Source organism: Pseudonaja textilis, chromosome 3 (genome assembly GCF_049901715.1).
Source record: "Pseudonaja textilis isolate UNSWEBS1 chromosome 3, rPseTex1.2, whole genome shotgun sequence".
In the NCBI taxonomy this organism is placed as follows: domain Eukaryota; kingdom Metazoa; phylum Chordata; class Lepidosauria; order Squamata; family Elapidae; genus Pseudonaja; species Pseudonaja textilis.
In genome coordinates this window covers 30,991,778-31,135,956 of record NC_141992.1, presented here as the reverse complement: position 1 = coordinate 31,135,956, position 144,179 = coordinate 30,991,778, and the positions used below count along the sequence as shown (strand labels likewise).

At 37.3% G+C, this 144,179-nt stretch overlaps 4 protein-coding genes across 13 annotated transcripts in view; 3 read left to right on the top strand and 1 right to left on the bottom strand.

Moving 5' to 3' along the window:
* Positions 1 to 61,189, top strand: part of ITCH (itchy E3 ubiquitin protein ligase) — a 63,118-nt gene extending 1,929 nt beyond the window's left edge. For 3 of the 7 annotated variants that reach the window (XM_026697633.2, XM_087929142.1, XM_087929143.1), the window contains exons 2-24: positions 16,233 to 16,323; positions 22,617 to 22,758; positions 24,402 to 24,526; positions 25,643 to 25,780; positions 34,338 to 34,380; positions 35,168 to 35,331; positions 36,312 to 36,537; positions 37,561 to 37,656; positions 38,310 to 38,484; positions 39,095 to 39,155; positions 39,872 to 39,956; positions 40,751 to 40,879; positions 42,390 to 42,462; positions 43,682 to 43,753; positions 43,927 to 44,015; positions 45,157 to 45,316; positions 46,269 to 46,402; positions 47,177 to 47,317; positions 48,020 to 48,140; positions 49,082 to 49,186; positions 51,394 to 51,490; positions 57,936 to 58,008; positions 58,548 to 61,189. In XM_026697633.2, coding sequence (XP_026553418.1) covers positions 16,254 to 16,323; positions 22,617 to 22,758; positions 24,402 to 24,526; positions 25,643 to 25,780; positions 34,338 to 34,380; positions 35,168 to 35,331; positions 36,312 to 36,537; positions 37,561 to 37,656; positions 38,310 to 38,484; positions 39,095 to 39,155; positions 39,872 to 39,956; positions 40,751 to 40,879; positions 42,390 to 42,462; positions 43,682 to 43,753; positions 43,927 to 44,015; positions 45,157 to 45,316; positions 46,269 to 46,402; positions 47,177 to 47,317; positions 48,020 to 48,140; positions 49,082 to 49,186; positions 51,394 to 51,490; positions 57,936 to 58,008; positions 58,548 to 58,647 — 2,619 coding nt within the window. In that variant the 5' untranslated portion in view covers positions 16,233 to 16,253 and the 3' untranslated portion in view covers positions 58,648 to 61,189. Of the gene's footprint in view, positions 1 to 4,116; positions 4,258 to 16,232; positions 16,324 to 22,616; positions 22,759 to 24,401; positions 24,527 to 25,642; positions 25,781 to 34,337; positions 34,381 to 35,167; positions 35,332 to 36,311; positions 36,538 to 37,560; positions 37,657 to 38,309; positions 38,485 to 39,094; positions 39,156 to 39,871; positions 39,957 to 40,750; positions 40,880 to 42,389; positions 42,463 to 43,681; positions 43,754 to 43,926; positions 44,016 to 45,156; positions 45,317 to 46,268; positions 46,403 to 47,176; positions 47,318 to 48,019; positions 48,141 to 49,081; positions 49,187 to 51,393; positions 51,491 to 57,935; positions 58,009 to 58,547 lie in introns of all 7 variants that reach the window. The other 4 variants (XM_087929144.1, XM_087929140.1, XM_087929141.1 and 1 more) reach the window with 3 other exon arrangements.
* A 6,929-nt stretch (positions 61,190 to 68,118) lies between these two features.
* DYNLRB1 (dynein light chain roadblock-type 1) lies at positions 68,119 to 75,579 on the top strand. The gene is made up of 4 exons (XM_087929139.1): positions 68,119 to 68,450; positions 70,787 to 70,862; positions 72,915 to 73,082; positions 75,225 to 75,579. Exons 1-4 carry the CDS (start codon positions 68,337 to 68,339, stop codon positions 75,266 to 75,268), a joined length of 402 nt encoding a protein of 133 aa, XP_087785265.1. The 5' UTR covers positions 68,119 to 68,336; the 3' UTR covers positions 75,269 to 75,579.
* A 2,915-nt stretch (positions 75,580 to 78,494) lies between these two features.
* Positions 78,495 to 101,980, top strand: MAP1LC3A (microtubule associated protein 1 light chain 3 alpha). Of its 3 annotated transcripts, none has more exons than XM_026697631.2 (4): positions 78,495 to 78,929; positions 92,731 to 92,786; positions 99,340 to 99,446; positions 100,841 to 101,980. In XM_026697631.2, exons 1-4 carry the CDS (start codon positions 78,890 to 78,892, stop codon positions 101,001 to 101,003), a joined length of 366 nt encoding a protein of 121 aa, XP_026553416.1. In that variant the 5' UTR covers positions 78,495 to 78,889; the 3' UTR covers positions 101,004 to 101,980. The 3 variants fall into 3 exon arrangements, with proteins under 3 accessions (XP_026553416.1, XP_026553415.2, XP_087785264.1); XM_026697630.2 differs by lacking the exon at positions 78,495 to 78,929 and adding an exon at positions 79,100 to 79,444; XM_087929138.1 differs by lacking the exon at positions 78,495 to 78,929 and adding an exon at positions 79,222 to 80,061.
* Positions 101,981 to 108,186: 6,206 nt separating this feature from the next.
* Positions 108,187 to 129,504, bottom strand: PIGU (phosphatidylinositol glycan anchor biosynthesis class U). Of its 2 annotated transcripts, none has more exons than XM_026697629.2 (12): positions 129,238 to 129,504; positions 128,176 to 128,240; positions 126,234 to 126,293; positions 124,910 to 124,972; positions 123,166 to 123,275; positions 121,581 to 121,681; positions 120,180 to 120,277; positions 119,013 to 119,167; positions 116,843 to 116,986; positions 114,930 to 115,054; positions 113,850 to 113,992; positions 108,187 to 109,213 (listed from the first exon to the last, which is right to left on the bottom strand). In XM_026697629.2, the coding sequence occupies exons 1-12, from the start codon at positions 129,365 to 129,367 to the stop codon at positions 109,100 to 109,102; spliced, it is 1,308 nt and encodes a 435-aa protein (XP_026553414.1). In that variant the 5' UTR covers positions 129,368 to 129,504; the 3' UTR covers positions 108,187 to 109,099. The 2 variants fall into 2 exon arrangements, with proteins under 2 accessions (XP_026553414.1, XP_087785263.1); XM_087929137.1 differs by lacking the exon at positions 129,238 to 129,504 and adding an exon at positions 128,974 to 129,216.
* Between the last annotated feature and the right edge of the window lie 14,675 nt (positions 129,505 to 144,179).

Genomic DNA, 144,179 nt, shown 5'->3' with positions numbered 1-144,179 from the left:
AAAATATTATATAGGATGGATTTGGAAAACTTTATATCATCAATATTGTCACTGGAGCAAACTTTTTTGTACGTGAAGTATTTTTTCACATATTGTAATGTGAGAAATACCAGAAAAAAATATAAAGGTATTTTAAATCTGTTGATTAACGGATTTTGTTGAGATTTTTATTCACGCAGCTGAATATTTTATTTTGTCAAAAGCACCAATCTTATAATTAAGCCATTTTGTCAAGTAATGGGCTTTGACAGTTGACATATCCTTACTTGGAATAATCAGATCTGAATATAGTTCCATAGGAAGGGGATAATGAAAGCCTTTTAATTCAATAAAATTAGTTTAATTTGTTTTATTCTTTACCTCAGTAAAGTTTTAACAATGATTTGTAACAATTTAACAATGAGTTTCTTGCTATATGGAAATCATGAGCTGAATGTTGGCCTTGAAGAGTAGGATCATTTGTCTTGTAACACTTGAGAAAATGTGCGATAAATAACAGTATTTGGACTCACTAATTTAAACATATTTTTAAAATATAAGAATTGTTGAATCTCAAGCAATAGTGCAAGATTAAGAATATTAATATTAGTATTAGTAATATGATTTTTTTTTAAATGATATCATGTGACCGCAAATCTGCAGCTCTGACTATCCCTTATAATTGTTCTTCTATCCTGAATAGATAGGAGTTGAAAAACATTCCAAGGAGTATAACATTAGTCACATTAAAACAATTTATGAGAATTATCCATTGCAGTTTTGTTTGTATCTATGCTGAGAGTCTCTTTGTCAGGTAGGCAGAAATAAGTTGTTCTGTCCTATTTTGTAGCACAATAAACTTGTGGGAACAGATAGTATCAGAAGAACTCCAACTTGGCCAGCTTAGAAATATAATTAATGATAAATATTTTCATTTCTTAAGGGATGTTTATATTCAAAAGAGATCTTAAGTTTGTATTTATATATTTGAAAAAGTGAATCAGTTGGAACAGAAATGATAATGGAAATTGACTGGCAAATCGGTACTGGCAGATAAGAGATTTTAAACTTAAATGGGGAGTGTTATAGAGTTTGGGGTTTTTTTATTTTATTGTTACAAATTCCCCCTTACCTTGATCAGGATTAACATTTACTATTTCTCAATTCTAAAAGAGTTTAGGAGGAATGGGAACATTTAGATCCTGTGGATTCAAGCATTAAATGTCACAAAATGCCTCCTTTTTTCCTCTCATCTCACAAAGGTAAGGTGTATGGCAAGTTTGCAGATACAGAAGATCACAAAATTGAATTTCCATTTCCAGAGATGAATCTCTTTCCTAGAAAGGAGTGGAGGTTATTAAGCAATGTTTTATCTGTTGGACTTTATATGTATAGGTCAACATGATAAACCTCTTAAAAGGTAGAGCAGATCAGGGGGGGATTCCACCAGTGTTACTGTCGGTTCGGTGACTACGTTTTGCTCACACATGTAAACCTGAAGCTGTGCTGCCCGGACAGCTGAAAAGCGCTGTGCGCAGGTGCACAGCGTTTGAAAAGCCTCTTTTTTCCTGCTTTTTCAACCTCAGCTGTGCCGCGCAAAGCAGCTGAGGTTGAAAAAGCAGGGAATAAAGGACAGGTAAGAGCCCGGGTGGGCAGGTGGGCCAAAGAGCAGCAAACACAGAACTGGTTTGGTGTCTGCTGCTCTTCAGACCTACTGGTTCTTTAGAACTGGGCAGAACCTGTAGCATCCTACCCCAGAGCAGATTATTGCTTAATTAAAGCTTGTACTTTGCTATTTTTTTAGATATATAAACATCTTTCAAGTTGATTTTCTTTTATGTATATAGGTTGGCTTCTCGCAGTATGCACTTTGTGTTGAATGCCTTCAGATACATTTTTAAATCTGTTTCTTTTTGAAGTTTCACTAATGCAAGCAAACCTAAAGTGATGTTGCTAACTGTTAATAATTTAAATACACTTACTACATTTGACAAAACCACTGTGATTTTTTAAAATGTTCCTCCTTAGAATGAATTGCAATTATTACTTTAATAGTGTACAAGTCATAAAATTTTACAGATTTTTATTCCAATTCTTCTGCTTTTTCTTAGCACAGCAATAATAGTTTCATAACAAATCATATCAAATCAGCAGGATAACATTTTAATTGACCAAATAATCATGATTTTGTGATAGGCCAAAAACTTTATGTTTCATTGTCCAGATATGTTTGGCAGTGAACAGGTAGATATTTTAATGGATCAATGCTAACACTTTGGTGGTACTGTAGCCCAAACAAAGACGTTTTATAATGAAGTAATGCATTCTATGTGGGATTGCCCTTGAAGTCACCTGAAAACCTCAACTAGTTCAGAATGCAGCAGCACGCAGAGTAATAGGGAATCCTAGGTTTGCCCATGTAACACCATTGTTGCATGACTTCTAGTTTCTGCAATCAAGGCACTAGTCATACAGTTAAAGCTCTATATGACACTGGGCCATGTCACTGTGGGACTAAGTACCAGTTCAGATATGATGATTATGCTCCTAGTGGTCCTTTCCACTAAATATATTGTCATAGGAAGCTAGGAATCATGTCTGTTTCGTGGCAGCCCGTGCCCTATGGAAGAGTCACCCCCTGAAGTTCAGTAGGTCTCCACTTTTAGCTTGCTTTAAGGCTTTGAAGATTTGGCTTTTCCCAGGCATTGGGATAAGATTAGATAGCACATCAAAACTGATTTAGCACCAAGGTTGGTTTTTTTAAATTGGCTGAGTTTTATAGCTTTAATATGGTTTTATGTAACTTCTGATTTTTGATTGTGAGATTCCCAGATTCCCGTGAGATTTGTTGCCACATATTCAATATCAAGTTCTAGTCAAGAAATCTCAAAAAAAAATTATCTGAAACCTGGTTTACATGTGTATATAACTGGGGTAAGTTGGCAAAGTAATACAAGAGTTGAAAAAGTGACAGTTCAGGAGAAGTGAGAAGGGTGGGAACATAAGAAAGAGACTCAAAACAACAATTCTGTTTGTTGTGCATGGGAATTGAGGGAAATGCTGGTAAACTTTGAAGATTCTGTGATATCCTACAACAATGAAGTAGTATTCCTTGTGCTTGTTTCCTGACATGGCCTGTTTTGAAGGGGTGACATTAGAATACTCCCTTATATCTCTTTTAAGAATGAGGACTCAGATTGTTGGGGGCAGTATGCTGACATTGTAAACCTCACATAAAGTCCCCAATCTTTCAGGGTCTGTGGACCAGGGCAGCAGGCGGGGGAGATGGGATGGTTTCACATGTGTGTCCACTGCTTGTGCAAATGGAGCTTTGTGTGCTCAACCACTGCTTGTATAGCGAGTTCCCAGTGGGCCATAGAACAGGTCCAGGCTGCGAACTAGGGATTGGGGACCCTTGCTGTAAAGCACTAAGGAATAGTATGTAAGTTTAAGTGCTATTGCTAATTAAAATATAAGTACAGATAGTCCTTGACTTACAACCATTCATTTAGTCACAGTGTCACTAAAATCTACAACTGTTGCAACATCTCCACGGTCACATGATAAAGATTTGGGCACTTGCCCACTAGCATGTATTTACGATGACTGCAGCATCCTGGGGTCATATCATCGCTATTGGCAATCTTCCCAACTGGTTTCTGACAAGCAAAGCCGATGGGGAAGCCAGATTTTCTTAAGGACCACACTTTTTTCTTAACAACTGGAGTGATTTGCTTAGTAACAATGGCAAAAAAGATTGTAATATCAGGTGCGATTCACTTAACAACCACCTTGCTTGGTACTGGAAATTCCGGTCCTAGTTGTGGTTGTAAATCAATGATAACCTGTACAGTACAACCTCAGTTTAACCAATCATTTAGAATGAAAGGATGAAGTTATATCTGAATTTCATTACATAATTACTTGACTTTATATCATCTGCATAGTTATATTGTCACACAAATGATGTAAATTACTGTAACCAGCATAAAATATTAATGTAATTCTGCAAACAATACACTTGGCATAAATTTATGTGAATTGTTTGAAGTAATTTGGATTCATTGTATTTAATCTGTTTAGAAATAATGAAGAAACTATTGTTCCTTGTATACAAAATCTGAAATTTTGTTTTAGATTCTACAAAGAAACATCAACAAAATTCTTCAATGCTTTTTGGATGAATTTTGGGATTCAGATTGGTTTGGAGATTACTGCCTAGCTATTTCCCTAACCTTTATGATCTCCATGGATATGAACCATGTAGGCTGAAGCTAGGTAAACTCATAATATAATTACCAAATTTGCATGACTTAATTTTTTGTAAACTATAGTCTATTTTTATATAATAATTCCTTTTATTTGTGAGAGCTCATTAAAATATTGAGTATCTGTCCATTATGATTAAATGTGCAGTGCCGGTGTTCACTCTGCTAAGCATTCAGAAAATGTGTGAAATGATTTATAGAATTATGATTAAAATATTTTGAGCATTTTCCCAATTTGGTATGTTCAAAAGTTTGAGCTCATATTCTAGAAATACTAATCTACATTGTCACGTAATTTTATACATAAAATATTATCAATTAGTAAAAGTTATTAGGTATCTGTTTCATATAGAGCCATGTTGGTGAACCTATGGCACATGTGCCGGAAGCGGCACACTGAGCCACTTCTGCCAGCATGCGAGAGCTCGCCTGGAAGAGCTCTACTGTGCATGCGTGTGTGCCGCTGCCACCCGACAGCTTATTGTTGGGTATCAGGCGTGCATGCATGGGGAGCTGGGGTGTGTGGGAGACGTGTCTGCTTGCACAGAGTTGCATGGGGATCATGTGCAGGTGCATGGCGCACGGGGGATTGCATGCACATGTGCAGAGATGCGCAGTCCGCATGGGGAGTCGTATGCGCAGGGATGTGAGGGTGGTCACGCATTGCCTTCTGGGTGCTGGCACGTGAGCAAGCAATCACACATGCAATTATCGGCACGGCAGCCAAAAAAGTTTAGCCACCACTGATACAGAGGAAGCTCTTTCCGCAGTTCTCCCGACTTCAGTCTCAGATACTTGATTAAGCCAGGAATGGACAGCTTCACTGTAAAGAATGTTCAGAAGGCTGTTTGCAAAATTCCACAAAGCTTTGTCTTGATGAATCCAGGGCCTCCTTTTTTTCCTTCCAGAGAAAATTGGTTTATTACCAGAGAGACCTGGAGTATTCTGAGCTCAGCCTCTTGCCCCTGAGGATATTAGTCATTATTTGACTTGGGCCAAGTGTAGCAAAGGACAGATTTTTATCTGAGTCCAGGTTTTATATTCTTAAGTGTGTTGGTCTGAAACATGAACTTGGTATATCTTAGCTGTTGATTAACTAGTTGTTTAATGGTGTGAGTCCAGAGTTTCATAAAAATGTAGTTCCAGACAAGTGTTTGGAATTTAACATTTATATCTGTTTATTGGAGTTCAAATTCTTAGTCTTCAGTCTTTAAAAAAAAAATTAATATACTAAAAAATGAATTCCCTGCAGTATAATTGCAAATGTGTATTATGTAGTCTTAGAAAGACTACAAATAGAAGTGCTAAGTAATAGTGAGTAATTAGCTATGTTATAATTTGACGCAGAGTCGTAGGTTCTGGCACCACTATACTAATTTGGAGGCATATTCTGGATATTCTCTCTAAATGTGTCTCTGATAATCATTTTATGAATAGGCACAATTGTCTATTCATACACTGCCTACCAGTGTAGGCATGGTCAATCACAAAATGTTGAATTAACACAAGAAAAATTAAATCAGTGTGATTAAATCAATGTGAAGGGATGGGATTTGTTACAAATACTGAAATTTTCAATCCGCTCAGATTTCCCAGAATATTCCCTTTTACATCCAACTTCCCATCCAGAAGTTGGCATGCATCCAGCCATGACGTTAGTTAGAGCCGTACAACGTTTTTATGTTTTAAGAATGATTACAGTACTCAGAGGCATTCTTGTGAATAAAAATACAGGCAGTTTGTCTTGCAAATATAATAAAAGCCAAGTAAGGGAAGGTAGATTGAGACCACAGATACCATATAGTGTATTCCTGTCTGGAAGTACTCTTGGTAAGGAGACTAGTAAAATTGTAAGTATATGTGCATAAAATAGAAGTTTTACCTATTTGAAAAGATTTCAGCCTACATTTTGTAATCTTTTATTTCTTTGCTGTGTTGTGTTTATTTATTAAATTTGGAGACCACTTGATTTCTGAAAGACTCTGGAGCAGTTTGTCATTGACAAAATTACAAACATTTGTAGATAATTGTGTAATAATTTTCACAGAGGAAAAATTAATAAAAAGACATATGTTTCTAACAACATCCAGAAGAGCTGTAGCGTGGGAGACATATGAATCTCTATGGCATCATAACAGAGAAAATGTATTACCTAGATTCTGATCGATGATGTTACTTGGTTGAGAGGATCTTGATCATGCCCTTTCTGGCACTAATGATGTTACTTAATTTGGGTAATGAAACATCTGCAAGAAAATAACCAAGCTCAAGGAGCACCAAGGTCCGTCCCTTCATGTCCTTTTTGCTTAATCTTCCTGAATGGGCAGAAACAGTTTTCTTCAGAATCCTTCATATAATCAGGCTGTATACCATGTACAGCTTTATAGTGATAATCAGAACCTTAAATTGCACTACGAAGTGAACTGGTAATGAATACAACTCAAGAAGCAGGGATGACATGAATATAATGTGACCATATGGCTTCTTAAATCCTCCCTGTTTTCCCCAAAAGGATGAGAGAGGCCCCTCCTTTCCCTTCACTCTGTCCCACAGTTATGATTAAGCATTTACAATTTTGTTATAATTAAGTACTGTATATATATTTATATATAAATAGATAAATATATATTTATATATATATATATATATATATATATATATATATATATATATATATATATATGGATGGATCTTTGGTTGTTCGGGTTTTCTCCCGCGTAAGGTTCGAAGTATCTAGGCAACGTTTCGATGAAGTCTCATTCATCATCTTCAGGCTTCTATCTTCGGCTCTGTGCTTCTCAGAGTGATGTGAGATTGCAGCTGCTTCTTTTAACTGCTAGTGGGGGTGGGACTTGATTGGGTGGGGGCTTGGCTGTGTTCTGATTGGGTGGGGGTTGGCCGTGTTCTGATTGGCTGGAGGCGTGTTCTGTTCAGGTGGGGGCTTGGTTGTGCTCAGGTTAGTCTTAGTTGCTGGGGGATTTGAGTTGGTGAGCTGTGATCTTGCTGTTTGGCTTGAGTTCGTGGTCGTGCTGCATCTTCATAGTGGGTGTCGGTTTGCTTCATGTATGGCTCGGAGGGGTTTGAAGTGGGTAGTGATGCAGCTGCAGTGCGGCTTCTGGTCCGTGGTCGTGTCTCATCTTCTGAGTGGGTGTGAGTCTGTTTTCTACATGGAAGTGTGGTGGTGGCATCTTGTGTGGCTCTCATGGGTGTGGGTCTGGTGTCATTCTTCATGTTAGGTACTCGTCTGTTCATGAGGGCGGGTTTCCAAATGGCTGGAAGGCGGGAGGTGTCATCTCGTTTGTTCATGCTGTGTGGGCGTTTTTCTATCTCTATGGCTTCTCTGATTATTCTTCTGTTGAAGTGTTCGGTTTTGGCGATAGTTCTGGTATTTTTAAAGTCAATCTCATGTCCTGTGGCTTTGAGGTGTTGGACCAGGGAAGAGGTCATTTCTTCTTTTTTGATTGAGTTCTTATGTTCTTCAATGCGTGCACTTATTCTTCTGTTAGTTTGTCCAATGTATGTGGTGGGGCAGGCAGGGCAGGGGATTTCGTATACTCCTTGGTTTTCTAATTCGATTTTGTCTTTGGGGTTTCTTAGGATGGTGGATATTTTTCTGTTTGTGCAGAATGCTGTTTTAATGTTGTGTTTTTGGAGGATCTTGCTGATTTTGTCTGTAGTGCCTTTTATATATGGGAGGAGGGCTTTGCCGTTTTCTTGTTCTCTGTCTTGGATTTTGGTTGGGGTTTCTTTTTGGATTAGGTGGGTAATCTTTCTTTGGAATCCATTGGCTGTTAGTACGTTGGTGAGAGTGTGTAGTTCGGTTTTTGGTGTTGTTCATCGGCTAAGCATTTTGTTCTGGAGATGAGTGTCTCGGCCACGGAATTGATCTGTGCTGGGTGGTGGTGTGAGAGTGCATGTAGATAGCGGTTAGTATGTGTTTTCTTCTGGTAGATGGTGTGTCCTAGGGAGCCATTGGATCTTTTGTATACCAAGACATCTAGGAAGGGAAGTTGATTGTTGGCTTCTGTTTCCATGGTGAATTGTATTTTGGGGTGTAGGCTGTTGAGGTGTGTGAGGAAGTTGTTCAGTTTTTCTTTCCCATGTGGCCAGATTATGAAGGTGTCATCTACGTATCTGAGCCAGAGTTTGGGTTTGTGGTCGTATTTTTCTAGAGCTTGTGTTTCAAAGTGTTCCATGTAGAGGTTTGCGATAACAGGTGAGAGGGGTGATCCCATGGGTGCTCCTTCTATTTGTTTGTATTTTTGTCCATTGTAGGTGAAGTATGTATTGGATAGGCAGTGGTTGGTCAGATCTAGGATGTGCTTGGGGGGGTTGTATTTGTTTTGGATGGCTGTCAAGGCTTCTTTTATTGGCACTTGGGTGAAGAGGGATATGACATCAAAGCTTACTAGTAGGTCGCTGGGTTGTAAGTTTTGTTTCTTTATGATCTCGATGAACTGGAATGAGTTTCTTATGTGTGAGTTGATGGATTCTGCATTTTAATTCATCAACCATTATCTCTGAAAAAAACAATTTCTTTTCAACGTTTTACTATTTCTGTATTTCTTTATTTCATGCACCGGTTTCTTATTGCTTCTCCTCTCCCTCTTTTCCCCATATCTTTTCTCATTACAGTTTATATCCCTCTCTTTCTTAATATCTTCCTTTCCCCTTTTCTGCTGGGTCTTTCTGCCTTTCCCGACTTCACAGGTGTACCCTTTGATTGCCTTCTTAAATCACAACTTTTTAACCTTCCTTCTTTCCCCACTTCTTTGTAGTGTTCTTTGTGTTGTCTATTTAAAATGTCTTCTCCTTGAATGGACTCCTCCTCCTCTGAAGCTCTTTCTTCTTGTTCTTCAATCGCCATTTCCATTTTTTCCTAACACAGAGCAAAGTGATTCCCCTCTTTCCTGTAGTAATTCTCTCATATTTTTAAGTTCCATTTTTAATTCCTGAAGAGATATCATCATTACACACTCTTATATTTTATGATTGTTAAAGTCCACAAAAAAACACTTTTACTTTCCTTCTTTCTTCTTTCAATTTTCTAAAGTTTTCAGTTATTCCAGCCCAGGGTCAATACCAAAAACATCAATCAATCCCACAGTCAGTCTTTCCTTGCTTTTTCCTTTATTCTGGTTCTGCTTTCACTTTCTAAGATTCTTACTTTGTTTCAATATTTCTTTAATGTTATATCCACACAAGTTCATTCAGAAACAGGATGCTTTTCGTTTTGTTTGAGCTCAAGTTTTTGTCAAAAGGTGGCACTCTCCATTATACAAAGTCTTCACCTTTTTCCCCTATTTTTTTATTTAGGGTTTTTTGAACCTCAATATTCCAACACAGTCCAGTCTCAAATTTGTAAACTTTATTATTATTATTTTTTGACAATCTTAAGTCCAGCTTTATTTTATGCCTGTTTATTCCCAAAATATTTTAGTCCAATTTAGTTAAATCTTTAGTTCCAGCTTCTTCCTTTCCCGGTTCGAAGCCCCATTTAGCTGTCAAAAATATTTTCTTATTTTTTTTCCTGTGCCTTTATAATTTCGCCGGTCACTTTTCTTTTCTTAAAAATTCTATGTTACCTTAATCCCAGGGTACTTTTGTTTAGTTGTATTGCCCAGTTGTCCCGGTTCAGATGTTATCCATCTCTTTCTTCCCTCCTGCACAAATCTTAATCCAGATGAGTCCTCCTCTTCGGGGTGGCCATTTTAAACCACCGCTGCAGTCGTCTTCGGGGGGGGGAGACCAAGCCCAGGGGGGAGATGCGGCTCCCCACAACCTGGCTTGCGGCTTCCCCTTACTCCACTGCCCCTCCAAGGCAGCTTCATCTCCTAATCGTAATAATCAGGGCTCTCCAACAAAAGAGCACAGACCATAGCTGCAGAGAGCCGCACTCTACAGTCTATCAGGGAGGAGGCTCCGCCTTCTTCCCCCCCCCCCCAGTCCTTTCAACTTGGGGTTATGTTACTAGGTCTGGCAGGTGTATAAAAAGATAAACCGTAAGTGGTTTATCTTCTTTTGCATTCTATGAATTTGGTTTCCTTCTTTACAGATATTAGATTACTTTGTCAAGTAAAATATTTGGTTTAGTTTTTGAAAATTTTAGGAGTTATACATTTTGCTCTGGCCAAGTACCTAGTGAGAATCAAATTGTTTCCAAGATGATGTTAGTCATTGTGATGAACATACAGGATGCAAACCGATGTCATGTCAAAAGTCCAAAATATACTGTTTGTATACATTAAACAGAAACATTTATTGTAAAGTTTATATAAAGGTTTATATATGTTTATAAAAAAATTCTTAGAATGCATAAAATTTTCTGCCTACAGAGAACCCAACTCTTTAACCAGCTATTCTCTAGTAGCACTTGTTTTTCTGAGATAATCATAATTCATGTTGTAGATTAAGATGGATCAGTATGTGCTAATTTTGTATTTCTATGCATTTATGTTTCATATTATTTAACTTTAGATTTTTGTTGTTTTCTTTTACTAATTATTATAGTTAGTTTTAAGTCTAGATAAAATACTAGATTATTAATAAATGTAAATATTGATATTTTTAAAGATGGAAGCTTTATTATAGAAGGACAGTGTGGAAAGTTGTAACATACAAATTCCTCTGAAATTGCATTCCATTTCTGCATTAGAAAGTAATCTGTCATATTTTATTTATATAAATCTTTGAATTATAGTCATTAAACTATTTCTATTTATGCAGTTAATACTAGTATGTGGGAACTGTAATTAATGCTGCAAACAATATGATTTTCATTATTTGTTGTAAGAATGAAGTCTTCAGTGAACAAAAGAATTATTTATTGTTATGATATGTATAATAATGGTATATATAAGCTATTAAAGGGAAGGGAAATTATCTTGTTTATTGTGCCATGATTAGTTTTAATTGCTTCTTAGCCTGCAGAAGGATCCCTTGTAGTAAAACAATCTGTTTCTGTGGAGCTATGTTCAAATCTCAGATATCTTTACAGTTTGAGACCAATTAGGAATTTGCTCCATATTTTTTACATATAAGTGTTTGAGTATATATGCACACCAATATAAGTTACTGTTTTTTATTTTAATTTCAAGTTTTAATGAATGGGACTTCATTAACAATCTCCCAGTATTGTTAAGTAGTAAAAACTCAGATTTTTTGTGCCTCAGATAAGAAGTAAAGTTCTAAAATAAGATTACATAATTCTAGTTGTGAGATTTGAGAAATATGCAGTTGTACCTGTAAATGTGGATTTTCTGGTAATGTCCAATTTACGTAAAAACATGCTTATGTTATGAAGATCTCAGCTTTCTTAAAAAAGCAGATTCTGTTATCCATGAAAAATACTGTTTTGTTTTTAAATCACAGAAAAAGCAGTGATAGCTGCTTTTTTCTCTGAATAATATTTTGGGCAAATGGTCATCAAAATCGTAATCAAGAGACTGTGAGTTCTCATGTGGCTTTAGGCATGAAAGCCGCCGGTGGCTTAGGGCCAGTCACTCTCTTTTAGCCCAATCCACAGGATTGTTGTGGGAAAAATAGGAAGGAAGAAAATTTGTTATGTTCACCCCTTTGAGTTATTTATAAAATAATAATGGCAGGATATATACAAATACATTTCTCAAAAATTCTTACAATAATATTAGGAGGTGGCAATATACACTGCTCAAAAAAAACAAAGGGAACACAAAAATAAGACATCCTAGATCTGAATGAATGAAATATTCTTATTAAATACTTTGTTCATTACATAGCTGAATGTGCTGACAACAAAATCACACAAAAATTATCAATGGAAATAAATTTAGCAACCCATGGAGGTCTGGATTTGGAGTTCCACTCAAAATTAAAGTGGGAAAAAACACTAGGCTGATCCAACTTTGATGTAATGTCCTTAAAACAAGTCAAAATGAGGCTCAGTAGTGTGTGTGGCCTCCATGTGCCTGTATGACCTTCCTACAACGCCTGGGCATGCTCCTGATGAGGTGGCGGATGGTTTCCTGAGGGATCTCCTCCCACACCTGAACTAAAGCATCCCCCAACTCCTGGACAGTCTGTGGTGCAACGTGGTGTTGGTGGATGGAGCGAGACTTGATGTCCCAGATGTGCTCAATTGGATTCAGGTCTGGGGAACGGGCGGGCCAGTCCATAGCATCAATGCCTTCATCTTGCAGGAACTGCTGACACACTCCAGCCACATGAGGTCTAGCATTGTCGTGCATTAGGAGGACCCAACTGCACCAGCATATGGTCTCACAAGGGATCTGAGGATCTCATCTCGGTACCTAATGGCAGTCAGGCTACCTCTGGCGAGCACATAGAGGGCTGTGCGGCCCCATAAAAAAATGCCACCCCACACCATTACTGACCACTGCCAAACCGGTCATGCTGGAGGATGTTGCAGGCAGCAGAACGTTCTCCACAGCGACTCCAAACCATGTCACGTCTGTCACATGTGCTCAGTGTGAACCTGCTTTCATCTGTGAAGAGCACAGGGCGCCAGTGGTGAATTTGCCAATCTTGATGTTCTCTGGCAAATGCCAAACATCCTGCACAGTGTTGGGCTGTAAGCACAACCCCCACCTGTGGACGTCGGGCCCTCATATCACCCTCATGGAGTCTGTTTCTGACCATTTGAGCAGCCACATGCACATTTGTGGCCCGCTGGAGGTCATTTTGTAGGGCTCTGGCAGTGCTCCTCCTGTCTCTCCTTGCACAAAGGCAGAGGTAGTAGTCCTGATGCTGGGTTGTTGCCCTCCTATGGCCTCCTCCATGTTTTCTGCTGTACTAGCCTGTCTCCTGGTAGCACCTCCATGCTCTGGACACTACGCTGACAGACACAGCAAACCTTGCCACAGCTTGCATTGATGTGCCATCCTGGATGAGCTGCACTACCTGAGCCACTAGTTGTGTTGTAGACTCCATCTCATGCTACCACTAGAGTGAAAGCACCGCCAGCATTCAAAAGTGACCAAACCATTAGCCAGAAAGCATAGGAACTGAGAAGTGGTCTGTGGTCACCACCTGCAGAACCACTCCTTTATTGGGGGATGTCTTGCAAACTGCCTATGCTTTCCACCTGTTGTCTATTCCATTTGCAGAACAGCATGTGAAATTGATTGTCAATCAGTGTTGCTACCTAAGTGGACAGGTTGATTTCACAGAAGTGTGATTGACTTGGAGTTACATTGTGTTGTTTAAGTGTTCCCTTTATTTTTTTGAGCAGTGTACTATAGAAGAGCACCACCCTTAGGCTCTCTGTAGTGTCCTTCCAACAACAAAGGTAAAAAAAAAAACCCTGATTAAATAATCTCACTTAACTGATTAGAAGATGAGATGGCTGTTCATTTTGGTTTCTTATAAGTTTACTTATTCCTGTCCTTGTAATGCTGATTGAACATGTATTGTGACTTTACAAAAAGGCACTGCTTATGTGATTAAAATTAGTGGGAAAGGAAATCATAATATTCAATTATTTTTAACAAGGTAACATTTTCAGAAGGAAAGCAGATTACAGAGACTTGTATTCCTGGGTATGCATACAGATTTGTAGTGATAATTCCAATGTTTTGTTACTGGATCAAAGTTAGTTGAGATAAGAAGAAGCAGAATTCCTGAGCAGAATATTAGTTACTATAATTTGGAATTGGGTGGCAAATAAATTTAGTACATCATCATTATTATTATGTGTGAGTAATTTACAGTTAGATTCATAGTCTAAGACTGGTGGAAACTTAACAATTCAAGTCCTAATTAAGGATTTATTATGGTTCATCACATAGCCATATTTTTAGATTGGATTTGGCTTTTTTGCCCATCTCCTGAGTCCTTCCCAAGTCCTTCAACTTGGGATAGGCTGATGTTGTTAAACATATCATCACAGGATTGCAAGTAAAGCTGCCTTTTGCAATTGGTGGTTTTTGTCAATGCCAATATTATTATTATGTTCACAAAAATATAAAATTAGAGCTGCGGCTCTTTAGCTAGTGTTGGCCTTCATACCCATTGAGTTTTTCCCAAGGGATATTGTAAGATATTGTAATGTATCAGTGTAATATATGTATGGAACCAAGTAGTGTAACTTTTTGTAATTGACAGTTGCAACTTTTGTCAATATGCATATTTTTTAAGAACTTTCAAACAAATTGGTACGGCACCCAGTGTGTCAATAACCTCTGGAACCACCAAGACTGGCTTATGCAGAAACCTTTTAATTTTTATACTTTTAAATATTCAAACAATCTTAAACATATTGTCTTTAATTGTTACATCACGGATTTCCATCTTGCAGCTGGAGACTGAGGGCAGAATAACCAGCCAACTTTTATCTAATATTGGAAAGAATACAATGAAGACTCACCTTTAAGGATAGTTATTCACAGGCTTATGCCTGCATTTTTTTTTCTCTGTAAAACAAAAAACCATTTAAAAGCCCAATGGCAGTCAGTTCAGTTTTCTTGGGAAAGAGTATATATTTATTCCATTTGTCATACCATAGATCTGACAACAACAAGCAAAACCTGACTTGTTCTTTGCAAAATTAGTGAATTTTATGTATTCTTTCACCATCAGAAATATTTGCTTTGGGGAAGTAGGAATTGAGAATTGATTGCAGGGAGAACGAAGGATACAGAGGATTTGGCTTCTTTCTATCCTCTGTAGTTTTTATGCTCATTTGTATGCATCATTCATGGGCTCTTTTTGTGTAAAAAAAGACAAATGTTAATGGGTCACTTTGCCAGAGTACTCCTTCTCTCTAATACAAAGTCATATTAGTTAGTAAGAAGAATATCTTAATTGTTTTCTTTGTGCATTTCCAAAAAAATGAAGGGGTGGGTGGGTGACATAAAGATTGGAAAATTAACTAAAGAAAACCCACACATTCATGAACTTAAGGATTTGGAAGTAGAACTTTAGATTCTTTTCTCAGCTACTTTGAGATCTGCTAATATGTTTTGAGCTAGCTGTGCAAGTTTTAAAAAAGCATAGGATTTTCACAAGAAAAATGAAGACAATCTTGAGCTTCTCCACATAATATAGGAGTTATGAAGATTCATATTTTACCTTGCAGATAACCATGCAAAGCAAAAGCAACCAGTCTAAGCAAATACTTGGAGTGGGGAAAATAGTTGCTCAAGTACATGTTATTAATATATCACATAAAATGTTTAATTAATTATTTGGCTGTTGTGAAGGATTGCTCGTTATTGATTTCTGTGGGATATCTTTCAAAACCTATGTGTAACCACTGTAAGATCTATTTGAAAATGGAAGAAATGCCACCTACTTTTAACTCCTAAAACAACAACCAAAAATATATATAAATTTATACTGAGCTTCATAGTAGTCTTTCATTTATGTAAATTTGGGCCACACTATCCTGACATTATTTTTAAGAGATGTAGTGGCTATCTAAATTTTAGGTCAAGTAGAAGACTTGTAAAATACAATATGTTGAATAAGGTGGCAACATCCTAATTAGGTTGAATTAGGAAGTTGTAAAATTAATCTAGTGATTGTTTTTCTTGGACTTACCTGCCTGGCATTATAGTAATTATTATTCTACTTTATAATTTGCATATCCTTACTTTGTTCCATGTTAAGGCTATTTTACTTTCTCCTTTATTTTATTTTTATTTATTTATATTTCATGTTTCTAGACCACCCATCTCATTCCTTCCTTGCTACTGATTGTTTTGCTAACAAGGATCTGTCTGGGATAGGACAAAAGGAGACCATTTTTATTATTTACCTTATCAAATACTAAGAGCTGTTGATAATTGTGTTAATAGTCTTAATTACCTTCAATTAATATTGCTGCTTCATTTCTGTGTTTCATGAACACATATTCTTTATTGACTATGTGCTTCTGGTGCTTCTTTGATTTAACCAGTTTATATATACACTTGACTGTCCTACCATGTTGTTAAGGAGTGCAGCGTTTGTTCTTAAAATAGTATTTTTATTGAATTCTTTACCTAGGTTCATGTTCCTTCCTATGGTATGGCTGGGAATGGGTCAAACTCAGAGTGTATCAGTGGACCAACTATGAAATCACAGCTTCAGGTAACTGGTAAGTCTGTCTATCAGTCCTGTGGTTTGATTCAGATACTTTCTCTTTGACAGCATCACCAAATACGTTCTGTTTCTTTTTTATTATGTTTGAAAAATGTTACATGTTTTATTATATAAGAAACATTAGGTAATTAACAAACAGATTAATTGATTATGTGCTATCAAATCAGTATCACCTCTTAGCTACATAGTTATTTTCCACGAATTAAACAAATATACAATAATAAAAATACAAGATTAAAACTCTAATACATCACCAATGCCATGGTATTATCCTCGCAAGGAAAAATTTTTTTAGCTCACTTTACATAATGACACAATGCCTGAGGGAAGAGCTATGTCTTAACAGCATTCAGGAAGCAAGAAATATACAGTTTTCCCTATCTCAGCTTTATATCTACCCTATTCCATACAATAGGTGAAGCTATGGAGAAAACTTGCTTGCTAGATCCCACCAGATGACAACTGCTGCATTCTGGACCAGTTGAATTTTGGGGGATGATCTTCAAGGGCAGCCCCATATAAAGAAAGTGTCTCTGGTTTGGGGTCACCTGGTTCTAGAGAGTTGCTGTCTTTAACTGTCAATAGACTACTCCTCAATAGAGCTGTTGCACAAATTGTGTGTCCTTCTGGACTTGACACATCAAGACAAAGTATACAAATTCATCTTGTGCACTCATTCCTGGAGGGAGAAGCTCTGCTAATGTTCACTTGATCTCTAGCCAGTTCTCATTTGGACTTTGCAATAATTCAAAGTAAGAAGTACAGCAGGGGTGGGATTCTACCAGTTCGCACCTATTCGATAGAACTGGTTGTTAACTTTCTAAGCAGTTTGGAGAACTGGTTGTTAGAAGAAATTACTGGTCTAATTCTGTAAGGAAGGCAGGAAGGAAACATTCGGGTGTTGCTTACAGAAATTGCCTCTCCATTAACCCTTCTTGGCAGGACCAGACTTCCTGTCTCAGGAAAATCTCTGGAGTTTTTTCCCCCTTCTTTGCTGGTACTTTGCTTGTGTGGAATGACCATTCAAAGTTACAATGGCACTGAAAAAATTGACTTATGACCATTTTTCACACTTACGACTGTTGCAGCATCCCCACAGTCATGAGAGGCCGGGCGAGGAGATACGTGTCTCGATGTGAGCGATATTAAATTGGCCACACCTAGCCAATAAAATGACAAGCCATGTCCACCCAGTCACATGACCACCAAGCCACGCCCACCACCTTAAGCCACGTCCACAGAACTGGTTTTTACAATTTTTGAATCCCAGCCCTGAAGTACAGTAGTCCATTGTACTAGAGAAGTACATGAGTATCATTCTGAATATATGCTGAATCTTCTTTTTAAAGTTTGTTCTGTTTTAGAAATATTTTAGAAGCACTGCCTTTTTAAGTACTCATGACTTTTGCATATATTAGGGACTTCTAAATGAAAGTCTTCCTTTAATCAGTTAGGATACCAAAGGCAAAAGTTTATACTGTCTATTGGAGAGATTTTATTTTCTGAACTAGGAGATTTTTTTTACCTCTTCCATGGGAATTACCATCACTTTTATGTTGATGCTAATATAGCTGTTAGCGTTTGTATGACTTGATCAGATAAGGACAGATTTTGATCAGAAGAAACTGCGAAAAAATATTTGACGTACCGTGTGCTATCAGAGCTACTGCTATGGATTCCTCAGGTGATTAAAAATATGTACTGAAACTGAAATTCCAAACTAAAAAACATTGAAAGTATTTAGGAGAAACATAGCGGATATGGAAATCATCTTGCATAAAATCCTGCTTAGGAATATGACTTTGTTGGCCTGATCTACATGGTGACCTAGAGCTGCATTAACTAATGGACACTCAACACGATCAGCTAACGTTTCCATTAGCTAACATCGAACTGTGCTGGCCTGTGAGTGAATCAGCCCTCTGGAAAACCTTGAGTGAATGCAAGGGAATGGAGCGATGGAGGCAGGCAACGAAATCTTCCTTTCGTGCCCTTGTCCATCCATATCCTATATTCTGCACTAGGGACACTTCATCTGCATACATTGCAACCCTCATAAAGAGGCCTTGTTGATAAAAAATATGAATATAATTGGTAAAATGATGTTGGTATATATAATAGGGGCAGAAAATGAGAGGTCATTTTTCCATGCCCTTCCTAGGCTTTCCAAAGATTCTGAAGACATGGCTTTGCCATCATGCTTGGGAATCTGACTATGGTATAGAACCTGTTAGACGGTTGTATAAATAGTTCTTGTTTAGTGACTGCCTTCTATATTGAATATTCACAATGATGATACTGATGAAAAAGTAACTTTGCAACCAATCCTTGCTTTTACCACCTTCACAAAACTGTAAAGCAAAGGAAAACTGAAGTGAGAACTGAAATCATACTTCAGTTACCACCGTTTCATTTAACAACCAAGTTGCCAGTCCCAAATGTCTTTGCTAAATGAGGACTATCTGTATGGGTTGTGATGCATTGATTGTACTGTCACCAAATACATTTTCTACCTTTTAATGTTTTTTATAAGCAGTATATATACTGACTCCTTTTTGCTTAATTTTGTTTACTGTTCCTTCTTGTTTCAATCAGTTGAGCCACAAATCTGAGATTGTTCAGCTATATAAATTTAAACAAATGATTTAACATTTCTGAAAAGAAAGTTATGTTACATTGAATATTAATCTTGTGGCATAAGCTCATTTTCTTGCTTGGCCTAAAAATCACTACTTAGCAGGAGTGTTCTAAATTTGGCAGGGATGACAAAAACTAATGTTCCCTTGCATTTTTGTAATTGAAGTGAGAGACTTGACACTTTTTTAATCAAATTGAGATCATATAGTGATGTTAATATCAAAATAAAATGGTTAGGGGGAATGTTAGCTGTTAGCCTAATTCTGTCACTATTATATATATATGTGTGTGTGTGTGTGTGTGTATACATACATACATATACATATATACATATACATACATATATATATATATATATATATATATATATATATATATACACACATACATACATACATGTATATATATATGGTATTCAGCTTTGTTCAGGTATTTTCCCACGTCGTTATAGTTGTGCTTTTAAAGTTGTAGCAATGTTTCAGCAGAATCTCATCAGCCAAACCTCAGGCTTCTGCATTGTGTTCCTCTGTGAGTCAGACTTTTACAGTTGTTTCAGTTTTAAATTTGGGGCTAGCCTACTGCTGTGCCAGAATGGTTTTTTCTTCATCCTGATTGGTTGGGAGTCTTGGTCTGTGTTTATTGGTCTTGGAGTTTGCTGTGTTCTGCTTGATTGGTGTTTCTAATATCTTCTGTCTGTTTTGTGGCTTTTTTGTGTCTTGATTGGCTGGCAACATTGTGTTCCTGTATTGGAGGCTTTTAGTGCAGCTTGGCTCCGGGTAAATGGACAGCTATCATTTGTTAGGAAGCTAGGTTTCATCTGGGTGCCTGGTTGGGGTGTGTTTGAGCTGGAGGTATCAGGGGGATCTGTTTGTGCCCAGGTGTTTGCCTGGCTAGGGTTAGGGTTAGGGTTAGGGTTTTCTCTGATAATTCTGTGGCTGGGGTTTTCTGTAGTGGCTAGGGTTTTGGTGCCATTGAAGTTGATGCTATGACCTGTGTCTTTCATGTGTTGGACTAGTGAGGACTTGTGTTCATCCAGGCGAGTATTTATTCTTCTGTTGGTCTGTCCAATGTATGTGGCCGGGCATGATGCACAGGGGACTTCATATATGCCTTGGTTTTCCACGTCAATTTTATCTTTGGGGTTTCTAAGGATGGCTGCTATTTTTCTGTCTGTTTTGAAGGCAGTCTTGATGTGATGCCTGTGTAGTATCTTACTGATTTTGTCTGTAGTACCTATTATGTAGGGCAGGACAGCTGTTCCATGGGTCTGTTCATCTCTAGGTCCCCATTATGTCTCAGTGTGTTTTTGTGGATCAAGCCGGTGATTTTGCTTTTGTGGAAGCTGTTGGCTGTCAGTACTTTAGTCAGGGTGCATAGTTCAGTCTTTATGTGTGTCTTGTCTGCCAGGCGTTTGGTTCTAGCAATTAGAATTATCAGAGAAGCCATAGAGATTGAAAAAGGAGCTGAAAGCATGAATAGAAGAGATGATTCCACCAGACTGTCAATTATTTGGAAGCCTGCACTCACAAACAAAAAAATCTCCACACCACTAGCCAGGCAAACACCTGGGCACAAACAGATCCCCCCTGATACCTCCAGCTCAAACACACCCCAACAAGGCACCCAGATGAAACCTAGCTTCCTAACAAATGATATTCATGTGAAATTAGATCTAATAGTTAGATCTATGTACATAATACTTAGTATATATAATACTTATAATAATAGATAACACTTAGATCTAATACTGGCATTGCCCCATTTGGCAGAAACAACATCAAATAGGTGTTTCTTTTAACTGTCAACTGAACTCTGACATCGACTGCAAAGATTTTTTTCCCATTTCTCAATATAATTTTTTTTCAACAATGTTTGAAGGCTTTCTTGTAACCTGTGTCAGATCACCCCCATAGCCTCTAAGTGGGATTGAGATCCATATTTTGACTTGCCCATTCCAGAAATTTTTCTTTCTTTCTTTCTTTCTTTCTTTCTTTCTTTCTTTCTTTCTTTCTTTCTTTCTTTCTTTCTTTCTTTCTTTCTTTCTTCCTTCCTTCCTTCCTTCCTTCCTTCCTTCCTTCCTTCCTTCCTTCCTTCCTTCCTTCCGTCTTTCCCTCCCCCCCCCTTCCTTCCTTCCTTCCTTGTATTGTCACCTTGTGGTGAGAGCAAACAAATTTAATAGAGAAAAATAAATAAACAAATAAATAAATAAAATTTTGTGATGGTGGGCTTCTCGGGCCCTGATGCAGCAAAACAACCTTTAACTATAACATTTCCACCAACCTGCTTTATAGTTGATATCAGGTTCTTCTAATGAAATTCTGTCTTTGATTTTCATCAGGCATTTGTTCTGATACTGTGACCAAATAACTATCTTTGGTTCATTTCTTCAAAGTACATTTTTCTAGAAATCCTGGTTTTTGCCTAGTGTTCAGGAACAACGTTTAGTTTTGCTCTGGTTTGCGGTTTGGTTTTTTTTGGATAGCAAATGTTTCCTCCTGGCATATCTTCTGTGTAAATCTAATTGGTACAGTTTCCTTCTAATGGTAGATTCATGCATTGTGACATCAGCAGTGGTAAGAGCTACCTGTAGGTCATGTGATGCAAGTCTGGGAATCTTAAAGATTTCTTTCAATATCTTACATTCTGCTGTTCTGCTGAACTTGCCTGGACAGACTGGCCTTGGTAGTGGTTTGAAATCTCCATGTCATGTCCACCTGAGCTGAGCTAGCGATAAATATAACAACGTGCTTACTTTTTCCTCCATGCAGAATTTTCATCTATTTAATAAAATACAATGAATACCATGCACCATTTACATTTTATAATCCATTGTGTAATTACACAATGGATTATAAAATGTAAATGGTGCATGGTATTCATTGTATTTTATCTCCTTTATCAATATAGTTGAAATGAAGATCAAATATATGTATGTTAAAATGTATTGGAAAAACTCCAAGATTTTAATGGGCTGTATATTTTTCACTTGACTTGTTTATTGATATCACTATATACTTTGGGCCTCACATTCTCTCTACCCCAACTAACCGCACAGAGTTGTTGTGGGGACAATAAGAGGAGGAAGGTATGTTGAATATGTTCACTGCCTTGAGTTATTTGTAAAATTAATACAAATCATGCATACATATATACATACATATTTTAAATGTGTTTACATTTACATTTAAGTTTCTAAGCACCTAAAATAAGCCTAGAACAATTTTTAAATGAAAATAATATCCTTCAGAAACCTCATAAGATCTACATACAAAATAAAAAATTGTTCTATACACAATATAATTTTGACTAATAAGCAACCTATAAATGTCAGAAACTATACATATGCACATGGGTGGAGTGAATATAAACATTTATTAATATTCATTCTCATATTTAGCTTATTCAAATAAAATGCATGCTTCAGGAGCTATAACATACTTTCCAGCATTCTAAATAAAGTGTTTATAATCTGTGTTATGATGCTGCTATCTATTTTAAATATTGAACATCTTTCCAATCTTTCAGTTTAGGTTTGATCTAGTTCTGCTGTAATAAATGCTTCATTCCTTGACTTAAACAGAGTAATATGAAACAATGTGATATCTATCTGTGGATCATTTTTGACCATGTTGTTCTCTCTTATTTTTCAAGTTATTTCTGCAAAGTTGAAAGAAAACAAAAACAAGTGGTTCGGACCCAGCCCATATGTGGAAGTTTGGGTTGATGGTCAGTCAAAGAAGACAGAAAAATGCAACAATACCAACAGTCCAAAATGGAAACAGCATCTTACAGTGTAAGTTTAGACATATTGTTTCATTCTAAGAAAAATAGAAATACAATCAGATAATATTATGGGATGAATATTGATAATGGAAAAATGCAGTGCTTATAAGGAAGGAGTATAAATGTTTATGGGCATACAGAATTTTGTTTATTTAAATTTGTTGGATACATTTAAACACATTTACCCAGTTTACATAACCTATCAAACATCTTAGAAGTTCTTACTTTCATTAGTAATTTCATTAGTAATTACTATTTTCTGCCTATTAGTCCACAAATAAATGGAGAAAATTTCCATTTGGGCAGCCTTCTAAACCCAATAAATGCCTAGAGTTCTCAGGCTACCTAATGCCATGACTGTCTAAAATAATAAATGAATTTGTTCAAATCCCCTGACCCTAAAGAATAAAACAAATGACTTAATTGGGATTAAACAGGGAAAGAAGTACACATCAGTGTGTACTAAATGTTAATGTTAATGTCTTTATCAAAGCAATTTACAACCATTAAAACTTTATAAAAGAATGCCGTTTAATTGGAAATGAAATTAGTTATTTTAAATGGGAAGCTTGCTAACTTTTCTATAACTCCTGCAATTCAGGTTTCATTTTAAGATAGCTACTTTCAATTGTCATTTCACATTTACTTTTGATTGATCTTTATTTTTTCTAACCACAACTGCAGAAAAACATTGACTAACTGTTGTAAATGGAATCAGTATGTTCATAGCTTTCTCTTTAAATTCTTGGCACTTATTGTGCATACTAATCCAAAATTCAGGGAGAGATACTGCCAGGGAGGTTTTTTTACAAGTAAGTGTCAGAAGAAACATCAATGTATTGTTTCTCAGTAACAGCGTGTATATCAGTTATCAGTTTAGCATCCATTAGAATAATGGATAAAAATTTTGAAAATCAATAAAACAAATACTTCTAGAGATACTTCTAAGATTCTGGATATTCTACTATATATTGTACCAACAAAAATGCTAAAACATTTCAAGAAAAACCAAATCCAGGAATGATCAATACTGTAATAGTTGGTTGCATCATCTGTAGATATCGGACATTATTGTTTTCAGAAATTTACCCCCCTTTTAGTTCAATTAAAGGCCAAAATTGACAAAGTACATTACAGTTTAAGCAAAGCAAATGTCAAAACCTTAAACAGCTTTTTTGACATATTATTAGTTGCTTAGAAAAGGCCTACCTGCCTTTGAACAAATCTTTTGGTTTCACGGCCGACTTGAGATCAAACACCGAAGGCCAGGCTTTCCCGCAGTGTGTTTTGATCACTGGCAGATTTTCTCCGCAGATCCCTTTGACAGCCTCAGCCGTCCTTCTCAAGTGGTCAGCGAGACACGGAAACACAAAGAGCTGAAAGAGGGCATCCCTGCGCTGTATAACTTCCTGGATAAATTGTAAACCGATTGAATGAAATAATACTGCATCAGATCTTACAAACAAAACAAATAATTTTTTGAAAAATGGCAAAGAAAAAGAAAAATAAGCAGTTTACTGGAATGACTTCTAGAGTAGGGTAAACAGTTGTAGGAGGAAAGAACTCAAAATTACTCATATTGTTTTGAGATAATTAAAAAAGATTTGTATGTTGCATAATATGTATATTTGATATTTGTTTCTGCTTTTTTAGAATTGTCTCCCCTGTTAGCAAGCTTCATTTTCGTGTATGGAGTCACCAGACATTGAAGTCAGATATCTTACTTGGAAGTGCCACTCTAGATATTCAGGAGACACTAAAAGCAAATAACATGAAACGTAAGTATGTAGCAACAAATTACTGAAAATTGTATACTTTTACATATATGTGGAGCCCTCTTTAAAAAAAGAATTAACAGGATAGCTGTGTCTGATACAGGCATGCCAATAATTCCAAAATTAAAACAATTGAATTTGAAATAATCTGTTTGGAGGGAAAAGCAGTTCTTCTCCAGTGTGGTGATTGAAGAATCCAGGCTTGGGGTTGACACATGCCTTTCTGCCCAGAGACTGAGTGGAAACAAGCCAGAGCAATTGTCTCAAGAACTTGTTAACAATCTCAAGTCCTCTCCTTGCTTGGAGATTAATTATGATGAGCCAGTCTATTTGTTGGCTCTTCATTCCATTGTGGTTATCAGCTTTACTTTTAGCAAAGCTATCTTCATTTTGCCATTTCTTCCCTGGAAGGATGTTCCCAATTTTATAATGTCTGTATATATTTAAAACTGATGGTGATGATGATGTTTCTAAAAGATGTTGATACTTAAAATTATACAGAAATACATGAGTTGAAATAGAACTCTGACTTTTTTATCATATTAGTCAAGTGATTTGAGTGGAAGTCCTATTTTAAAATGCAGTAACAAAAACTTTTGCAGGAACCTTTGCTGCTGATTTGCCCATTCAGGTAAAAATCTGCTGTAGCACATCTGAAAAATATTTGTGGTCCTTTTGGTCAAGGGTCTTCAAATTGGCAAGTTTAAGACTTGTGGACTTCAACTCCCAGAATTCCTGAGCTAACATGACTGGAGGAGGAATTCTGGGAGTTGAAATCCACAAGTCTTAAAGCTGTAAAGTTTGACGACCCCTGCTCTTGGTGAATGTCAAAATATCTAAGCCTTTTTCAGCTGCTGCAATAATGGAACAATTGTAAGAGCTCATTTCATCAATGAGATTTACTTCCATAGACTATTTAAGTATGCGTGGCACGATAAGAGCTGATATAAAGATAAATGTGGAAAAATAGGAAAGGAGCATTGAATTACAGTTAATATTATCAGCAACCCTTCAAAATGCATATGTGGGGATTTAAATATGTTGTTAACAATTCTAACCCATTTGCTTAGCTTTAAGCAGTTAAAACATTTTAATAGTTTATTTCTGTTTTTTGTATAGTTGAGGAAGTGATTATGAACATGGATCTTACTGGTGACAAAGAACCAACTGATGGAATTGGAGAGTTGTCTGTCTGTCTAGATGGTATGCAGGTGGATCCTGAGCTTCTGACTAATGGTGATGCTTCAAGCATAAGAAGTAAGTAATATTTTTCTATAAAGTATCTATGCCACATAAACAAAGCCCTCAATCTTTGTTCAGGTGACTCTGAGGTATTTCCTATGAGAAAAGTCTGTTGAAACCATAGATGCTTCACCTTAATTGCCAGAACAATTCTATTTTTAAATAGCATAATTTTAAATAAACTATATTTTACTGCAGTGAACATGATGAAAGTCTTAGCTACCAGACAATCTTAACCCTGCTTGGGATACTAAAGTGTTTTGGTTAGGGACCCAGTCTTTTGGAATAGCCCGGTCCCAAAAAATAATCTCAGACTCATCTCTTCCTTTAATAACATTCCCAATAGTAGTAAAGACCAAACTATTCCAGAGGCATTTGGAAGTTATTTGCCATCAATTATTTATTACTGCTGTGTTGTGATTTCATGTTCCAGATTGGATCATAATGTCAAGATTTTAAAAGTTAGATTTTATCATTTTAAACTATTTAAATTTATCATTGTATAATTTCATTGTATAATTGCTGACAATACTGTTGGTGTTTTAATTGTTGACTTTTGTTAAGTCCCTGGAAGATTTGGAGGCATATACATGTAATAAATAATATTCAGAATTAGCAATGTCTAGTATCAGCGTAGGAGTAACCAGAAAACCAGCCAGTTTCTGGACAAACAACCATTATGGCTTGATTGGGTTCGGTTTCAGATTCTTATAAACCTCCACTCTGCCAGGCTTTCAGAATTCTGCTTTTATCCTTTATAAACAATAGAGTTCCATATTCTCCCATGAGCTGTTCAGAGCGTTCAGTAGTGGGAGGTGCTTCAGTCTCTGCATGTCTAGGCTGGGCTTAATTTGTGGAACGCTCCTCCTCCTCCATGGGACTCCTCCCCAGCGTTCCCAGTTTTGGCTCAACCTCGTTGTGGATAGGCAGTGCTTTTTGTTCTTCCTTGGCCGAAACAGGAGTATTACTCAGCAGATTTGGATATAGTCCAGTTCGTTTTTTCAGGGTTTTAGCCTCCAAGTCACATTACGATCTCCTGACGTTAGTTCTCTCCATCTGGTCGTCAGAGGTCATTTGCATTTTCAGGCAGTGCTGTTTCATGCCCGAAGTGGCGGGCGGCTTTGGCATTGCTCCGAGCCCCCCCCCCCATCTGCTTGTTCTATTCCCTGCCATTGTGATTCCGCATTGCCATTCTCTATATCGGCAATAGCGGCGTGGGAGTTTTCACTCTCATCCGAGTCGTATCATTTGATTTTTCCCCTCAGAACGCCATCTTGGTGTGGAAAGCAGTAAGAATTCTTTCCACTCTTTTCCCCATCATTCCTTTTAGCCACAAGGAGAAGCCGTTGGAGGCATTTCCCCATGCGGCGGGAGTTTGTTGCTGGGAAGCGCATGCGTGCCAGAAGTAATGGCCATTGTTTTTGCTTTTGTTTTTAAAAACTGCATGGCCGTGCCATTTGTAACTTGAGCTGTGTGAGGTAGTTTTCCTTCCCAATCAGAGGTTTTTCCTTCTGATAACCTAAGGAATTATTATACCTCGTTTTCTTATTTGATTCAAGGTCATCTATGTATTATTGTTGGCTTAACCCTCACAGTCTTACTCACCCAGTGGCACAACAGTGAGCACCCAGGTCCGTGTCCACGTGTGCAGGGAAGCTGTTGAAGGCCTCTCTTTATTATCTTGGCCTTTCAGGAGTTCTTAATTTGGCTGTTTGGATATTCACTATATCAAGCTGTTTCTCTATTAATTTAGATATATATATATATATTTGTATCTATATATATATATTGGTGACTTTCATTCACTCCAATAATAATAATAACAACAGCAACAACAATATTAATGATATTCAGTATTAATATCTTAATAAGGAAAGATATTACTATGATACAACTCATATATACATATATCTTAATTGAAAAACAAAACAAAAAACAAGGGGATAAGATATTATCAGGGCAACCGGTCCCTTCTTGGATCAGGCCCCTGGGCATGCCATCCGCCTCAACAGTATCACTTTGAATAACAAACATACTGCATCTCTTTCAATTCAAAATGGCAGGCGGTAGTAGCTCTCAGACCTCAACATCAAGGGTCAAATCTAAATCTCAGCACAAATCCAAGCAGACAAAAGGTCATTCTAAAGCTTCAGAAAAGGATGCCAACATGCGCCACAAAGCATTAGAAAAGCAAATAGATAGGTGTGTAAGGGAGGCACACAGAGCCTCACAGGACCTTCTGCCCCCGAGTCCAGTACCGTCTACTTCTTCCCATCCTCCTCCTCCCCTAGATCTCTCCCTCTCATCCAGACACAGCTTGGTTTCCCAGAGTCAACAGGCCCAGTTACCTGGAACACAGACCACGCGAAGGGCTCCTGAAGCTACATTCACTCTGACGGCTGCCGGTCTTCAACAGACGACATTCTTCCAGAGGAATTTCCAGAGGGAATGATGGCGTGGATGGAGCTGGCAATCTGCCAGGGAATCGCAGCAGGTCTTCAACACGCAGTTCTGACCAGGGAACACCCAATAACCACAGACTATGATTCTCAATCTCTAAGGTCGTTGACCAGATCGGAGCAACACTATACCCAGGTACAGTTTCAGGGGGACATGCCCCTCCAGGGGCCGCAGGAGGAGGAGAAGGAGGCAGAAGAAGTGGATCGCATTGATCAAATGGAACAGATTGGGTCAGGATCAATACATGACAGTGACCCGGCCTATCAGAAGCAGACCCCCTAGAAAGTGGGATGTCTGAGGATCAGGGCCTTATTCCTGATCAACTGGTATTCTCAGACTTATTCCGCCCACAACTATTCAGATCACTTTTGTTTAAGGCAAAAAACATTGCATGCCTGAACAAGTCGGCCCCTTCTACCACTCCAACTCCTTCAGAAATGGGACCAGAAGATCTAATTTTCAACCAACCGGTAGTCGAGGCAGATGTGATTCCAGTTCCTCACATGTTGGTACAGAACCTGTTATATCCCATGTGGGCAGGATACACCGCTGCAAAGTTGGTACAGAAACAGTGGGCGTCTGCAGCGGTGTACCCTACCCCCATGGGATATAACAGGAAATATTTTAATTTGGCCCCTTATTTCTCAAAATTGTTGAATACTCCCGAGGTAGACGAACCTATAGTGGGATTAGTGTCCTCGTCCTCCATTCCCAGTGAAGTGTTGGAGGCATTAAAGCCGGAGGAAAAATGGACCGAACTTGCCCTATGCAGGGCCCATCAGTCTGATGCGTGGGCCATCAGAGCGGCCACGGCTGCTTCCTTCTTTACCCATGCTTCTCAGGTGGCTCTGTCTCTTATGGGAGCATGTCCCTAATTCCAACATTAGAGCGCACCAAGATATTGCAAAACTTATAGCAGCTGCTGAATTCTCAGCTGATGCAATTTATCATGCGGTCAAGTTTTCAGCCAGGGCCATTACCTCACATGTCACAGCGTGACACTTACTATGGTTAAAACATTGGCAAGTGGACATTAAGCACAAATGCAAGCTGGCTTCATCTATTGCGGGAAACAGACTCTTTGGCCCTGCCCTCGACCCGCTGCTAATCGAAACCCGTAACAAAAAGAAAATTTTCAGAAGTCAGATTCTAGAAACCCTCAGTCCTTTTGGAGGGGATCCTTTCAGCCCTTTTATCAGGGATTCTTCTCACCCAGATACCAGAGACCCCCATCATTCAGACCAGGGCAGCAGCCAGAGAGATCCGACTTCGGGGATAGGAACAGAAGGGGTGGCCAATCCAAGAGATCCTTTCGAGGAGCAGAAAATAGGTTTTTCCGACGTCCAAGATAACTTTCTGAACCCGGCTCCCATTGGTGGACACCTTAAATTATTCGCAGACCAATGGGACTCCTCAACGTCTGATTCCTGGGTCAGAGACACAATCAGATTTGGTCTTGTGCTGGAGTTTCAATCCACTCCCCCAGACTTTTTCATGTCATGCCCTGTTTCCAGAGATCCGGTTAACGTAATCTTATGGAAACAGATATCCATCTGGACATGCGAGCCATCCAACCAGTAGCTACCAATCAACGAGGGCGAGGTTTCTATTCACATCTTTTTGTTGTCCCCAAAAGTTCAGGGGGGTGGAGAGCAATATTGGATCTGAAACATCTCAACAGTTTCTTAGTATATCACAAGTTTAAAATGCACACCCTGCAATCTATCTTACTTTGCATCAGAAAGGGTGACATCTTTACGTCCATAGATCTGACGGAGGCGTACCTACATATTGCTATTCGGCCTTCCCACTATAAATTTCTGAAATTCCGTTATAATAACCACCATTTCGAATATGTGGCCCTTCCTTTTAGACTAGCTTCTGCCCCCAGGACCTTCAGGAAGGTTCTCCGAGCGCTAGCTGCTCATCTCCATGATATCCCCGTACGACTCCAGCGTTATCTTGATGACATCTTGATTTTGTCATCTTCCGATCATCAAGCAGAGATACTCAGAACATATTACAATCCCTACAACAACACGGGTTCTCAATAAATTGGAAAAAGAGTCATTTAACACCATCAACTCGGTTAACCCATCTGGGGGCAGTCATAGATATGGTGGAAGGCAAAGTTTACCTGTCAGCAGATAGACTAAATAGCATTCAGCAATTAGTTAGGGAGATCAGGGGCCTTAAGAGGGTGTCCCTAGCGGAACTATCAAAATTGTTAGGCAAGATGATCTCATGTATATCTATCATCCCTTGGACCCGGCTCCACACTAGATCCCTCCAGTGGTTTCTGCTCCCATACCAGCGCACTGGCCGAAGCAACCTCAAATACAAGGTCAAGGTACCATCAAAGGTCCTCATATCTCTCCTCTGGTGGACCAGACCAGTCATCAACAGAGGCTGCCTCTTCAAAGAACCACACAGACTTACCATCACCACCGATGCCAGCCTGTTTGGATGGGGAGCTCACTTTCAATCATTCACAACCCAAGGCCACTGGTCCGCCATAGAATAGTCGTGCAGCATAAACTGGCTGAAGCTTTGAGCAGTACACCTGGCTCTCCGCAGCTTCCTTCCACAGGTACGCAATCAGCACATACTAATATTGACCGACAATGTAACGGCCAAAGCTCACATAAACGGGGGCACCCAGTCGAAACATGCGGGAAGCGGAGCACTTGTGTCGTTGGGCGGAGAGCAACATACTTTCCATCAGAGCAGAGCACATTTCAGGCCTGTTGAATACACAGGCAAACTGGCTAAGCAGGGCCATGATCGATCAATCGGAGTGGTGCCTCCATCTGACTGTTTCAAGAGGTGGTCAGGACATTTGGACAGCTGGTGGTGGACCTATTCGCTTCCCCCTCAACGCTCAGCTCCTGAGATTTTTTTCCAGGTACCCCTCACATGGAGCGGAGAACTTCAATTCACTCCGCTGTCGTTGGCCCCTGGGACTTCTTGTATGCATTCCCGCCACTTCCACTGTTTTCCAAGGTCATTCAGAAACTGCTAGACGAGAGGGCGGAGCTGCTTCTAGTAGCTCCTTACCCGCCCAGATGGCCGTGGTTTGCAGACCTCCGCAGTCTATCCGTATCAACACCATGGAGAATTCCGCCAGACAGGGTCTTGCTAACCCCGGGACCCCTTCAACATCTGGACCCTCAATGGTTGCACCTGACCGTCTGGAGGTTGAGCGGAGTCTGAAGAGCGAAAAGTTTTCCAACAGAGTTATCGCCATCATCCAAGCCGCCAGACATCCCTCAACAACTCGCATTTACAATGCCACATGGTCTAGTTTCTGCAAATATTTCTGTACCAAGTCTCAATCCCATCTCTCCATCTGTGGTTCAAATCCTAGAGTTCTTGCAAGAGGGACTTGACAAGGGATTATCACTTAATACGTTGAAAAGACAGGTGGCGACCTTGGCATCAGTTTTCACTTGTGACTCTTTCCCATCATCCACACATACGAAGTTTCCTTCGAGGAGCCACAAATTTACACCCTCCAGCAGTACACCGTTATCCCACTTGGGACCTTAACAAGGTCCTTGTCGCACTCACTAAGGGCCCTTTCAAACCCTTGAAATCGTCAAGTCTCCAATTTCTGATGTATAAAGTAGTTTTCTTTGTAGCGATCACTTCTGCTTGTCATATTTTGGAACTTGCAGCTTTGTCTATCAGACAAGATCTTTGTGTTTTCCATTCTGACCGGGTGGTCCTTCATCCTGATCCTACGTTTATACCAAAATTAACTTGGTTTTTCATAGGGCACAAGAGCTGATACTTCCTCATTTTTGTCCCAGACCATCCCAGGGGTTGGAACTACAATGGCATAGGCTTGATGTGAGGCGAGCATTGCGAATATATATTAACCGTACAGCGACTTTCAGAAAAACGGAAGCCTTATTTGTGTCGTTTCAGCCCAATACTCAGGGATGCAAGGTCTCATCTTCTACAATAGGCTATTGGCTACAGGCCGCGATAGCGAAAACGTATCAGACTCAATTACTGCAGGTGCCCAGGGGCATAACAGCTCATTCAACAAGGAGCGCCGCAACATTGGTAGCATGGGCCACACAGGCACCAATAACTGAAATTTGTCGAGCTGCAACCTGGGCCTATCCATCGCCATTCATTAGGCATTATAAAATAGATGTGTTTGCATCCGCTGAGGTCTCCTTTGGCAGAAGAGTTCTGCAATAGGTCCACGGGGACCAGGAGGGGATTCCAGGCCAGACGGAGTCCCTCCCATAGGACAGGCCAAGCTTTGGTATGTCCCACTACTGGATGCTCTGAACAGCTCATGGGAGAAATGGTGTTGGTACTTACCTGACACACCTGTTCTCTTTGAGCTGTGAAGAGCATCCAGCCCCACCCTTTTTCCGTCTGGTGGAGTCCTGTTTCGGCCAACGAATTGTTAAGGCATTGAGGGCGAGGGCATTTATTTCTCTCGTCTTTGCAAAACTGGGAACGCTGGGGAGGAGTCCTGTGGAGGAGGAGGAGCGTTCCACAAATTAAGCCCAGCCTAGACATGCAGAGACTGAAGCACCTCCCACTACTGGATGCTCTTCACAGCTCAAAGAGAACAGGCGTGTCAGGTAAGTACCAACGCCCTATTTCATTCAGTTTCTGTTTCCTGATGTGGGTGACCTCAGATGATTGACACTGGGACTCTAGTCTTAAGTATAAATTCTTGTATTCAGCCATCTGTAGGGCAGGGAGCCATGGTGTTGCAAAAGATTAGCAACAATCTCCCCTTCTAACTTTTGATTTGTGACCACTGAAGCATGAAAAAAAATGGCACAGATACTTTGTATGTATGTGTACTGTATGTATGTGTACTGTATGTTAAGCTCTTTTTTAATAACAGGAGAGTAGTGACAGTAATTCAGTTTGTTAGTTAATACTTCTAAATATTTTTCTCAAGCTACTGTATATTGCATCCATCCATCATATGTTGCTGATACTGTAAAACCCTACCTGATCTGTGGTCAGGAATCAGTTTTCATTGTTGTCAGCTCTTTAGTGGATTTTATCTTACCAAAATTTTCTTGTCAGAATCAATTTATTTTTCTTTGAAATTTTATTTTTCTACTTTAAGCCTTTGATAATGTTTCTAATAAAAAACCTACTTTTTCAGATTCCATATCTATTTTTACTTTTAGTGCTTGTTTTTCTTCCTGTGGCTCTTTTAAAGTGTTGAGCTATATCACTTATAATTTTCAATTTGCATTGACTGTAGGCACATAAACTAGGAATTAAAAGAACTTAGTCTAAGTTATCAAAAAGTAACAGGATAAAGAAAAATGTATTAGACCATTTTGTATATATTAGACCAGTTTGCCATCCACCAAATTCTTTCTCAAAAATAATGTTTTGATACTGTCTTAGAAACATCACATTATCATTTCTCTTTATCAATCAATTTATATTTATCTCTCAAGTTTTTATTTTTATGTATGAAGTCCGAAATAGCTAATTAAAAAATCCAGGCAAATAAAAGTTATCCTTTGATCCAAAGAGATAATATGGATAGGTTACTGCCCTGGGGAGTTGATTTCAAAAATGTTACTTCATCAAAAAAGATACTAACATTAATCACCATTATTCCATTTTTTCCATTTGAGAAATAACTGTCCATACTGTGTTATCCATAGCCTTTAGTCTTCCTGCAATTTTGTTTATTTTCAGTCTTCATCAATGTATAGTTTAATTAAAGACAAGCAATGGCATCTACAAACTCCGTCTTTTCTGATTTTAATTTATATAAAATCACAGAATTTTCTTTCCCTCTTCTCAGCTCCCTAAAAAGCTTACCTGATTGTGGGGGATTCTCTAGAACAGCAACACTGAAGGGATAATGAGGGACTGAAGTGAAAGGAGGTATTGCTGAAAATTGCCAGCCTCCTCTGTTGCTCAGCTAAGAACTCTTTTGTGGATCCTGGTTCTGGATTCTTCTGTTTTGGTGGGACAACTATGGTCCCACTTTATCATATATTTAGTATTGATATTTAGGTGCATAAAGTTGCCTGGTATAATTATGTAATATTTACATCTTTTTAGTGTGATAAATGGTGTAAATTTGTATTGCCTTATGTTTAAGGTCCTGACCAAAATGATGGCTCCAAAGCAAAAAATGAAACAAGGTAAGGTGGTTCTAGTTGTATCTTACCATTGCTGGCCTAGCTATAGTATAAATGCATTTAAATTTTATATTTAAATATGCATTTAAAGTAAATAGACTAATTCAGAAAGACTAAGAGAGAGCAGATAAATATAAACTGATTCAATGACATGGTTTAATATTTGGTGAATTGGATCTATGTTCTAATGTCATAAAATCCTTTCTCGTCTTTCAGCACTATGCTGTCAGAATTATTCATGTCACTCTGGCTATATGAAGGCCAACCATAACAATCTACAGTGACTTCCTGCCTATTCGAGGAACCTGTGCAGACAGCTCATGCAAATGTCTCCATGATGTTGCCCCACCCAAGTGTTTTTGATCCCAGCCCATTATTTCTTATAACATCCATTCTAGTATCTCAGGCAAAATGAGATACATTTTCCCGACACTATTTTGTTTCTTTTCCTTTGATATCTCTTATGTCAAGAATTGCTTTTGAGAATAACACAGGAAATAACCTGCCCTTATTGAAATTTCACCTTTTTCATGAAGTTTATTTTTACCTGTTTTGCTCTCCTTCCCCTTTTTCAACGTAAAATGATAAGAGTGCTTACCATCTTCATTGTGGGGACAATGGGCATTGTCAGAAGGGAACACTGGAGATCAGCATATAACACTGTAATAGCTTGAGTGATCCTTTGCCCTATTATGGAGCACAGTAGTATTTGATTTGGAAATTTAACTCTTTTTATCTAGATGCCAAATTCAATTTTCAAGGATAAATTGTGTTTTCCTTTCTATTTAAGGTGTGGCAGTATTGACAGTTGTGAGACTGCTGTTTCCAGTGAAAACAAGGGGGCTAATACCAGTGACTCTCCATTAATTGCAAATGGTGGCTTCAAGCCTTCTAGACCTCCCAGGCCCTCTCGACCACCACCACCCACCCCGCGTAGGCCTTCAGCTCCAGTTGGTATGTGAATATCAGTATGAGATAAGTTTTCAAATTCTCTTGAGTTCAGAGTTTATTTTACTTACAAATGTTGCCAGGAATTTGTTCCTGACCAGCTCAAGGTTGACTCAGCCTTCCATCCTTCCAAGTTTGGTAAAATGAGGACCTAGATTATTGGGGGCAATATGCTGACTCTGTAAACAGCTTAGAGAGGGTTGTAAAGCGCTGTAAACTAGTGTATAAGTGCTATTGCTATTGATTGCCCACTGCATTATTTAACTTTCTGACTTTCAGGAAAACATTCTCAAACTATATAAAGAGAAGTTTACAATGCTAAGACATGGATGATTAATGTTTGGAAGATTTTACCATATTTCTATAATAAATTTTTCATACTGAAATTAATTTTCTTTCTTTCTTTCTTTCTTTCTTTTTCTTTCTTTCTTTCTTTCTTTCTTTCTTTCTTTCTTTCTTTCTTTCTTTCTTTCTTTCTTTCTTTCTCTCTCTCTCTCTCTCTCTCTCTCTCTCTCTCTCTCTCTCTCTTTCTTTCTTTCTTTCTTTCTTTCTTTCTTTCTTTCCATGACCCACCCACCCCCACAAAAAATCCCTGGCTTTGCAAATGTATATATTTATATATTGCCTCCTGCAAATGTGAATATTCTCATTAAGAATTTCTTTTTTCTGATCAAGAGAACGAGAACTTGTATCCCAAATTGTTCATCTTAATTTTCTGAAACTACAGTTTCTCAAATGGAATTGGTTAAAATTTAACTGGGAGCTACTTTTTTAAAACAATCAATCACTAATTTTTAATGTAATGTTATAAATGAATTTTGATATTGAAGTATTTTCTAAAAGGCTTTTTTACTTACCATTCTTTATTTTTAAAAAAATCTAATAATGCTACTATTATCATGTACCTTATAGAAACCTACAGGTTTTCTCTGATGTATCAGAGTAAAAGTAATCATTGCCTTCTTTCCAATCTGTATTCTCCGCAGCATGTGTCAATGGCCCTTCTTCCACAGAACCAGAAGGGGCTAATAAAGAAACTGGGCCAACCGCAAGCACGTCAGCATCAGAACCAAGTTCTGATGGAGGAACTGCAGGGACAGCTCTTCCTACAGCGGCTCCTTTAGCTACACCACCCATATGCAGACAAGTTCAGCCAGCAACTCCAATTTCACAGCCCCATCCTACAGTTAGCCAAGGTCCTCTTCCACCTGGGCAAGTGTTCAATATCATTAAATTCTGTATTACAAATATTGTAGCTTAGCATATTTTCCTCTAAAGATAACATTCATCTTGTTCATGTCTGAAATCCACCCAAAATATGGTTTGTATTCTCAGAAATACAATTCTGCCACCTATAAATCAGTTTTTAAAGTTCTTTATGAAATCTCATATAATGTTACAAATATCAAAATTTCTATAGCAACGAATGTTGAATACAAGATAGCTGATACAAGTCCAGCTAAGCAGGACTTAGCTTAGCCTTCTGCAATACTCGTGGAAAAATATGATTTATAATTAAAATGATAGTTTCCAACATGATTAGAAATTATTGGGTAATATAAACTAGAGTGGCTGTTTTCCAAGTGATGCAGCACCACTATGTCGTCATAAATTCTTGTTCTCAAGTTAATGTTATATAGTAAAGATAAAATTGTCCATATCTAAATGGTCTGCTTCTTATTAGAAGAATTGTAGTCCAACACTTTAATATATACTGCAAAAATACGAATAGAATAGAATTAATTGGAATGACAAGCAGGTTTTGTTCTGCTTTTCCCAAAACTTAAAATGTGATGGGAAATGGGTATTGTCAGAGCACTAGATCACAGAGACAGTGATTCAGATCCTAACTTCCAAATTAAGATGAGTAGTTGATCCAAAATTCTTAGCCTACAATAGTTTGCAGAATTACTATGAGGTTAAAATGAGAAATTCCATGTTTGCCATTTGAGCTTAAAAACAGTGCAAATGTGACAAATATTTTTAGCCTAGAAAATTTGTAAAATTGCAAATTGTTGAAGAATTTTGTTTATCAAGGATTGGACTATAGTAATAGCAGACTTACAAATGTGAAATGAAAGTAAGGCTTTTGTTTTTATAATGTCTATATATGCAGAAAATGGGTGCACTTATTATATATTGCAATTGTAGAGATGGTTAAGAAGCCACTGACAAATAAGCAACAAGGTGATGGTATTTGAAAAAATTCACACATAACAGTTTGTTTTTTTCCAGGTGGGAACAAAGAGTGGATCAGCATGGCCGAGTGTATTACGTAGATCATGTAGAAAAAAGAACAACATGGGATAGGCCAGAGCCTCTTCCTCCAGGGTGAGCAATTCTCAATGTATGAAACTCATGGATTGTTTTTTACTAGGTTGTTATTGTTTTGGGAGTTATATGTTTTATTATTTTTGAATGTTGTTGTAGATCTAGAAATTTGGGATATTCCCAAGCAGTTGTAAAAGAACCTATAAATATAAATTCAGCATTGTTAAGTTTGCTGTACTGCTTCTACCTTTTTTCTGGTCCAGTAGAAAATAAAGCAATCATATCCCATTTTTCATATACTAATATATTTATTAAAATATATATGATACACTTGAATAATTTAAAAAGAAAAGCCTTATTTTTGCTATTACAGACAAAGTAGACATGAAAAAATAAAGTGTAGATGCTTTAATTAAAATGCAAGAATTGAGAAATAGAATGGCATAGGGATAGAATTAAAGATAAAGTACTCTTTCCTCACTGTTCCAGTAAAATTGAGGAAATATTTTGCTTGACCCGTTTTATTTTTTTGTGTGTAGATTTATATTCTGGCTTTTATTCAGGATCTTCCAAGTAGCAAACATAAGGCTCCCTATTTGTGTGTGTCCTTTATACTGCATGCATTCTCCATTTTCTTTCTTTTTTTTATCTGATTGCTGTGTACTTTGTGATCTGTGCTGCTTTCATTTAAATATAACACCCTTGTTCTTTAGTTGGGAGCGCCGAGTAGACAACATGGGACGGATTTATTACGTTGACCATTTCACCAGAACAACTACTTGGCAACGACCAACTCTGGAATCTGTCCGTAATTATGAGCAATGGCAACTTCAGCGTAGCCAGCTTCAAGGAGCTATGCAGCAATTTAACCAGAGGTTCATATATGGGGTAAGAACACTGAAGAATGGGTTGCATATCAAATCTAATAAGTACATTAGCACAACACCATCTAATGAAAAATAAGAATTGCAAGAACACTATATTAATTAATTTCTATTGAGAATTCATTAAGTTTCCCAAAACAAAGCCGTACAATAAAATTTAAATGTAATTTGCTTGATATACATACAAATTACTGTTTTCCTTCTTTTATAGTTTTGGGAAATTACTTCCGCTTATAATATTATTTTGAAAAAATCTTTACTTTTTAGGAATATGGCTTAGATATTTCAGACTATGTTTCACGTCTTTCTTGAAACAATATAAGTAATATTTAGCTCAATATAGAGATTATGATCATAATTTATTCAAGAAAGACATTCACATTGGCAATATTTCATTGGATTTGCAGAATTTCACCTGAACTCAGTCTTATTTTGTAAAGTTACCCCTTAAGTCTTGAACCCTAGCACTTCTTGTATTAATTTTGTTTATAAAGATATATCTATCTGTCTGTCTGTCTATCTATCTATCTATCTATCTATCTATCTATCTATCTAGATCAGCACTAGGACAGTTTATTCAGTGGTTATTAAGATGTGTCTTCTTGTGATTATAGAATCAAGATTTCACACAGAATAAAGAATTTGATCCTCTTGGTCCCTTGCCACATGGATGGGGTAAGATATTTTTAAGTTCTAGTTTCTAGTATCATTTCTTTGGAATTTATTCTTACTCATTTCATTTAGTAATCACTGGGATATTTTTTTCTTATCTGACATTCATGACCCCATAATTTACATGCAGTGGCACTGAGATGCATAAGCCATATAAAATGTTTGGGGTTTTTTTTTCATTTATGGAGTTAATGCAGAACGTCAATTTATTTTTACTACTTTACATGAAGAACTGCATAATTGTTTAAAATCTGGAATCAGGATTTGACCTTTGTTTCTTAAGAGAGAAACAGTGAGCAGGATGTATCAATTTAAATACTTCGTCTACCTATCTATTACAGAAGACCATATTTCCAGGTAAAGCCAATTCAAAGATTAAAGATTAAAACCAACACAGAGTTATTTCAAAGCTGCCAAAATGTAGTTGGATAGTGTCAGAATAAATGCTTTCTCAGTGAGAATTTCCATACTTGCAATTCCTTACATCCTCTGAAAGGTTCCATTTGAGCAAGTTCATCTGTTCATTATTTCCCAATGTTCATGTCCTATTACACATCCTAAGCTTTTCCTTAGAGGCCCTTAACACTGGTTTTGAGAGGAGGGGCATCCAAATTGTTGTAGTGCATAAGCGGGGTGAAATATTTTCCATTAACAAACATGCCCACATAAATATTATTTAGACATGTTTTACATCAAACTAACAATGTATTTTCTCTCAGAAAAAAGAACAGACAGCAATGGCAGAGTATATTTTGTCAATCATAATACTCGCATCACACAGTGGGAAGATCCCAGGAGTCAAGGGTAAGATCCAGCATTGTTCAACCATGTCCCAAAGGGTATGCTTTTTTTCCTTACAAGCAGTGAAAGAAACATTGAGTATTAAAAGATCTGTAATTCATAAAGGTATGGAGAATCTTCTAACTTTGATTGTTTCCTGCTAAAACAAGCACCTTTACTGTAGTAATAATGCAGAAATGCACATGTACATTGAGTAAAGCTTTATAATATCACATTTATCTCTTTGGACCTCTCAGTGAAAATCTTACAAAGTTTAAATACTAACATTTGGTTAAGATACAGTATAATTTCATGTGATATACAGAATACTTGCAGCATGTGTTTGAAATAAGAGCTCAAAGAATGGTGATTATTTCTCCTGTCCATTTTGTTGAATATTTAAATGATAAAAATGAAAAAGAACATGAAAGTTAAGTTGTAACAAATGTCTACTACTTTATATTCAGATGCCATGACATATTTTGAATTTAAAAGACCTTTACAAGAAGGAAGAAAATGGCAAATACATACCAGCTGTAACGAAAACTGTTATTTGTTCTCTTTGATAATTTGGTTGATAAGGAAACATTGACCTGATCACTGAGCAGAAATAGCAGCATTTTAAATATTCTCATACTAAATGTCTCTGATATTTTTTCTTTTAATAACACAATCCCTTTGAGTACCAGGTAAATGGTAGTGGACAATTAAAGTTCTGCCTAAATAATTGCTAGTTTAGATTTAAGATGCAGATATGATTTGCATAGTCTATCAATTTTGTAACATGCAGTTCATATCTTTTGTATCTGTTTTTATAGTCAATTAAATGAAAAACCTTTACCAGAGGGCTGGGAAATGAGATTCACTGTGGATGGAATTCCATATTTTGTGGATCACAACAGAAGGACAACAACATATATCGATCCTCGTACTGGAAAGTCTGCTTTGTATGTTTTTTTCCCTCCTAAAATATCAATAGTGTTTAGGTAGCCTGTAAAAAGGGACACGGTCAACACAACACTGGTTTGGTCATCTTTCATATCGACTAAATCATTGCTACTTTCTGATAAAATATTATTTGATAACATAATATACCAGTCTGAATATTGAACTTTTTCTCTTCTATATACCCTTTATTCTCAAGGCAGGTCAGGTTTATTTCTGCTTTTGGGCAATTTCTAAAACAAAACAAGATAATGCTTAAAGGCAATTATTTTTCAATGTATAATGTGAACAGTGTTTAATGTAATGTAAATGCTATACTCTAAATCAATTTAAAACTAAAAATGGGGTGACACTGAACATTAGAGATATTGCCAAATAGATTTTTTCTGTCCTTTAACTTTATAATTTGGAATTGTCTTCCTTGTTTTCAGTAAAATTAGAATGAAGACTTCCAACTTATCTTTCTTCATTCCTTCCACTTTTTCCGATCTTTCCATTTAATTTGCACTAGCTGGGTTGTATGCTATGAATGAGAGAAAAGAAATGGATGTAGACCAGGGTTTCTCAAACTTGGCAACTTGTAGATGTGTGGGCTTCAACTCCCAAAATTCTGAGTGATGAAATCCATACACTGAAATAGACTATCCTCTTTGTTCTGGTTCTGATGCCAGGGTGAAAGCCCATCTTTTCTGGGATAAACTGCAATTCCCAAGGATCAGCAATAGCATTTTTTAAGGTATTGTCAGGAAGGAAACTAGATGCCCCTTGACTTCTTTTACAGTTGGGGCAGTGCCAACTGTATAATTATTTACATACATACATACACGTCACTCCAAAAAATCCTTCTATTTCTAAAAAGAAAGATTATATTTAACACAAGATAGAAAATTGCTGTTTTAAATGATTTAATGATTTTTACAGAGAAATTCTTTACTATGAAGAGGGATTTTATTTTATTTATCAAATCAGTTACTCAGTCAGATTTATCTGGTGCCCATTTTTGCAGTTCAGACTATGAGCAGCTTACATTCAGATAAAACAAATATTCAAAGATTATAAATATAAAAATAGATTAAAATTACAAAAATTAAAACAAGTTAAAAAACAAGGGTTTAAGGGGCAGTGGTGAGGTGCCTTCCCTATTAGTGTACCAACCACCTCTAGCCAGCTTTTCTTTCAGGACAACATGCCTGAAAAGGGTTTTAAGGTTTTTTTGAAGTCTAAAAGAGAAGCAGCAAATTTTACCTCCCTACGCAAGATGTTCCAAAGGACAGGGGCCATAGCAGAAAAGGCTCTTCTCCTGGATCCCACCAGCCAAAATTTATCGGCTGATGGGATCTGCAGTAGGCCGTTTCTGCCAGCACAAGTGGGGTGGGCCAATTCCATTGGGGAAAGATGGCATTCATTCTGATAGCATATTTTTCTGTTCAATTTTATTCAGTTATTTAGACAAAATCCTTAACCAAATATACATTTGTGCTTAATCAGTGTTACCTTGCTTTTTGTTTCCAGAGACAATGGACCTCAAATAGCCTATGTTCGTGATTTCAAAGCAAAGGTCCAATATTTCCGATTTTGGTGTCAGGTGAGAGATACTTCCCTTTAGAAATGTAATCATGAAGCTCTTGCTGTCATCTACAAAACATTTAACCTTGCCTGAAATCATGCAATTTGTTACACCATATTGTGATTTATGTAGGTTAGCATTGGCATTATTGTTGTTTATAAGACATGGTTTATGAGTTAGGGTTCCTTTTAATTTCATTATTTATTTGAAAATCATGATTAAGCAAATCAGAGCTTATAATTTCCTCTATATGTTCATAGTAAGAAATATTTATATAATGCTTTCTGATACTATACATTAGGTCCTGCAACTAGGTTTCTGTGTCTTGGATTTTCTGAGGCTGCTTTGTATTAAAACAGCTCCAGAAACATAAGGGGTAAAGAGGAAAAAAGTACAATTGGATTCCTCTCACTCTGCAGCAGTTTTTCTTTTTTAAAAATTGTCTTGATCTGTAATGCCATGCAGACCCAAAACAAATGAACCACTCCTTCTTGTGCCACATTTATTGGTGACTCATTAAAGCAGCCTGGTGGTCACTATTAAAGCAGCCTTGTCTTTTTGTGGGTCTGTACAGTTGCTATGAAGAGGCATCCATATTTTGGTATCATATGTGAAGTATTCACAGTGCTAATTATTACTGAAGTTATGAATACTGTAAACACCAATGTGATTAACATATTTCATTATAAAAACATGTTAATAGGGAAATTACAGAATTGGCACATCACCTTTTTCCGAAAGATGGTATTCAGATCAATTGACCATGAAGATAGCATTGTTTCTTTATAGTGAGTTCACCATTTGTCTTTTGCATTATGGATTTGCCTTGTTGGAGGGTAACCCTTATGCATGAAGATATATTTCTTCAGTGACTCTGTAGACCAACTTATCACATCTTTCCCTAAATGTAGGAATTATAAGTTTGTTTACAATTAAGATTTTCTTGATCACCAACTTTTTAAATTTTCATATAATAAATATATCAGACATTGCCTATATCTGTATTTTATCAGATGCACTACATGAGCATAAAATAAATGCAAGAAGCTTTCTTATTTTGTAATCAGAAAATTACTGGGTATGAACATAAAGTGCCTCCTATTCAGGATAATAATTAATTTGTTCACAGTTCCTGCTAAGAATGTTTGAGAGAGTGAGTTCCTGCTGAGAGTGCAATATGTTTGTAATTATGATTATCTAATATGTTTGTTTTTCAAATGAATTTCTTACATTTCAGCAACTGTCTATGCCCCAGCATATAAAAATAACAGTGAGCAGGAAAACACTGTTTGAAGATTCATTTCAGCAGGTAAATGAGCAAAAAAAATTTTAAACTAAGTAATATATTTTTTCTAAAATTATTTGATCAGCATTTTTTCTAATTTATTCTTGTGTCTGTACCTTACATGTGCTTTAATCTGAATAGCTATGTGAATAACTGTTAACATTCTAAGTAACATTCTTTTTTTTTCACCTGTAAAGATAATGAGCCTCAGTGCCGTGGACCTACGAAGACGCTTGTGGGTCATTTTCCCAGGAGAAGAAGGCTTAGATTATGGAGGTGTTGCACGGTGGGTATGATTTAATTCATAAAACCCATAAAACTCTAAAATTTTGCTGTAGAAAGTTGCTTAAGAAAGCTAAGGTTTTACTTTTTTCATTATTGCCCCCATTGTGTTAAAAGGCATTTTTTAATTCCTTCTGTAAAATATAGGTAAAGTGTATACTGTGAGGTTCAAATTTAGTTATATTTTCTATAAACTCATTACAAACAAAGATTTAGAATTATAGTAACTAAACCATGTGCTAAAATATGATGATCTTTGGATCCAATTCAGTATTTGATTTTTTAGAAATTTGAGGACAGTTGGAATTGTTGCTAATTTAAGAAGCTACTAAGCATGCAAAAATTTATTTCAGTGCAATATTAATCCATAGTTCCAGGTGTACTCAAGCATCCTTGCCTACTCTTTAGATCATAAAAGATATCTTGTAAAGCCAAATACATAAGCTTATTACCTATCTGTATGAACTTCAATCTTGGAACTAAACACCTTGAAAAATCAACATCAGGAATGTGATTTTGTAAACTAAAATATGTTAGATATTTTACAACAACTTGGATATCATTAATTTTGCTCAGTACTCTTCAGCAGTACAGTGCTTAATAGAAATACATGGAGATATCAAGAATAGTGATTGAAATAAAGAGTAGCGATGAAAATAAAAATTTGTGTTGTCATAGAAATAAATATAATAAAAAGGATTTGTTAGGCACAAAAGACCTGGACCACATGTGAAGTTCCAATTAAATTGATTTATTACTCATGCCTATGTACAGGAATCTACTCAACTAACAGCACTAGATGTTGAATAATGACTCCTCCCCTAGGTTCTGCCGTTCCTCCTACAAATTTCATCCAAAAGCTGAACATTGTAAATTACTTGTTATTGATGCCTGAATTGTGGGTAGACATCACTGAATCACTCTAAAGTTTCTTTGTTATGAACTTGTGCGATGTCATCTAGCATATGTGAGATTTGTTGAAACTAATGGCATAGATGCAAAAACAGGCATATTCAAGCTTGTTAGTTTTTTAGGTATTAACACCAAAGAAATGTATACACAATTGTCTAAATTTTATGTTTGTTGTGTGTGTGCATGTGGTTTTTTTTTGTGGTGTTGACTGTGAGTTCTTTATGTGGTTTCAGGGAATGGTTCTTTCTATTGTCGCATGAAGTGCTGAATCCAATGTATTGCCTGTTTGAATATGCAGGGAAGGATAACTACTGCCTACAGATAAACCCAGCTTCTTACATCAATCCAGATCATCTGAAATACTTTCGCTTTATTGGTAGATTTATTGCTATGGTGAGTTCAGTGCATGAAATAATACTCATAACACATTTAAGATATTATAAAAACCACATAACAAAGCTGAAAATGGTTAATTCTAGAAGATGCAAATCTCTGTCCATTTTCTTTTAAAATAGGAAGCAAACCTTATGTAAATATGTAATTGGATACAGGAAAACCAAACAGGTATCCTTGATAGTAGTGATCTTTCTTGTGTTCCATCCAGTGTTTTATATTTGAATGCTCGATATATTTAAAAGCCTGCCAAGCTTTTAATTTTGCTATTCCTCTTAATACCTGATAAGAAGAAAAACATTGCCTTGATAAAAATCTATCATATTTCTCGAATAAGAGTGCTATTAGAATAATCCTTTAAAAAGAAATTTACTCTGAAATGTTCAAAAAAACCCTTGAAATTATTAGAGGCTGCCTTATGCTTTCTTAAAATAGGCTATAGATATTTCTGTTGTGTCTACATGAAATTGTAGAGTTGTTTTTAGTACTTTAAACATATCAAATTATATTAACTTGCGTGTTCTAATAACTGACATAAGTTAAATTATTCAGCATTGTTCACTGGGTTGATTACAGTACAGATCACAAACTACCTATATAAAGTTCCAAATCAAGTTACATCAGAAGAAAAAAGTCAGCCAGTTTCCACAATATGATCTTGTGCTTTTAGCCTTCATTTTCAAGGAAAACACACAGAATCTCTTTGACACCTTTAAAATCATTGATTGGAAAACAGAGAATTATTCAATGAGATAGTTGTTAAGGTGAACATGAAAAAAATTGCTAACGAGGGGAGAGGAAACAAAGACAATTGAGACTATAATTGTAGCTTATATTCCATTGTGAGGATTCTTTTCATTTTCTTTCAAAGTGAGAAGAGTAGCGTAAGCTTCAAATCAGATATGCAAAGTACAACTAATGTAAGATAAGTAATACTTTCTATCCTTTTCAGGCATTGTTCCATGGAAAATTTATAGACACAGGTTTCTCCTTACCTTTCTACAAACGTATCCTCAACAAACCAGTTGGGTTAAAAGACTTGGAATCTGTAGATCCTGAGTTCTATAATTCCCTCATCTGGGTTAAGTGAGTTTCTTATTTCCACTTTTTGAATATTAACTTTATGCAAATAAATGCCTATATTTTTGACCAAATTAGTAAATATTTAACTCTTACTGAAAACATGTTCTGTTATTCATATTTGAATGTACATTTTAATAGAAATATTTAATTTGTTTGTTTATACAATTTATGTAGCCACTCATCTCATGTGTGCTTTGGGTGGCTTACCATGGGATTCCCAGGCCTGATAATAGAACCATATCTTTGGGATCCCCCAAAAGACAGAATATTTCATGAAGTTCAAGTATTTAGACAGATTGATACTTCTAATTTTGATAGCCTGTAGATTTTTAAATCAGGTAATAAGTTGTAAAACACTATATGTGCCAAATAAAGCCTCGACATTCTTTTTTTTTGGGGGGGGGGCGCTCTATGCCAATATCAAAACATGATAATGTATCATTGATTTTCATTGGCATGTTGTTTCATATTTTGAAAGATTTAGGGGTTAGATGCATTGACCCTCCATTGGACTCAACACAACTAATTTGTATTTTTTTAACCTCATCAAAATGTTGACTTTATTGACTTTTATAATGGCATTGTGTCAGTCTCATTCCACTGGTAATCTTCAGAGAATAATATAAAAAGGAAGCATGGCTCACAGCTTCAGAAAAAGAGTGCTGATTTTAAAAGCTATGTACTACAGTCCCAAGCATGATATTGTTTATTGTTAAGACTATCCATAGTAAAAAATATTTTAGTAATTAATCACAGAAAATGATATTGATTTTGTAGGGAAAACAATATTGAAGAATGTGGCCTAGAAATGTATTTCTCAGTTGATAAAGAAATTCTAGGTGAAATAAAGAGCCATGACTTGAAACCCAATGGTAGTAACGTCCTTGTTACTGAAGAAAACAAAGAAGAATATATTAAGTAAGTTTAAAATTATTTTTAAGTATTTTTAACCATAATTTTTATTGGATTCAAATTGCTATTCTCTGATTAGGTCTCTTTTCATTCATGCATACAACTTGGATGGTTGTATTTTTCTCTTGCATGCTATTTTGCAGAGTTGTTATGGGGAACTTCAGTGTTTAAACTATAGCTTCCATCAGCCATTACCACTGGCTATACTATCTGGGATTGTAGAACTGTAGTTGGCAATTTCTAGAGCACCACAAGTTTCCCGCTTTTGTTTCAGAGCCCTGACCAGCTAATATGTGAGAGAAAATGAGCCAATCTCCTTGCATTTTTGGATTACATTTCAGTGTGTTTGAGTGTCCAAGGGCCACGTATGCAATGCAGTTTGCCCATGTGTGCCTTAATCTTCTCCATAATCCAAGAAAAAGTACCTTGTTAAAATTGCAGTTCACTAGAACTGTATAATTGAACATAACAGACTATGTGTCCTGGTTGAAGTGCACAAGGTTGGAAGTTAATCATGTCTTTTTGTCATGTTGGTAACACTTCAGCTACATTTTCTGCAAGATTCTATCTTTGTGCTTGTGTGCTATCTTTTCAAACAGTGAATGACTTCAAATTCCTATAATTGTTCATTTAATTAATATTAATTAATATTCATCTGAATCAAGGTGCATTGGCTGTTGTCATATGAGTGTATATTTTCTTTTCAAGGCTGGTAGCAGAATGGAGGCTTTCCCGGGGTGTAGAAGAACAGACACAAGCTTTCTTTGAAGGATTCAATGAGATTCTATCACAGCAGTACTTACAGTACTTTGATGCCAAAGAGCTGGAGGTAGACCTTTAAATTTGCAATTTAGGCAAAAACTTTGGTTCACAGGGACTGATAACTTGAAAGACAGTTTATTTATTTATTAAATTTATATGCCGCCCATCTCATTGTACAAAGTGATTCTGGACAGCTACTATTGCTACTGCTACAGGCTATTGTACTTTAATCTCTGGTCTGCCAAATTTTAGCAAAAGTTTTAGTTTCTCATGTTACTGCTGGAATGGGGAGAGTATAGGGCCACTATTTCAATTAGTAACCAGGCAAGCTCCAAATTAATTTTAGGATACTTCCACACTGCCATTCCTTTTACTCTCCCATCTGTCAAAAGCAGTTTGAAGCTAATCTAGCATCCTTGAGGGTATTTCCCCTGTTTACCAGCTATATAGTGTAAAAATAGCCTTCAAAAGTTTCTTCTGATTTCTTCTTCACATGGTTTTATTTCGTATTGTATGGCTGCCTGTCTGGTACTTTCCTAAATAAATGGCTGAAAGGCCATTAAAGTAGAAGTTCTTTTTTTTTTTTGCATGTTTGCATTTTAAATACTGTAATAGCAAATTGGATAGACCTTTAGTAGCTGAAAGTTAGAGGGAGAAGGAAAAGACTGATGTTAACCTGAGACAGGGCAATGCAGAAATCATCATTGAGAAATTTGCCTTGCCTCTAAGCTATCTGCAGTTCCCCCATTTTAAGTGAACACTAGTATTAAAAGTCACTTAGAATGAGCTGCAGCAGAGCTTGAAATAAATTGTATGAGATTTGATCCATAAACAGCCCAAAGCCCTTTGTTTTGCAGCCTTTTTTTATTTGCGAAAAGAGTTGTATTCAGTACTTCCCCATGGCTTAAGTGATGTTTTTTTCCCTTGCATTGCAAATCATGGCAAATAAATACTATACATTAATTAGGCCTTCATTTGTGTTGTGCTTTCCACCCTGCCCCCCACCAGGTGCTTTTATGTGGAATGCAAGAGATTGACCTGACTGATTGGCAAAGACATACAATCTACCGGCATTATACCAGGACGAGCAAACAAATAGTATGGTTTTGGCAGGTTTGTAATGCTTGAGTAACATTATCTGTCTGTCTGTCTGTCTGTCTGTCTGTCTACCTACCTACCTACCGTGTTTCTCACAAAATAAGGCCGGGCCTTATTTTTTTTGGACCCCCGAAAAAATGGCTAGGCTGTCTTTTCGGGGGTGACTTAATTCCCCCCCCTTGCATCCTCGGGTGGGCGGGCGGCGACAGCTTGGATGTTCGGGAGACTTTCCGCCACCCTTGGTTTCCCTTCTCCCTTGCTGCCGCGGCGTTAGAGCAATGCCGCGGCCTTTGGCACAGCCATGTGCGGCCAGCCAGGGCTCCTCCCTGCAACCGGAGCCCTGTGGAGACACTTGGCTTCAGGCGCTCCTGTCGCCGCCTTCCCTTTGCCTTTGAAGGTAAAGCTAATTATTTTAAAAATGACACCCTACTACAACAAAGCCTGGGAAAGCAAGCCACTCTGCCCAGCCCGCACGGCTCCGGCGCATCCCTGGCGGGATGAGCAGAGGGTCCGGTGGGAAGGCGCTCACTGCCTTGGTGAGAGCTCTGCTGCCGGGAAGGAGGGCCCGCCTGTCAGCTGTGCTTGGGCGCCCCAGGCGAAGCTCTTCACGCTCTGCCCAGTCCCAGGCAGGAATGGCGGCTGGGCGCTTCTCCCGAGGTGGGCCGATCCTGCGTTGCGGCCCCGGGAGATTCGCCTCCCCACATGGGGTTGGGCTGCCCTCTCGGGCAGGGGAGGCTTTGTTGTACTAGGGTGTCGTTTTTAAAATAATTCGCTTTACCTTCAAAGGCAAAGGGAAGGCGGCTACAGGAGCACCTGAAGCCAAGTGTCTCCGCAGGGCTCCGGTTGCAGGGAGGAGCCCTGGCTGGACGCACATGGCTGCGCCAAACGCCGGAGCGTTGCTCTAACGCCACAGCAGCAAGGGAGAAGGGAAAGCAACAGTGGCGGAAGGTATCCTGATATGAAATGCCCCACCAACGCAGGCAGCACCATATCCAGGCATGCAACAAAAGTACTTCCTAACGGCTAACCCCCCCCTGCCATTCCCCCCCCCATTTCGCATGTTTAATATGGGCCTTAATTTGGGGGGAGGGGCTTAATTTGATTTTATGCCAGTAAAACATGGTGGGTCTTCCTATTGGTGGAGGCCGTATTGTTGGAGAAACACAGTATCTATCTATCTATCTATCTATCTATCTATCTATCTATCTATCTATCTATCTATCTATCTATCTATCTATCATCTCCATTCCGCTTTATCATTTTTATAAATAACTCATAGTGGCAAACATTCCTAATATTTCCTCCTCCTGCTATTTTCCCCAAAACCCTGTAATGTGTGCATTCCTAAGGCAGGACTAGAACTCAGTTTGTCAGTTTCTCATGTGGTAATTTTACTGATGATTATACTGAGAAAGTAAAATCCATTTCAAACAAATGTTTAAATAATATTCCTCTTAAGTTAAATTATATTGTCTTCACTATTTCCAGATGGGAAGCCAAGTTTGTCTTTTGAAACAATAATACTTTTTAATATTCTTTTATTATGCCATAAATTTAAGATTATGTTTATTGTCTGAACATCAGGTAATGTATTTATTCAGGCAAATATTTCAATAAATTTTCTTAGGATCTAATAATTTTGCTGTTTCTTTTCCTAGTGTTCCATTACAAACAAGCTAAAATACCAAGGTGAAAATTTATTGTGTACATTTTATCTCTCTTTGAATGTGCATCAATTATTGATAGTTGACAGATGCCTCATTTTCATCTAATTAAAAATATAGTATTTTCTTTCTTTTTTAATGGATTTTTATACATTTTTGCATCAGTCTTGATTCCTGACAGTTACATACATAAGTCCTTGCAGTATTTTTGAGAAGTGGTTTACCATTGCTGCCTTCTTAACACTAAGTGAAAATGACTGGCCCAAAGTCACCCAACTGGCTTCATTTCGAGGGCAGAACTAGAACTCATGGCCTCCTAGTTTTCAGCCCAGTGCCTTTAAGTGCTATTCCTAACTGGGTCTCAAATTTTAGACCATAATGAGATTATAGAAATATTTAATATTTCAGTGTAAACATTTCAGCTTGTAAAAGGCTACAAATGTATTAAAAAATAATTCTTGATTTGAGTAATTTTGATATATTCAACTATGGCTGGGAACACTTCATGAATTGGCAACAGATATTGCAAATTGTTTTAAATGATCTATTTTATTTCAGTTTGTAAAGGAAATAGATAATGAGAAGAGAATGAGATTACTGCAGTTCGTTACTGGAACATGCCGATTGCCAGTTGGAGGATTTTCTGACCTCATGGGTAAGCAAAATTATGCAAGGTGGATTAGCATGGTTTGATATTGTTTGGGCATAAGCTCAAGTCATTGGGCATTTATATATAAATTTGGAAATTTTAACATCTGTTTCCCAGCTTTTTCCTTTTCACAGATAATAGCTTAACTAATTATCTTTGACAAGAAATGAGCCTCCAAATATAATCATTTTTAAAGTAGGATACATTGTGCATGGTTAATGGATAATAGAGATACAATAATAATAACAGATAATAACAGATAATCAGAGTTGGAAGGGACCTTGTAGGTCATCTAGTCCAAACCCCCGCCCAAGCGGGAGACCCTACACCATTTCTGACAAATGGCAGTCCAATCTCTTCTTGAAAGTCTCAAGTGATGGCGCTCCCACAACTTCTAAGGGCAAGCTGTTCCATTGGTTGATTGTTCTCAACTGTGAGAAAGTTTCTCCTTGTTTCTAGGTTAAATCTCTCCTTGTTCAGTTTCCATGCATTATTCCTTGTCTGGCCTGCAGGCACTTTAGAAAATAGCTTGACACCTTCCTCCCTGTGGCAGCCCCTCAAATATTGGAAGACTGCTATCATGGTCCTTCTCTTTACTAGACTAGCCAAGCCCAGTTCCTGTAATTGTTCTTTGTATGCCTTAGTCTCCAGTTCCCTAATCATCCTGGTTGCTCTTCTCTAATTTTTCTAGAGGTGAAACTCAAAAAATTAGAATATCGTGCAAAAGTTCATTTACACTGCTCAAAAAAATAAAGGGAACACAAAAATAAGACATCCTAGATCTGAATGAATGAAATATTCTTATTAAATACTTTGTTCATTACATAGCTGAATGTGCTGACAACAAAATCACACAAAAATTATCAATGGAAATCAAATTTAGCAACCCATGGAGGTCTGGATTTGGAGTTCTACTCAAAATTAAAGTGGAAAAAAACACTAGGCTGATCCAACTTTGATGTAATGTCCTTAAAACAAGTCAAAATGAGGCTCAGTAGTGTGTGTGTGGCCTCCACGTGCTTGTACGACCTTCCTACAACTCCTGGGCATGCTCCTGATGAGGTGGCGGATGGTTTCCTGAGGGATTTCCTCCCACACCTGAACTAAAGCATCCCCCAACTCCTGGACAGTCTGTGGTGCAACGTGGTGTTGGTGGATGGAGCAAGACATGATGTCCCAGATGTGCTCAATTGGATTCAGGTCTGGGGAACGGGCGGGCCAGTCCATAGCATCAATGCCTTCATCTTGCAGGAACTGCTGACACACTCCAGCCACATGAGTTCTAGCATTGTCGTGCATTAGGAGGAACCCAGGGCCAACTGCACCAGCATATGGTCTCACAAGGGATCTGAGGATCTCATCTTGGTACCTAATGGCAGTCAGGCTACCTCTGGCGAGCACACGGAGGGCTGTGCGGCCCCATAAAAAAATGCCACCCCACACCATTACTGACCACTGCCAAACTGGTCATGCTGGAGGATGTTGCAGGCAGCAGAACGTTCTCCACGGCGACTCCAAACCATGTCATGTCTGTCACATGTGCTCAGTGTGAACCTGCTTTCATCTGTGAAGAGCACAGGGCGCCAGTGGTGAATTTGCCAATCTTGGTGTTTTCTGGCAAATGCCAAACATCCTGCACAGTGTTGGGCTGTAAGCACAACCCCCACCTGTGGACGTTGGGCCCTCATACCACCCTCATGGAGTCTGTTTCTGACCATTTGAGCAGCCACATGCACATTTGTGGCCCACTGGAGGTCATTTTGCAGGGCTCTGGCAGTGCTCCTCCTGTCTCTCCTTGCACAAAGGCAGAGGTAGTGGTCCTGATGCTGGGTTGTTGCGGCCTCCTCCATGACTCCTGATGTACTGGCCTGTCTCCTGGTAGTGCCTCCATGCTCTGGACACTATGCTGACAGACACAGCAAACCTTGCCACAGCTTGCATTGATGTGCCATCCTGGATGAGCTGCACTACCTGAGCCACTTGTGTGGGTTGTAGACTCCGTCTTATGCTACCACTAGAGTGAAAGCACCACCAGCATTCAAAAGTGACCAAACCATCAGCCAGAAAGCATAGGAACTGAGAAGTGGTCTGTGGTCACCACCTGCAGAACCACTCCTTTATTGGGGTTGTCTTGCTAACTGCCTATGCTTTCCACCTGTTGTCTATTCCATTTGCAGAACAGCATATGAAATTGATTGTCAGTCAGTGTTGCTACCTAAGTGGACAGTTTGATTTCACAGATGTGTGATTGACTTGGAGTTACATTGTGGTGTTTAAGTGTTCCCTTTATTTTTTTGAGCAGTGTATTTCAGTAATGCAACTTAAAAGATGAAACTAATATATGAGATAGACTCATTACATGCAAAGCAAGATAGTTCAAGCTGTGATTTGTCATAATTGAGATGATTATGGCTTACAGCTCATGAAAACCCCAAATATAATCTCAGAAAATTAGAATATTGTGAAAAGGTTCAATATTCTAGGCTTAAAGTGTCCCACTCTAATCAGCTAAGTAAGCCATAACACCTGCAAAGGGTTCCTGAGCCTTTAAATGGTCTCTCAGTCAGATTCAGTAGGAATCACAATCATGGGAAAGACTGCTGACCTGACAATTGTGCAGAAAACCATCATTGACACCCTCCATAAGGAGGGAAAGCCTCAATTGCAAAAGAAGTTGGATGTTCCCAAAGTGCTGTATCAAAGCACATTAATAGAAAGTTATGTGGAAGGGAAAAGTGTGGAAGAAAAAGGTGCACAAGCAGCAGGGATGACAGCAGCCTGGAGAGGATTGTCAGGAAAAGGCCAGTCAAAAGGGTTGGGGACTTTCACAAGGATTGGACTGAGGCTGGAGTCAGTCCATCAAGAGCCACTACACACAGATGGATCCTGGACATGGGCTTCAAATATCATATTCCTCTTGTCAAACCGCTCCTGAACAACAAACAATGTCAGAAGCGTCTTACCTGAGCTAAAGAAAAACAGAACTGGTCTGTTGGTCAGTGGTCCAAAGTCCTCTTTTCTGATGAGAGCAACTTGTGCATCTCATTTGGAAACCAAGGACCCAGAGTCTGGAGAAAGAATGGAGAGCCACACACTGCAAGATGCTTGAAGTTCAGTGTGAAGTTTCCACAGTCTGTGTTTTTGGGGAGCCATGTCATCTGCTGGTGTTGGTCCACTGTGCTTCATTAAGTCCAGGGTCAACGCAACTGTCTACCAAGAGATTTTGGAGCACTTCACGCTTCCTTCCGCAGACGAGCTTTATGGGGATGTTGACTTCATTTTCCAGCAGGACTTGGCACCTGCCCACACTGCCAAAAGCACCAAAACCTGGTTCAATGACTGTGGGATTACTGTGCTTGATTAGCCAGGAAACTCACCTGACCTGAACCCCATAGAGAATCTATGGGGCATTGCCAAGGGAAAGATGAGAGACATGAGACCGAACAATGCAGAAGAGCTGAAGGCCGCTATTGAAGCATCCTGGTCTTCTGTAACACCTCAGCAGTGCCACAGGCTGATAGCTTCCATGCCATGCCGCATTGAGGCAGTAATTGCTGCAAAAGGGGCCCAAACCAAGTACTGAGTACATATGCATGCTTATACTTTTCAGAGGTCCAATATTGTTCTATGTACAATCCTTGTTTTATTGATTGCATGTAATATTCTAATTTTCTGAGATTGTGGATTTGGGGTTTTCATGAGCTATAAGCCATAATCATCTCAATTATGACAAATCACTGCTTGAACTATCTTGCTTTGTATGTAATGAGTATCTCATATGTTAGGTTCGCCTTTTAAGTTGCATTACTGAAATAAATGAACTTTTGCACGATATTCTAATTTTTCGAGTTTCACCTGTAGAGTCTCAACATCTTTTTAATTAATGTGTGAACAAAACTGGATGCAGTACCCTAGGTGTGGTCTTACTAAGGCTTTATAGAGAGGTATTAGTACCTCTCTTGATCTTGATTGTATCCCTCTGTTAATGCAATTTAGGATTGCATTAGCTTTCTTGGCTGCTGCTGCACACTGCTGGCTCATATTTAGCTGGTTGTCCACTAAGATTCCTCTCACAGTTACTGCTATTGAGCCTGGTTTCACCCAGTCTATATGTGTACTTTTGGTTTTACTTGCCTAAGTGTAGGACTTTACTTTTCTCTACATTGAATTTCATTTTGTTAGATGTTAAGTTTTGCTTCAATTCAAATATTGCATACTGGAAATTTGGTTTCATATTGGCCACAGCAAGGACAAAGCAAAATCCAGAATGATTTACCTGTTCTGAGTTCAAATAAACCAAACCCTGAAACAGTTGTGGATATTCTGACTATATAAAACAGTGGGATTCAGCCTTGGAATAATCTTCTTTGTAACTATTCTTTGCAGCTATCAATAAATTTCCTGTAGTAATTGGCCACTTTAGACAGTAGCTAACATGCTTATCTTGTCCCTGGGAACTTCCCTCCACAGTCGTTCTGGGCTGTAGATGAGGCTGGACAGCTGTCTGCCACAGCAACAGCTGCTTGTATTATCAACTCGGCTATTTTTATACACAAATTTAGCTCTGTTTCGGAAGAGTGCTAGATCTGTATTGAGAAATAGCCTGATTGATTACAAGGCTGGTGTATTTCAGTATCTGCAGTCTGTCTGTTGGGCAAATTATCAATCCCACATTAAGGAAGCTAGACACATTAATTCATACATATGAAATTCAGCTTCCCCACACAAATATTTACAAAACCACCAATCTGGCCCAGACAGAAATTGGATACTCCATTCGTAAAAAGCAACGTTGAGCTAAAATAGAACACAAAGTATTTTTTAATATGTAGATAAGCAACATTCAGCATTCTATCCAGGGCAAAACATCTAAAATGTATGTCATTCTATGTAAGGAATGTGTTATGGAAAGAATATTGTGCACAACTTCAAAGGGTAAATTTCACAATATTGTTGAACAATGGTGTATCTTACTTCAATGGGGAAAGTATTTTTATCTTACTTGAGCTTTTTAAGGATTGATTCTAAGGATGGTTATTTTTACGCCCTGATAATTCTGGCAGCTTATCATACATAATTTCTGCCTCTTCCTCTTCTGTTATTGCAAAAGAAAGGTTGGGATTTCCCTAGAACACAGTGCTGAATATTGGAGGAGAAAGGAATGGGGAAAAGTAGATACACTGCTTTATTCTATATCTTCTGTCATTTCATTCTCTGTTGGGAGTAGAATAACTCTGAATAAAATCCTATTTCTTCAGCATTTTGAAGAAACATACTTCAAGTACATACCTCTGTACTATTGGAGGTATGGTCATTTATGGTGCAGAATGAATCACTTTAGAAATATTACAAGACTATACTGATCCATTGTGGCTGTGCAGTGCTTCTAAAAATCCAGAAATATGAATGTTCATTAAAGCATCCAGAACTGTTTCTGGATCCCAATATTAAAAACATTTTTATGGCACATATTATTTTATAATTAAACTGATTTTTATCATAACTAACGGTAAACTCTGTTTCATTATGCAACTCAAAATAATGATTAGCCAGCCTAATGATGTACTTTTTCACCTCAGTCAGACTTCAGAAGTAGGTATGTTCTGCCTTTGTTCTTTGCAAACAAACTTCTACAAAGTCTTTATATGAGAGGTCTGGTACTCTTATGCAGGCACAGTATGCAAAGTTACAGTTTAGCAAACTCCATATGTGAAGGAGGTGACCTTGGTATGAAAAAACCAAAAGGGACTTTAAGAAGCTATTACATAGTCCAAAGACTGAGGGAAAACATGAAAACAACTCACTTTGACTAGGAGGGAGAGAAACTTTAAAAAGCTCACATTCATCTTTGGAGGGACTGATGTTTCCCAAAAATTGGCACTATCACCAAGAAGGCCTGCCTGTGATCCCCAATGGTTTTACTTCCCGAGGAAGCAAGGCTTTGAACAGGCATTCACTTGATGATCTGATAAAAATGGACAAAACGTTTTGGAGAATTAGTCCCTAATTCAAGTTTGGAGATGCACTTTGGTGGTAGATTTGACAACCAATAATCTGGCTGTTGCATTCTTGCCAGTTGCAGCTTCTGAGTTGTCTTTAGAAGTAGCCCTATATAATATGTGTTATAGTAGATGAACTGCATGCTGGTGGATATGGGTCACCATCACCAAGACTCCCTGGTTTTGTGGAAGTGGAAATGAATTTCAAGTGCTATGTAAGTCAACACAAATGGAAGAACTTTACATGGGATTGTTTTAATACATTGTCCCTGATGGAACTGATATTTACCATAAATTAATATTATGACTACTACTTAATAGTGATACAAACACAAAAGATCTTGCAACTTAATTTCTTAACAAAAATATCTGATCCTCAGCAGTTTTGATTTTCACTATATTTACTTAATACAACTTAATTTCTCTCATATCTTAATTTAAACATTTTTTAGGGAGTAATGGACCCCAAAAATTCTGCATTGAAAAAGTTGGTAAAGAAAACTGGTTACCTAGAAGCCATACATGGTAAGTAATTAGATGATTCAGGTTACTATGTCCATTTGTAACAATTAGGGCTACTTTTATATTTTTTTGTAAATAAACAGCTAAAATGTTTTAAATCATACAGAAAGTTGCATACCATTGTGGTGTTGATCCACAAGGTAAATTTTTCATTTAGAAATAGGGATGTAAAAGTTGTTAGATAATTATATAATTATATAACTAAAACTGTTCCCATTTTCCCCCTTGTCTACTCAGAAACTGATCTGTTTTATACAGCATATCATGATATCATTAAAATCACAAATATGCAGTAAAAAATTAATCATATAAAATATAATTCATATGGTACATAGTTAAGCTCAAGAAATAGACTGAAATGGATTAATGGACAATGTGGACATCTGAAAGTGCATGTTATTATTCAGGGTATGTTGATATAATTCAATATCCAGGCAATAAAAGGGCAGAGAAAATCATTTGTTGAGCTGGATGCTCTTATTTTTCTTCTGCATCATTTTGTTCAAATGTTCAGTGTTATTAAGCTTGCTGCTTATTTTCAGTTTCAATCGCTTGGATTTGCCACCATACAAGAGTTATGAACAGCTAAAGGAAAAGTTATTGTTTGCAATTGAAGAAACAGAAGGATTTGGACAAGAGTAACTTTTGATGGAATTTGGATCAGAAGAACATAAATTCATTTAGGGTGTGAGTTCTTCATTGCCTCTGCTAGTTGCACTTCTTACTGTAAACAGGACTTGATCTTCATTTATTTAAACAAATGTTAGTATGTAAGTAAATGGATGTTGCTCTGTCATTTTATTCTTTCTATTTTTAGATTTCTTCCAAGTCCTTTACAGAAATCCAAAATGATAAACTAGAAATGAAATCTTCCTTGACCAGAGGTTATTATACTTCTGGAGTTATGTCTTGCATCATGTTCATTAACTGGAGTGCTTTGTCTTTTATTCCTTTTCTTTTCTTTTCTTTTCTTCTTTTTTTTCTTTTCTTTTCTTTTCCTTTCTTCTCTTTTCTTCTTCTAAAGCGACTCCTTTCTCTTCCTGTTTTAGTAGCAAAGTATTCCCGCTGAAGAACTGGGAAGTCCACTGGTAGCTGTAACATTGCAGCAGGTTTTTTCTAACAGCACTTCCTTGCAGTCAGACTGGGGGTTCTAAAAGCATTTCCATTGCTTGCATTATGTGTTCTTTACCCATTGAGGCTTGACTGTTTCCACTCTCCCAAAACATATCCCAAAGCCATCTCTGTTCAAACAGAGTAGAGAGATATGTGGACCTTAATGCATGCATCCATAGCATAGCACTTTTATTTATTTTTACCACTATGATCGCATTCCTCAGGTTATTCCTCCATCTGAAGGTGCCTCTTCAAATTTGCAGGAATTTTAACCCATTTTCAACTAAGTGTGTACTTAGTTTTGATGATGGTACTTTAATAGTAAATTTGAAAGACAATTCTTTCAGGTGGAAACAACTGGAAATTATTTCCGGTTCTCTTTTTAGGTTGAGTTTAAAACTATACAAATGGCCATTAACTGTCAGTTCTAGTTCTCCTCTAGATGCGGGAGCATTGCTTCCTATTTCCCAGTAGTGGTCTATCCATTGCAACAAAACTGCCTCATGAATATATCTGGACATGCAATCCTATGCATGTGTATTTGTAACTAAATCTTATTGAACAGAGTGAAATTTACTTCTGAATAAACAGGCATAGAATTCTGTTTGTAAGAAACTGAGGCGCAAAAATTACATTCCTGCATACTTCCAAATAGTGTTTTAAATAATTCATTAACTTTTTTTAGAGGGTGGAAATTATGTGTTATGATTTAGACTGTTGATCAGCTCTTATTAACAACTTAGAAAGCACTTGGTTTTAAATCTAATTTAAATTTAAATTATAATTTTATAATGTCCATTAAAGCTGACAATAGTAGTTAAGCTATACTCCCCAAGTTTTTAACAAAAGTACTTAGTTCTTTTGCCCAGTTTTGCAACCTTGCATCTTTTCCTCCAAGTTGTTAAAATTCTGTGATCTGCATGCTGCTCTGGAACTCAGTAGAAGAGGTGGTAACATTTTCAGAAATCAGTAATGCATGTTGATAGTTACATACTTGTATTGTCCTACTGTGTGAGAAGAGCAGAATCCTTTAAGAACTAGCATAGTCAAAGCATTGACTACTAGCATAGTCAAAGATCAAACCAATTGGCCAGTAAGACAAGTGTTACATATCTACCCATCCAGACTCTAAGAATGAATTAATTCAGGGCTATTGATGCTTATGGGCTTAACCACTTTTATTAACTGATTTTTTTTTAGAATTCTCATTTGAAACAATATAAATAGCCAATTGTTCTTCCATTTCTGTGAATTATGAAAACAATTTAATTAGCCTCCCTTCCGTGTACATTCAAAGGAATATACACATAGTTTTTTCTTATACAAATGATCTATTTCTTGGATGGAGAGGGTCATGTGTTGATTCTGGAGAGATCTGTCTGTAATACTTACCAGAATATCTGAAGTATATATTAAAAATCTAGATTCTGGAGGAGAAAAAGCCTTAGAATTCTTTGCTTATTTGTTTTAATAACATTTAATTAGTGAACATTTACAATTCAAAAAAAATTGAGGTAACAAATAAGTATGGAATATAGCTAATGCTCTACACAATGTTACATTATTCATCTAGTGACCTAGAAATATTGTTAATGTATAAATATACAAAAGGCTTTCTGCCCTATATTTTTAAAATAAAGGATAGCTTTAATTAAAATAGCTGAGGCCCTAGTTCTATAGGGCATGGCTGTTTAATATTTTTATGGCTCAGATGATTAGTTCAGGAAAAAGCAAATGCTTGTATATATTTTTGCAGTCTGGAAAAGTGTAGCTTATTCAAACTTTTAATTTAAATAGCTCTTTGTTTGTCTTTACTGCTGCATTACAGGGGGAAGTGGGGGCTGGACATCCCGAGTACAAAAAAAGTATTTTAAACAGTCAAACTGAGAATATTTAACAAACGGAGTCTTGACCATGAAGTATTTGTTAAAACATTTATTGTAAGCATTGTGCTAGCAATATTTCTAAAATCAGAATGAAAAGTCACTTTTAAGGTCCCCTTGCATTGTAATTTCTAAATTTTGTTCTTATGCCTTGTTATGTTGCAATAATAAAAGTCATTTGAGCAGTTTGTATCTCTTTTCATTGTGGGAACCTGAAGGCTTGTGGAAGTATGGTACTGTTGCTGGGTGGAATGGCTTGAACTGTGGCAAGATTTTTTTCTGCAAAGAGTAGGATTTGTTCATCATAAATTCAAAAGTATATGTGAACAGCAGTTCTTCCACATGAATATCAGAACATAGCAATATCTCCAGAAACATTAGTTGTAAATATTAATTTCTATTATATATATTTCAGTCTGAATATTCTTTAGGCCTTTAGGAAAGGTAATGACAGGATACATGAAATATAAATTTCCAATTTTTACTGGGTGAAATTTCATCAATTATGTTCATTGTAATGTTTACCAGATCAGGAGTCGCCAACCTTTTGGACCTCAGGGATCACCAAACTCATAATTTTAAATCCCGAGGAGCCTGGCCGAAGTTTCTTCTTAGTTTTCCCATTATGTTAAAATGTTACCAAAGTAATCAACTCATTAAGTCATATGCACACCATATTCCAAGCACAAAAACATCTGCAGATGTTAAATCCCTGTGCCAAATGTTTCAGCACATTAAAAGATGTGTTGATTACCAGGCACAAACTTATAACATTATAGTATTTCAATTTATAGATCTGATTCACATTCTCTTTTGCTGAAGTCTTAATCTAAAGCGTTGCTATGGAAACGGGTGGTGATGGCCACCAAGGGACAGGAAGTTTGCCAGAGTGGTGCCTGAGGCGCTCTGAGCATGAGTGGCTCCTGCCGCCACCGCCGTTTGAGGGGCGCCTCAGCTGCCCTAGAAGGCTGATCAGTCAGTCTTCTGAGCCAGGCCTCTTTGCTAGTCAAAGCCTCCTTTGATGGTCAAAGCCTCCTTGGCTTCCCCTCCTCGCTACCGCCTGGTGTTGGAAATTGTTTCTCTTGGGGAGTGCTCGCAGAAACTTCGGCCGGGTTCTTGAGAGACGAGAGTGACTCCGGCTGCTTCTCTCCACAAGTGCTTCTCGAGACAGAAAAGGCAGACGATTTTTCAGGTAGCTTGGCCAAAACCCCTGTCCCTGAGAGATGTTCTGAGCAAGGTGGGGAGCGGTAGTGGCAGCATTCAAGGCAGGGGATTTGGCTGGTGCGAGGCACTTTGGGAAAGAGCTGTTGTGGTTTGCCAGCAGCCAGTGCAGATGGCAAAGGTATTGGACAGTGAGGACGAAAGGGAACCAGTCAGGGAGTCTGGTGAAGACTTGGATGAGGGTCCTGCATCCAATGCAGGGATGGGGCCAGGACCATCTGAGAGTGGGGTGCTGCCTTCGGAGTCTGGCAGCAGCAGAGGACCCCAGGGAGCCTATTCCTAGTGCGCATGTGCATAGAGCTGCTAGAAGGTGAGAGCAGATGAAGCAGCAGGAGGTAAGTAAGGCTGGCTTACTTAGGAGTAAGGCTGAGGTGATTGCCCCTCCCATCAAGGATAAAAGTCAGCCCTTAGTGATATACTCTTTGCAGGAAGCAAAGAAGTTCATTGAAGCCCTAAAAACTCTGGTTTGTCTTTGCTGGAATTACTTTTTTTTTGTAAATTTTATTTGAGTTTTCACAAAGAGAAAAAAAAATACAAATAAAACATCTTTTTTGAAAGCAGCATAATCCCAGGTTACATTTCTTCGTACAGACACAAATTCAGGTTCATGCTCATTTTTATATTCTATTCCATATCTTATTACTATTTTACATTTTCTGCATAGCTTCTCCCCTCTTTTAATTTTCTCAATTTTATTTTAATTATCTCATCTCAATTCAAATCATTGTATTTATATTTTTTGTCTGTCCTGTTTCAATTATCTATTATCTGTTCTCATTAAACAAATTTTTCCTCTAGTTACTGATTGGAGTATGACGCCTTTATATCTTTTCCCTAAAGTTGTAACATTCAATATAATACATAAGTTCCATTCAGATTCTGCTTGGTACATTCTTAAAATACATACTGTATTTGTCCCAGTCTTCTTGTTTTGCAGTCTTTTCTTGTTGTTTCTCATAATTCCAAATCTCCATTTCTAAGAATTGAAAAACGAAGCCAAAAGAATCCTTCCCTTCTTGTGCATCTTCTTTGTACTTTTAAAGTTCCATTTTCAATTCATCTAGAAGTGGTGCCATTGTATAAATTTTAGTCATTCAAATATAATAACCAAAAATCCAAAGATCACCAAATAATCCAAATACACGCAAGCTATTTCTTTTTTACTCTTTTTTTCATTTTCTCTTCCTGGGGTTACTATTTAGTTGTAAAGTTTCAATTAAAATGTATCTTTTAGAAGTCTTGTTGAAGTTTTACTTTAGATTCTTTTTAATTCCAGGCAGTCTCCTCCCTCTTCCAGATCCTGCCCTTATTCTTTTTCTCTCCCTTCCTGCTTATGAAAAAGAAAGTTTTTAATGTCCAGAAATCTTTATTATCCCTTTAGCATTTTGTTTTATTTTCAGCTTAATTGCCTATTGATGTCAAAGCGGATTTTTCCGATTTCTTATTTAAGTCTCTTAGTTGTCAGTATAGGAAAGGAGAGAGAAGAAAAAAAAAAGCCAAACCTTTCCCTTTTCACTTTCCTTCGCTGCTTCCGACTCTTCTTTGGGAGCGATGTTACTTTTTGTAAGTTTAAATTCCAGGGTACCTTAGTCGTTGCTTTTACAATTTAACCCGGTCAACCAAAACTTTCTCTTCTTATCTTCCTCCTGCACATTCTTTTCTGGTCGAGTTCTTCTTTGTGGTGGCCATTTCTGACCACCGCTGCAACCGCGTTCGGGAAAGGGAGTAATGGCCAGCTGAGGAGGAGAGATGTGGCTCTCCTCGACCCTGCTGGCAGTCTCCCCTCTCTTCACCACCTCTATGGGGTGGCTTAGCCCCGAAACCAGCCGGCTCAGGGCACTCCAGCGGCGAGCCCGGACAGAAACCGCGCACAATCGCGGATTTCTGTCTGTCGCCGAAGCCCTTCAAACCGGAAGCGTCTTTGCTGGAATTTGTCGGTTTATATTCTAAGAAATTGGACTTCTGTTTCTTAGCAGCCTTCTACAACCCTGAAAGGCATGAGCTTATCTCAGAATTGTGTCTAAATGAGTTTTGGCTGGGAATGCAAGAAACTCCCAGCGTTGCATTAAAATAGGTTTGATTTTACACTCAGTTTGTGTTTAATTTGGACGAAGCCTGGGTCAGAACAAGAGCCAGGGAGGGTTCTGATGCTGCAATCTCCCACGCACTCCCCTCTGCACGCGTCAGTCCACCCACCGGCATCACCACTTTGCCAGTCAGCTGCAGCTGCTTCCCTGCTCACTAGTGCCCTTTGGCTCAGGACAATGGGCGCGGAGCATGTCTCCCTCCCTCACGTGGAGCATGTTTCCCTCACGCACCCAACTGCAGCAGTGGGTGCACAAGGGGGATGCTTCGCTAGCAGGACCTGCAAGAAGTGGGGTAGGGCGCAGCATTTCACCGTCCGCTGCCAGACCCAACATGTGGCACCCAGCTGGGCTTACCCGAAGGGGGCGGGGTAGGAAGTGGCACCCCTTCCAAGGCTGGAGGAAGAGGGCCTTTGAACCCCAGGGACCAATTTGGGCAGTGCCCTGCCGATTCACCTGCTCATGCAGAGGGAAGCCCCTTTATCCCTGAGCCATGTCTTCCCAGAACACTGACCGAGTGGGGAATTGGCTGCAACCGTCAGCTTGGAACAGAGATGTGGTTTAACTATGCCCCCCTCTTGCCGCAACAGCACCATTACCTCGTCCTGGCCGGTGAGGAGATTTCCAACCCCATCACGGACTGGTCCCATATTCCAGAGCTGCTCCTGGATGACCAAAGGACCAGTCTTGTGACTACTGCAGCTCTGGAATATGGGACCGACTTTTCCACCGTCAGCAAGCCACCCCAGGGCAGATTTACCTCCCCCACTGTTGGTCTTGCCTTCCAGTTCTAGCTCGCATGGCTCTACTCAAGGGAAGGTTTGCACTTGGCCGAAGGGTGGGGGCTAACGGGTGGGCGGGCCATGTGGGCAGTTCCCATGCAGCCTGGATTAATTGCTTTGGGGGGGACATTTCTGTGTGGCCCACCAAAATTTTCTCGTGGTCCACCAGTGGACCATGGCCCATCAGTTGGTGACCACTGTACCAGATCACAATAACACATTCTCCAACAGAATTCAAACAAGTTGAAGCTTACATTGAATTCATTTAGTATCTTCAGCTCTTATTGTGAGGAGAAACTGTTGCACATTTCTTTCCCAGAATCATGAGAGATCAGAAGCACTGGGTTGTAAAAAGCCCATTGTTAAATTATTGTCAAAGTATGCATTCAGATACTCAGGTAATTGTAATAATAAAAATTGCTCAAGCCAAACTTCTATGAAGGTTTAAAAATATTATAGTCTCATTTCTTGCATGTTGTGACTTTTTCATCCCGAAAGTTTCTCTACTGTTCAAAAAGTGACAAATGAGTACATCCAGGGGAGGACTGTAACCAAACACTAAAAGGAGTGATAAAAGGTTCTGTGCATATTCAGTCTACGTAAAAGATGAGTGACAGGAGACTTGAAGTGGTGAGTTCTTCACCAGAGATCTTCCAAAAGGTATAGAATAGGTGGTATCTGGCAACAGTAGCAATTTGTGAGAGGGATCAAAGTGACCTTGTAGACCGCCACTTAAGTAGGAGCCAGCAGTTTGCTGGCGCTGTCAAAAAAGCTAATGAAGTCTGAGGTTGCATTAACAGAGGGTTGGTTTCAAGATCATGAGAAGTGATAGTACTACTTTTATACTGTACTGGTAAGGCCATACTTGGAACGCTACATCCAATTCTGGTCACCATGATACAAAAAAAAAAAAAAAGATGTTGAGATCATGGAAAGAGTGTAGAGAAGAGCAACAAAGTTAAGGGGTCTGGAGGTAAACCAAATGGTTTATGAAAAATGATTAAGGGAACTAGGCAGGGATGGGATTCAACCAGTGTTACTTCCGGTTCAGTGGTTACATTTTGATTATGCATGCGTATAATACACCTAAAGCTGTGCCACCCGGACAGCTTATAAGCACTGCACGCAGGTGCGCAGCGTTTGAAAAAGCACTTTTTTCCTGTTTTTTCAACCTCAGCTGTGCCACGCAAAGCAGCTGAGGTTGAAAAAGCAGGAAATAAAGGTCAGGTAAGACCCCGGGCAGGCAGGTGGGCCAAACAGCAGCAGACACAGAACCGATTCGGTGTCTGCTGCTCTTCAGAGCTACTGGTTCTATAGAGCCGGACAGAACCAGTAGCATCCTACCCCTCAAACTAGGTATGCCTAGTCTAACAAAGAGAAGGGCTAGGAGTGATCTTCCAATATATAAGGGGCTGTCACAGAAAAGGAGTTGACCTACTCTCCAAACCTCTTTGAGTGCAGGACAAGAAGTTATGAGTAGAAGATTATTAAAGAGAGATCCAAACTAGAACTATGGAGAAGTTTCCTGACAGAACAGTTAATCAACGGAAACACTTATCTCTGGAAGTTGAAGGTGCTGTAACACTGAAGGGTTTCAAGAAGAGACTGGATAGCCATTTGTCGAATGGTATAGGTTCTCCTGCTTGAGCAGAGGGTTGGACTAGAAGACCTTCCTGGTCCTTTCCAACCCTATTTTATGTTCTGTGTGTCACAGACGACCCAGCTTTGCTGGCTGAGGAACTCTGGGAGTTGAAGTCCACAAGTCTTAAAGTGGCCAAGGTTGGAGACCCCTGCTCTAGTGGATTCTGCATTGAGATAGATCCTACAGATTCTATAGATGGGACCTTCTGAATAGAGAAGTACTTCACAAAGTCTATAGCTGAACTAAGGAGCTACTGGACATGAAAATAAAGGAAAATAAAAAGCTCATTGGGACTCCCATCATTTATAATGCATCCATCATGAAAACTGTCTCTGAATCCATAGAGGGCAAAAGGCCACTTCCACAGAACAACCTCCAGTAATGCATATCTTCTATTTCCCCCCCCAGTGGTTTTCAAATTGGCAATGTCCTACCTATCAATAAATACTTCAGCTTCAACCACAACAATACAAGAGCACATAATAGATACAAACTCAAAGTAAACCGCACCAAACTTGACTGCAAGAAATACAACTTCAGCAACAGAGAGGTCAATGTCTGGAATACTCTACCTGACTCTGTAGTTTCTTCCCCAAACCCCCAAAACTTTAACCTTAGACTGTCTACTATTGACCCCACCCCTTTCCTAAGAGGTCTGTAGGGGGCATGCATAAGCACACCAACGTGCCTACCGTCCCTGTCCTATTGTTTTTCTTTTTTAAAAAATTCGTATCCATTTCATGTATTCATAACCACGTTTATACTTATACCTGTTATCTAACACTTGCTTGACAAATAAAATAAAAATAACGTGAACTTCAACTCTGCCGACTGTGGAATTCTGGGAGTTGAAGTCCATACATCTTAAAAGTTGTCACATTCCCTTAGGTTGGGCTCCAGGTCGGGTCCGAAAGCTTAGAGGAATAAACCCCTGGTCTCGGTGACAGACTCCGATTGGATCTCCCAATATATCTTTCCCTCGACTGACGGAGAGGCGTCCTCATTGTAGTTTCTCAACGCAACAAGCCATTCTGCCTCAAAGCCATTCAGCTTCGCTCCCGAGACTTTGAACCTGGCTCTGATTCAAAAACTCCATTGATGCATCTCTTTATTTCTGCATTTATCGTTTTGCTGTCTCCTTCTTCTATACCAGGCTTTGCCCTGTTTCACAGCCAGCACGCCTAAACCAACCTTCAATGCTACTTTTGCGGCGTGCGTTTCAAACGACGGCCTTCCCCTTGTGAACCTTTCGATACAAAGGGTGGGGGCTAGGAAATATTTCCTGATCCCTACCCTTCAGAACCCGCCTCCCACCTGCGACGATTGGCCGAATTAGGTCTCAGCCCTAAAACAGCCCGAGAATGGCGCGCGCAGGCGCACAAACCTTTCAGGGGCTCGGCTGCGAAAGCAGCTGACGATCCTTGGCTTAAGGAGAAAGCCCCCAATTGCTTCCTCTCCTGCAAACATGGTAAGAAAGGGCGGGGGCGGTCGGTGCATCGGTGTAGTTCACCGCCTTTGCTTCGCCCTTTAAAATTCTGAGTGGGGCTGGAGTGACGGATTGGTTGCGGGTCGAGACCCGGGCGGAGCCTTTCCGGAATACGATGGGATGACCAAAGGAAGGCTGAGGATCCCATCCCCTCACCTCCCCCGTGGGACGCAGCTGTCACCCTTTGCTTCTCGATTCCTCAGCCCAGAGTCTCGTGGGGTGAGGCGAGGCAAGGTGTGTCTTGCCGTTGCTTTGCACAGGATACGCTTTCATGTCTTCTGAAATATGCCTTTTAGCGGGCCTTTTCATTTCTGGCTTTCTTAACCCAATAAGTTTAAGTTAACTATGATTTTCATAACCCAGTTTTCCGGTTTATGCTGTAAATTGAGGCTAGGGCTGGTTTTGCACAGTACCCGAAGAAACAGAGATGCTACTGGCCTGTTCGTGGTGCATTGTGTCCCGAAAGAGCAGCTGTGATGGATCTCTCTCTCTCACCCTCCCTCCCTCCCTCCCTCAATCTCCCTCCAACTCTCCCTCCATGCATCTATCCATATATTTATAATCTCCAGCTGTCATGTAGGAACTGGTACTCTGTGTAATATGCACTGATCATCTTTTGACAGCTGAATTCTGAAAATATTTACAGACCCCTCACATCCTGTACATAAACTGTTTCAACTCCTATCCTCAAAATGACACTATAGAGCACTGCAAACCAGAACAGCTAGACACAACAGTCCCCCCCCCAAAGCCATCACTCTGCTAAACAAATAATTCCCTCAACACCGTTCAACTATTTACAAAGTCTGCACTATTACTATTAATTTTCTCATCACTCCTTATCACCCATCCCCTCCCACTTGTGACTGTATGACTGTAACTTTGTTGCTTGTATCCTTATTTATATTGACTGTTGCCTAATATGATTTGATTGCCTATTTGTACCCTAACTATATTAAGTGTTGTACCTTATGTTCCTTGACAAATGTATTTTTTTATGTACACTGAGAGCATATGCACCAAGACAAATTCCTTGTGTGTCTAATCACACTTGGCCAATAAAGAATTCATTCATTCATCTTGTGATTATGCCAATATAAAATGTGGTTGGAGGTGCTTGGTGGTTTTGAATGTTGGATAAGTCCAGCTGTTATTGTGTTGTGTGAATCTGGCCATTATGCTGAATCATAATATGGGCTGTACATTTGGACCTTACATATGTTCTTTTAATTCAACTGTAGCTTGTGACACAAACTTGTGTGTCTTGCTCAACAAACCACCCCTTTGATCAGTTTTGTGATTTTTTTCTACAATAGCAACTTCCACACTACAGGCCCCTGTTGCTAAAAAGCAACCAGATCTATGTACAGTTCTCCAAGAATGGTTGCTTTATTAGTTTGTCTTAAAATCAGTACAGTATGCTGACTCTTGTTATCATATCAATATTGCTAATAAAAAAATAAGAAATTCATTGACATAATTGAGGATATAATTTATGTTTGCAGAAGTAGCTCTCTTCAAATATTTCTGTGAGAAACACTAAAACTCAAAAGATTTCAGTGAGAATGAATTGTGCTCAACATCTATAGAATAGTGTTTCCAACTAAACAAATCGTCACACTATTACTAATCAGAAAGATTATACTATACTGGTTTCCATTATTTAATTGTTTGGGTTTTTTGGGGGGGAGGGGAAATAGTCACATAAGTTGCTTCTTCCTTTTTACTTCATTGGAATTGTGGGCAATTATGTTGCTACTTTCTTTTTTGAAAAGTAATTCTTCTAACCTTTTATGGGATTTATCATTTGCTCTGAATCTAAATTTGCTTTCTTGAAGTTCAAAGTATATGTTTGATTATTTTAGCTTTAATTTTTGTAAATATAAAGAATTAAAGGCACTACCTTTTACTTCACCCAATGTTCTTGCTACTTCCATTTTGTCTCCAAGCTGGGTTCTTGAAGTTGGTGGTTTTTCTGCAGATGTTTCATTACCAGGCTAGCATCCTCCATGCTTGGGGAACTCAAACAGTGATGATGATACCTAGTCTCAGAGAACATCAAGAACCCAACCTTCAACCCTGAGCTATGTGTGTGTGTATGTGTGTGAGAGAGAGAGAGACTTTGCAATTATGTGTTCAAATCAGTATTTAAATATTTGCATTGCATTTTCAAAGATGAATCCTGCAAATCCTTTCTCAGATATAAATTATCCTCATATAGAAGATTGTGTGTGAAAAGACCCTTATACTATGAGAGGGAAACTGAACAAGCAAGATTTTACCACTATACATATCCTATGTGGTGTGAAGCTTTGAGTGCAATAAAAAAAACTACTAGAAAATTACAGGAAACAAATGTCTGGCATCCAAGGCTTATTTCAAAATGATAGGAGGAAAATTATGGGTTTAAGAAAAGTAGGCATTGATACAGCTGTTCCCAAAATAGCTGTGCTTTTAGAAGTGTCTCTTTGAATCCTTTTATGCTCCTCCTGTATCTAGATACCTTAGCACAGAGTGTGATCCAGAAACAAAATTGCATATTTCAAGCTGTTAATTTTTCCCCCTTCCAGGCTGAGGTAGAGGAAACATTGAAGCGAATTCAGAGTCAAAAGGGAGTCCAAGGGATCATTATTGTGAATTCAGAAGGTACTGTGGCAGCTAAATTGATGGGAATGGAATCTGCCCTTTGGTAGCACATAAGCAGTGTTGTTTGGGATTAAGAATCACATGGGGACTCAGGCATGCATTATGAAACCAAGGCTGAAATTACACGGCTGTTAGGAAGGAGGTGAATCTCACTGTATCAAAAGCTTTGACAATAATTTGAGATTGTGCTACCTCTGATTATTAGTGTGAATTAATTTAGTATCTTTTAGAAATTCTGATAAACTTTCTGATTTAAAATTGTTTTAAAACATTTATTGAAGTCTTTTGAAACAGAGTCGCCTCAATATAGTTATAAAGTAGCATTTTAAAATCAGTGGAGTATATAAATTCATATTATGAAAGAAGCACAATATAAAATACCTATAACTGTAAAATAAGATGGGCTTCCATTAAATCAAGAGCATATAACCCAAATAAATTATTTGATTAAGATACACTTAATAAGTATGTATTAATCCAGAAATATATAGGAATCTGGAACATCTAACTCTTCAGGATCTTTTCAAAATAGCCAAGAAGCTATTCAAGTGTATGCTGTTTGTAGAACTTTGCAAGGTCGATTCTTTATTTTAGAACTCTTCCTCTAAAGGCCTTCTATTTTATAAAATTTACTAAGATTTTGCAGCCTTGGATTTATAGTGTGAGAAATATAATGACTGAGAGCAAAACCGCAGATTCATTAAATAACTCCCTAAATTACTGTAACTTCAATTCCAAGCAAATAATAATAAAAAATAAAGATAAGAGTTCCTACCCCAAGGTGCACAACAGTGAATTTCCTTCACTGTATAATGTCTTGCTCCAGCCGTACCTCACCCCAGCTATAAATGCATGTCTGGCTATATGCTATCCTTATGGAGCTTGTAGGAGCAGTTCCAATTTAGGAAAAGAGTTAACCATCCTTTCTCCCTCTGTGATAAGTCTGGATTGAAATGTATGGGTTGACTTTCATTAGTATAACAAGGCAATTTATCAATCCATCTTTACTAAAGAGATGGATACTGAATCTGAAATGAAAGATCTACATGCCTGCTAGCTAAATGTCACTTCCTTTACAACAATAACAAGCAAAGTACTGATAGATTGGAACTTTAAACATCTTAACTTAAAAGCTTATTTTAGAAATTCAAGATATTTCTGATTTCTTCAAACAGAACTTGTATAATGTAGTGTAATTTTGTTCTGCCTTTCACTTTTTTAAAGGTCAGATTTAGTTGAGGCTGAAAGAGAAAACATCTCCATCTCCATAAAAATTCAGTCTACATTGAGCCATGTTAGCCAATGTGTGCAAAGGACGGTTGACTGCTAATTTTAGAACGCTGTCATATTTGTAAAACACGGAGCTGAATAGAAGTTAAGAAAACAAATCAGCAACCAAAGTAAAAACCATCCCATTAGTTTTGTAAGAGTGATCTAAATCTTAGTAACATATAAAGAGATTCTGGTTAAATAGTACTAAAAATAGTGCTGTCAAGCCCAAAATTGACATATGACAAGTGCAATGTATCATGTCTTACATCCTTGGATGCTAAGCTGCAAAGAGTCATCTGGGCGTTGGGCGGCCTGCAAATCTAATGAACCAAATTTAAAAACTCATCTTCATGACACAGGATGATTGAAGTGAATCATGCATCAGTTAAAAAAAGATCTTTCTAAACTTCAGATAGAAGGTTGTTGCTATTCATTAGGATGGAAGAGACTATAAAACGGTTGCCACAGTCAAGCTGATAGTATAGAAATAGAAGAGATGCAACACCAGTTGTTCCTTTTCCCAGCAATGTTCATTCAATGAAAATCACCCCACCGTCAGGCTTATGATACTTTGAGAAGTCATAAAGGATCTCAGAGGATTGTGTAAGAAAAATACAGAACAGGAATTCTGTGCGGATTCCTAATTGTTGAGATAAAACTGTCGTATGAAGTAATAGGATTTTATATCAAAACTGTTCAGTAAAAAATGGAGATCTCCAGATTTTCTGATCAAGTAATGTCTTAAATAATTTATCCAGAGAGTCCTCTTGCATTCCACAGGTATCCCCATCAAAAGCACCTTGGACAACTCCTCCACAGTACAGTATGCAGGCTTGATGCACAACTTAATAATGAAGGCAAGGGGCACTGTCAGAGACATTGATCCCCAGAACGATCTTACATTCCTGCGGATTCGCTCCAAGAAAAATGAGATTATGGTTGCACCAGGTAAAATTAAAAGGGGAACAAAGCTCTTTTAGAGCCTCTGATAGAGTTGTCGCCAAATGTAACAGCAATAGGCAATCTATCTCTGTACCACAGTTTTTCTTTAAAAGATTCAGAATGGGTTCTAAATCAGGGGTCCTCAACCCCAGGTCTGTCATCCATTCAGAACTGGTCCATGGAAGGAAATGAGACAACTTGCCACAGCCAAGTTGCTGTGGCCAACTCACCAGGGCCAACTCATCACAGCCAACTCATCACAGCCAACTTGCTGAGGGACAATGTAACAATTCTATTTAATTATTTAAAATAAGTTTAAAATATTTTAATTTTTGCCATTCACATTTTATTCTGTTCCTCCTTTTGCATCGTTTTTAAATGATTCTATTCCACCATTTTTTAAATATTAGTGTAACTCTTATCTCCCAGCAAGTTGTCCTGTGGTGAGATTGCTGTGGTGAGTTGGCTGTGGCAAGTTGGTCATGGTGAGTTTGCCTTGGTGAATTGTCACAGACCTTCCACAGTAGTGATGGGCAAGTGTGCGCATGCACACAGCTCCACTTGCATGTGCAGCAGGCGAGTGCACACACATGCACCTCCATTTACACGAGCAACTGGCCTGTGTGCCCTCTGCTTGTACAAAAGGAGCTGCATGTGTGCTTGTACAGAACCATGCTCTTCTCCCCTACAACTGGTCCTCAGAGCCGGAAAGGTTGGGGGCTGCTCTTCTAAATGATCTTTCCAGAAATCAGTGAAGCCTAACTATGTTTTATTTTAAGAAACAATGATCCAGTAGATGGCTTTTGGCCTGATCTGGTTTAACAACTCTAATGTTTATAATATTTGAATTGATTTTATATGCAGTTTATTGACTTCACATGTTTCTTTATGTTCAGCTTTTTCTTGTGCCTTTATTTCTTTGGGTTACTACATCGTATTCCCTTTCTGTATTTTGTATAACTGTGCTTCCAAGAAGGAAATCACGTGAGGAATGTGTATGTATTTATAATCTTCTTTGTCCAGTATTTTTTTTCCAACTAGTACAGGTAGTCCCCAACTTACAACCAGTTGCTTAGTGACTATTAAAATTTATGATGGATCTACTTTGGATTCAAAGTTCCAATTGTTGACTCTCCCGCTATGGTCCCATGACTGACCTTTGGGCATTGGGCAATCTGGTGGCATTCGTGTCTATTTGCAGGATCCTGCAATCACACAACCATGTTTAATGAAAGTTTTGCTGAACATCAACATTTCCAGTTTTTATCAAATCTGTACCTATTGTGAATCATTGGTTCACTTAACAACCATGGCATTCACTTTATCACTGCTATATTTGCTCAATGACCCACAGAAAACTGGTCATAAAATCAACCACTTAATACCGGGATAGGCAGGCTCCATTATAGTGATAATTCAAGGACTATATGTACTATATTTGCAAAACTTCATGAAGAAGTTATTTTCAGCATGTGCCACTAACCAAATTTCTTTGTAACTGATAAGACATAAGACATAAGAATTTATTTGTCATTACACTCGCAAGCGGGTGCAACGGAATGAGGTGCTCTTCCACAAGTAAAACTGGACAACACCATTGAAAGAAAAATAAAATTAAACACAACAGACCATACAATAATCTCTATACAATTTAAAAATGTAAATACCCCATTACTCTCAGCCATTAAATTCCACAAAAATCTTATGACCCTGCATTCAAACTCAAAACTGCACTTGGATAAAAACTGTTCTTAAATCTAGTCGTCCTTGTTCTTAATACCCTGAATCTCCTTCTTGATGGTAATAGTTCAAAGAGCTGATGTCCCGGATGAGAGGAGTCATTCAATATATTAAATATCTTCCTCTTGCATTTATTCCTATACCGTTCTTCCAAAGAGGGGAGTGAGCAGCCAATGATGTTTTGGGCCATCTTAATCACCCTCTGAATTGCCTTTTTCTCTGCCACTGTGCAGCTCGAGAACCATACACAGAGACAGTAGGATAATATACTCTCAATAATGCCAGGAAGGCTCATAATCTCTCTCTACAAAGCAGTTGAAATAGTGTAACATGACACAAAAGAGTTATTATGAGTGAACAGTAACTCATAACCAAATACTGAAACATAATTGCTTTATATTTTTGCAGATAAGGACTATTTCCTGATTGTCATTCAGAATCCAACAGAATGAAAATTTGTCCAACTGGCCTGCATTCCTTTTACTTAATTGTATATTTTTATTTAACCCTGACAATTATTGTCCATGATAATGTCTGAGATTCAATTCTTAAAATATTAAAGATTTAAGGAGTCTGTTCAAATTACTCCATGGAGAAGACAAAACATGAAACCCCCAAAAAAAGATTAAAGATGGACGGTTTCTTTAGCAAATATATAACTAAATAATTTTGTTCAAAATACTTGTAATAACTGTAAATCTTTTTTGTCTTCCTTTTATTTTGCACTTGTTTCTTTTAAAGCAAATTAAAATAATCAAGCAAACCTTTGTGTGTTGATTTCAGTAAAGTTTTCTCAAGCTTTTCGAAGTATTTTCCTCCTTGAAATTCATACTATTGAAATATTTCTCTGAAAATCAGTCTATTTATAATATTTGGTGTATCCTTTCAATCAAATCCTTCCATTACTGGTGTCAGGAATATGAAAGACAATTTATTCATCATTTAGTCAACCTATTGTGAAATAAATCATTTTTTGTACAAGATATATATACACACACAAATATAAGTGCCATAAAACTTATATTAGGGTATTCCAGTAGGAAAAGTAATTTCAATCTATTTGTCCATAGATTAGGAGCAGGCCAAAATCCCTCTAAATTATATATTTAGGAAATTTGGTTTACTACAGTAGACATTTTAAACCTCCAAAGATGAATAGACTAGCTGAAAATAAATATGTTCACATTCAACATAATGTGAACAAACTTCCCCTCACTTTATTTTCTATGTTCCCAGACTGGGCAGGGCAGCCTGAAGGCTCCAGATCATATATGTGGCATGACCTTTGGAGGAAGGTAATAGGGGAATATGTCCCCTTCTAAAAGTTGCACATTTTTTGAATGAGCACATGATTATAGCAAGCTAATTGATACAAAGTTCAAAGACAGCTTTTTCCACAGTAGATGCATGATGCATCCATTTTTAATATAAAATAGCTTCAACTGTATTTTACTCTTAATTAGGCATGAATATTATGACTACAATCCCAATCAAACCAATATTCAAGGGCAGTTTAAGAATAGAATTAAGAGGGTCTCATTTCACTCACATTGGATTAACCCATAAGCTGATATTTTAATGCAAACTAAAATTCTAGAGCTACCTACGTTCTCCAAAAGTTGTAATTTTAATGTGACAGAAGACAATATTATGAAATTCATAATTCAAGACCAGCCATGTTAATAATATTTGAACTAAATGGAAATGGAAGTGAAATTATTTAATTAAAGTGCAGCCTTAGCAATCTAGCTAAAAGCGGTATCTCGCTCTTCGCCCTAAAAGCAGGTGCCTCTATTTCCAGATTTATCCTGCAACCCGTGATGTTGCTGTACAATCACTAGGTGGCTTCCTCCCCATACAAGAGGCCTGCCAATTTTCTAATTTCAGACAAACTAACAAAGCAAACCCCGTCCTATAATATTGACAACAGTTACTAGCAGTACAGAAGAAACAGTCAAATCTTCATGTCAAACTTAACCCGTCTTGACTTCATGGACATAGTTTTCTTGACAAAAGTTCTTAAATGATTTGTCACTGACATTGTTTAAAATGTTTTTGAAATTTCCAGTGTAGTCTACAGTCTGGGTGTTTCCTAAGAAATTGCCATTCAAATATTCGCCAGTTCCAGCTTGCTTACCTTCTGACTTGCTGAAACTTCTCGGAAAAACAGCCTCTGATAACTTTTGCAGCTGAAAACTTTGCTAAGTCAACAACTGCCTTTTTCAACAAAGCTAATTCTTTTCCTGGAAGATTCAGGAAATTCAAAATTCAGCTGTTGAAAAACTGAAGCCAAAATGGTACTGAATTTATTGAATTGCTTTAAAATGTCCATCAAATCTGTTAAACAAAATCATAATTGCCACATCTCAAGTTACTACAATAGTCCTTGGTTAGTGACCACAATTGGAAGTGGCAAGTTGGTCACTAAGGGAAAATCACATGACTACAACTTGCAATTTTATTAAAGGGTTGGAAATTCAACTGATAGCAGCACCAATGAGTTGTTGTTTTGACCACTGAAAAAGCAGAAAAGATTACAGCTTTTATAAACAAGCAGAAAACTAATTATATAAGGTAGTTGAAACACCTACACACTCCAAGCTCATGCAGCAGTAGATGTTGTTTATAGGAACTCAGCAAAGATTAATGTTTAATTTCTAAGCTATTAAGTGTTCTTGGCACAGTTACTTAGCCTAATTTACCTCAGGTTGTTCTCAGAATAAAGTGGGGAGTAGCATTCTCAGTAGCTAGAAGCTATAAATACATCAAGCACATGTGAGAAGCTTCTCTTCAAATCCTTCTCATCCAGAAGCCTGAACCAGAGTTCCACTAAGTCTTCTAATAACAAATAGAAATAACTCTTCCTAAACAAATCATTCTGTGTTGAGCCCCCAAAGCTGCTTTCCCAAAAGGCAACTGTACTTTATTGGGTTGTTTTTTTCCCTTGATGTTTCACTTTTCATCCAAGAAGTTCAGACTGAGAATCCCCATAGACATCCTGTGATGAGAACATTCTCTCCATGTTCAATGTTACTTCCCAGGCAGGGGGACTACATGGCTAAGCATGAAGATGTTTATTAATGCAGAATCAAAATGTGAAAGCATTTGGATTCCTCCAAGCCTGACTTGGAAGATCATCTTTAATTAAAAGATTTAATTCAGCAAATCAGCATTTTCAGTGAATCATAACAAAAACAGCCTTATATATCAAAGGCATGTGATCCGCCAAATTTTATACAGTAGTGTAATAAATATGTTAATTTTTAAGATGACACTTCTGCTGCCATTGACCAGTTTTTCCAGTTGTGCTGCAATTGAATAACATACAACTAAAAGCTGTTCAGGAGCAGCTAAAAGAGAAGTATTAATTATAATAAGTTACTATTAAATAAACGAATAAACCAGTCCTTTCTGGGATTATTTTATTTATTTGATTTATTTGATTTGTCAATCGCTTACAAAATAATAGGTATAAGTATAAACATAGTTTTGAATACATGAAATGGGTACATATAAGAAAAACAAAAGAAACAACAGGAGTTCGTTTCTAGATGAACTCCTGGCAATGTTTTTAAATAAGTGTGTGTGTGGTGCTCATTATCTGCGAACATCTGCCCTTCATGCATATTCTACAACATCCTCCTGGACGCGGCTTAATTCTTTCTCCGGGAGGAGGGTGGGGAAGCGAGCGTGCCGGCTGAGAGTGCCAGCAAGATCGCCGAGGGCAGCCCGGCGCTGAGGCCGGTGCGCCCCTGGCAACGAGGCCGCACTGCAGAAGGGGCGGGATCGCGCGCCTCCCCTTTAAGGAGGTTGTGGGATGAAGTCACCGCTGCGCTGCCACCTTCGGGGATCGGTGTGGCTCAGCTATCTGATCCGGAGCAGACGGCGTCGGCCGACCGAGGAAGAGGAGGCAGGCGCGCGTCGCGGCAGTTGCTTTCGGTGGCTCCGGAGTCCTTCCCTGCCCTCCCCAAGGCGGCGGCGGCGGCAGCGGCAGCGATTTTTAAGTCTTAACGACGACCTTCTCGTCCGTGCCGAGGCGCGCTGGTCTCGGTATTGTCCGGTTCCCGGCCGCGATGCCTTCGGACCGACCTTTCAAGCAGCGGCGGAGCTTTTGTAAGTCCTGACTGGATTTGGGGGAGGAGGGAGGGTGTCTGAGCGTCCGGGAGAAAGCACGGCGGCTGGGAAAGAGGCCAAACTGGGCGACTGGCTGGCGTCCAGGATCATCTCCCACCCATTCCAGCCCCCCCCCCCGAAAGAGCACCGGAGGGCCGAGTCCTGGGAGGCTGGGGATAGTTTGGGGGCAGGTGCCACCGTTGCAAAATTTGGGCACAGAGGATTCTTGTTGGCTTCTCTATTTTCCCCGGAGATGCTCCATTTCCTCCCCCACCCCCCACCGCACCTTCCCACACTCCCGCCCTGGAGGATTTGGCGAGCCGGGTTGGAGAGGGACGCGGCGGGGCTTGAAACGAGGGGGATGCGTGTGCGTTCGCCTTCAAGGTGCCCTCTCCCCAAATGGACCTTCAGCCCGTCACCTCGAGGGGAAACCTTCCACCAGCGGGACGTGTCCGGTGGGGATGAGGGGCCTTGGAGTTCGACACAATCTGAGAGCACCTCCTTGGAGAAGACAAGTGAGGCGGCGAGGGGTGGGGGTGGGTGGCAAATCTGCCGCCATTTGTTTGTACCTTCAGACTTCGCTGCTGGACAAGAAACGCTTTCTTGTTTTGACAGATCGAAATAGATTCGGCCCTGTTTTTTTTTTAATAATTATCTCCTCGCTTCGGCGCTTTGTCTTGGTGACAAGAATGCGCAATGCCACTTAGCTCTTGGGCGCACCCAAGAAAGGCACTTGCTCTATCGAGGGTCAGAAACTGAGCACCCTCCGAGGCCTGCCCAGCAATGTGCGTGCCAGACCCTGATACAGGAGCCCCTTGAACTTCTCTTGTGTTTTCACGATTTATTCGTGGTTAATTTAACCCCGATTTCCTCGATTCAAGCCTCTGGAGCAACGGGCTAAAAGGTGCCAGGATTACTCCGGACTGGGTCGTGCAAACCGAGCCTTGCTGCAGGTTCAGGCCCTTGGAAATGGCGAGGGGAGGGTACCCGGAACACTGCTTTAGTTGCTGGTTGCCCAGAAAATCGATTAACTCGGGAGACTCTCAAGCGGCCAAGCCACCCGCTGAGTCTTTGTTTAGCTCCGCTCCAAGTTTCCTACTGGGCAGCCAGGGAAGCAGGAAAGAAGGCAGAGGTAATTGGCAGCCGACGACGAGCCGTCCTATCCTGCTGGTGATGTAATGCCTGCCGATGGGATTCGAGGAAGGCTCTTGCGTCTCAGCAGAAGGCTTTGGAGAGAAGAGCTGGGAAATGGGCCCAGTTTGGAAGAAGCCAAACTGGGGGGGGGGGGGAGTGGGATAGGGGGTAGGCCTTTAGGAAGAAACCTAGGCTGAAGAGAGATTTTGCTCCCCTTCTGGTGGATAACTTTCTTGGGTCCAGGGCTGGCAGGCGTGGCCTTTCCTGCTTTATTGACAGTCTAGTTATGTTTATGCTCTTAGTACAGTATTTCCACATCCTGTGAGTCAAGTATAAACTGATGGAGGGCCTTATATAATGAGAACTTAGAGGCAGTCTTCACTGGTGTTTGTTCCCTTTTCACTGTAAAATAATATTTTTTTAAATAAAAAAATGCAGAAACCAAAGAGAAGGATAAGTTCTTGACTTCCTCTCATTAGATTAAGTAGTTAAAGGAAATTGTGGTATGGAATGTGGGTGCAGTTTATATGGGAGAGTTTTGCCTCTGTTCAAAGCTAGAATCCCCAGTGCTATCAAGGACTCTTCAATCCAACTGCCTTTAAACTTTTTTTCAGGCATTTGAAAACATTTTATGGCATTTATTTACAATACCTCTGAGTATTGGCCATTTTATACTACAGGTAGTCCTCGATTTATGACCACAATTGAGCCCAAAATTTCTGTGGTTAACTGAGACATTTGTTAAGAAAGTTTTGCCCCATTTTACAACCTTTCTTGCCACAGTTGTTAAGTGAATCACTGCAGTTGTTAAGTGAATCTGGCTTCCCCATTGAGTTTGCTTGATTCATCATCACGGGATATTGCAACCATCATAAATATGAATCAATCATCTGAATTTTGATCATGTGACCATGGGGATGTAACAGTTGTGTGAGAAGCGGTCACTTTTTCAGAGCTGTTGTAACTTCAGTCACTCAACAAACTGTAGAAATTTATCTTAGATATCTATTATTTAGTGTGCTGCTTTTTCACCTTTGGAGTAAAAGTACTTTACATGTGATGCTGACAATCTCTTCTTGGTCTATCTATCTCTCTCTGGACAAGTCCCAGCACTTTTCCTGGCAAGATTTCTGACATGGTTTGTCATTGCCCACATCCTAGAGCATGATTGTCCAGCCTTTTGGCTTGCATGGGCTGCACTGAGTGAAGAGGAATTGTCTTGGAGTACAAATTAAATACATGATATAGTTATTAATTATATAAATAACAAACTTCCTTTATTTTTTAGCATTTTAAAAATATCTTATGGGACCTCATTACTAGCTGTCCAGGGCCACATTTGGCCAGTGAGCATCGGGTTGGACATGTTGGTCCTTGAGTTTAGAAAAAGTAGAAAATCACCCAGCTGGCTTTTTGCTTAAGGCAAGACCGGAATTTGCTAGTGCCTTAATCATCAAATTGGCTTTCATTCTCTTGGTCATAGCTGTCTATAATTTCTGATTGGTAAAGAAAGACTCTTAGCAGTTTTTAAGAACATTATAACATAGACCTGGATACAGGGAATCAGTTTGAGTAATTAAGGTGAGGGATTCAAGATCAGCCCTTGTAATTTTCTGGATGTATATGCTACACACATTAAATCTTTCCTGCAGTTGAATCCTCCTCTCTCCGGGTTAAATGATTTTGACACTTATTTCCAAATATCTGACACCCCCCGCCCCAAATGTTCTAATTTGGCCATCAGGTGGTATGAAAGCTGACCAAAAGGAAACAAATTATATGCAATAAGAATGGACACTTGATCGTTTTTCCCCACCCCCAAGCATAGGATTTATGTAATAGGCAGGTTTTTTTTTTTTAAAGTTACCCCTTAAGGGCTTTACTGAGATGAAGTGGAATACTGCAAGAGATTACTGATCGTATGTTTTCATCTTTGGGAGATGAATAGATTTGTGAGAGTTTGCAAGAACAGTTATTGATCAGTTCTGCATTTAATAAAAATTGCCAGTGAGTAATAATTTTTTTCTTGTATTTTGAATTCCAGGTTGTCACTATGTTTGTATCTGTGTCTTCTATTACTATACAGCAGTGATGGTGAACCTGTTTGTTGTGGTGTGCGCATGCCAGCACCCACAATTCAATGCAATCCAACCCACTTGTGCATGTGCACATAACACCCTCCCCCTTACCTGTGCTGCACATGTGCATGCCTCCCAGCTGATTTTTGGCCTGTTTGAGGTGTTTTTTGGCCTCCTGGGGGCTCGAGGGAAGCCTCTGCAGCCCATGGAGGCTGAAAAATGGGCCTGTTTCAGCACTTCTGGTATTTTCAGAAGGCCCATTTTTCGGCCTCCTAAGGCTGCAGAGGCTTCCCTCGAGCCTCCAGGAGGCCGAAAATCAGCTGGGAGGTATGAGCATGCTGAGTGCAGGTAAGTCTGTCTGGGGCTCGCGTGCCCGTCCAAATGGCTCTGCGTGCCACCTGTGGCACTCATGCCATAGGTTCGCCAACATGGCTATACAGTATTGATGTTTCTGGTTCTTGTTCTGCCTCTCCTTTGTGACACTTCCAATCCAGCTCAATAAGAGTTTTCACAGCTGGTTGCTAGGAACAGGTCTATTGTCTTTTTTCCCCCCCTCTCAAGCCCTCTTTTTGAAATCTATTTGGTTAAAAATCAGCTTATTATTCATTTAAATAAGCTTTAGCATTGCAGTGGTAAGCCTCCTGAAACTTGGAAAAAAATTAAATTATAATATAACTTTTAAAACAAAAGTGTATGTTTATTTGAAATACCAAATGTAGATGTATTGTATGATAGCAGAGGTACACTTTTGAACAAGGAGGTTTTACATTCTATTGCAGAAGAGAATGTTGTGTTTTCTAAATGTTTTGAACTGTGGCTCCTTGCATTCTTCATGGAATTATATTTAAAATAATAAAAAGTTGCATCATTAAAGTCTTAAATTTATAATCCTATTAGTTTTTCTGGTTCATTGTTTATCAAATATATGAATTATCATGAGGAAAGAATATTCCATACATTTATTGTTGGAAAAGATGAAGGAATAATAAAACAAAAGGTCAAATGAAAATGAAATGTGTAAAAATTATCTTTATATATTGTCTATTCACAATCCAGTTATTGGACATTGTATGAGCACTTTATTAGGATAAATACTTCGGTCAGTTTAATTCAATGAAAAATAGTTTAAAGTTTTATAATGAATTTTAGTTCAGTTATACTGTGTTGAGATTAGCTATTATAATTCATTTCTTCATGTTCTGAGGGCAGAAGTTGCAGTACAGTGTCTAGAAGGTACCAAAGAGCTCTAATGGGTGAATTATAATTGTGTGCCACTGAATTTACATGATTGTAATTGCATTGTTTTAGCATTAAAGGTCTTTTTAATTATTCATTGTATGAATACATTTTTGGGTCCTGAGTCTCTAAGTACTCAAAGGGTCCTTGAGAGGATTATAATCCATGGAAAAGGATCTTCATTTATGTCATTCCTATCTTGTTTTCTATTGTGGAAACTACCCAAGACAGCCACTAGCTTTTTTTTCTTGATATTCAGAAGCTTATCTTCCAAGCTGCCCCAGGTAAAATTTATCATTGCAAATAGACAGATAAGACTTTAAGCATTTTCAACCTCAAATATATGGAAGATACTGTTGTAAATGGAAAATTTGGGACAAGGAGGGATGAATGGAAATGAACTGCTTACCTGATGACATCATGAAATGCAACTGGAAACTGTTCAGGGAAAAGATGCTATTTGTCTTTTTTTGTTATTTGAGGTCAGGAGCAAAAGAGATACTGCCAGTTTGTGATCTCCAATCATGACTGATTGGAGGAAGAGGTGATACTGAAATGAACTTTGATGTAAGGCTTCCATTTTGTACAGAGTTGTCACTTTTGGAAGTTAAGCTCTGCATTGCTTAAGGGCAAGCCACAGCTGAAAATTCATAGTGGGCAGCATTCAGTAGGACACTACCAAGTATAGTTACTTTGTATTTACTTTGGCCTGTTGAAGATTTGATCGATTCTCCCATGTTGCTTTCCTCCTCATAATAAGCAATTACTGAATGTAATCTCATTCTTGATAAAGTTTTATCAAAAATGTATACTGTGTACCCTGTATACTAATTGTTTTGGTCTTTAGCCTACTAACACTGTTAATGTTGTAGTCTGCTAAATGCCATTTCCTTCCTTTCTTTCTTTCTTTCTTTCTTTCTTTCTTTCTTTCTTTCTTTCTTTCTTTCTTTCTTTCTTTCTTTCTTTCTTTCTTTCTTTCTTTCTTTCTTTCTTTCTTTTTATCCTGTCTTTCATTCAGAACCTGAAAGCGGCTTTTATAGAAAACACTTATCTTTATTTTGATTCAGCCAAAGCATCTTGTGGCTTTTTAAAGGACAACATATCTATTATTGTGTAAGGTTACACAGCATTGAATGTGTTGGTTTTTCAGAAGTTTTAAAACTGCCTCTGCAAGCATCTGCAATTTTGACTTCCTCTAGAATCTAGTTGTGCAGACTTCAACCTGCAGAATTCCCAGCAGTATCAGCACAGCCCAGGAAATATTAATTGTTGACATTCTCACATCTGGAGTGTCTAGGTTGGGAAGGAGAGATTTGCTATATATAGAGAGGAAATCTGTTTTGCTCTCATGTTGTGGGCTGTCCTTTTTATAACCCTGATCCTTCCACATGTCCAGAACCGCGAGTGCATCTCAAGCAGTTTGTTGTTGTTACACTCTGACTCACCCCAACATTGACAAATACTCTGTATGGAGAGGGAATAACAAACCCAGAGAAAACACATGTGCCATGCCCTGTTCTTGATCTTCTCCCCATTCCAGCTTCTACTGCCCTCTATGGAGCAGTGGATCTCCTTCAAAAACATAACAGGATTAGGCTGGCTTTCTCCCTGCCCACTTTTGCTAGCAGCAACTTCTTGGATTCTACTGGGTGGAGGAGGCAGATGGTGCTTGGTTTGCCTCTGGTTACTCTCCGTGACTGTCCCAGCTCAAAAGCAAACAGGATGAAAATAGCTCAAAAGCAGCAGGGGAGGTGGGGGATGTGAGCTCAGGCAGCTGCAACTGTTGAGTGTCTTTCAGCTTATTTTCTATATATCCTTTTTGGCTTCCTCAGCTGACTGGCGCTCTCTGTTTTCTGGGAAGAAAGGCAGAGGGAAAGAGGGTCAGCCGGATAGCTGTATAGAGCCGCAATTATGGGCAGGGAGGGAGGGGAGGGTCTTTAAGAAGCTTAGCTGAGTAATATTCATTAAAGAAAATGCCTCTGAATCTGGTGTTCTCTGGGCTTCAGCATATTTTTAGGCTGCAAAATTTGTAGCGTTAGACTAACCTGAACAGTGTAAACCTGGCAGGGACATAACTGAATGTTTACAAAAAACAACAACCTTGAAAAACACTCTTACTTGCCCTTCGGTGCACTGGACTTAAAACTTGTTCACAATGGATTTCTAGAAAGAATTGCCATTTTTTTCAAAAGTTCCTTTTAGTATTTTGTATCATTGCTTTCATCATTAAATTACTTTTTAAACTCTTAAATTAAACTAGGAAATAATCTGATGCATTTTTCATCTTTTTGTGATATTTTTTGTAAGCCACTCTGAGTGACATGGGCGATCTCCAAATTTGATATAAACAAATAAATACATAAAATTAATGCAAAGATTTTAAATGTAGTCTGGCTTGGTTCGAGGGTGGGGAATTGGTTAGATACACATTGTTCTTGTACTTCAACAATATTGCTGACATTTGATGTCTAAAGAAAGTCCCAAGAGTGACATCTTTCCTTTTAGTATTGTCACATGGTAACCACTGTTGTTGCATTGTGCAAGTCTGTGAAATGCTTTAGAAAACTTCAAATGAAAGCACTCCCTTGATGGAAACTCAACAGCACACACTTAGCCGAAAAATAAAAATAAAAATGAAGCAAAAGACAGCCAAAAAGCACATACATTTTCATAATAAAATGGAGGGGATTATCCGATCGGGTTTTTTTTAAACTAATGGTTTCTTTTTCAATTATTAAACATTTCTCAGTCCCTCTAAGTGTTTGTTCTTTCCCTCATATCTGCATCCTCAATCTCAAGAAAATTTTAGCCTGCAATTTAATGCATCCAGCGAATTAATTGCTTCAGATAATTTGCTGAGCCATTATGTTTGCTTGGTTAGGTTTAGTATGAGATGTGTATCTTAGCTATGTGTGAACTAAACCACAGTGACTTAGTAGCTTTATGTCCCACCTTTCATTTGAGAGCTTAAGGCAGCATGTTCAACAACTCCCTGTAGTGGGTTGGACAGAGAGTGACTAGCTTCAAGTCCCCCGATGTATTTTTAAAACTGTGCATTGACTAGAATGTGGGTTTCCCCACTCTTAATCTAGTACTTTAACCACCACACTTTTTCTGTTCTATTACATTCTTATATTCCCGAAGTGTCTCAACCTTCCTCTTAGAAGCATAAGTTAAAACAACAGTGCATAAAGTAGTTTGGGCCAAAAGAAAATAAGTGTTCTAAAGTCACATAATGGGGCTCCTCCAAATTCCTAAGAAGTTTTACTATTACTATAGTCATTTTAAAAAATTAAAAACCAAGGCTTGGCTTCCTGGAACCGCCTGAACTCTGGTGGTCAACTATTCCTTGAGGTAATACCTAGATAAATGCTTTGTCTTTCATCAGTTTGGAAGAGTGAAAGAAAGCTCTTGTGCTCTATGTTTTGGCACATGTACAAGAATATCTGCAGTGTGGCACATTACCTTAAGATGGCATTCAGCAACTGTTGGTGTGTTGTTCTGAAGAATTGCATTGAATAGAGCCTTCGTTGACACTTCACACAGGCCTGAAAGTTGGTTATATAATTTGATTTTATACCACCTTTATTATTTTTATAAATAATTCAATGTGGTGAACATACCCAATATTCCTTCCTCCTATTTTTCCCAAGAGTTGTTGGGCTGAGAGAGAGAGTGACTAGCCCAAAGTCACACACCTATGATAAAACTAGAACTCACAGTCTTCCAGTTTCTAGCCTGGTGCCTTAACCATTAGACCATACTGGCTCTTCAAGTTATCACTGTATAACAGGTCTCATATGAGACCAAAAGTAAACAAATGTCTATTGGAAGGCAGTTTTATGTCCCAAGAGGATGGTTAGGAGAATACATGATTCGGAAAAACAATCTTGCATTCTGTCTGATATAACTGACATCCATTTAACTCTGATTTTTTCTTGTGCCTCTTTGTGAGTTCTTGAGACAGGGTGTTGAAAGCTGCTTTGATATGTGAGTGAATATAGTCAACGCTAAAGAAATAAGGTATATAATATAGAAATAATAGTCATTGAAGGTATATGCTAATGATTAAAATTATAATTTCAGGCCAAAAGTGGCTTGAAAAAATGTTCATGTTTTTCTTGCTGATTCTTATTCTGCCAAATTTCATTCTTTATGGGGACATGCATGTATACCTGATGACACTTCATATCAAAATTGTGTAATGTGATCATCGAATATAAATGGAGCTTAAGACACAGCTTTGGCCAATAACATAACGTTCCTCATCATTTCTCTAATCAACCACTGAAGCTAAATCAAGGACACTTGAGGTGAGGAAGAAGAAGCACTATTGTGAGCTCCCTGGAGGAATGTGGTTGGGTACAGGTCTGCACAAAATGCTGGGGTAGATGGTTCTTTACTCTTACTGAGCAGTTTTTCTTACCCTCTTCTTCATAGAAGAAGAAAGGACTAGTATAGTGCCTTGCCTGGGCCAACTTACCAAGTTCAAATTATATACATGAAATTTAAACTATGAACCAAAAAATCCTCATTTGCGTACATGCGGTACAGCCACCATTATTCCTAGCTCTTCAGCTAAGTTTAAAGTATTTCTGAGATTTGAGGGAGGATGAGAATAGATCATTTCAAAAGACCATCATTAAATAGTGCTTCCAATGCCTTTTCAGTAGTCCCATTTTTTTTTCTTTCTTTCTTTCTTTCTTTCTTTCTTTCTTTCTTTCTTTCTTTCTTTCTTTCTTTCTTTCTTTCTTTCTTTCTTTCTTTCTTTCTTTCCTCCTTTCCTCCCTCCCTCCCTTCCTTCCTTCCTTCCTTTCACCAGGTTGTGGTCAGTCATAATGATTTACAGAAGTACAGATGCAACAGGACCTATAAAGTGCATTGCTGTATCCAGGATTACAAATCAAGAAAATATTATAAGAAAAATGTAGGAAGTCTGAAGTATTTTCGAAGCTCAAGGCCTAGCGATCTTTATGGTTAGATCCAACATGTTGTGGGGACCTGTAGATGTTTCTTTAGTTTGTTATATAATCACAATAATCTTGTTTGTGAATTTAGGTTTCGCTTGTGTTGTAAATAAAGTCACTGAGTAATATGCTTTGGGGCATGATAGTACTATCCACTTGGGTAGACATCAGACATTCTGATTTTTGTCAAATTAGTGCTTCACAAACGAAGTCAACCTTAATGTATGTTAACATCCTAATACAATTCAGCCTGATACCTCCATATGCTTTTCTTCCCTTTCACTTGCTTTTCAAAGGTTTAGCATTTGTAAGTATTGTCTACTTAATATACCTGATTTTCAAGAATGTGCCAATTTTCCTCTTAAAATCAGGTATAGCAATGCCTATCAAGTTATGTGTTACATTCCGTAAGTCAGCTCATGATAGGGATTCTTCGGATTTTATTGTATTTTATTTATTAGGGTATGCTAGGAAGTAAAGGCCATTCAGCTTCTCTTGTAGCAGCTGGCAGAATCCAACATGGCTGCTTTCAACTGACTGTCAGACCCTTATTTATAGCTTGTTGGGACACATGGGTAAGCATTTGCCCTAACAAATCTATGACTCATTTATGTCAAGTGCTTACTTGATATGTGCATATGCACTATCTAGAAATAAGGGACAGAAAAATGGTTGTACTCCACTCTCCTTTCCAGATTTTCAATTGTGGGCATAGCTGGATATTTCCACAGCATTTCCTTATCCATTAAGCTTATATCTACACACCAATTCTCTCTCTTTTTCAGAACTTTTGATTTTATACAATCGGTTTGCAGAGATTTTGAGAGAGAACACAAGTTTCCCAGATGTCCTAGCCACAACCAACCCGGTGTTATCTTGGCTTACTTACAGGTCACTGTGTTCCTTTAGAAACTGCGAGCATCTGATAAAATTATCTACCCTCCACTATTTTTCTGATGGCTAGCTGTGGGCTGAAAACCTAAGACAGCTCTGTTCTTGCTAGTAGTGGTTGTTGACATTTCCATTTCTCTTCTCCCTTTGAACATGTGAGCAAATTAGAGGCTGAAATTGCTTGTCTCATGATAAGTGATCATGAAACCAGAGCTTTCCAAATACCTTTGACGAGAGAACTTCTTGGAAAGTACAAATGTTATGACAAAAAGAACTTCATCAGCAAGATCTCATTGTTTTCAATTATATCTTTGGTAATGACTACATGGTAATGACCTAAAGCTACTTAAAAGCAGCCTGAGTAAGCCTGGGAATAAAATAAGCTTTTCTTAGATTTTTCTTATTGGAAACTTTAACAGACATATGCTGTCCCTGCTAGCCAGCAATAAACTCCAGTCTTAAGGCTACATAATCAGAATTAATAAATCACAACTTCAATCTCAAATGTGAAAATGTTGGCTTCATTGCAGGATGACCTGTGTCAGCAAAGGGGAAGAGATATATTGCTTATATCTTTATACATCAATAAATAGACTAATAAATAATCTCTTCTGGTTTTTGTTGGTCAAAGAATCTGTGAATCTTGATAGGATGAAAATAGTTTTTATCATTTGATCTTTCCAAAATGAAGGATTTATAAACATGTTATTACTATTATTGCTTTGGGAAGCCCTTATTGATATCTAATCCTACTTGGTAATATCGAGTCAAATTGCAGGTTTGACAGCTCCCTAACATATTACTTCACAATATAAGCTTGTAGAAAGGCCTCCACAATCATTTCTTTTTTCTTTATTTCCATTTTTTAAAAAAAGAAAAGTTTGCCTAAGGAAAAGTTTATGAAACTTAAACCTGAAATTATTGTTTACAACTTCAGTTAATTAATACAGTAAAAATATTGCCTCTATCTATCTATCTATCTATCTATCTATCTATCTATCTATCTATCTATCTATCTATCTATCTATCTATCTATCTATCTATCTATCTATCTATCATAACAGAGCTGCTATTCTTATATTTTATAATAAACATTAGGGAATTCACATGATGGCTACAGGTAAATATTTCTAGCAGAGATTGTTAAAAATTGAGTGATTTGACTCTGGAATATGACCGGTTACATCCCGTTCTGGGTAATATGGTTGAGTAAAGAATGAAGCCAATTCTTAGAATGTGTAGAATGGGCTGTTCTAGGTGAAAACACTCCCAGAATCAGATTAGACACATCTCTAATTTTTAGGCACTTCCAAACAATGACTCATAAATTCCAAAGGCTCTTTGGAAGCATCTAAAGCAATAAATTTTATATTTAAGGCAGTAAATAGCTAATTTAATATTAATATTTACAGACAGGACATCAACTTTTAAGACATACTATGTAAGATACTAGAAATGTGTGGTTCTAGGAATTCTTAGTTGTTTTCTAATTGTTGATTTAGGAACCATCGAGAGTTTGATATAAGATGGGCAACTATATAAATGTTTTAAATAAACAAACTGTAGAGTCCTTGGTGCACTCTGAGCTTGGTTGTTTTCTTGCAAATGTTTCATTACCAAACAAGGTAACATCAGACTTGTTTGTCACCAAACAAACTGTATTTCCTTTCCTGGTCCCTGTCCCTGAGAAACCTACATGGTTGCTTTGCTTAGAATATTTGTTTCAATGATTAATGTTTGCAATCTAGATGTTGCTGTACTATTCATATTGTATTTATGCTAATTATCTCTTCCCTATGTTAATATCTTTTTTTAAGCCAGCATCCAAAATATAAGGTTCACAAGAAACTCTGAAGCCAGTTCTGACTTTGTTCTTTAGTAATCTGGATAATTCATATTGTGGAAAAAATGAAGATTTCCTAGCATGTAATACTTGCATTAACCAAATAACTTGGCTCGCCTTCAGTTAAGTGCTTGAATGTATTTAAGATTTCAAATTTATTTTAATCTCAGTACTTTGGCTCTAAATATTGTGCTGGCTAATACTAATTACATCTCACCAAGCCCCCTCCCCACTTTTAAGATAGTTTCTTGCAAAACTGTTCTATTTACGTGATCCTTTGGAAGTAAACAAACCGCCTATCAGTCCTTAACATTGGCTTGTTGATCATGAGTTAGGGTGATTGTGTTGTGTTTTGCTTCCAGGAAATGACACAGTTCTTGCATTTGAACAAGTGGAACAGTATCTGACACTGAGCAGAGTTAATAAGTTATCTTCCCTGCTGTTAATAATGAAATTTCTTGTAAACATAGCTTTGAGCTCTCTGCTTTCTATCAGCTCTCCCAGAATCCCTTTATTGTAGGTGATTGTTTTTGTTTTGTTTGCATTGGCTCTTCTGTACCTCCCAGGCCTCTGTCTAGTCTACAGTATTGTACTGTATTTCTAGACCTTGCCAGCCAGGTGCTATCCTCTTAGTAGAATCTAATTTGTTACCTCTAAAAACTAGCTTAACCAGAAATACAGTTTGCAGTGAAATAGAAATTAGAAGTCCTTTTTACTATGTCGTTCATGTAGTTCATTGACAGTGACCTTCCTCATCCTGGTACAAGGGGCTGAGCCAAATGAGCACATATGAAATATGCAGAAATGTATATGCGATTTAGGAATTTTAACAAAACAAGAGCTGAAAATGAACAATTTTGGTCAAAATAAGTTAGTGATCCTATTTGGCAGAAGATGATTCTGAAATAAGCAAGTTAACATAAAATCAATCACACAGAAGATTTTTTTTCAGTAGAAATGTTCAAGAATTAGAAATCCTTGGAGATCTGCTGGAAAGAATTCAATAGATCTGAGATAGTAGATCATATCTTACTTTCTGCTTACCTCTGAGGTAGAAGATTGAAAGATAGGAAAATTAAGGACAAGACTGCCTTGGGCATTGTGGCCCAAAACCTTCCAGAAAGGACAAGATTGAAAATGGTGGATTTTTTTCATTTTTCAAGACTTACAGAATAGTATAGCACCCATAGCATCCTTTTAAAGAAGGCAAAACAAAAAACAAAAAAGCGCAAAACGTAATCACTGAACTGGTAGTAACACCGGTTGAATCCCACCCCTGAATTACAAGGTCATAATAAGGGAGTTATTTTTTTAATGTGAGTTGCAAATGGGGAGGGAATAGTAAATTCACATCCTTGGTGAACAGCTCAAGAGAGCTTGTATTCAGATGGCTTAAACAACTGAACAAGGTTGTAATGGGAATACTTCTTTATAAGCATTACTTTATAAGTATTAAATATTCTTCTTTATAAGTATTACTGTTGACACCATGCCACTATATTTGGATTGGTATGATTCATGTGATTTTTTTTTAGTTAAGAAAAACTACTTGGATTCACCACTCCCTCTTCCATTATTTTTGTCTGTTGAATATACAGTAAGCTAGAAAATTATTTCAAATTCCTAAAATCAGTTATGCTTTACTTTCACAGCGGATCGTTGTAAAGAGGTACAGCAGATCCGAGAACAGCATCCAAACAAAATTCCAGTAAGTAAAGATTATCTGTACTTTTAAATCAATTTATATAAATCCCTGAAACATAATAGGTATCTTGTAGGACATATGCCAGGATCATGAAGCATTTCCCCTGGTTTCTTTCCACACTGGCCATTTGATTGTACATATTGCTAAGTTTAGGGAGTAGCTTTATAAATGTTACTTTCTTTTTAACGGAGACTTTCTGCAAACCGGTTCATCAGAGTCACAGTACAATTGAACCCAGGTTTTTCTATCTTGCAGAAGAGTGGTGATTGGGATGGTGTCAAGCTATGACGTATGTTTCCTCTTACCAAGGCATATCTCATGCCAAGTTAAGAATGAAAAGGAAGATGTTGCTTTTGGCTAGTCTCCTAATGGTGGTAAGAGGTTTAGGCCAGTTTTACTAATTCCTGTAATAAATCACTTCTTGTGATGATAGGGAGTAAAAAGGAAAGCTGTTTATTACATGAGATGAACAAAAAATGTTTGACTCCCATAAGGCTCATCATCATGCTTTCTTGTGTCCTATTTAATTTTTCTTTTTGAGTGTTTCCCTCCAAAAAAATTCTTTTGAGACTGAAATTTTTATTGCATTATTATTCATATGTGAATATTCCATTGCTATAGTAATAGCTGATTATGTGCCTGGAAGTATAGTGTTTTGTTTGTTATGTTATGTTAATATATAACCATACTAGAAAACACTAGATCTGGATAGGAGAGGCTTGCCACCAATTATCCTCTTATTTTTTTCTTATTTTCCTTTACGAAGAGTCATGCTGGTGCAGTGGTTAGAATGCAGTATTGCAGGCTAACTCACTGCTCACTCCAGGAGTTCAAATCTTACCAGGCTCAAGATTGACTCAGCCTTCCATTCTTCTGAGGTTGGAAAAATGAGGACCCAGATTGTTGGGGGCAATATGCTAACTCTGTTAATCGCTTAGAGGGGGCTGTGAAGCGGTATATAAGTCTTATTGCTATTGCTATTATTGTTCTTAGTTAATAAAATAATTTAAACTCTTCTTTCTTTTTTTCACTAATCATACCCCAAAAGTTTTGCCTAAGGCAGAAAATTTCACAGGCAGGTTCTGCAAACTTTTATTAAACAACAATTCAGGTTACGTGGGTATTAATAAAAAACTCAGTCATATCAATATTGCACAAAGAGATCATGTAGAATGTGACAGTCAAAATAAGTATCCCAGACTCATTTCTGGGCAAAAAGGGAGCAAGAAATTAATGTAAAGAGATTGTCATCTGGATATTTAATTTTAATGCTATGCCTTTAAAATTGATGATGAAATAACTAAATGTAATGATGAAATTCTCTGTGTCAGTTACCTATCGAATACAGCATTTGTGTTTCAGCCAATATATTAGATAGGTGGGCCTTTGTTAATAGTATGAATCCTCCCCCCCAAAAAAAAACATGCTCGGGAATATACAGGAACTCTTTTCTCAAATGGTTGACATAATTCCCCCACCCCCAGCTCTCACATACTTCAGAAGCTGCTTCTGGCTATCTTTGAAGTGCAGAGCCAAAGGGCTGTTCATGCTCATGCATGTACAGTAGAAATAGCTGGGAGCAGTTTTTGAAACAGCCATGCCAGCGTAAAAAACGATGCACCCGTTTTAACAATTTGAAAAGCGATGCTGTGCGATCTGAAAGTCATCATTCAAAAGATTTGTCAGCCTTGTTGGACAAGTGGTAACTGGTTCATAATTATTACAGAAGTATGCTGATTTTTTTATTTGTTTATTTAATCTTACCTTTATTATTTTTTATAAATAATCCATAGCCACGAACATAGCCTAATAGTCCTTCCTCTTCCTATTTTCCCCACAACAACAACCTTGTGAGGTGGATTGAGCTGTGGGGGAGTAACTGGTCCCAGTCGCCCACTTGGTTTTTATGCCTTAGCTGGGAGTAGAACTCACAATCTCCCTGTTTCTATGATGCCTTAACCACGACAACTACTGGCTCTTTTCTTTACTTTTGTTGTTCATTTTCAGTACACAGTTTAGATGTTTTATAATTTTAAATATATAAATGTTCCATACTAGCAGGCTTGTGAAACCCGGGCTGTGATTGGACGATATGAACATCGCTGATTGGTTCGTACAGGGCTTGCTGCGATTGGGTAAAACCAAGCGCGGCAAGCTTGAAAGACTGTCATAGGCTGCCTAGCCGCGGCCGGCTCTATATAAAGGGCTGCCGCAGCTGGGCTCGTTGTCTCAGAATCTGCCTCCTTAATAAAGAGCTGTTGTTCACCACTAGAGCCTCGTGTCTCAATGGGACCCACCGACCGTACATAACAATAAATATATAATTTATATATGTAAGCTGCTAGTGTAACTTGGACAGAATACCACTGTACCACAATAACCTGTCAGTAATTCCTTCTGGAAGACAAGACGAATGAGTACCGAGAAAATCATGTGACTTACCACGTGACCCACTGCTTTGGCCAGAAGATATAGCGAGACACGAGGCAGCCGACTTCAGCAAGTTCTTCCTTGCATATTGACTATCAAGAGAAAGATGAGTGCCAGGACACGTTTTCTGCTTCAAAATGTGTCAAACACCAAAGTTAATGAACTTTGAAGCAGTTGAGTGCCAAGATGTGACTGTACCAGTTAAGAAAAATAAAATAAATAAAAATTTCCAAACAACTTGTTTTATGTTAGGGCAGATCACAGTTTGTATATCAGGCATTACAGTTTACTGATTTAGCACATGGTTTAACTGCTTTGAAATGGTATTAATGCTTTACTTGATTCAGCAGTGCCATTTCTCTCTCCGAAGCTATTTTCTCCTTCTCTATATTAATTTTAGTTTCCCCCCACTTGCCAATTCCTGTGTCCTTGCAGGGTCTCAGGACCACACAATCTTTGCCTAAATATAAGTTGGTAGACGGCTGATTTTAGAAGAATTACAGACATTTTATGCTGCCTAAAATGAGCAATGGGGGCATAGGGGATAACGATATTTTAAAACATTCACAATCTAGTCTTCGCTTTTTAGAAACAGCTTTGTCACAACTTTTGCAGGGCTTGAAAGTCATTCACGTTTTTTTATTTTTTATTTTTGTAATTGTTTGCTTGAAAGAAATTTGTCCACTTAGGTATAAAAAGAAATAAAAATAACTGTTCTAATTCTGTTTTGCACATTTTTGGGCGGACAATTCACAAAATATCAAAATTCAAACACCGAAGACTGAGGGTTAATGCTGTTGGTTAAAAAGCTATGGCTGCTTATAGCTTAGACCTCTCTGGCTACAAGCCACATGTGTATAAAACTCAGTGGATCCTTTTTGAGCCCTACAAATTGTTGCTATGTAGTTTTTTCTGATTTTGACCATAGGGGGCAAATGACTGTGTCTCACACTCTCCTACTTTGGTTCTAGTTCTATGTATTCCATGGTTTCTTTTGAGAAAAGAGCATCGTGAGGCAATCTGCTACGTATTTAGGGCTAGGTTTTATGTGGCTCTTAAGTGTAACCTAAGTGTTCCAAGGAAAGAATGGCAGTGTTCTGATAATATCTTTATAGTCCTATCTTAAAATGAGTTTCCCGTTCCCCAAGGAAAGCTGCTTAGCAGTACACAGAGCAAACAAACAAAAGACTTGTAATTAAGGTAGTGGAAAGCATAGATATTACACAGCATATGGTATAAACTGTCTTATTAAGCCACAATTTTAACAACCAGGAATTGTTGAATAGACCCACAGTTGTTTAGCCTAATATGGTTGTTTAGACATGCTAAGCCATCATTCATGGACTTCAAAACACAGCAGCTAGATTTATACATCACTGTGGTTAAGCCAGAATTAAGCAAGTCATGTTATGTGTTTGCATGTGTGCGCACACACGCACACACACATGCATACTTTCAAATCAGTGTTGATTCTTAGCAATCGCCTGGACTTTGTCCTTGCAGTTTTATTGGCAAGACTTCAGAAGTGGCTTGCCACTGCTTCCTTTCAGTGCCATTGCTTCCTTCCACTCACTAAGAATGAGTTACTGGCCAAAGATCACCCGTTGCTTTTGTGCCTAAGGAGGGAGTAGAACTCAAGAGTTTCTCAGTTTCTAGCCTGATGCTTTAACCACTATACCAAACTAACCAAGGCAGTGGAAAAGATTTATATATATTCCAGTATGAAAAACTGAATACTAAATAATTGTTTTTAATCTCACACCCTAGTAAAATAATGTTCAAAGTTTTGAAATCCAGTCTTCACAAGGGAGTGTGCTAAGGTTGTATATTGTCTCCCTATTCATTTAACTTATATGACCTATATATTATGAGAAACATTGTTTTAGAATAAATAAAAATTGAAGTCAAAGTTACTAAAAGTTTCAGCAACTTCAAATATACTGATGGATGACCTCAGCAGAGAGCAAGAAATTAAGAAGATTTTTAAAAAGGCGATAATAAAAAGGTGGAGGTTTCCCTTTCCAGTTGTGTCTGACTGTTTCTTGGCTGTGGGAGCCAGCATTGTCTGAAGACAATTTCCATGGTCATGTGGCCAGCATGACTATATGCAAAGGGACACAGAACGCTGTTCCTCTGAGAGCTGTTCTGAGCATCCAGGTATGGGAAGTGCTCCGTCTGTCATTCGATAGGCTGAGCTGATTTCTGTGAACACTCCTCCTCCTCCTTGGAGCTTCTCCCAAGTTTCCCCAGTTTTCGCTCAGCCTGTCGTTTAAGTGAGACGTATATTCCTCACCAGGAAAGCTAAAAACAGGTTTAAATAGCCTTCAAGATTAGAAGGCACCTTTATTTTTTTTGAAATTTTGATTTCTGATACATGATGTTGAGAATATCGTTGATTACACAACAATAAATAATTCAATAGATTAAGTAAAACCATATTAGTCTGTGAAAGCATTAATAATGAAGCTAAAGCTTAATCCTTTTGGATACATAATGGGAAGGTAAATGTCACTGGAGAAGATATTGCTTGGGAAAATGAGGGCCAACTGAAAAAGAAGCTGACAGGGGACAGAGGGTGGCTAGATGATATCACTGACAGATGAAGGGAAGCCTAAATTTACAACTCAAACAAGCAATAAAGAGTAATCTATGTATTCAAAGCGCCCTATACAGCCCCAATACAGGTGACTGATCAACTGTCTCCTTTGTGCGATAATGGGGAGGGTCAAAACAAATAATAGTCCTCTTTAATATTGTACAGAATTAAGCAACTGTTTGTATATTGCATACAGCACTTAGTTTCCTTTTTCTTTTGAAATAAAGAGTGCAGCTGCAAACATCTTTGGTGACCTGATTAAGAATTGGCACATAAATAGTCAGCACGTTTGATAGGTGGGTAAGCACAGCTAATGTATATGGATTACAACAATAGACAGAAAGAATTGTGATAAGCAAGATTAGCAAACAGCTGGTAAAAGATACCGAAGTAATATAAGCAGACATAGCAAAACAAAGAGACAATCATATATATTTGTTATTTTACATAGAGAAAGGAACACAAAACCGAATATGAAGAACTAGGATATCATGGGAAAATAAGGCTTAAGCTTGGCTTTCCATCATGAGTGTTGCTGAATATGTGTCCATCATTCCAGAGTGAGAAAGTCCTTTCTATTTTTGTGTCACATTCCATGTGTTACTGCTATGGAATATAGTTTCTGTTCCCCAATATCATGTAGCTGGAATGCAGATGTTTGAGAAAAAAAACCCTAAATGCAAGCAGTTTACATAACTGGGACCCCTGAATAGCCATTAGGATTGCATAGCATTTATCTGGGTGAGCATATGCTTTCATGTAGGGATTCTTCAGCCATCTATATTCAAAGGTAGAATTTGATGATCATATGCTATCAAGCTGTGGCTAGAAGTTACACTTTTGAGTAAGAGAACAGATGCAGTTGCTTATTGCAAAAATTCTTGGTCTTAAATATCTTTTACTGCATGAGAAACAGATTTCTGGGGTTTAGTTTTATTTAGATCATCGTGGAAGTTTTTCTTTCTATGATCACACAGGAAGTACTAATAATGATAAAGCAAAATTATAATGATATGGTTTTTGAGTTTGGCATTCCTTTTGACTAGTCCATTTTCATAGTATACCATCTTTCTTTGGTATGTGATTGAACATTTCTGCTGATGGAAAACAGTGGTTCCCTGCTCTCCTTTTTACAGACTCTATCTACATCCTTATGAAGAGAAGCTTTTACAAACTTGCTGCATTAATCAGCTCAGTAATACAGCACCTGCGCCTCCTTCAAAGTACCTCTTGGGACCCTTAGATTTTTTTTAAAAAAATGTAAAGTATCAAAATATTTCAAATCTCCCAAGTCCACAGGATTTTGCTTATTTTGTGTTCTCATTTGAAATTTAATTATATTTTGAGTGCAAACTCCAACATCTCACAAGATAATTTGGAAGAAATCTGTAAAGAAGGACCCAATTCTCTGTCTTAATTGTCTGGATCCGAAAAATGGTTACGTGGTCACCAATAATGCCTTAAAAAAGGATTGTCTTTTTGATTTTGCTGGCAAGAATCTGACAGCACCACATTTTTTTTTCTCACTAGGTCATTATTGAGAGATACAAAGGGGAGAAACAGCTACCTGTTTTGGATAAGACCAAATTTCTAGTTCCTGATCATGTCAATATGAGTGAATTGGTAAAAATAATACGGTAAGTGAAATACTTCAAAGCAGATTTGCTTCTTGGTATCATATGACCAAGGAGCATCCTTCCTTTTGAGTAGACTAGTTCTGACAATTTGGTCACCTATGGCAGGAATCTCCAAGCTTGGCAACTTTAAGACTTGTGGATTTCAACTCCCAGAATTCCTCAGCCAGCCAAGTCTTAAAGTTGCCAATTTTGGAGACTCCTGGCCTACGGTATGAAAGCAACTTCTCTTTCATTGTAGAGCATCTTGCCTTTTGACCATCTCCTCATTTACCCACAAGAAAGGAACCTGCTCAAGTCATGGAAAGATTTGGGGGGAAGAAGTTTATAGAGTGCCAAAGATTAGAATGACTAAGAGTGTTCCTAAATGTACAATTTACCAAAATTTGAAGTAATACACATTCCCAGGTACAGATGGGAAAAATCCATGATCCTTTGCCTGCTGTTGTACGGGTATATAGGTAGTTGTTTGGAAGCTATTACCCACTCAAGCCAATCCTAGTTGGTTCCCAAAGAAATATTACAAGGATTATAATGGCAATTCTGCCTTCCATGAAGGGGTGGTAGATTTGTAGATTAGATAACCCTGCATTGAGAATGCAGATTCGCAGTACCTCTTATCTGCATTTTGACTAATTCACTGGCCTGCAGTTATCAAATCAGAAGTATATCAAATTTCTGCCTCTTCCCTGAAACTGCACTTTTTTGAGAATTAAAACAGCTTCCTAGCTCCGTAGTCATTTTTTGGATTAGCTCTTGCTGCAACTGTGTGATTTGGAGGCCCTCCAAGATGATTAATGTGTGTAGCAGAGACACATGGATGGATGAAGCAAGGCAGCAGATATATTTTGCAAGGCTTCCATCATTATGTGTGATAGAAATTTGAGTGCTTGAGAAACTATCAGTGTCCAAAATGGGAGTAAACTATAGAATGAAAAGGGTAAGCAGCCTTGACCAATCTGAACCTCACCAATGACACACCTACACACCCACACACTCAATCTCTTAGAATGGCAGTCCCGACACCTGCTGAAGGCAGTATGACTGGGAAATCAATTTCAAATAAGCATTCTGTCTTCAGGATGTGCTGGAGTACAATTCCCCTTTAAATATCTAGTTAAGATGCTCTTGTTATCATTAATACTGACCTGCTCTGTAGCCTACATCATGAAGATTTTTAAAAAACCAAGCAAGAAAGAAAACTTAGCAGGGCAGGTTTATTAAATGGATGGTAGAACATTGTAATAAAATAACAGTGAAACACCTGTTAGTTTTTAGGCATTTGTGGTATTGGTGCCCCATATCTTGTTCATTTATTTGACTAGAATTAGCTGTGCATGGTCCATTATGGTCCTATTTTAACTCAGTCTCAATAATTGCCTTCTGCACCCCCTCAGGCGCCGGCTACAGCTGAATCCAACCCAGGCTTTCTTCTTATTGGTGAACCAGCACAGCATGGTGAGCGTTTCTACCCCAATCTCTGAGATCTATGAGCAAGAGAAGGATGAAGATGGCTTCCTCTACATGGTCTATGCTTCACAGGAAACCTTTGGGTATTGAGTGTCACCACCACCAGAGGACTAATTCCAAACTGTTGCAGCAACATCTCTGCCTCCTCACTGCACCCCACCTTGGCAAACCCTGTGCAGAGAGAAGCTTTTGGTCCAGGAGCAGCCCTGGAAGCAACCTTGTTCCTCCAATTTCGTAGCGCATCAGACCAAGATAATTCAGTGTGTAGGTGTGTGAGAGATCCATAAATCTCTGTTTGCATTGCCTCTTGTCTTTTATGATTGCTATACATTGTCTCCCATCTTGTTCACGCAGGTGTGTTTGCTCTCTCTTTCATATTATGTCTTCTTTCTTACTCCAATGCCAAATTGATGGAGCCCATGGCAGTCTGGCAAATAAACTGTTTTCCTCACTTTTTAAAGCAAGGGATGTATTTGTCTCCTATTAAAGGGCAGAAAATCAAAAATAAATCACTATTAACTTTTATTGGGGTTTTATTGGAGTTTTTAGTTATTGATTCTTGGTGCTACACAATAGATGTAGGCATCTTTTCCAGTATTTTCCAAAAAAAAATATCTTTTAAGTTTATTATCTTGAAGCACGAGGGGAGTTATAATTTGCTTGTATGATGTAGCCTTTTTTAAAAAAAGATCTTATCCTTTTTTGCACTTTAAAATGTTGTAAAAGTGAGAATGAAAGTAGCTTAATTTCACAAAGGTGTCGTATTCTGTGCTGTTTCTGACAATGTTTCTATTTGCCTTTTATAAGGTTTATTTTTCAAAAGCCAGTCTTTTTCCCCCTTTTTTGCTCTTAATGCATGCTTAATTGATATCCCCCCCCCCCATTTTTAATCCCATTGTGGCAAACAGGCCATATGGCTCAAGGAATGTACTGATTTATATTGCTATTTTACCTGGTTATTTTATTAAAAAATACTATGATACCAAAAAGTGTGTATGACAGAGGAAAAAGATCTGCCCAGTCAAATCTATATAATTATCAATATAAATAAAGATAAATTAAAATTCTCTTCTGATGGAAACTAGTTTCCCTGCCCTGAACTCATCATCACATTAGCATATCTCTGAAGTTAAGGGATTGGCCTTGATATCAGGTTTTCTTATCACGTTGATTTTACTGCTATGATGGAGATAGACTGTCCATATTCTACTAATGCTTTTTTCATGCATTTATTACACGGCTCAGTTTAACATACAGCCAGCCCTTAACTTGTGACCATTTGGTCAGGAACCACTCCAAGATACAATGGCACTGAACGAAATGGGGTCTCAGCACCCCTGCGGTCTGCTTGGCAACCCATATACACTTACAACCAGTTGCAAAGCACTCAGTAACCATGTGATTACCATTTGCAACCTTCCCGACCAGCTTCCTTAGAAGCCTTTTAGGGAAGCTGGCGGGGGTGGGTGGGTGGGTGTCACAAATTGCTGAAGTAATGCTCCCCCACCTGGCATCCCACCCTCAGTCCCACTAGTACTCACACTGTGCCAGCCACTTGCACACCCTCCCTGGTACATGCTGTGATTCTTGCAAACATGATTCGCACTTCACACACCCTCCCGGATCAGCACTGTGCCTAACACACCCCTTGCACTCTCGCATACCCTACCCACTCTGCACTTCTGCCGCATCCTCCCATGCCCGTTGTTTCCCCCCTGCAACCGAATAGCAATAGCACTTAGACTTGTACGCTGCTTCACAGTGGTTTGCAACCTTCTCTAAGCTGTTTACAGCGGTCAACATATTGCCCCCAACAATCTTGAGTCCTCATTTTACCAACCTTGGAAAGACAGAAGTCTAAGTCAAGCTTGAGCCGGTTACCTGCCACTTACCTGCCTGTGGGCCTAGGATTTGCAACTTCCTGCCAGTTTCCCTACTGACTTTAGTTGTGAGGAGATGACAGGAAATGGTCTTACCTGTCAATCACTTAATGACGGCAATTTGGACTCCAGAGATTGTCACCACTAAGCAATGTAGCCACACTTTATTCCGGTTCCAATTGCCATCATAAGTGAAGTGTACCTGCACTTCCAGGAACCCCCCAAAAAAAAAGAGCTTCAGAAAGTTAGGTGGGGATCACTCAATTACTGAGCTGAAGGTCACTCAATTGGTGACTGAAAGGTAGACTGTTCAATGATTTGACTTTGAGTCAATATAGTACGCTCCACCTGGTGCCCTTTGTAAGATGGTGATTTTACAACATAGCTGGAGAGCATCGGGTAGAAGTTGAGCTAGAACCTATCTTTAAAACCAGACACTGCCCTGCCTTTGAGTTGCATTCTCTACAGCCAAGAAAGAATGCTGCTCAATAATTCTGTTCCTTTGTGAGTGAAGTGGTGCCCTCCTATTTTCATTTTCCCAATCTTGCCTGGCAGTGATCAACTTACTTGCAAGGCAGTCTACAAATTGAGTCTCTGGGTGTCTTTCAGCCATATGAAAAAGGTAGGAATGCCCCAACAACTATAAACTTCAGAATACTGAAGTTACAAGGATTCTAAATGCCAATCCAGATAAGTAATTACAATGTGGGGGTGGGAAAGTATTAGTTCGGATATGGCCAGATGGAAATGATTACATTTAGCTGAACATATTTTATAAGTGTCCAGTAAGGCTCATGTACGAATATGTGACTAACCACTGCATAGGCATACAATACATACTTTGTGTCCTTTGTTCAATAAATACCAAAATATGCAGCCTGCTGCATATTTCCCTTCTCACTCAATTCATCTCCTTCATAAACAATCTAATTTATCTAAGGCATTGACTCACTCAAGATGGGATTAATTGATGTTACTCATAGCATATACAACCAGCATTTCTTTTCCAGTTCACAAAGATAATACAAAGCAGAGAAAATGCCATTGAATAGAAAAGCCATTCCACAGAAGGGCAAATGAGTTGTACTTTGTAGTCCAAGAGAATCTCCCAATCATGTTACTTTCTATGTCACCAAAAGCTTAGATTTCAGGCAGGGCAACTATTTTGTCAAGGAAAATGCATTTGATAACACTAAAACTTTTGGTTTAGTTCATATCTACTGAGGAAATTAATTATTTCCATAAATATCAGATGTCTTAAGAGTTATGGAAGACGTAATGTTTGGTTGCACTGCAATGTCCTGGATATTCTGTTATGGAAAATGATAGTTCAAATTTACATCTGGGCAGAACTAGATAAAGTGGATGTCTCTTCTCCTGATCACTTCTCACAACCTGCTCCAGAACATACCTAGGTTTATCAGTCACTGCTTTGCTTTAGTAGATACTACTAGTATGGTAGCAAAGGAAAACTCATATGATAGCATCATTAACTTTTCACATTGACTGAGTTCATGATATAAGTAACAGGTTGTACAATATACAATCATAGAAGGGAGGTATGATTGAAACCAAAGTTAACTTCCACTGTAGGCATTTTAATGGGTATTTTCTATATTTTAATTATTAACCGTATTGTACCCAGCCACAATGTATTTTTATTAATATCAGTGATGTAGAATGTGTCGACAAGAGGTCTGAGTGCCTTTTTATGTATATAAAAAATCCTTAGCTTTGTTGGTTCATTACAAATATCTGTTGAGTCCAGCTTCTCACTTTTTACAAGGGTCAAGTGCTTGCTTTTATGAATCTCATAAAAAGACATTTCTGGAAAAACTTCTTGCAACTCAGCAATAATACACTCAGTTATTTCAACTTTTACAAAAAGTATAGAGTCCAGACCTTATGGAGCTTTGGAGATTGTGAGAATGGGCTCTTTAAGCTCTGCCTAGGCCAGCCCAGATAGCCCCTGTACCAGGAAGGAATCAAAAAAATATTTCTACATTACACCAGAAAATACTTTAGACTTCAATCCTATCCTCTGAGAAAGTAATGTGATCTGGTCTCAAGGGAATGCACAATGCACTGATTAACTTCTGTAACATATTAGGAAGGTTACTGCCCATGGTTGTACAGATTCTCTGAACCTATCATGATAAATTACTGCTGAAAGACCCATATTCCCACAAATCCGCATAATTTCCCTTTAATTCCATCTAATTTAATGGTCACTATGTAGTTCCAGGATGAAAAACCTGTTGCCCTCCAAATTGTTATTTATTTGGAACCAATCTTTATTATTTTTACAAATATCTCAAGGCACTTTTTCCATCTTCACTGTTAATTATGCTGCCATGCTTCTTAGACATTACTTCCGCTGGCTGCCATTTCATCCCAATCTTGTCATAGGTTCTTCTAATAATTCAATACAGCTTGTCACTACTACTATTATTTGGTTAGCTCAGTAAGTGTATGTAATGAAAATAGAAAATTGCAATGTTCTTTGAAGGCACATGCCCCAAGTATCTGAGATCTTATGTTCCCAGCAGGCAGAGAAACATTTTCAAATTAGACTCTACTAATATCTGGGCATCTCAGAAACTTTGCTCTAATTCCTAGCCATGTGCCGCTAAAGAATTATCTCCTTCCTCCCCTATCCCTCAATACCAAAGGAAGAAATTTCCTCCTGCATGCCACTTTAAAAAGTGTATTCTAATTCCGAGGAACTATGCTGAATTGAAACCTATTTTTTTAGTTAAAGGAATTCACATGTTTTAGAAATGTGGATGGCTCTTTCATCCAAGAAGAAATCAGGTTCACCACTCAACCATCAAAGACTGGCATTGCGTTACCATTTATTTCTTCTGTTTGACCCACAGGCCAAATCAGATATTGTTTTTCATTTCCACAGCTATATATGGAAACCTGTCTCAACTGCTTCCTTTTCTCCTACTCTCTTAACTTAAAAAGGAAAAGTCAAGTCTCTTTCAGGTCAAGCACAACTCCTGATGGCCTCAAATGCTTCTATGCAGGTTTTTTTGGCAACAAAAAGGAGAAGATTGTATTGCCTTCTCCCACAATTATTTTCCCATCTTCCAATCTAATGTAAGATCTGGTATTCCTATACATTTCCACCAGAGCAGTAATGAGGCCTGACCCACTTTGGTTTCTCCACTCCACATCACGTGCATCAAAAGTTGAACAATCCTTGGTTCTAAAAATCTTAGGTTCTCTTTCTTCTATAATCCTTTCACACCGTTTCCTCAGTCCAAAGCCATTTTTCCTTTCCTTTGTCATCGTCACCCTGAAATCTCCCCTATTACCATTTCTTTTTTTGGAAAAGCCCTACAGTATCTTTAGTTTGCTTTGTGAGATTTGACTTTTCAGGTATGTCACATTCATAATGGCCAGAAATAAATATATATAAACAGACACTATAATTATGTAATATTTAGCATGTAACTGGCACTTTCAAATTTTTGACAGCAACATATATTCATAGCTGACTCCTAAGCTAAGGCTGAACAGACACTAGTTTAGGGGCACCAAATTTTAAGAGATGCAAAAATCAAAAAGACTTCCAAAAAAGCACAATAGAAAAGCACAAAGTAGTAATGAAATCCTTCCTGATCTGGCATGCCACTTGAGGGTTAATTTCACAGCATAAACATGAAATAAAAATGAAAGTATCCCAGAAAAATAATGTCTGAGGCTGAAAATCATAAATGGAAAAGTCAAAGAAGAAAAAAATCCAAGAGGATGCCTTTTAAAAACCTTACAAAAATGAAAAATGAGCCAAACTATAGACTCAGGGCAGCAAAATATCTAGAGTAGATCCTGAATATATACCAGTATTTATTTCCTATTCTTGCCATCACCTTATTGTTAATGTTCACTGATTTAAAAAGTAGACTAGTTGCACTGGCCATGAGAAAAACTAGCCAAACAACAAATATTCATATTCAGGCAATTCTTTATTAGGTCAACACAGTTTTATAAAATAAGTGTGCAATGCTAATTTGTTCCTGGACATTTTAATTATCTTGTTTAATTAAAAATTCAAAAGCTTTCATACCAATTTATATATCTTAAATTGGCCTAACAAAAATATCAATTCAAGTTTTATATATATAATACAGTCCACTGATCTTATTTCCAGATTGGTTCAAAAGTAGGAAACTGAATTGTTCTTGGTTTTTAAACCCTGGAGAAGGTATGAAGTGGACAGATTTCTTAAACAAATTAGCCAAATGTGTCAGTTATAAACACAGCAGCTCCTGCCTTTCTTATGCCTATATAAAATCACATATTAAAAAGGTTTTCCTCTGATCAACATGTCACCTTGCAGCAGCCTTGAATTTGACATAAGCTGTCAAAAGAAGATCCCTCAATGAGACAAAACAACAGACTCTCTAGCAATATCTCAATCTCATTTCTCACTACTATTGTATCCAGATCTGTTGGAATTTACATCAGATTATCAATTTGTATGAAACGAAACAATTTTGATTTGATGGTGAACTTCAGGCTTTATAGCGCTGGGATATAAGATTTTCCAATATATAACAATACAGATCATGAATGTATTATTATAATTGGGTTTTAAATGCACTGATTGTATCAATTAGTTGAGGCAGCTGAAATGCCTCTTTGTTTTATATACATGCGCACTGTTCACAATCTTGGAGTTGGACAATACAGATTTTTTTGGTAATACAATGTAGAGTCCTTTCTAGACACAGCTGCAGTATTCCACATATAATACATTCTGTAGTTTAATAAGGCAAGATGTTTATTTTTAATTCCTTTTGAAAGAGCACTTAGTACGAAATACATTGTAAAAGAAAAGTGTATGTGTGACCTGCAGAGTGGCTTTGCAAAAAGTAACAGATGGCATATTTAATACTAAATTCAGTGCCTCACAGGTTAAAAAAAAAAAAAAAAGTAGAGTGTACTTTTTCTGGGAACTGAGAGCTTGGTTAAATTTTGCTCAGCTTTCCTATGATAAAAACATACTATGAGTAAAATAGCAGAGAAAAACATCAGGAACAGCTATGTTAAATTGGAAAAATTTAAAATAGCAGCAAGTACCATACAAACATACGTACATATTGTACATACATACATACATCTTAGATAAGAAATGTGCCCAGACAACACTGAAGGTAGATGAGAAGGGACCAGCCTTTTTGCACAACCTCTTTTTTAACACCTTCACATTTGATTGATTGTTCTGTCAAGAGGTAACACTTTGGCTGGAATATGTATGTAAAGGTCTGAGCATTGTAAAGGCTTAGCATCATGTGGGAATATATCGGTCTGATTTGGAGACAAATTAAAAAATTTGTGCTTTCTGATTTTTTTTGCATAAAATCAGAAGAATAAAAACACATATTATGCTCTCAAAATTGAATCAAGGTAGAGGAATTATTTTATACATCTCTTAAAAAATGGATTACATAGCTCACCCATGACCATGTAGATCCATGTGCAATCTACTGGGGAGGGAGTGGGGCAGGAAAGATTTCCTATATCATGCTGCATTAAACTCTCTTTCCTAAAACTAATATCCAAATAAGTCAGTGGTATATCCAGATGGAGAAACACCCTTTTCCCTTAAAGAAAAGCGAGCAAATTCTATTGACCTCATGACCTTAATCCTAATCCTGACCACTGACATTTAAAATCTGGGATTTAGCTCTCCATGTCTGCCAAGCTGATTCCGACTGGTACTGAGCCCACCATCTGTCTAGAGCACTGTGCCGTATCAGGCCTCCTAGCTTCTAGTATTAGCACAAGAAGTTCCATCTAGCTTCCCTTTCTTCAAAGACCTCTGTAAATTTAGCAGGTAAATGAACAATTACAGCAAAGGAAGCAAAGCAGTAAAACCCAAAGTAATGCATACTATTTGTTTCCTGAAAAAAACTTCCCAACAGTATTCCCAGTAATCATCATTATCATCATCATCACCACCTACCGCCTTGCTTCCAGGTACAAACGCTCATTTTGAGTGTAAGTCCCAATGCAGTTTACCCAAAGAATCTCAAGGGTTGTTGAACAGCGGTTCACAGCAATGCTATGGCTGGAGGAAACAACTTTAAATAAGGGTACAGGATACAAATGTAGTTTCTTTCACCTTGTTCGCAAGTTCTTAGAACCAACTCTGTGTCAGGATTAGTTATTCCCATATCGCAGCCTAGTCTCCATATGAAAAACAGTTTCTTCCCAAAAATCAGGTCCCCACCCACTTAAGTATCATCTTTTTTTCATAAATGTCTATTCCTCAAGTCACATCAAACGCCAGGATTATTTAAGAACCAACATAGGATCTGTCCTATCTTTTCTTATTAAGTGGATTCCATGAATGAGGTAGTATTCCCTCTGCAGGAAGGCATAAAAATAATCTGAGATGAGAAAAATCTGCAAAAGAAAGAGAGAGAGAAAAAAGTTGACATAATTTCCTTTAAAGTTGAATTTCACTCGAGATATTATAAACATTAAAGCTTATCCTGATTTATGGAGATATGGATTTACTTTATCTAGAACCATCTGACTGCATTATGATAATAATATGACAATCAAGAAATCCCAAATTCCCAGGTTCAAATCATACTCAGATCTGTAGGACAATGTATATAAGTGTTTCTCAAACTTGACAATTGAAGATGTGTGGATTTCAACTGTCAGAATTCCAGCTGGGGAATTCTGGGAGTTGAAGCCCACACATTTTAATGTTCTCAAGATCAAGAAACACTGGTCTATATTATAGACAGAACTGGCACCAAATTTGTTCTCATTAAAATTCTCCCTGTTGGAATTCCTCTGACATCAGCAGTTTTCTCCTTCCAGAGACAAATAGTGATTACAGGAAAATGCAGCCAATTCATAGCTACCTGCCACTGGCAAAGGGTACAAAGGAACATAAATATGAGTGTTTTGGATCCTGTATTTCTTTGCACACTGAAGAGCAAGGGTGTCAAATTTGTGGCCCGCGGACCAGATGCATCATGTGCCACCCCCGCCCCCACCCAGTTTAGCAAAAGGAGGGAAGTCCCAATACATCATGTGATGACGCCGTGATGACGCAAGTTGGACAACCCTGCTGAAGAGCAATGTTATATTTTGCCAGAAGAACAGCTTTAGTGGTTCTAATACAATAAGCGTTCCAAAAAGAACATTGCTGCCTGTCTACAGTTTGTATTAGACCATGTGGGTAAGCTAAAAAGATGAAAGTTTTGTGGGTGTATGAGAACAAAATAGAACTAGTTTGGGTCTGCTTTCTTGTCTCTGGATCAGGATAGCTTGCCTCCATGGTACTATGAATTCTGAATTGTACCAGCAAATTTTACAGGAAAATGTCAGAATATCTGTCCATGAACCAAATCTCAAGAGAAAGTAGATTATGCAGCAAGCAATGACTACTGTAAAACATACAAATCATACGACCAATGAATGATTAAAGCAGAAGAAAGTAAATGTTTTTGAATCAAGTCAAAATTTTGGCCTTAATCCTGTAGAAATATTGTGGAAGGACCTGAAGTAGGCAATTTATGCAAGGAAGCACATCAACAGTACCTAATTTGAAGCTGCTCTGTAAAGAGGGATGGAGTCAGATTTCTCCAAGTTGATGTGCAGGACAGATCAACAATTACCAGAAATGTATAACTGCAGTTTTGCTACCCAAGGGGGACACACCCATTACTGAAAGCAAAGAGTCACATTATTTTGCCACACATGAATATGCAGCTTTGGATCATTTTCTTCAATAAATAAATGTACACGTAAGCTTTTGGGTTTGTTTAATTGGATTCTCTTTATCTAGTTTTAGGACTTGTGTGGCAACCAGATCACTTTTAGGTCATATTTATGCAGAAATATTAAAAATTCAAAAGGCTTCACAAATGTTTAAGCACTACTGTACATAAATACATCTCAGTGAGATATTCAACAAAATTTTGAACCATTGAGGTGATTCTATTACTCCTAACGTCCCTTCATCTATTATTCTTCTTTTGGCTGTTTTTATAGATTTTAAAAATGTTTTAATAAATGTTAAATGTTAATGGTTTTTGATATTTATTGTTTTTGTCTGTTGTATGCTCACAAGCAAGATGACCAGCTATTTAATTTAGATAAGATAAATAAAAAATCAACAAAAAATTAAGACCTAGTATTCTAGATATAAAAACAGCAGAAAGCTTTTGAAGACAACGGTCAACTTCACAATGAAAGTGGATTCATAAATCTTTACCAATAACGTATCTGCTGCCTTTTAAAATGCTAGAAGAGTCTTAATGATTTTGCTGTGACAGATTAAATATACTTACAAAGCTCTGAGAATACTTTCACAAACCCAAACTGAGTACAATTATTATGATAAAAGTGACAATTCCACTATTAAGAAATCTTGAAATATTTTGATTTTCAAGCAACTAATGGCATATTCTTACTGTAATTTCCCATGGTTCATTCTGTTCATTTTGGCTTCTTTACAACGTTTCAGCATTATAACCTAACACAAATAGCATATCATCTCGCTAAACATGAGAATAAGACTGTCATTCTAGCAAAACGTACTTCTATTAAGACATGTCCTAGATTGAACTACAAATATTTCAGTCCCTCACCCAGCCAATTACCATTGCATCCTATGTTTTAGTAAGTTTTATTTGCTAATTACTTCAGAGATCCAGGTTTTCCTTTCAGCCTTCTTATAGTTTATGTCTAATGCTGGCTTACTTTTAACCATGGGTGAATTAGAAAAAGCTTATAGTTTTGTAGGAAATCTGAAAGTGCATTGGACCTCTGGTTTTAAAGATCCTGATAAAGCATTGGATCTAAATTTAAACAGAAAACCCCATAATACACAGCTTCTAAACGATTTAGAATACAGTGCCTTTGTTTAAAGTTGATATATGAATCATTTGTTGGAAACCTATGAATTTGGATTTGAATATTAGAAGAATACATGGTTAACTATGACTCCTACCTTCTTTACTCACTTGTGCAAACAAAATGAGTATCTTAATTTGTGTAGAGAAAATCTTGTCCAGTTCTTCAAATAAGAATATGACTTTGCATAGCTCAATCATGTTACAATAGTTTGTATACTACAGAGTAACATACAGACCAATAATGGCCTACAGCATAGATGCCAAAATAAAACCCTTATTTTTAAAAATGGCCAACGTCTTGCCATGTTGTCAAATATTCTGAGATTTTAATATTCTAGATTAAATTCATGTGATAATTTGGTATTGCCACTCAAAATCTTCAAAAAGGTTGATGTTCCCATGGTTTGGGACTTTTTCAATTTATATTTTTTAAATTAATTTTATTAATAGAAACCAGCTAAAACATGTGATATAATATCTGTGGGTGCCACCCTTAGCAATATAGCAGTTCAGACAAAATCTGATGACAATATAGTAGTTTGCCTTATGAAATATTTGAGTACCACTGCAATGGACTATTTTTGTAAGTTATCAGGGTTTTGTTTTCTTTGCAAACCCAACAAAACTTTTGCCAATGACAACTTGAGCCTTACAACCATGCTCCCATTATGATACATGTTGAAATGTGCCAATCAGTTTTAGGGAACAGAAAAGCCAAAGTCAATAGTGTAATAATTCTTTTTAGACTAATAAATCAACACAAAAATAAAGGCTCAACTTCTGGATTTATAGAACTAAAACAATATATGAAGATAAATTTGGAGGGACAAAATACAGTACTGTAGATCCTTAAATTGAATCTATGAGCTAATATTTCCACTAAAACTGTAGATTAATGCTTTGAAATATTTAGTATAAGAGGAACAAAACAAGATGGATAGTTGCATCAAACAGTATTATCCACTGCAAAATTGCATCTTAGGTCCAATAGATTACAGCCACATCTATAATTTTCAGCTCCTGTCAGCAATACTAGTTATAGCAGAAAAAAGAGATTTTATATAGCAACACACTTCATCACAGTAAGATTTAGTGATACATAACTTGCAGGAGTGCCACTTCCCTTTTCAACCATTAAAGAATAGGAGAGGACTATGAAGAGGACTAGCTGACACTGGTGATTATTAATCAACTAAAAGCAGATGGGTCTAGGAAATTGGCAAGGCAGTTCAGGAAATTCCAACTATGACAGAGAATGGAAATAAATAGGAATTCAGTTGATAAGGGATCCATGTAGATCAGTGGTGGGGTTCGTACTGTTTTACTACCGGTTCTGTGGGTGTGGCTTGGTGGGCATGGCAGGGGAAGGATACTGTAAAATCTCCAGTCAGAGCTGGTATTCGCCGGTTCTCCGAACTAAAAATTTCTGCTGTCGCTCTCCAGAACTGGTCAAAACCTGCTGAGTACCATCTCTGATGTAGATCCTTGCATTTGTCAATGATCAGACCAAATTTAATAAGTTTGTATATCTATATAACAATTTTTCTAGGGCAAGTTTTTAAATACAATTTTGTCTAGTTAATGTCCATCTTTCAAATGTGTTACTACAATATTTGTCAGGGTTGTTGAATTGGACTTTTTGGTTCTGCTTTCTTCCCAAATTATGGGCATCAGTCTGTGTCCAAGTAATGATGCATATGATTACACAGAGGCCATTACATATGGATCTATCAGTTGTCCTGACTGAAATATATAATCACAGCATTTGTATGATTTTGTCATCATGGGGTAATATTGGCAACCTACCATTTTCTGCACAATTTGCTGCTTCAAATCCAAATACATTTTATTAGAGTTGTGGGGAAAACGGGAAAGTAAAACACAGTATTTACTTATAAGAGTATTAATTGAATGAGAATTTGGCTCACATTGGCAGGTTGGAATGACAGCTGCTTTCTAACTCTGGAAAGATTCACAGTACTTTTTCTTTTTGATATAAAAGAAAGCCAAGAGTCCTAGGATATATGTTTTTATGCTTAGTACTATAGTACTTTCAAATATGTCTTGAGTGTCTAGTACCATAATACTGATATAAAACAAAGGTTAGGAATCAGAGTCTGTGAGGGCTACTTAACCTAAACACATTATTTTGTTTCACTAACCTGGCCTACATTGAATGTCAATGTGATTGCATAATAAAAATTGGAGTTTGCACTTCCTGCATAAATCCAGAGATGCCATAAAACCGGGAACAGCAGGGAACACACAATGAGTACACAGGAAAGTATGAAGACATTCCGCAAAACTGCAACAAAAAAGCAGAGACATCATTAAAGCTGGTTAATTGATACATGGAGGCATTGTTGGCTTGTCCTATCTTAGTTACAATGGGTGGCACATCCTAATTTAGAGGGTGGATCCAAGACAGCTGCTACAGACGTCCCTTTCTTAGAACTGGTAATTAACCATAGTTCCTGTGGGGGAGGAAAACTTTGACAGGTTTATTTGTGCAGACTTCCCAACTACACAGGCCCAGATTCAACTTCCTGAACTGAAGCAGGTGCAAACTACAAAATACAAGGATATCAAAATACAATATGGGTGGGTACTGGGTGGAAAGCTAATTCTGGACTGAATTCTTCCTGTTCTAAAATAAAATTCTAAATGTTCTAAAAATCTAATAATTTATAGAATACAATACTGTTTCCCACCAGCCTTTTAAGATGCTTTACTTAAGTCAATGCCTAATAATTAAAAATGTATATTTAACATTGATGAAGTACTTTAATTCACTGATTTATTTTTATATTTTATAACAAGACTCCCAAAGGGATTCAACAATACGCTGAACCTATAAAGCCACACACTATTCTCTGAAAAATCTTATGTGACAGAGGGTTTCAGATAAATATATCAGAAGAAAAATAATAAGTAGAGAATATTGCTCAGTTTTCATGAACATTTTTTAACTTTCCCAATTGGAAATGAGATTCACCATTTCATGAAATTAACAGTTCCCTGCTCTATCTGCTTCATTCAGAAATGTATCAAAAAATTTGGAGAAACCAGCCACTGGAAGCAGATTTTGGAACTCCTTAGTACAGAGAAAATGGCTGAAACTGAAATAGATCCTACTTATGAAAAATAATATCTTATTAGATATTCTATATTTCTTCCTGGCCCATTGTCAAGGTAAGCACCATTATGCACAATTCCCACATTAATAATAATATAGAACTTACACTGATATAGGTGACTCCAGAGAGGAAGGAAGGCCATGTAGAGAGCAATATCACCTACAGTTGGGTAGGACTTAAAGATGGAAATGATGGCCAACTGAACAAACATGAAGAACATGGGATGTTCCCTAGAAAAGAAACAAAAAAGACTGTAAGAATCTGGGTGACTGAGTTGCTGCTGTTCTTCCAGTTTATATATTTTGTATTACCACAGTTAATTGGCTTTAATGCACAACATTCAGAATAAGGAAATAAAAGGTACTTTAGACTTGTAACACTCTACTCAACAACTCTAATATATTTAGCTTCTGTTATCTCTATAGCAAATTTGAGCTATAAATTCTTCATCCCAGGTGGTTAGGCATAAGACAGCGGTCCCTTAGTTGACACTTTGAAGATTTGTGGAATTGTTACTTGGGAATTCTTCTGTCTAAGAATTCTGGAAGTTTCATTCACAACAGATCTGGAATATGCAAAGTGGGGAAAGACAGTGCTACATGAAGCAAAAAGTAAAATAAAAAAGGCCAGTTCTTTCACCCAGGTGGTCTGCAGTTTAAAATATTCTAAAATGGATTAAGTAAACTAAATGTATTTGTTGGCGGTGAAATGTCATTGGTGCCACTGTACATTTTGCTCTCCCAGTATTAAAAATATAGAAGCCATTAGAGCCGATGACTGATTTATTTCATGTATGGAAGATGTATGCAGGCATTTCGGTCTGATATAAAACAAAAATTTAGAAACATTACAAAGCTGGAGAGTAGTTTTGGATTATTTCACTAAAAGTCAATTGAAACCAATTGTTTGACATTAGCTCATGCTCGGAGGTGATCAAACCCTCAATCTGTGTAACTTTTCTTCTAACAGCGCATTATTTGCCTTAGAAATGAAAGTGCTGCTATATATTAAGGTGTTGCCACATCCTCTTTCAAAACACCTTCTGAGAATACGCAAAGGAAGATTTCATTGCTCTCCTAAGTGGCTTCTGCCACAGAGAAACTGTTTTTCCAACAAGGAAAAGCTCCCTCAGTCTTCTGCTGTAACAATCTAAAGAGACTGTCTCATGAGATAGCTATTATAGGTAGTCCTTAACTTACAACCATTCATGTAGTGACCATTCCAAGTTACAACAGCACTAAAAAAGGTTATTTATGAACATTTTCACACAGCCACTGCAACATCCCCATGGTCATGTCATCAATATTCAGATGCTTGGCAACTAGCATGTATTTATGACAGTTGCAGTGTCCTAGGTTCATGTGATTTCAAAAGACCCAACAAGTGCAGGTAGACCTGAACTTACAACAGTTCATTTAGTGACTGTCTGAAGTTACAAGGGTGCTGAAAAAAATGACTTATGACTGTTTTTCACACTTATGACCATTGCAGCATTCCCAGGGTCATGTGATCAAAATTCAGATGCTTGGCAACTAATGCTTATTTACGACCATTGCAGTGTCCCTGGGTCATGTGATCACCTTTTGCAACCTTTCGACAGCAAGTCAACGAGAAAGCCAGATTCACTTAACAACCCTATTATTAACTTAACAACTGAAGTAATTCACTTAACAGCTATGGCAAGAAAGACCATAAAATAGGGCAAAGCACACTTAACCACTATCCTGCTTAGGAATGGAAATTTTGTGCTCAATTGTGGTCATAAATCAAGGGCTATCTGTAGTATGTATAAGACAAAGGTAATAAAAAAAATAGCTATCGCTATATAATGCCAGTAGCCTATACAAGAGTAAATTCTTAATAGGAAAAACTAAACTGTTTAAATTATTTTGAATCAATTCTTGAAAGTTTAATTTTTAGTCAAAGTAAGGTAATATAAAATATTACAATTAATCTGACCTAAACTAGTATGCTACAATTATGCAAATAAATACCGTACATGTCAAGAAGCTGCTTACTTTAATTTTAGCGCCAGTGGAATAGTGTAGAAGAAGACATTGATTTGAAAAACACACACAAAAAAGAGACTGAAGTGTTCAAACATTTCAGCAAAGAAGTACCAGAAAAGGCCAACATTGGGTGTCAGGTCTGGAACAGAAAGGCTGAAATTGACAGAATAATATCATCATTAGTGAATTATCTGTATCTATAAAATTATATTCAGGTTCACAAACGACTTCCAAAAGATTGGTATTTTGCAGAAAACACTTCCAAAAGCTTAGTATTTTGCAGAAAACACTTTAAACAGAACGTGTTTCTTTCTTTCCAAAAGCTTAGTATTTTGCAGAAAACACTTTAAACAGAACGTGTTTCTTTCACTATGAAGACATATGAAAATAAATGCAGGGTTTTTAAAGATACTTTTAAGATTCTTTTATCTGTTAGAGTTATATTCAGCCTTTTCTTCAGGAGTAAAAGTTAATGGGTGTATGGTTCTCTCCTTCTATCTTCCCCCAGATAATCTCTATGCGATAAGTTAGTGATTTACTGAAGAAACATCCCTAAAGCTGGAAGGAAGAATCATATATTTGTTTATTTTTAACTATGATATAGAATGTCAATTGTCCAGAAACAAATTAAGTTTAAGCATGACTGGTCACAGTGATTTCCAAGGATCCTGTTTGGTCTAGTAGTTAAGGCACCAGGCTAGAAGCCAGAAGACTTAATTCTAGTCCCACCCCAGGCATGAAAGTCAACTGGATGACCTTGGGCCATTCATTCTCTCTCATCCCAACTTAGGTCACAGGATTGTTACTGTGGGGAAAACAGGAGGAAAGAATTGGGTATTTGTACCACTTTGACTTATTCAAATAAACAGGTGGGTTATCATTAAATACATAAAATAAAAATAAATAAAACTTACTGAATTCTGAACTACTTCATTGCCAGAGTGATGAAATAACTGGGCCCTGACTCTCCAGCCTAGTCAACTATAATTGCTCCTCTCAGTTGCAAAATGCAGTATATTTTATCAATTATATCCAACAAAAAATAAGGTATTAGCATTCATCTGAAAATGTTTTTGATTTTTATTCAAAAAACTAAAGTCCACTATTGCTTGCCTTTTCACAGCAGCAGGTTTTGTTTATTTTAACACTTTTATTTTGGGGTTTGGAGGGATAAACATCCATTTTCAGTACTTCTACTTAAAAGACAATTGTATAGATAATACAAAGCCACTTAGTTGAGTTAGATGGCGAAAGAAATTGAATAAATGAATAAAAGTAAATAATTTGAACTTGATCATTTAATATAATTCTCATATATAGCTCGCATATAGTCTAGGATCATGCTGATCTTTTTCCATAGTGAAACAAGTTGCAAGACAAATGTCAGCAACTATCATCCAAAATTAATAACAGCAATTTGAAAATCATATTTCTTTTTTACTGTCATTTACGCTATCATTTCTGGGGCAGTCAGTGCTTGGAAACAAAAATAAAAAAAACAAAGATGCTAAATGAAGAATGTAGTCCAAAGCACAGCACTACATGGACTTTCCTATAAAATAATCCTGGCAGGTGTCTATGGAGATTTTCAGTCATCCAGGCCACTGGACTTCTTTGTTTTTTCTTTGAAAACATTTCACTTCTTCTCTAAGGAGCTTCTGGAAGAGCTGAAGAAGCTTCTTGGGTGAGAAGTGAAACATTTTCAAAGAAGAAAAAGAAAGGAGACTTGCCTTCTGAAAACCACCTTTGGGACAATCCTGGCAAGTGCTAATCTAACCTACTTTTCAGAATCCATTGAAGATTTTTCATCTTTTATATGCAGCTTTTTACATGCACTGTTGCATTTGTAAACCTACTCCACAGAATTTAAGTTGTGGATTTTTTAATCATGCAATCCACACTTAAAAATGCCAGGATAACTTAATCACACTTCTGTTTCACTGAATGAATTAAACACTTCTCAGGTCATTCAGATCAATAAAGTTATATTATTTATCCAGAATGCTGAAGCAAGAAATTGTCTAATTCATAAGACACTGAACAAAAGAAAAATGTTTTAAAAATAGAAGGTTCGATTGAGTTGTTTTGTTTTGTTTCATACTTTGAACTCACAACGTGGGAAAGAGACCTTTGTCCTATATGTAGGTGGTTGTAATGCAGACAAACAGGATCTACTTACATGAAACCATAAACAGATGGAATGAAATCCCATGAGTTGAGGACGAAGAATGAGAGACAAATTATCACTATCAGACTCCCCAAATATAGTCCCGCATATTGCATGGTGAAAAACCAAAACTCCTTGCTTTTCATTTTCACCGGTATGAACTGACGCTGGAGAGGGAAGAATTGATCACAAGTATAGTTTTGAAACGTCTGTATGTGATTTCTTGCAAGCAAAACATGTGAAAAAGCTTTCTTTCAATTATTTAACACATTTACTTCTGATATTAAGTGAAAACATTAGAAGAAAAAAATTGCTACGGAAGTATTCACTCTCAAGCTCATATAAAAATCAAGAAGCTATTGTGTGTACGATTGTGTAGTTTTTCCTCCATAGGAAGGAATTGATCCAGGTAAAGAAAACTGTCTGGCTAGATCTAGAACATGAAAATCCATCTTTGCAGGAGTGATTGTACAGGATACCTTGAAGGAGATAATAGTGGATCCACTCTCGTTTCTTATTTTCTACATAATAGCATTGCGGTTCACAAAATTGCTGCCTGCACATATACCTTTATTTATTAAATTTTTATGCAGCCTATCTCCCCTATAAGGTGATTCTGGGTGCTTATAGTAATGCAAATTATATACTCCATTACAACTCAGGTTGAGGCCTGATGAAGGACTTTATCAGCCTTGGTTGCCTTAATGATTGAGCTTAATGGGAAAAGAAAATGGCAGATCAACCCTTTGGATTTTCTTGCTATAAAAGACTTTCGAAATTATCAACTATGCTAATCTTCTGCACTGACTCTGGATTAGGAGTTGAGAGAACAGTATTACAGCAGAGCCTTTGCAAGTCTATTTAGAGAAGTGGGAGAGAGATAAATGAAAGAGAATCACTGCCAACTGCAGTTCTAGATTTGTTTTCAGAAAAATAGCTGCCAATAGGAGTTCCCTTGGAGCAGCACAGATAATTCCCCAATAATTTTAGTCACAAGAGTTGAGATTCCTAATCCTATGAAGATGATTTGTAGGCAATTTACAGTTTGCTTTCTCATTCCAGCCATCAGCGTACTAGCAATCTTGTAGGTATTCCTCTGCAGGACTAGCAATTCATGGTGGCTAATCTTATTAACTGAAAAAAATTAAAAAGACTCACTTGCTCTTATGGAATAGATACCTGTAATAAATAGAGAAGAGCTGGTGCAAACAAGGTAAGAGGATACAAAGACTGATATGTTGCTAATGCCAGAAATATAGCACTCAGAAAAGTACTACCTGCAAAATAAAGAGGAAAAAGGTGTAAATAGCCAGTAACAACAAACTTCTGGGTAAATATGAAAATTTACAGTACTTAATATTTATGGCAAATCCATGTAAAATGTGGGCTGGCATAGCACTTCTGAGTAGGGACATCGTACATTCCAAACTAAACTGTAAAGCCTTAAATGTTGGTGCCTCAACTATAAGGCTGTAAGGATCCCCAAACTAATCTAGTTTTTAAAGGCATTGGTTGCACTGGTTCCCTTCATCAATTAAGTTAATACTATAACTCTAAACTAAGAGCAAGTGGTCTTGGTGCCTGGATGTGACCTAACTCTTACTCATTAGGTTTAGCTATTAGAAACAAATGAAGACATGACAGAAACTAGGAGGTTTGTAATGATACTTATATTAATAACAATTCTCCCCTTTCCCTGTCAGGAAACCATCGAGAGCAGTATAATCAATATTCCCTTGTGGTCCTTACAAACACTAGTACAATTGTATCACTTCTGAGGAAATCTAAGTTTACATGTCTGACATGCTAACATTGGGTTAGAGCAAGTACAACTATTATTAACATGTATTACATATGCTCACTGAGAGGAAATTATTTTAGAAGTCAGGCCAGGTGATTCTGCTGAGTTTTGCATTATTTTTCTATTTGCTTGTTTACCCAGATCTATATTTTTATGCTGTAGCAGAACTATCATACAATTTTAATCAAAATGAATTTCAATATTCCATTATTTAAGACAAGATGAAAAAGAATATCTTGAAAGCAAATGCAGATCACTGTTTTAGATTTAATCTGATATAAGCCACAAAAATGTTACACAGAAACGCAAAAAAATTAAATATGTTAATAAAATAAAGTAGGTTTATAAAAAGCATTGGTGGTTGTTTCAGTAGCTGTTCCCAGTCTGGTCCATGCAATTATTAACATTGACACAAAGTTCCAATTTTACAAAAGTATTGTTTTGCCAACTTCAATGTCTGTGAAACATGGAAGATGACCTGGCAGGTGGCACAAAGACTAAATATTAAGGCAGCCCTAATGCATTTCAAGTTTTATATCTTACAAATCAGCATCATGTCAAGACTGTAATCAGCTGGACAATACCGGAGGAAAATGGAAGAGATGTAGATGCTATAAAACTTGGTGCAGAACATTCCACAAAATTTGCAAATTGCTGATATCCCATTGGAACAGGCAGAAACATCTGCAGTTGATCCAAAACTTTGGAAAGAATGTGCTGCTCAATGTGCACAGCAGTACAAAGGGATCTATTACTACATGAAAAGTAAAGTATTTTACCTTTTATTGTTGCCAAAATGAAGAATGCAATTATAGCATTGTTGATGGCACAGGTGGATTTTGCTACACAAGACAACACAGTGTATGGATTCAACAGGTAACTGAAAAAAAAGACATACAAATTCACATATATATGTCAATTTCCTTTTTTCCCTTTATCTGAAAAAAACATAAGGATAGCCTTGGTACCTCAAGCCAAGGCCCATCTTACCACAGAATTTCCCCCCCTCAAAATTGCCAAACAGACGCTTCATGAGGGTTTTACAACTGGAATTGATATAGAGAGATAGAAATATACTCCTCTTTCATTTTTGCTACTCTGCAACTGTATTTGAAGGTATGCTATCTCTATCCACAGGTAAGATTGAGTCTCAAGATTAATAACCCTTGTTAATCTTGATGAATATGTCCTCCATGAATTTATCCAAACCTGTGATTAATTCCATAAATCAATTATGTACTGTGTGAAGATGGGTTTTCTTTTGCTTGTCCAAAATTTCTTTCCAGTCAACTGCAATGAATGAACTCAAATTCTAGTATTTTAAGAAGGGAGAAAAGCTTTGTTCACTTCCTCGATTTTAAACACCTTAATCATGTATCCCTGCAGCTGTCTTTTTTTCAAGCCAAACATTTAGGATTCTGCACTCAATCACAAAACTGGTACATGAAGGCAAAGCAAGTGGCTTGAAATAAAAGACAAACAAGTTGTGGTTGGATAGAGGTAATGGCCCTCAAAAAGATAAAAGTGAGGCACTGTATGAAAAATTGTGCAGACACAATACAAGCAAGAATAGTTTTTAAAGTATGGAAAGGTATACTTAATGTTGTTGGTGTAAACTAGGTTTCTTTTTTCTCTTATTTCTTGTCTTTAATTTTATTCTGCTTGGCACTTCTTACTCTTTTATGATGCTTTACGTAATTTATTTTCCCAGAAGGCAATAGCATGTGGATATGTACATAATAACAAAAAAGCTGACACATTCCAATCACTAGGACCCCTCTCCCCTTTGGCAGATAAAATGTAAGAATAATTATTAATAAATAAATCAAAAAAATATCAGGAATAAAAATGTTCTGACTCTTTCACCAGGCAACTGTATATCTAAATACAGTATTTGGTTGTTTAAACAACTCCAATTGGGATTTTACATTTGTTTATTTTTTATGCCTTTGAGTCAGTCATGATTCATAGTGACTGCCTGGAAACCTCCTCAAGGTTTCCTTGGCAAGATTTTAGAAGTGGTTTGCCATTCCTTGTTTTCTAGGGCTGAAAGTGAATGGCTGGCCCAAAGTCACAGAGTTGGTTTTGGGCCTAAGACAGGAGTAGAACACAATCTCCCATTTTCTAGCCTGATGGCTTAACCATTTAACTTACCTGGTTTTCTTATTTGGAGTATAAATCTAATTTAAACAAATCTCAAATCTTGAGCCAAGAAGCACTCCCCAATCACTCAAAGTCATAGACTTATGAAAAAGCAAAATAAGAGGCACGGTGTCTTCAAAAATAAAGTAAATGTTCCGATGGTCTCTGCATAAGGAAGATAAATTAACTAGTTTCCAATATCTATTGAAAAGCAATACTTACAACAGTGCTACTTTGAGAGGAACATAGTACATTTCCATAGGAGTCCGGATAAGCTCTGCAGCATCAGATGCATATTTATCCAATTCTATTAGCAGTTTTTGCTTTTTAAACTGAATACAAAGAAAAAATGTGTAAGTAAAATTAATGTATTTGTTTAGCAATTCTGCCCATTTTTATGATGATTCCGGCAAGAAATACTTATCTCCCTGGATTGTTATCCAGGTTTACAAATTCAACATTTACACCAACTTGACTTATCATTATTGCATAAGCCCTGATTCTTTTGTATTGACAAGATGCAATATATAGTAAAATACAACATATTCAACTCACAACTGGGTAACTTAATCATACCAGCTAGGCCAGACAAGGAATAATGGATGGAAACTGAACAAGGAAACATTTAACCTGGAAATAAGGAGAAACTTTCTGACAGTGAGAACAATCAACCAATGGAACAGCTTGCCCTCGGAAGTTGTGGGAGCGCCATCACTTGAGACCTTCAAGAAGAGATTGGACTGCCATTTGTCAGAAATGGTGTAGGGTCTCCCGCTTGGGTGGTGGGTTGGACTAGATGACCTACAAGGTCCCTTCCAACTCTGATTATCTGTTAAATCTGCTATCTTCAACACATTATGTAAAATGTATTTCAAGCAGCTGCTGCCTTGTAATTGTCCTCTGCCTGTGATCATGCATAATGTGTTCCTAACACATTGTCTGAAACTTCTGTCTGAAGCTAAAGATACAAAATTATCCTAAAACAAGCCATGGGTTATTTCAGCTGGTTTCTCCAGTTGGTAAGACTAGAAGGCACAGACAAACAATGTAGCTGTGGAAAGGAGAGCAGCCAGCTATTATTAAGAAGCATATTCATGACCGTTCATGGATTATATTCATCATTAATTTGTTATTGTTTATGTTATCTAAATGGTAACACCAAGATACAACAAAAGAAAGATTGAAGACTGACATTCCAATGGGTTTACAAATAGTCAAGAATCTGCCAAAAAAAACGCCAAATTTTAACATTTTCCTAAAGGTGAAGAGGGGAATGCTATTCCAGAGCACAGGAGTAGCAACATAAGTATGCCTCCATGGCACTGATGGGACCCACAACATACTAACCGTGCCAGATCTTATGGAATGAGCAGAATTTCTTGAAGCCACATTAGTATTCCTCTACAAAAATACACAAAAAACCCTAGTCCATTCCTTGTTCTTGATTGAAGCACGTGCCCCAGCCTTTAATATAATTGTGTATATTCTGCCCATGCTACAAGATTTGGCAGAGCTAACATCAGCCCCATATTGCCATGAAGGCATGTGTCTTTCTTATGTTACTATTCCTACCCCCTTAAACAACATCCCTCGCTTCACCTTCAGAAATGTTAAAATTTTGAGGTTTGGGGTAGATCCTGAATCAATATAAAACTAGAAGTGCTAGATGTTCAACATGGATTGAGAGTAGCTCTGACACATGAAATCATTCAAAGGAGCATGTTGAATGGAATCCAGCTTCCTGCAAGGCAGTTCCAAGTCCAGATGTCCGAGCAGACCAGCCTTCCTCAGCTGGATACTCTCCAAACATCTTCTGACAACTCCCAGGATTCTCAGCTCAAATAAACAATATGTAAAATATCAGGAAAAAAACATGGCTGTATTTAGAAATAGAAGCTGGGAAGGAGATAACAGAAGAAAATGCACTGAGAGTAATATAAATAAAAATAGGCACTTATCTACTCACCAAAACTTTGTTGTAATCCTGTACAGCTAAATAAAGGGCTATAGCCGTCAAAATATCTATAAACTGAAGGGAAATCAAATCAAAAGAATATCAACACACAGGTTATTTTCTTAATGCAAAGTTGTACTTTTAGTGATTAAAAAAGTGATTATTTTAAATTAATAACAGGACTATCTGAACAAATTAGTTCATATTACTAAATACTATAATTAAACAATGTCCTGGCTATGTGGGTTAGAGCAGGGGAACCGTGGTAGATTTAATTTCACAAAATGGCATCAAGGAACTATCTTATTTTTACTAGGCATCAAAATTCCTTTGTCATTTCTTGATGGTCTTTTTATGTACACTGAGAGCATATGCACCAAGACAAATTCCTTGTACATCTAATCACACTTGGCCATTCATTCATTCATTCATTCACAAAAGTATTGTTGGTAGTGGATTTACAGTATTTTCAACTTGCCAGCAATGGATTTTTTATACACATCCCTATGGCTAAGTGATTTCTATTTTAGATAGTTATGAATGGGTGATTATGTATATAAACTTTGAGATGTCCTGATCTTAATAAAAACAACTGTGAAACTTGTTTTTACATACATGATTCAATAAATTTAGTTAATGTACTCTGGGATATTCAGTATTATCAAAAAATACTTTTGGAAGAAGATTTGCAGTAAATGTCAAGAAATTGTACCACAACTTCTTAAACAATTTCCAATACCTTGGGTAATTATTCAGCAGTAGGACAGCTTACCCTGAATGAAACTAGGGTTAACAGATCTGGGCTGCAAACATCTGGTCAATCACTAGATAAAAGCAAAAGCATAAAGCTACAGGTCTGGACAATCAAAACAGGGCAGCAAAGAGACAGAAAATTTGGCTTGTATCTCTCTGTTGCCAACTATATGTCATCCGGATTTTTGCACTCCAGATGTGGTGTCCTATCAAAAATTTCTGGAAATATGGAAAGGTACTCACAGAGGTCATGATGATGAACAATGCTTCTGTACATGTAATGCCAACCAATTTTTCCATATATGTTTGTTTTAAAAATACACATAAAAATATCAATGTTTACCAAATATTGATATCAAATATCAATATCAAGCATGTTTTTTCAAGAATTCTACTAAGTTTCATAAGATCCTAATGAGTTCAATTAATTATATTTACTTATTAAGTGTGCTTAGACTTTCAGCCAGACAGAGACCTTTTAAAAAGTGTATATCTTAAATTAAAAAATGTGTTCTATATGCAGAAGAAATCAAAGAATAAATTCTAAAGAGAGCCAATTAATTGATGGTTGAAAATTACATACCATGAATACTAGTTCAGCATAATCAATCAGGAAATGAAAGAGGTATATTATAAATGGTGTCTAGGAAGAAAAGAAAAAATATCTAAAACAACTTGTCTTTAGATCAAAGTTTAATTGATTTATTAATTGGTGGAAATGATAGCTATGTAGTATCGTCTAAGTATGGTTTTTATAGAAAATACCCAAAATCATTAATGCAGAGATAATTTACTGTACAAGTCTAAGACTGATGTAACAGAAAAAAATACTGAAGTAGGACAGGGCAATACAGATAGTCTCAACTTACAACCGTTGCATTATCCCGCATGATGAAAATTCAGCTGGCAACTGGCATGTACTTGTGACAGTTACACTGTCCCAGGATCATCATCTGTAACCTTCCTAGCCAGCTTTCAACCAGCAAAGTCAACGGGGGAATTAGATTTGCTTAATGATTGCATGATTACTTAACAACTGCAGTGAATCACTTAACATGTGGCAAAAAACTTGTAAAATGGGACAAAACTCACTTAACAACTACCTTGCTTAGTAATGGAATGTTTAGGCTCAATCGTGGTTGTATGTCAAAGGCTACCTGTAGTCACAACACAGAATTTACTATTTAAGGGCATGAACTTAAGCATACTATGGCATGCAAAAATTAAATGCATAAGTCTGCTAAAAAAGATTGCTTATATTTTTGCGCAGTGGTTAGAGTGCAGTACTACTTCTGCTGACAGCCAGCTACCTGCAATTTGGCAGATCGAATCGCACCAGGCTCAATGTTGACTCAGCCTTTTTTCCTTCTGAGATGGGTAAAATGAGGACTCAGATTGTTGGGGACAATATGCTGACCCTGTAAACCACCTAGGGAGGGCTGTAAAGCACCATAAAGCGGTATGTAAGTCTAAGTGCTCTTGCTATTGCTGGTTTTGATCATTTCAGTTTCATAAAGGGAAACATCTTACTTTTTTGCAATATTAATATTTTAACAGCTGTGCTATTATAGCTGTTAAAGTAAAAACTACCAAATTAAAGTTACAGTGACTGACTCATAGAATGAAATTTTACTAATGGGTTTTTATGATAAATGGAGCTGGAGGGTGACTCTTCCCTTCCAAGCAAAATACTTTAGATGTCACATTAATTCCACTTTTCCTTTATGCATAGTAATAGCAATAGCATTTAGGTTTATATGATGCCCCATGGTGCTTTATAGCACTCTCTGGGCAGTTTATAATGTAGAAGCATTATTTTGCATATTGCCCCCAACAATCTGGTTCATGATTTCACTGACCTCAGAAGAATGGAAGTCTGCATCAACTTTCAGGAGTCCTGTCAGGAACAAACTCCTGGCTATGGGCAGTTTGCCTGAAATACTGCACTTTAACCACCGAGTCACAAGGGCTACCTTGTGGCATAACCAATAACCCACCAAGTTTCCTAAAACACTCTGACAAAATATCTAGGAATCTTTTTGCTACTGAACTGACACTGTAAGATAAAATTTGGTATTTTAAAAATATTTATTAATTATACATGTGGTAAGCAGGTTCCTGAGGGAAAGAAGACCTGTTCCTTTTCTCCTTATATCAAGAACATAAGATATATTTTTACTTCCTATACTCACTATCTGCACTGTATAATTATATTCATTTATTTCATTTTAAGTAATATTTTTATTTTATCATTTTGTAAAAATATTCACAAAGCAGGAAATAATAGACTTTAACTTGAGATGCCAGTTTTGAGTTATTTCTATTATCAAAAAATAAAAATAAACATTCCCATGAATTGCATTTGTGTGTCTACCTACGTACTCAGCAGCTCAAGTGAGAAGACACTTGAGATACTATAATTCTATTAAGCCCTATAGATTATTTTACATTATATTCTCATCTTTAATATAAAAAGCATGTTATAGAGGCGTAACAATATCAAAGCAAAAATTGTATATACTTACTTCATGAAAGATATCTCCAGAATATGGAGATACACCCAAATCAAGTAAGGCTAGTCCTTCAACCACTGGAAAATAGAAAAAACGTTATTGCTTATCAACATCCTTCTTAAACTGCAACATTCTGAACTGCACACAGTTCTGGGCATTATCAAGAACAAATTAGTATGACCAAAGGCAGACAGAACATAAGCTTCTTCACTTCTGTACAATTTGGTTATTAAGTTTTTTACAAAATTTCTAGATGACTACATCTCAGTTTTTACAGCAAGACATCGCTTTATGTTCTAACGTTTTGCATCCCAGAGATCTGGGATGTCTCAAGTGTCAAAGAGCAAGTCCATACTTTGACTTGTAGAAATAAAAGAAACTCATTTAGAAGACAGCCTATTCATGATACTTGGATCTAAAGTGTGATGTACTTGCAGCTTAGCATGTTATATGAACCCAAACCTTTTGGGTTTGGAATGTATGGCTTGGTGATATTCTGGAGCCTTTTTACACCTCAGACCAAAAGTTACAAGAGCAAGATAATTTACTGTTAGAAAAACAAAGCTCCTTGCAAAGAAACTCCCCAAATTCCGGCCGCCTTCCTTCTTCCTTCCCGATGTCTATTTAACCTTTCCTTAGACTCAAGCCTGCGATAGCCAGGCTCAAGGCTTAGTCCTGAGAAAAACCTGGTTATCTCGCTCTACAAAAACATGAACTTAACAGGTTACAAATTTACATTGTGCCGACGCAGCCAAAGCGTCCTTGACACCAATATATTTATTTATTTATTTAATTTTGTCAAGTGCTTACAATATAAAATAAGAATAAACGTAAGCTTAAATATTAGAAACAGGAACTAATAATTGGGGACAATAGGACAGGGACGGTAGGCACGATTGTGCGCTATCGTTCCCAAGCTAAAAACCCGCTCGGTCACGACCACTCCAAGACTCCCGGGGGCGTCGGGTGGAGGGGAGCGACGTCCCACGACGGCACAGCGCTTCCAGGCGTCCAGCTCCGTGCGCCCTTTGAGGACCACCAATCCCCACCCCCGTCCCCATCCGTAGGCCTCACCTCGTTTCCAGGCATTTAAAGGAGACGCCACCTCCACCCTCTCAGAGATGAGTCCGGCCAGGCTGGAGCGGAATAAAGCAGCTCGAACCGTTACGGCCACCAAAACCACCAACACTAAAGGAGCCGCCATTTTAGCGTAAAACACCGGCCTAAACTAGCAGTAGTTCCCACGCTAGTCTGTTGCATTGGGGATCTACAGGACAGTTTACAGGAAGAACACTACAACTCCCAGAAGCCATTGCGCAGCATTTACTTCCTGAAGAGGATGGCGAAAGAGTTAGGACAAAATGCGGATATTGTATTTCTTGAAACGTTAACAAAAAAGCTTTTTTTTTAATTATAGGAATGATTATTGATTCGGTGTTTTGACCGGACCTTTTCCCTAGAACCAGAAAACATGCTAAAATTTCTGAATAACAAGAAATGATACAACTTGTTATTTTATTTTTATTTGTATCTCACTTTTATTATTTTAATAATTCAAGGCAGTGAATGTATCCAACACTTCTTCCTCCTGGTTTCCTTACAACAACCCTCTGAGGTGGGTTGGGCTGAAAGAGTGACTGGTCCATAGTTAATTATTCAGCTCTTTGAATTCAATTTTTCTTTATAAATTTTATTGAATTTACAATTAAAAAATAACATAACAACATTACATATGCAACAGAGAGAGAAAAAGAAGAAAGAAAGAAGAGAAAGAGAGAGGAAAAAAAAAAAAACGCTCGGTCTTGCGACCGAAAAAGGAGAAAAAGAAGTATAAAAGAGAGAAAAAAAACAAAGAGACGGAAGAAAAAAGAAAATACGTTAAAACCAGACAGATATTCTTTTTGACAGTCTGCAAGATCCAATTCTCCTACCTTACTTTAAATATACACATCTTATCACTATTTATGCTTAAATTTCCCATTATTCATTGAACGGTTTATCTCTGATATAACCAATTATACCACACATTCCAATTATTATCAAATGCTGAAGACTCTTTATTTTTAAGAGCTATGGTTAAATTGTCCATTTCTGCGCAGTCACATATTTTCTGAATGACCAATTGATCTGTAGGTAAACAGGATGATTTCCAGCACTGGGCAAATGCTAATCTGGCCGCAGTTAGAATATGAATTATTATATATTTCGTCTTTTTAGGAAAATGTTTATCAGAGATCCCTAGTAGGAAGAACTCTGGTTTGTATTCGATTTGTTCTTTGGTTATCTCCTCCAGCCATTTTCTAATTTTTTGCCAGTATTTCTGGGCTTCTTTACAGGTCCACCACATATGAAAGTAGGATCCCTCTATGTTTTTACATTTCCAACATTTTGGACTAGAGTTTGGGTTCATTTTCGCTAACCTCGAAGGGGATAAGTGCCATCTATATAACATTTTATACATATTTTCTTTGTACGCCGCAGATTTCGTAATCTTAATGATTCTATTCCAGATCTTTTCCCATTCTGTTAATGTAATGCTTCTTCCAATATTCCTACTCCACATTATCATGTTCCCTTTCACTATCTCTTGCTCTAATTCTACCTCCAATAAATATTTATAAAATTTAGAGATATTCTTTTTATTTGATCCTAATAAGATTTTATCTAAGTGTTGTAATTTGCTATAGATTCACCTCGAGATGGACAAAGCAATGGCGTATTTAAGATTCCAGAATGTGGCGGAAGCCAAAAATGAAGAATTGGAACATTTGATGGCAGAAATATTGGCTGAATGGCTAGGAAAGGAAAAAGATGATCTAATTAAAGAGTTTGATGAGGTATATAGGGTTAGCACAAGCTACGCCAGGCGTAACAACTGTCCAAGAGAAATTCATATCCGCTTCTCTAGGAGATGTCTGAGGGATTTAATTTTGAAAATGTCTAGGGAGGAAACAATATCATATAAAGGCAGAGAAATTAGGATTTTAAAACAAATTCCAAAGAGAGTGAGGCTGATAAGACAAGATTATAAATTTTTAGCTAATGATTTAAATAAAGAAGGAATCCATTTTAAATGGTTAATCCCGGAAGGGATGTTAATTACATGGAAAGAGAGGAAAATCAAAATAGAATCGATAGAACAGGCCCAAGTTTTTCATCAACAGCTCACAGATAAGAATAGTCAACCAAAGAAGAACCTAAAACAAGACCACAGGAGGTCCGATATTACCACAGAACCCAAAAGGAACGACTTTCTCCTATTTCAGGAGGTGATAATCCACAACATGGGAGAGAAGAGCAAATCCCACAACAACAACAACAAGAGAACCGAATCATTACTAGGCAAAAATCTAAGCAGAAGTAGATAAATGGTGGAGGGTAAGAAGTTGCTCTCCATCAATATAAACGGATTAAATTCATTATCAAAAAGAAAAAGGATATTCTCAAAACTTATTCAACATAACGCAGATATAATATGTCTTCAAGAGACACATATTTCGAAAAATGACGAAAGACATCTAATTTGTCCAAAATTAGGTAAACTTTTCACAGCACCGGCCGACAAACACAAGAAAAAAGGAATTGCAATTTATGTAAAACAAGATGTAAAGGCAGAATTAATCTGGTCAGATCCCGAAGGAAGAACTCTGGTTATACAAGTTTGGATAAACCACATCACATTTTTACTTGTAGCAATCTATGCCCCAAATGATGACCAGGGGAAATTTTTTAAACACCTTCACCAAAAAATAGTAGGCTTTGAAAAAAGAAACATCTGCTTGATTGGCGATTTTAACTCCATTGCAGACTACCAGAAAGACCATAGTAATATGGGGAAAAACAAGAAGGGGAAAAGGGAACTTTCTGCGGCATGTAAGGAAATGTTGAGAGAGCTAAATTTAAAAGATCTATGGAGGGAACGGAATCTTGAAGGAAAACAATTTACATACTATTCTAACCCACATAAGACTTGGACCAGAATAGATATGGCTTGGATGGATTTGGACTTGGCTAATGAAATAAAAGAAATTAAAATCCTACCGAATGAATGGGCTGATCATAACCCAATACAGCTAATTTGGAGAGATAGGAGACGAATAAAAAAAAGATGGACACTAAACAACCAAATTGTAAACGAAGAAGAGTATATTAATAAACTGAAAGAGGAGCTAAACTATTTTCTAAAAGATAATAATAATGAAACAACTTCAAAACAGAACATTTGGGATACTATGAAAGCAATTATAAGAGGCACAACAATTTCCTATAATGCTATGAGAAACAAGAGAATTTATGCCCAACAAAACGTGTTACAACAACAAATCCAAGACTTAGAAATACAATTACAAAAAAACCCCTAAGATCCAAGGACTACAAAATCAGTTAATACTAGCCAAACATAAGCTGAATTGAATTGAACAAGATAAAATAGAAGTTAGCTTGAGAAGGTCCAAACAAAATTATTTTGAACACGCCAATAAACCAGGAAGATGGCTATCTTATAAACTTAAAAAGAAAAAGAAAAGAGATTGATACACCAATTAATAGACGAGAAAGGCATCCCACAACATGAGATTGAGAAGAAAAAGGATATTATATTAAACTATTTTCAAAGATTATATAAAAAAGAAGAAATCAATGAGGATAAAATAAGAACTTATCTGGAGAATACGAATGATAAAACAATAGGGGAAGGAGACAAAGAATTACTAAATAAGGATATTACATGGTCTGAGTTAAAATCTGCAATGGAAAATCAATGTAATAATAAATCCCCTGGTCCAGATGGGATTCCAGTAGAATTGTATAAAGCCACAATAGATTTAGTAGGGCCTCTGATGCTGGAAGTGTTTAACGAAGTACTTTTGGCTGCCAAAATGCCAGACTCATGGAGGGAGGCGTTGATTGCGTTAATTCCGAAGGAGGATGTGGATGCCAGATATATCAACAATTATAGACCAATCTCACTTTTAAACGCTGATTATAAATTATTTACCTCAATTATAGCGAATAGAGTAAAACAAGTTTTAAATTTATACATTCATGAAGACCAAAATGGTTTCCTTCCATTCCGTCAAATTAAAAACAATTTAAGAACCGTTATTGACGTCTTAGAATATTATGAAGCTCATCCAGAGAAACAATTTACACTCATGTTTCTAGATGCGGAGAAAGCATTCGATAACTTACATTGGCACTTTTTAATACAAAAAATCTATAACATGAATCTGGGCACTAAATTCGAGAATATTATCACAACAATTTACAATACCCAACAAGCCAATATACTAATTAATGGTGAACAAACAGGCCCACTAAGCATTGAAAAGGGCGTTAGACAGGGTTGCCCTCTCTCACCCCTCTTATTTATATTTGCTTTAGAATCATTGTTAACGCGGATAAGACAAAATTCTGAAATCCAAGGAGTTAGGGTCAAAGCAGAGGAATATAAATTACAGGCATTTGCAGACGATATGGTTTTCTTCCTAGAGGATCCCATGGAAAAAGGACATAATCTAATAAAAGAACTAGAACAATATGGCTCAGTAGCAGGATTAAAGATTAACAGAAATAAGACGAAATTACTGACTAAAAATCTAACAGAGAACCAGAGGAAAGAATTAGAAAAAACCATGGGGATACAGGCAACAAAAAAGGTCAAATATTTAGGCATATGGTTAACACCACATAGTAAATCACTCAAAGAGAATAATTATGATAAATTGTTACGGCAAATTAAGAAAGATCTAGAATCTTGGAATAAGTTGCAGCTTTCTCTACTGGGCAGGATTGCCACAATCAAAATGAACATCTTACCAAAACTCCTTTACTTATTCCAGACAATCCCAATAAAATTACCAAAATTTTTTTTTGATGATATAAATAAGGTAACTCTTAAATTTATTTGGCAAGGGAAAAAAGCTAGAATCAGTATTAAGGCCTTACAAGATGCAAAAAGTAGAGGTGGGCTAGCGCTTCCAAACTGGGAATTATATTATTGGGCAGCCAACTTATTATGGTTAAAAGACTGGGTCAATTTACGGAACAAAAGAACTTTAGTCTTGGAAGGACACGACCTTCAGAGAGGATGGCACGCATTTCTATGGGATGTGGGGAAAACTAAACAGGCGTACTTTCATAGACATCTTATTAGAGATTCACTATTAACTAATTGGAAAAAAATATGTAAAAAACATTATTTAAAAATTCCGATTTGGCTTTCAACAATGGAGGCAATGGTTCATCCCAACAATTTGGATATAACAAAAACGACTAAATATAAAGATTTATTAGACTCTTTAGGAAAATTAAGAACTCGACAGGACTTACAGGAACAGGATTTAAAATTGATCAGTGGTTATATATACAAATCCATAGTAGATACAAACATGAATTCAATTTTTCAAAATAGGCATCAATTTGAGGCAGTTTTATTTTAAGAATCCTACGAAGCAGGATTGCAATTCTATTTACATTTACTTGGAAGTACATTCCATTAAATTTGTAGAGTTAAAGAGGACTGTAAGGAGCCGTTTAGGTCGTTAAATCCAATCCCTATTTCACACTATTGCATAAATACACCGTTTCTAGCCTTTGGGTAATTATGGGGAAGGAGAATTCACCAGAACTCTAGGTAATTGGTACCACAGTTGAGCTGCTCTAATTATAATGGATGAGTACCCAGGAAATTTGTACTGTTGTCCTTACCAGTAGAGGGAAAAGAAAGAGGTGAAGCCAAAGATAGTAATCCACTGCTGGAGTGAGGGTAAGAGGCTCTGCAGACAGGAAGGAATTCAGCTTGCTTAAGGGGCAGGGGGGACACACTCCAGAATTCAATCTCAAAAATGACAACAATAATTTATAATCAACTATTAAACCAAGATCTTTTTCAGATATTCTCCATTTTATATGTTGCACTTGACATTCAGTTTCTAAATTGAAAAAACTGGTTTTTTACTCTTGTCAACCAGTCCATTGCTCTAACCCACTGTTTCTTAAAGTTTTAGATACCTCTGGAGACCCCTAAGACCCTCTCAAGTTCTTGAAATCAAAATTATTTGCCACCCTATGTTAAAAAATAATACAATATTAAAATCCCATCAAATAATTGTGAGAATTGTGGCAGAAAATGTAATTAATAGCATACTTACTGATAAATAAAAACAAAATGCAAACAAAAACTCTTTTGGGATCTTCCATAATTTTTACAATTGGAAAAGGGGCCTGAGACAAAAAAAAAAAGACTGCTCTAACCCATGAAAATTATTTCTAAGTTTATTCTGTATTCTAGTGTATTAGCTATGCTACCTAGTTTTGTATTGTCTGCATATTTCTTAGGGATACCCTGTACATATCCATGAAAATGTTGAACAATATAACCTTTTGGCATTCTACTCAATGTTTCACTTTCTCTTGCTAAGGATCTCTAGATACATATAATCTGAGAACACTTTTACGGCCAGCTATCCACTTAATTTTCATGTCAGACAATTCATGCTTCAGTGGAACTTGATGCTGAGTAAATATATATAAATTACTTACTGTGAAAAAGTAAACCAAGTAATCCTGTTCTTATGATAACTCAAGATCTTTAAAAAAAATAATTTTGAGTTAATTTAGTAATGATACTGCCCTGATACATATTTTAGGCTGTCATATAGACACACTTAAGTATGAAATTTCTTTAAGTTGGAACTTGTTAAAGGACAAATCAGAAAATACACGGATCCTTTAATTAACACAATTTAACGCAAATTCTGTGTGTCCATTACAAATAAAAGGAAATCAAACTTTCAGCATTGGTGTACTGTCATTTTTCTAAAGTTTACCTACTCAGTGGCCTGGGATTGGTAACAGAAACAGTGCCTTACCTGCAATTCAGATCCTGAAATTCAAAGAATCTGTCTAAGAGTTGTCTAAATATATAGAGTCCATAAGGCAGAGCATGGACATTGTAGAAGAAATGTGTGTGCTATTTTAAGACTGATTGAGATATATCTGTGTACTGTATGTACATACAAAGTACATACATTTTTATATATAAAGCAGTCATTTTGTTGAAGCTCTGGTTAATGCCAGGATGAAAGATGATTTTAAAATAAATGCTTGTTCATGTATGATTATAAATAGCATATCTCACACTTAATGTAATAGTATTGGAGGCAATTAAAAAATTATAGCGTTATAGTATAAATCTTTTAGGCTGCAGTTCACTTCAGTTTCTTAAAATCCTCTGGGAGGGGATGTTTATCAACATGAGATGCTCAATCTATTTATGTTATATACTGTATGCACACGTAGGTGTTATTAGCTCCCATTGTAAGTTCACAAGTGATGGAATTGAACATTATAGAAAGGAAACAAACAGATTTATATTGCACCTTTATTCTAGAATGGACACTTCAAACAATTTTAGAGTATACCAAGAGTTTGAATTTGGCCACTTTTCCTTCCTACACTGCCCACATTAAGATCAAGAGAAGTATGTATGGGGCTGAAACTGACATTATTTTAATTTTGTGAAGTATATATTCTGGAGTGTACAATGATAATTTAACTTTTTAAAATACACAATGTAACTTTTGGCATTTGTGTATCCTTCTATACTAGTGTACCGCATCAGATGTGCTTACATATATTTCACTCTGCATGTGTATAAGAAATTACTTTACCATATTGAGTTTTTCCACTTAGTGTGTCTTAGTGGGACAAAGATGGAGGCCTATGAAATTTATTGTGACCATTTCAAATATGAGGAGTTTAAAGTCTTGATTCCCCCCCCCCTTATTTAGAGAAGCATGTTGTATATAATAAATTGTTTGTCTTGTTTTGGAGGATGTCTCCCAAGTAAACAGTTGTATGAACAGCTGTTGTGATTTTATACAAAATTAAACATGGATGGTTTTTTTTTATCTTTTTCTGTTCAATATGAAGATTATTATAATAAAATAGTTCAATAGGTTTGGGTGGAGGAAAAAGAGGGAATTATCACAATTTCTCATAATTATCCATTTTATAAATGAATTATACCAGATTCTAAAGTTTAGGAGTTATGTTGCCACGTTCATTTGCTTAGAAAGGTGATATTTGTTTATGAAAGAATGAGATATTTGCTTGATATGGCTGAATTTCCATTGTAAACATTTCTAAAAAGATAGCCTTGTTATTCTGCTGTAGAAAATAAATAATTACATGAAGGTCTTACTTTACTTCTAAGATTCATCCTAACTGACTCCAATCTGGAATGTATGCCTTCTCTTGAATTTCATGTAGCAAGGATAGGGTGTACTTTTAAATAAACCAAATGTGAACATAATAAATGGAAATTTAATGCAGTATTTTTCTTTCACTGAAGGTGGCATCCTATTTCCTCTTTCTGCAACTCTAGTTATGGAAGCAGAGTCTGTCTATAAAATGTTTTTTTTTTTTTAAAAAGTAATTCCATTTGCAGAAATGTACTAAAATTTAATATATATTTATTGAATGCATAAATCACAGTCTCTCTGGTATTAAATTAATGCCAATAGTTTACTTATCAGGTTTCTTTGCTAGATGAAGATTTAGTGATCTATAAAGAACAATTTTCTAGCATCTGCAGATTGGATTAGAAAAATTATTTTTTGAAAACCCTGACAAGTTGCTGCCAGTTAGCACTAAAATATCAATTTAAATGGTTCAGTAATGTTAAGTGACAAGAGGCAATTTCCTGATCAATGTCCGTTATTTTCTGCTGTTTATCTTCTGAATGTGGATATAAACTTAGTGAATTACTTTAGAAACTTATATACACAAAACATCACTTACTATTTTCAAATAGTTGTGCATCAGAATGTAGTCATACACAGCAGTTCCTTATCATTTCTGATTGGCTGGAAGAAGAAGAGATATTATATCTTGCCATACTTTTCAAGTATTTTTTTTCCCAGGGCAACCCGATCTACCCAATTATGGGATAGAGCATACTGCTTCCGTTCAAATCCCAGAAGGGTATGGCTAGCTGATGAGAGCTACTGTAAATAATTTGAAATAGATCTATACTAGTCTGCCTTTATTTCTTCGTCAGTAAAACACAAATTTAACACATACTTTTCAAGGTATATATATATTACACAATTCTATTCTGTATATAGTGATATTTGTACAAATGAGTAAGAAATAATACACAAAAATTAATACATGAGATAATAAAAAGAAAAGGAAATATATCTAAAACTAATTTAGACCAATACAGTTCAGTGAACTTATCCATAATTTCCACTTCCTGAAACAGAGCAATAAGTAGACTGTAACACTAAATGTTGTTGCTGAGCTACTGTCAGGTATTCCTATTTTAAGTATTCCGCATGTTGAATTATATTTGTTCTTATGTTGTGCAGTTATACAGAAAGATCTATAAAGAAGCTAGGATATATTCATGTTTTGGCTTAGCACAATATATACTAGAACTGAAAAGAAATCAACGTTAAGTTTTCTTTTGTATTCTGCTTTTTATGTGCTAAAGATATCCAGAGTAAAGCATGCTACTTTTGATAGCCTTTGCTGTGTCATCTTTGTGAACTTTAATCACAAGTGGCATTCCCAATAAGATGGTCTGATTTCCCCAAACATTTTTTAATAAGGCATGTACCAAGCAGACAAAATTTCAATGGTGTCATCATTAAGACAGTTTATATTGATCTTAATTCAATCAGTGCCAACTTGCCATATTGGTTAAGATCATGACTGGTAAAACTCAGGTTCAAGTTCTTACTTGATCAGAGAGCTGACATTGTGACTCTGAGCTTATCACTGTCTCTTAACATAAACATTTTTGAAAAGATAAAATTATGGAAGAGTCTCTGTTGAGCCTTTAAAACACAGCTGTACAATTCCTTTAACCCAAGAACCTCACTAGCCTTTGCAAAGGTGCAATTAAGGACTGCAATGAATAGTTTAAGCATTTGCGAGGCTGAAAGTATATACTTTGCACCTGAGATATGCAACCCCAGTATGAAAAAGGTCTAAGGTTTTAAGCCCATTCATCAAAAAAAAAAAAAAAGCTGCAGAAGGAATGCTGGCAGGAAGTATCTCATCCCAAACTGTGCACCCCTGTATTTTATCTAAACAAAGGCAGAATATGTATGTAAGAATAACAAATACATAAAAACCATTATATTGATACATGCTTTGGTTTTGGTATAGAATTAGGTATAAGAAACCAGGGTCAATCAGCAAGTATCAATTGCAAGCTAAATTCTACTTGATGAGCTTTGGAAACATTGGCAACGAAACAAAGGAGGTAAGACTCCAAGCCCAGAGCATCTCTGGAGTGTAATTCCAAAACAAATATTTATGTAGTGCATTACATCCAGCCAAAGTTTCCAAAGCCTTTGAAAAGATTGGAAACAGCAGCTGGACAACTTTTTAAAAAAATATCAGTGCTCAACTTTATTTTGATTACATTACATTCTTGTTATGGCTATTCTAAGCACTTCAGTAACTTTGGGCAATAAATAAATAATAAGACTAATACCTTAAATTGAAATTATAATCTATGCAAAGTTATCTGCTTTCACTCCATAATTAGCAAAAGGAACTCAGATTAGTGTATCAAGAATAATGTGTTTTTTAAAAAAAACACTTCATGCTGGCTATAAAAATAAGTTCTTCTTCTAAACAATTTTTAAAACAAAAGTTTAACAAATTTTAAACAATCAAATTCTCTAATTTGATTGTTAGATCAATCTCTGTTCTACAGATTATAGCAAATCTGTATGATAATTCCTTTCAAACATTCTACTATTTCTCTTCAACTCTTTCCTTCCATCAAGACTGTTACAAAGCAGCAGAACCTGCCTGTCTTTTGGGAAAAATCTGTTTCATAACCAGAATTAGTTTTATATGTTTATAGGAAAATGATCAATTGAAGACAGTCACACTAACAATTTGAACAAATTTGGCCAGTGAACTTATTAGAAAGCTTTGTCTTTTGGGGAAGAGAGAAACATAGTACTAGCTAAAAGGATTCCATTTCTTTTGAAAACGAAATAAACCACAAATATGAAAACAGACAAGACTTCTTCCTTTTTATTGCCATTATTTGTTAAGAATGTTCCCCTTTATCTGAATAAAGTTAACATGGATGGTATTCTGAGCAGTAAGAAGTATAGTACATGATAGGTGACAATGATTAAAGATAATTTTGTGCTTCTTCTGGAAATTGCAGCTGATCCCTTAGTTTAAATCAACTAAATAATAATTTCCTCTCATTAATTAACAGGGGTGTTATTAAATCCTCACATTGGGTCACATGAAAGAGACAGTGAAGAACTGTGTGTTCAATGGATCTTTTTATTTTTTTCAATACTGTTTAGATCAACATAGTTTTTCTCTGCCTAATCATGTAAAATTTGCTGTTTTAACTATATTCTAATTGTTTCTCATGTTTTTTAAGACACATGAGTTTTAGAAGGCACTAAGAGTTAGGGGTTTCTTTTTTCTTAAAAATAATAGTTCTTCAGCAAACCACACTGATATTATTGCCAAGATATCTATCTATATAGTCTTGTAGAAATCTTTTCTTGAAAGCCACAGATTAAAAAACAATAAAGAAATTCCAGAAAATATGCAGTAGAAACATTTCAAAAAAATCTATAGGTTCTGAGAAGTGTACAGAAGATTCAGGAGGTTCAAAAATTGGCAATAGAAACTGTTCCCTTGTCACTGAAAATATGATAGTGTCAGATGAGCTTGCCTAGGGAGGACATCTAAACACCCTATTGGTTCCTTATGAGAAAATACTCATTTAGTTGGGACCCAAGGCAAGAACAAGATGATCTCAGGGTCATCATCCAGGATGTTACAGTATGGTTAAAGCATTTATTGTTATTTTTGCTTGTTTGCTATTTTTTTATTGCAACCAGGAACTAAAGAGAACTTTCCAGACAGTTAGAACAATTAATCAGTGGAACAACTTACCTCCAAAAGTTGTGAATGCTCCAACACTGGAAGATTTTAAGAAGAGATTGGACAACCATAGGTTTTCCTGCCTGAGTATGGGGTTGGATTGGAAGAGCTCCAAGAGGGGTGGGATTCTACCAGTTCACACCTATTCACTAGAACTGGTTGTTAACATTCTAAGCAGTTCAGAGAACCGCTGGTTAGAAGAAATTATTGGCCTAATCCTGTAAGGAAGGCAGGAAGGAAACATTCAGGTGTTGCTTACAGAAACTGCCTCTCTGTTAACCCTTATTACATTCTTGGCAGGACTAGACTTCCTGTCTCAGGAACTTCTCTGGAGTTATTTTTCCCTCATTTGCTGGTACTTTGCTTGTGTGGAGTGACCATTCAAAGTTACAATGGCACTGAAAAAAGTGACTTATGATCATTTTTCACATTTACGACTGTTGCAGCATCCCCACAGTCATGAGAGGCCAGGCGAGGAGATGCATGCCTCGATGTGAGTGATATTGAGTTGGCCACACCCGGCCAATAACATGACCACCAAGCCATGTCCACCCAGTCACATGACCACCAAGCCACTCCCACTACTTAAGCCACACCCACAGAACCGGTTGTTAAAAATTTGAATCCCACCCCGGGCTCCAAGGTCTCTTCCAAATCTGTTATTCGGGTATTCAAAATCAGTCCCCCACAAAAAAAACCTGAAGCAGAAAATTGGAACACTTTGATTCTGCCTATGGATAGAAGGCAACATATAAATAATAAAAGCAAATGAACAGGAAGAATGCAAAATAAAAATCTGTAAGATGAAAAAGAGAAATGAAATAGTGAAAAATTACAGAACAAAACCTGTTTATTCTGTAAAACTCAATGGAATAAATCTGTTTTGCTCAACCTTGACAAATGGAATGATGGCTGGAGAATTCCAGGAGTTGAAGTCCATCTTAAAGTCACCAAAATTGAGGAACACTGAAATAAATCAATCCTCACTTGTTTAAGAACATTATGAAAGTCTGTTTGAAATTGGCTTCCTACAGGGAGACATTTTCAAGACAGCTTTTCATCCAGAGTGAAGAGTATTCTCTGCAGTTAGAAATTTCCCTTGGAAAGCAGAGCTAAATTCCTCTTTTTTTTTTTTGAAGACTACAACTCTGAACACCCTCTCTCCTCATTTTTACTACATATATCTGATGCTGATAATTTGGCTGTTAGCATTGGGAAATTACAAAAATGTTGGTTTATTTATTCTATTCTCTAACTGCTAAGTAAAGGAAGCTAGTTTGCTTCCCATGTTAGTGTTATGTTTAGACTTAGTTTCACAATTGGGAAAAGGCCCAGCCCTCAAAGAGCAAAATGAAACATCTTCTTTGACCAAGTGCTCTATGGTTTTTTGTATTAAAAGTCTGTGATTGTGAGGAACATGGCTGTTACAACAAAGCAATTTAGGAGGAAGTAGAACCATCTTGATTTGTGTAAACAGAAAGTCAAGATATAAATCCAATAAGTAGATAACATATATAAACAAGATTCATTCATTCATTGAATTCTTGAAACAGAGACTAAATAGCCATCTGTCTAAAAGGCATCATCAGATCCTGCACTGAACAGGAACTTCAATTAGATTACCTCTGAAGTTGTTTTCAACTGTGTAGTTCCACGATAATGAAATACGTTAGCATTATGAGTGTTGTAGAATAACTATACATCAGCATTAGCCTTCTAGTTATATAAATCCCAGGAATATGGTCATTCAAAGTCATGATTCCAAGTAGTCAGGGGCTCTTTATGTTGTTTTTCTTCATGAAATAAGAAGGATGTAGCTGGACTCCCTGATTAATCAAGTTTGGAGTTAATTAATTCAATCAAACAAAATCCACTTTTTAAATATGGCTATCCCAAGTATAATTTTGACCTAGTATGTTAAAATATGATTTGTTTAAAATGGTTTATTGAATAAACTCAATTGGTTGGCTTTGTATGAAACATAAACTATATACCATTGTTTACAAGCTGCAAAGTCTGAGTTAACAACATGGTAAATTAACATCAAGCAAAATGAATTATAATTTAATATGACATATGAACTGAACTTAAATATAGAACAAATATTATGCTTTTACTTGTGACCAAACCAAGATAAAAATCTGGAAGGTTGTGTTTCATGGAATACAATACATGTATCACTTTGAGAAACCTTGAAACACACTATTGTCACTGCAAAGGTGGTGCCAAATGCGTGATATGGTAGTTCCCATAACAGAAGAAAAGCTGTTGTTTAACAATAAAAGCATAAAGAGCTTTTTTCCCTTTGCCATTTCCTCCAATTGTACAAATGTCTCACAGCCTCATATAAATCTAGTTGAATTTGTCACGACAAATAGCAGTATAAAATATTTCTAGAAATCTAAGTTATTCACATGTTTTACTGAAGCTGTTTATTTAAAATAATAAGAATGAAGCCAATGTCCAAAAAAAGCGACAACTAAAACCAGCCAAAAAATAGGCTAGAGAATACGCCTGTGTTATAAATTAACCAATTTTTGCATCTATGGAATTTCAAGTGCAGATTAGTTTCAAAGATTTCCAGTTTAACACCTGAAATATGTTTAAGTAACATCAGAATAGCTACATGTAAGAAACACCAACAGAAACTCCAAAGATATGTTATGGTCAACAAAAAAGATGGTGGACATATGGTAAAATCAATCCTCTCCTTGTTGGAACTTTAATCTGACCATCATGGCTACTATGTTGACTTTTTTGACCGTATCTTGTGGATATCACAACAAGACTGTGCTCGGAGAAGAAAGGTCATGGCTTAGTATAGAGCCCATTCTTTATATACTAAAAATGTCCACCAAAAGCCCTGCTCACAAGGTAATGCAATGCTACTATTATTCTACAATATAGGCAACCAGTGACTAGTGAAGCTGGATCAATATAATGGGTTATGTATGACGTTTCAGACGGTTTGCTGCTCACTTCCCTGCTGCTGCATTCTGAACCAGCTGCAACTTCCATATTTTCAAAGGCTCCCCACAAAGAGCACATTACAATTTTGTATGTATGTATGC

Bases quoted from the DNA above. Each gene is read 5' to 3' on its own strand.
- DYNLRB1 (XM_087929139.1), top strand. From the start codon at position 68,337: ATGACCAAAGGAAGGCTGAGGATCCCATCCCCTCACCTCCCCCGTGGG. The intron at 70,863-72,914 runs GTACTGTGGCAG...TGCATTCCACAG, and splicing joins CATTATTGTGAATTCAGAAG to GTATCCCCATCAAAAGCACC. The intron at 73,083-75,224 runs GTAAAATTAAAA...ATATTTTTGCAG, and splicing joins TGAGATTATGGTTGCACCAG to ATAAGGACTATTTCCTGATT.
- MAP1LC3A (XM_026697630.2), top strand. From the start codon at position 79,183: ATGCTCCATTTCCTCCCCCACCCCCCACCGCACCTTCCCACACTCCCG. The intron at 92,787-99,339 runs GTAAGTAAAGAT...TTTTCTCACTAG, and splicing joins AGCATCCAAACAAAATTCCA to GTCATTATTGAGAGATACAA. The intron at 99,447-100,840 runs GTAAGTGAAATA...GCACCCCCTCAG, and splicing joins GAATTGGTAAAAATAATACG to GCGCCGGCTACAGCTGAATC.
- PIGU (XM_026697629.2), bottom strand. From the start codon at position 129,367: ATGGCGGCTCCTTTAGTGTTGGTGGTTTTGGTGGCCGTAACGGTTCGA. The intron at 128,241-129,237 runs GTGAGGCCTACG...TCTATTTTCCAG, and splicing joins TTTAAATGCCTGGAAACGAG to TGGTTGAAGGACTAGCCTTA. The intron at 113,993-114,929 runs GTAAGTTCTATA...TTTTTGTTGCAG, and splicing joins CTGGAGTCACCTATATCAGT to TTTTGCGGAATGTCTTCATA.